This window comes from Chiloscyllium plagiosum, unplaced genomic scaffold (genome assembly GCF_037043375.1).
Source record: "Chiloscyllium plagiosum isolate Xiang-an unplaced genomic scaffold, Cpla_swu_hap1 HiC_scaffold_36, whole genome shotgun sequence".
Classification (NCBI taxonomy): Eukaryota; Metazoa; Chordata; class Chondrichthyes; order Orectolobiformes; family Hemiscylliidae; genus Chiloscyllium; species Chiloscyllium plagiosum.
Genome location: NW_028270174.1, coordinates 35,106,153 through 35,250,331, shown reverse-complemented (window position 1 = coordinate 35,250,331; position 144,179 = coordinate 35,106,153). Strand labels below are relative to the sequence as shown.

The 144,179-nt window shown below is 43.6% G+C and overlaps 1 long non-coding RNA gene across 1 annotated transcript; it reads right to left on the bottom strand.

Annotated features, from left to right (window-relative positions):
- Positions 1 to 37,664: 37,664 nt before the first annotated feature.
- LOC148139925 (uncharacterized) lies at positions 37,665 to 108,579 on the bottom strand. The gene is made up of 3 exons (XR_015753227.1): positions 108,551 to 108,579; positions 39,744 to 39,833; positions 37,665 to 37,694 (listed from the first exon to the last, which is right to left on the bottom strand). It is a non-coding gene; the product is annotated as an uncharacterized LOC148139925 (long non-coding RNA).
- Between the last annotated feature and the right edge of the window lie 35,600 nt (positions 108,580 to 144,179).

Here is a 144,179-nt window from a genome sequence, read left to right as displayed (position 1 = left end):
GAGTACAATCTGCAATCTATGACATGAATTAAAAGAGTGTGTATCAGCTTATCCCTGAAGGATATAAATTAAACCTTAGGACTATAGGGGAAGAAAAACCTAATCAAACATTTTTGGAACTTGCAAGAGAAAAGGAAATGTTGGAGGATCAGTGTTGATCAATGAAGTTAGATGAATTCAAAATAATATTCCATTAACACTTAGACTTATTCACATGACTGTCAAGAAGCAAAGATTAGAAAAGTATTGCTTCAGGATATCTGTGATATATTCACACTGACAGTTATATGTGTTGGAATCAACAAGGAAATGAGAGGAATAGAAAATCTGGAGATGGAAATAGTATTCTTAAGGAATGAAGAGAAAAATGTCAAAATAAAAGAAGAGATGGAATTCCCTACAGTGCAGACACAGGCCCTTCGGCCCAACCAGTCCACACTGACGAATAACCCACCCAGATCCATTTCCATCTGACTAATGCACCTAACACTATGGGCAATTTTAGCATGGCCAGTTCAGCTAACCTGCCCATCTTTGGACTGGGGGAGGAAACCCCACAGACATGGGGAGAATGTGCAAACTCCACACAAACAGTTGTCCAGGGCCAGAATTGAACCTCAGACCCTGGTGCTGTGAGGCAGCAGCCCTAGCCACGTAGCCAATGTGCTGCCCCTGGAATTATAGAATCTCTACAACATGGAAGCAGGCCATTTGACCCATGCCACCCCTCAAGGACCTTCCACCTAGATTCACCCCCTACCCTACATATCCAATGGCTAATCCATCTGAACAATATCAATCCACCTAATCTGCATATCATTAGACAGTGGGAGGAAACCAGAGCACCCAGAGAAAACCCACACAAATAAAAAGACAATGTGCAAACGCCACACAGCCAGTTCCTTAAGCTGGAATCAAACCCAGGCCCCTGGCGCTGTGAGGCAACAGCGATAATAACTGAACTACTCTAGCACCGTCATCGTCAGGTGTACACCAGTATAGAAGGGCAGTGAAAAACCTGCTCACACTGTTCCTGGGCACCCTGCACACTCTGTTCCAGGGCTCCCTGCTCACTCTGTTCCAGGGCTCCATGCTCACTCTGTTCCTGGGTTCCCTGCTCACTCTGTTCCAATGCTCCCTGCTCACTCTGTTCCAGAACCCGCTGCACACACTGTTCCAGTACTCCCTGCTCACTCTGTTCGAGGGCTCCCTGCTTGCTCTGTTCCAGGGCTCTCTGCTCACACTGTTCCAGAACTCCCTGCTCACTCTGTTCGAGGGCTCCCTGCTCACTCTGTTCCAGGGCTCCCTGCTCATACTGTTCCAGGGCTCCCTGCTCGCTCTGTTCCAGGGCTCCCTGCTCAAACTGTTCCAGGGCTCCCTGCTCGCTCTGTTCCGGGGAACCCTGCTCATACTGTTCCGGGGCTCCCTGCTCACTCTGTTCCAGGGCTCCCTGATCGCTCTGTTCCAGGGCTCCCTGCTCACACTCTTCCAGAGCTCCCTGCTCACACTGTTCTAGAGTTCCCTGCTGGCTCTGTTCCTGGGTTCACTGTTCGCTCTGTTCGAGGGCTCCCTGCTCACACTCTTCCAGAGCTCCCTGCTCATACTGTTCCGGGGCTCCCTGCTCGCTCTGTTCCTGGGTTCCCTGTTCGCTCTGTTCCAGAGCTCCCTGCACACACTATACCAGGACTCCCTGTTCACTCTATTCCAGGGCTCCCAGCTCATACTGTACCAGGGCTCCCTACTCTCTCTGTTCCAGGGCTCCCTGCTCGCTCTGTTCCTGAACTCCCTGCACACACCGTTCCAGGGCTCTCTGCTCATAATGTTCCAGGACTCCCTCTTCACTCTGTTCCTAGGCCCCTGCTCACTCTGTTACAGAACTCCCTGTTCACTCTATTCCTGGGCTCCCTGCTCACTCTGTTCCAGGTCTCCCTGCTCGCTCTGTTCCAGGCCACTCTGCTCACACTGTTCCAGGCCTCCCTGCTCACACTGTTCCAGAGCTCCCTGCTCATACTGTTTCAGGGCTCCCTGCTCACACTTTTCCAGAACTCCCTGCTCACATTATTCCAGAGCTCCCAACTCACCCTGTTCAAGGGCTCCCTGCTCACTCTGTTCCAGGGCTCCCTGCTCACTCTGTTCCAGGGCTCTCTGCTCACACTGTTCTAGGGCTCCCAACTCACTCTGTTCCAGGGCTCCCTGCTCATTCTGCTCCAGGGCTCCCTGCTCACACTGTTTCAGGGCTCCCTGCTCACACTGTTCCAGGTCTCCATGCTCACTCTGTTCCAGGGCTCCCTGCTCACTCTGTTCCAGAACTCCCTGCTCACTCTGTTGCAGGGCTCCCTGCTCACTCTGTCGCAGGGCTCCCTGCTCACTCTGTTCCAGGGCTCTCTGCTCACACTGTTCCAGAACTCCCTACTCACATTATTCCAGGGCTCCCAACTCACTCTGTTCAAGGGCTCCCTGCTCACTCTGTTCCAGGGCTGCCTGCTCACTCTGTTCCTGTGCTCCCTGCTCACATTATTCCAGAGCTCCCAACTCACTCTGTTCAAGGGCTCCCTGCTCATACTATTCGAAGGGATTCCTGCTCGCTCTGCTTCAGAGCTATCTGCTTGCTATATTCCTGGGCACCCTGCCCGTTCAATTCCAATGCACCCTCCTCACTCTGTTTCATTGCCACCTCCTCACTCTGTTCTAGGGCTCCCTCCTCACTCTGATTCATTGCCCCCTCCTCACACTGTTCTAGGGCTCCCTGCTCACTCTGTTCTAGGGCTCCCTGCTCACTCTGTTCCAGGGCTCCCTGCTCACTCTGTTCCAGGGCTCCCTGCTCTCCTTGTTCACGGGCTCCCTGCTCACATTATTCCAGAGCTCCCAACTCACTCTGTTCAAGGGCTCCCTGCTCACTCTGTTCCAGGGCTCCCTGCTCACTCTGTTCCAGGGCTCTCTGCTCACACTGTTCTAGGGCTCCCTGCTCACTCTGTTCCAGGGCTCCCTGCTCACTCTGTTCCAGGGCTCTCTGCTCACACTGTTCCAGAACTCCCTACTCACATTATTCCAGGGCTCCCAACTCACTCTGTTCAAGGGCTCCCTGCTCACTCTGTTCCAGGGCTGCCTGCTCACTCTGTTCCTGTGCTCCCTGCTCACATTATTCCAGAGCTCCCAACTCACTCTGTTCAAGGGCTCCCTGCTCACTTTGTTCCAGGGCTCCCTGCTCACTCTGTTCCAGAGCTCCCTGCTCACTCTGTTCCAGGGCTCCCTGCTCACTCTGTTCCAGGGCTCTCTGCTCACACTGTTCCAGGGCTCCCTGCTCACTCTGTTCCAGTGAACCCTGCTCACTCTGTTCCAGGGCTCTCTGCTCACTCTGTTCCAGGGCTCCCTGCTCACTCTGTTCCTGGGTTCCCTGCTCACTCAGTTCCAGGGCACCCTGCGCAATCCGTTCTACGGCTGACTGCTCACTTTGTTCCTGGGCTCCCTGCTCACACTATCCCAGAGCTCCCTACTCACTCTTTTCGAGAGCTCCCTTCTCACTCTGTTCCAGGGCTCCCTGCTCGCTCTGTTCCAGGGCTCCCTGCTCACTCTGTTCCAGGGCTCCCTGCTCACTCTGTTCCAGGGCTCCCTGCTCACTCTGTTCCAGGGCTCCCTGCTCACTCTGTTCCAAGGCTCCCAGCTCCCTCTGTTCTAGGGCTCACTTCTCACTCTGTTCCAATGCTCCCTGCTCACTCTGTTCCGGGGCTCCCTGCTCACTCTGTTCCAGGGCTCCCTGCTCACTCTGTTCCAGAGCTCACTTCTCACTCTGTTCCAATGCTACCTGCTCACGCTGTTCCAGGGAACCCTGCTCACGCTGTTCCAGGGAACCCTGCTCGCTTTGTTCTAGGTCTCCCTGCTCACACTATCCCAGAGCTCCCTCCTCACTCTTTTCTAGGGCACCTTGCTCACTCAGTTCGAGGGCTCCCTGCTCCCTCTGTTCCAGGGCTCCCTGCTCACATTATTCCAGAGCTCCCAACTCCTTCTGTTCCACGGCTCCCTGCTCACTCTGTTCCAGAACTCCCTGCTCCTTCTTTTCCAGGGCTCCCTGCTCGCTCTGTTCCAGGGCTCCCTGCTCGCTCTGTTCCAGGGCTCCCTGCTAGCTCTGTTCCAGGGCTCCCTGCTCACTCTGTTGCAGGGCACCATGCGCACTCTGTTCTACGGCTCCCTGCTCACTCTGTTCCAGGGCACCCTGCGCACTCTGTTCTACGGCTCCCTGCTCACTCTGTTCCAGGGCTCCCTGCTCGCTCTGTTCCAGGGCTCCCTACTCGCTCTGTTCCAGGGCTCCCTGCTCACTCTGTTCCAGGGCACCCTGCTCACTCTGTTCTACGGCTCCCTGCTCACCCTGTTCCAGGTCTCCCTGCTCACACTATCCCAGAGCTCCCTACTCACTCTGTTCCAGGGCTCCCAGCTCACTCTCTTCCAGGGAACCCTACTCCCTCTGTTCCAGTGCTCCCTGCTCACTCTGTTCCAGGGCTCCCTGCTCACTCTGTTCCAGGTCTCCCTGCTCACTCTGTTCCAGGTCTCCCTGCTCACACTGTTCCAGGGTTCCCTGCTCACACTGTTCCAGGCCTCCATGCTCACACTGATCCAGAGCTCCCTGCTCACTCTGTTCCAGGGCTCCCTGCTCACACTGTTCCAGGCCTCCCTGCTCACTCTGTTCCAGGGCTCCCTGCTCACACTGTTCCAGGGCTCCCTGCTCACACTGTTCCAGGTCTCCATGCTCACTCTGTTCCAGGGCTCCCTGCTCACTCTGTTCCAGGTCTCCCGGCTCACTCTGTTCCAGAACTCCCTGCTCATACTATTCGAAGGGATTCCTGCTCGCTCTGCTTCAGAGCTATCTGCTTGCTATATTCCTGGGCACCCTGCCTGTTCAGTTCCAATGCACCCTCCTCACTCTGTTTCATTGCCACCTCCTCACACTGTTCTAGGGCTCCCTCCTCACTCTGATTCATTGCCCCCTCCTCACACTGTTCTAGGGCTCCCTGCTCACTCTGTTGCAGGGCTCCCTGCTCACTCTGTTCCAGGGCTCCCTGCTCACTCTGTTCCAGGGCTCCCTGCTCACTCTGTTCCAGGGCTCCCTGCTCTCCTTGTTCACGGGCTTCCTGCTCACTCTGTTCCAGGGCTCCCTGCTAACTCTGTTCCAGAGCTCCCTACTCACTCTTTTCGAGAGCTCCCTTCTCACTCTGTTCCAGGGCTCCCTGCTCGCTCTGTTCCAGGGCTCCCTGCTCACTCTGTTCCAGGGCTCCCTGCTCACTCTGTTCCAGGGCTCCCTGCTCACTCTGTTCCAGGGCTCCCTGCTCACTCTGTTCCAAGGCTCCCAGCTCCCTCTGTTCTAGGGCTCACTTCTCACTCTGTTCCAATGCTCCCTGCTCACTCTGTTCCGGGGCTCCCTGCTCACTCTGTTCCAGGGCTCCCTGCTCACTCTGTTCCAGAGCTCACTTCTCACTCTGTTCCAATGCTACCTGCTCACGCTGTTCCAGGGAACCCTGCTCACGCTGTTCCAGGGAACCCTGCTCGCTTTGTTCTAGGTCTCCCTGCTCACACTATCCCAGAGCTCCCTCCTCACTCTTTTCTAGGGCACCTTGCTCACTCAGTTCGAGGGCTCCCTGCTCCCTCTGTTCCAGGGCTCCCTGCTCACATTATTCCAGAGCTCCCAACTCCTTCTGTTCCACGGCTCCCTGCTCACTCTGTTCCAGAACTCCCTGCTCCTTCTTTTCCAGGGCTCCCTGCTCGCTCTGTTCCAGGGCTCCCTGCTCGCTCTGTTCCAGGGCTCCCTGCTAGCTCTGTTCCAGGGCTCCCTGCTCACTCTGTTGCAGGGCACCATGCGCACTCTGTTCTACGGCTCCCTGCTCACTCTGTTCCAGGGCACCCTGCGCACTCTGTTCTACGGCTCCCTGCTCACTCTGTTCCAGGGCTCCCTGCTCGCTCTGTTCCAGGGCTCCCTACTCGCTCTGTTCCAGGGCTCCCTGCTCACTCTGTTCCAGGGCACCCTGCTCACTCTGTTCTACGGCTCCCTGCTCACCCTGTTCCAGGTCTCCCTGCTCACACTATCCCAGAGCTCCCTACTCACTCTGTTCCAGGGCTCCCAGCTCACTCTCTTCCAGGGAACCCTACTCCCTCTGTTCCAGTGCTCCCTGCTCACTCTGTTCCAGGGCTCCCTGCTCACTCTGTTCCAGGTCTCCCTGCTCACTCTGTTCCAGGTCTCCCTGCTCACACTGTTCCAGGGTTCCCTGCTCACACTGTTCCAGGCCTCCATGCTCACACTGATCCAGAGCTCCCTGCTCACTCTGTTCCAGGCCTCCCTGCTCACTCTGTTCCAGGGCTCCCTGCTCACACTGTTCCAGGGCTCCCTGCTCACACTGTTCCAGGTCTCCATGCTCACTCTGTTCCAGGGCTCCCTGCTCACTCAGTTCCAGGTCTCCCGGCTCACTCTGTTCCAGAACTCCCTGCTCATACTATTCGAAGGGATTCCTGCTCGCTCTGCTTCAGAGCTATCTGCTTGCTATATTCCTGGGCACCCTGCCTGTTCAGTTCCAATGCACCCTCCTCACTCTGTTTCATTGCCACCTCCTCACACTGTTCTAGGGCTCCCTCCTCACTCTGATTCATTGCCCCCTCCTCACACTGTTCTAGGGCTCCCTGCTCACTCTGTTGCAGGGCTCCCTGCTCACTCTGTTCCAGGGCTCCCTGCTCACTCTGTTCCAGGGCTCCCTGCTCACTCTGTTCCAGGGCTCCCTGCTCTCCTTGTTCACGGGCTTCCTGCTCACTCTGTTCCAGGGCTCCCTGCTAACTCTGTTCCAGGGCTCCCTACTCACTCTGTTCCAGGGCTCTCTGCTCACACTTTTCCAGAACTCCCTGCTCACATTATTCCAGAGCTCCCAACTCACCCTGTTCAAGGGCTCCCTGCTCACTCTGTTCCAGGGCTCCCTGCTCACTCTGTTCCAGGGCTCTCTGCTCACACTGTTCTAGGGCTCCCAACTCACTCTGTTCCAGGGCTCCCTGCTCATTCTGCTCCAGGGCTCCCTGCTCACACTGTTTCAGGGCTCCCTGCTCACTCTGTTCCAGGTCTCCATGCTCACTCTGTTCCAGGGCTCCCTGCTCACTCAGTTCCAGAACTCCCTGCTCACACTATTCGAAGGGATTCCTGCTCGCTCTGCTTCAGAGCTATCTGCTTGCTCTATTCCAGGGAACCCTGCCCGTTCAGTTCCAATGCACCCTCCTCACTCTGTTTCATTGCCACCTCCTCACTCTGTTCTAGGGCTCCCTCCTCACTCTGATTCATTGCCCCCTCCTCACACTGTTCTAGGGCTCCCTGCTAACTCTGTTCCTGGGCTATCTGTTCGCTCTGTTCCTGAACTCACTGCTCACTCTGCTCCATCTCTCCCTGCTCACTCTGTTCCAGGGCTCCCTGCTCACTCTGTTCCAGGGCTCCCTGCTCATTCTGTTCCAGAACTCCCTGCTCACTCTGTTGCAGGGCTCCCTGCTCACTCTGTCGCAGGGCTCCCTGCTCACTCTGTTCCAGGGCTCCCTGCTCACTCTGTTCCAGGGCTCTCTGCTCACACTGTTCCAGAACTCCCTACTCACATTATTCCAGGGTTCCCAACTCACTCTGTTCAAGGGCTCCCTGCTCACTCTGTTCCAGGGCTCCCTGCTCACTCTGTTCCAGGGCTGCCTGCTCACTCTGTTCCTGTGCTCCCTGCTCACATTATTCCAGAGCTCCCAACTCACTCTGTTCAAGGGCTCCCTGCTCACTCTGTTCCAGGGCTCCCTGCTCATACTATTCGAAGGGATTCCTGCTCGCTCTGCTTCAGAGCTATCTGCTTGCTATATTCCTGGGCACCCTGCCCGTTCAGTTCCAATGCACCCTCCTCACTCTGTTTCATTGCCACCTCCTCACTCTGTTCTAGGGCTCCCTGCTCACTCTGTTGCAGGGCTCCCTGCTCACTCTGTTCCAGGGCTCCCTGCTCACTCTGTTCCAGGGCTCCCTGCTCTCCTTGTTCACGGGCTCCCTGCTCACATTATTCCAGAGCTCACAACTCACTCTGTTCAAGGGCTCCCTGCTCACTCTGTTCCAGGGCTCCCTGCTCACTCTGTTCCAGGGCTCTCTGCTCACACTGTTCTAGGGCTCCCTGCTCACTCTGTTGCAGGGCTCCCTGCTCACTCTGTTCCAGGGCTCTCTGCTCACACTGTTCCAGAACTCCCTACTCACATTATTCCAGGGCTCCCAACTCACTCTGTTCAAGGGCTCCCTGCTCACTCTGTTCCAGGGCTCCCTGCTCACTCTGTTCCAGGGCTCCCTGCTCACTCTGTTCCAAGGCTCCCAGCTCCCTCTGTTCTAGGGCTCACTTCTCACTCTGTTCCAATGCTCCCTGCTCACTCTGTTCCGGGGCTCCCTGCTCACTCTGTTCCAGGGCTCCCTGCTCACTCTGTTCCAGAGCTCACTTCTCACTCTGTTCCAATGCTACCTGCTCACGCTGTTCCAGGGAACCCTGCTCGCTTTGTTCTAGGTCTCCCTGCTCACACTATCCCAGAGCTCCCTCCTCACTCTTTTATAGGGCACCTTGCTCACTCAGTTCGAGGGCTCCCTGCTCCCTCTGTTCCAGGGCTCCCTGCTCACATTATTCCAGAGCTCCCAACTCCCTCTGTTCCACGGCTCCCTGCTCACTCTGTTCCAGAACTCCCTGCTCCTTCTTTTCCAGGGCTCCCTGCTCGCTCTGTTCCAGGGCTCCCTGCTCGCTCTGTTCCAGGGCTCCCTACTAGCTCTGTTCCAGGGCTCCCTGCTCACTCTGTTGCAGGGCACCCTGCGCACTCTGTTCTACGGCTCCCTGCTCACTCTGTTCCAGGGCACCCTGCGCACTCTGTTCTACGGCTCCCTGCTCACTCTGTTCCAGGGCTCCCTGCTCACTCTGTTCCAGGGCACCCTGCTCACTCTGTTCTACGGCTCCCTGCTCACCCTGTTCCAGGTCTCCCTGCTCACACTATCCCAGAGCTCCCTACTCACTCTGTTCCAGGGCTCCCAGCTCACTCTGTTCCGGGGAACCCTACTCCCTCTGTTCCAGTGCTCCCTGCTCACTCTGTTCCAGGTCTCCCTGCTCACTCTGTTCCAGGGCTCCCTGCTCACTCTGTTCCAGGTCTCCCTGCTCACTCTGTTCCAGGCCTCCCTGCTCACACTGTTCCAGGGTTCCCTGCTCACACTGTTCCAGGCCTCCATGCTCACACTGATCCAGAGCTCCCTGCTCACTCTGTTCCAGGGCTCCCTGCTCACACTGTTCCAGGCCTCCCTGCTCACTCTGTTCCAGGGCTCCCTGCTCACACTGTTCCAGGGCTCCCTGCTCACACTGTTCCAGGTCTCCATGCTCACTCTGTTCCAGGGCTCCCTGCTCACTCTGTTCCAGGGCTCCCTGCTCACTCAGTTCCAGAACTCCCTGCTCACACTATTCGAAGGGATTCCTGCTCGCTCTGCTTCAGAGCTATCTGCTTGCTCTATTCCAGGGAACCCTGCCCGTTCAGTTCCAATGCACCCTCCTCACTCTGTTTCATTGCCACCTCCTCACTCTGTTCTAGGGCTCCCTCCTCACTCTGATTCATTGCCCCCTCCTCACACTGTTCTAGGGCTCCCTGCTAACTCTGTTCCTGGGCTATCTGTTCGCTCTGTTCCTGAACTCACTGCTCACTCTGCTCCATCTCTCCCTGCTCACTCTGTTCCAGGGCTCCCTGCTCACTCTGTTCCAGGGCTCCCTGCTCATTCTGTTCCAGAACTCCCTGCTCACTCTGTTGCAGGGCTCCCTGCTCACTCTGTCGCAGGGCTCCCTGCTCACTCTGTTCCAGGGCTCTCTGCTCACACTGTTCCAGAACTCCCTACTCACATTATTCCAGGGTTCCCAACTCACTCTGTTCAAGGGCTCCCTGCTCACTCTGTTCCAGGGCTGCCTGCTCACTCTGTTCCTGTGCTCCCTGCTCACATTATTCCAGAGCTCCCAACTCACTCTGTTCCAGGGCTGCCTGCTCATACTATTCGAAGGGATTCCTGCTCGCTCTGCTTCAGAGCTATCTGCTTGCTATATTCCTGGGCACCCTGCCCGTTCAGTTCCAATGCACCCTCCTCACTCTGTTTCATTGCCACCTCCTCACTCTGTTCTAGGGCTCCCTGCTCACTCTGTTGCAGGGCTCCCTGCTCACTCTGTTCCAGGGCTCCCTGCTCACTCTGTTCCAGGGCTCCCTGCTCTCCTTGTTCACGGGCTCCCTGCTCACATTATTCCAGAGCTCACAACTCACTCTGTTCAAGGGCTCCCTGCTCACTCTGTTCCAGGGCTCCCTGCTCACTCTGTTCCAGGGCTCTCTGCTCACTCTGTTCCAGGGCTCCCTGCTCACTCTGTTCCAGGGCTCTCTGCTCACACTGTTCCAGAACTCCCTACTCACATTATTCCAGGGCTCCCAACTCACTCTGTTCAAGGGCTCCCTGCTCACTCTGTTCCAGGGCTCCCTGCTCACTCTGTTCCAGGGCTCTCTGCTCACACTGTTCCAGAACTCCCTACTCACATTATTCCAGGGCTCCCAACTCACTCTGTTCAAGGGCTCCCTGCTCACTCTGTTCCAGGGCTGCCTGCTCACTCTGTTCCTGTGCTCCCTGCTCACATTATTCCAGAGCTCCCAACTCACTCTGTTCAAGGGCTCCCTGCTCACTCTGTTCCAGGGCTCTCTGCTCACTCTGTTCCAGGGATCCCTGCTCACTCTGTTCCAGGGCTCCCTGCTCACCCTGTTCCAGGGCTCCCTGCTCACTCTGTTCCAGGGCTCCCTGCTCAATCTGTTCCAGAGCTCCCTACTCGCTCTATTCCAGAGCTCCCTGCTCACTCTGTTCTAGAGCTCCCTGCTCACAGTATTCCAGAGCTCCCGACTCACTCTGTTCCTGGTCTCCATGTTCACTCTATTTCAGGGCTCCCTGCTCACTCTGTTCCAGGGCTCCCTGCTCACTCTCTTGCTGGACTCCCTGCTCACTCTGTTCCAGGGCTCCCTGCTCGCTCTGTTCCAGGTCTCCATCCTCACTCTGTTCCAGAACTCCGTGCTCCTTCTTTTCCAGGACTCCCTGCTTGCTCTGTTCCCGAGCTCCCTGCTCACTCTGTTCCTGGGCACCCTGCTCACACTAATCGAGAGCTCCCTGCTTGCTCTGTTCCAGGACTCCCTGCTCACTCTGTTCCAGGGCTCCCTGCTCGCTCTGTTCCAGGTCTCCATGCTCACTCTGTTCCAGGGCTCCCTGCTCACTCTGTTCCAGGGCTCCCTGCTCACTCTGTTCCAGGACTCCCTGCTCGCTTTGTTCCAGGTCTCCATGCTCACTCTGTTCCAGGGCTCCCTGCTCACTCTGTTCCAGGGCTCCCTGCTTGCTCTGTTCCAGGGCTCCCTGCTCACTCTGCTCTACGGCTCCCTACTCACTCTGTTCCAGGCCTCCCTGCTCGCTCTGTTCCAGGCCTCCCTGCTCACACTATTCCAGAGTTCCCAACTCACTCTGTTGGAGGGCTCCCTGCACACTCTGTTCCAGGGGTCCCTGCTCACTTTGTTCCAGGCCTCCCTGCTCACACTATTCAGGAGCTCCCAACTCACTCTGTTCCAGGGCTCCCTGCTCACTCTGTTCCAAGGCTCCCTGCTTGCTCTGTTCCAGGTCTCCATGCTCACTCTGTTCCAGGGCTCCCTGCTTGCTCTGTTCCAGGTCTCCATGCTCACTCTGTTCCAGGCCTCCCTGCTCACTCTGTTCCAGGCCTCCCTGCTCACTCTGTTCCAAGGCTCCCTGCTTGCTCTGTTCCAGGTCTCCACACTCAATCTGTTCCAGGGCTCCATTCTCACTCTCTTCCAGAGCTCCCTGCTCGCTCTATTCCAGAGCTCCCTTACTCACTCTGTTCCAGGCCTCCCTGCTCACTCTGTTCTAGGGCTCCCTGCTCACAGTATTCCAGAGCTCCCTACTCACTCTGTTCCTGGTCTCCATGTTCACTCTATTTCAGGGCTCCCTGCTCACTCTGTTCCAGGGCTCCATGCTCACTCTGTTGCTGAACTCCCTGCTCCCTCTGTTCCAGAGCTCCCTGCTCACTCTGTTCCTGGGCACCCTGCTTACACTATTCCAGAGCTCCCTACTCACTCTGTTCCTGGGCTTCCTGTTCACACAATTCCAGAGCTCCCAACTCACTCTGTTCCAGGGTTCCCTGCTCGCTCTGTTCCAGGGCTCCCTGCTCACTCTGTTCCAGGGCTCCCTGCTCGCTCTGTTCCAGGTCTCCATGCTCACTCTGTTCCAGGGCTCCCTGCTCACTCTGTTCCAGGGCTCCCTGCTCACTCTGTTCCTGGGCTCCCTGCTCGCTCTGTTCCAGGTCTCCATGCTCGCTCTGTTCCAGAACTCCCTGCTCACTCTGTTCCAGGGCTCCCAACCCATTCTGTTCCAGGGCTCCCTGCTCGCTCTGTTCCAGGTCTCCATGCTCGCTCTGTTCCAGGGCTCCCTGCTCACTCTGTTCCAGTGCTCCCTGCTCACTCTGTTCCAGGGCTCCCTGCTCGCTCTGTTCCAGGTCTCCATGCTCACTCTGTTCCAGAGCTCCCTGCTCACTCTGTTCCAGGGCTCCCTGCTCACTCTGTTCCTGGGCTCCCTGCTCGCTCTGTTCCAGGTCTCCATGCTCGCTCTGTTCCAGAACTCCCTGCTCACTCTGTTCCAGGGCTCCCAACCCATTCTGTTCCAGGGCTCCCTGCTCGCTCTGTTCCAGGTCTCCATGCTCGCTCTGTTCCAGGGCTCCCTGCTCACTCTGTTCCAGGGCTCCCTGCTCGCTCTGTTCCAGGTCTCCATGCTCACTCTGTTCCAGAGCTCCTTACTCGCTCTAATCCAGAGCTCCCTGCTCACTCTGCTCCAGGGCTCCCTGCTCAGTCTGTTCCTGGGCTCCCTGCTCACACTATTCCAGAGCTCCCAACTCACTCTGTTCGAGGGCTCCCTGCTTGCTCTGTTCCAGAACTCCCTGCTCCTTCTTTTCCAGGACTCCCTGCTCACTCTGTTCCAAAGCTCCCAGGTCACTCTGCCACGGATTCCTGCTCACACTGTTCCAGGTCTCCCTGCTCATTCTGTACCAGGTCCCCCTGCTCACTCTGTTCCAGGGCTCCCTGCTTATACTATTCCAGAACTCCCTGCTCATTCTGATGCAGGGCTCCCTGCTCTCTCGGTTCACAGGCTCCCTGCCCACACTGTTCCAGAACTCCCTGCTCACTCTGTTCCAGGGCTCTCTGCTCATTCTGTTCCAGAGCTCCCTGCTCGCTCTGTTCCAGGGCTCCCTGCTTACACTATTCCAGAGCTCCCTGCTCACTCTGTTCTAGGGCTCCCTTCTCGCTCTGTTCCAGAGCTCCCTGCTTGCTCTGTTCCAGGGCTCCCTGCTCACTCTGTTCTACGGCTCCCTACTCACTCTGTTCCAGGCCTCCCTGCTCGCTCTGTTCCAGGCCTCCCTGCTTACACTATTCCAGACCTCCCTGCTCTCTCTTTTCTAGGGCTCCCTTCTCGCTCTGTTCCAGGGCTCCCTGCTTGCTCTGTTCCAGGGCTCCCTGCGCACTCTGTTCTACAGCTCCCTACTCACTCTTTTCGCAGGCCTCCTTGCTCGCTCTGTTCCAGGCCTCCCTGCTTACACTATTCCAGAGCTCCCTGCTCACTCTGTTCTAGGGCTCCCTTCTCGCTCTGTTCCAGAGCTCCCTGCTTGCTCTGTTCCAGGGCTCCCTGCTCACTCTGTTCTACGGCTCCCTACTCACTCTGTTCCAGGCCTCCCTGCTCGCTCTGTTCCAGGCCTCCCTGCTTACACTATTCCAGACCTCCCTGCTCTCTCTTTTCTAGGGCTCCCTTCTCGCTCTGTTCCAGGGCTCCCTGCTTGCTCTGTTCCAGGGCTCCCTGCGCACTCTGTTCTACAGCTCCCTACTCACTCTTTTCGCAGGCCTCCTTGCTCGCTCTGTTCCAGGCCTCCCTGCTCACACTATTCCAGAGCTCCCTGCTCACTGTTCCAGGGCTCCCTGCTTGCTCTGTTCCAGAGCTCCCTCCTCACTCTGTTCCTGGGTTCCCTGCTCACATTATTCCAGAGCTCACAACTCACTCTGTTCCTGGGCTCCCTGCTCACACTATTCCAGAACCCCCAACTCACTCTGTTCGAGGGTTCCCTGCTTGCTCTGTTCCAGAGCTCCCTCCTCACTCTGTTCCTGGGTTCCCTGCTCACAATATTCCAGAACTCCCAGCTCACACTGTTCCAGGGATCTCTGTTCACTCCGTTCCATGGCTCCCTGCTCACTCTATTCCAGGACACCCTGCTCACTCTTTTCCAATGCCCCCTCCTCATTCTGTTTCAGTGCCCCCTCCTCACTCTGTTTCATGGCTCCCTTCTAACTCTGTTCATGGGCTATCTGCTCGCTCTGCTCCAGGGCTCCTTGCTCATTCTGCTCCATCTCTCCCTGCTCACTCTGTCCCAGGGCTCCCTGCTCTCTCTGTTTATGGGTTCCCTGCGCACACTGTTCCAGAGTCCCTGCTCTCTCTATTCCAGTGCTCCCTGCTCACTCTGTTCCAGGGCTCCCTCGTTCACTCTGTCCCAGAACTCTCTGCTCACTCTATTCCAGAACTCCCTGCTCATTCTGATCCAGGACTCCCTGCTCAGATATTTACAGAACTCCCTGCTCTCTCTGTTCCAGGGCTCCCTGCTCTCTCTGTTCCAGGGCTCCCTGCTCACTCTGTTCCAGGGCTCCCTGCTCACTCTGTTCCAGATCTCTCTACTCACTCTGTTCCAAGGCCTCCCTGCTCACTCTGTTCCAGATCTCCCTGCTCACTCTGTTCCAGGGTTCCCTAATCACTCTGTTCCAGGCCAACTTGCTCGCTCTGTTCCAGGGCTCCCTGCTCCCTCTGTTCCAGAACTCCCTGCTTGCTCTGTTCCAGGTCTCCCTGCTCACTCTGTTCATGGGCTCCCTGCTCGCTCTGTTCCATAACTCTCTGGTCACTCTTTTCCAGGGCTCCCTGCTCAGACCTTTACAGAACTCCCTCCTCTCACTGTTCCAGAGCTTCCCGCTCTCTCTGTTCCAGGTCGCCATGCTCGCTCTGTTCCAGGGCTCCCTGCTCACTCTGTTCCAGGGCTCCCTGCTCGCTCTGTTCCTGAACCCCCTGTTCCCTCTGTTCCAGGGTTCCCTACTCGCTTTGTTCCAGGGCTCCCTGTTTGCTCTGTTCCAGGGCTCCCTGTTTGCTCTGTTCCAGAGCTCCCTGCTCGCTCTTTCTGGGTTTTCCTGCCAGCGCTGTTCCCAGACTCCCTGCTTGTGCTGTTCCTACAATGCTGATGTCCACAGCAAATTTGTAAATTGCGTTGTGTTGGAATGTAGCTGCACGATCATATGTTTCACACAGAGGGTGATGCGTGTTCGGCACAAGCTGCCAGAGGAAGTGGTCAAGTCTGGTGCAATTCCAGCATTTAAAAGGCATCTGCATGTGCGCTTAAATGGGGAGGGATTAGAGGGATATGGTCCAAATGCTGGCAAATGGAACTTGATCAGTTCTGGATATCTCGTGAGTGTGGATGGGTTGTACTGAGGGGTCTGTTTCCATGCTGTAGAAATCTGTGACTCTCTAACTGAAGAAGAAGGAGATATTTGCCATAATATAAAAAAAATTCCAATAAGAAGTAATAAGACTGGATATGATAAAGTTGATTACTGGTAAGAAATGGGAGATTGCAGGATAAAGGTACGCCATGAGAGTCTTCAGAAAAAGGCAAATAAGGCAAGAAATTGTCCTTTCAAAGCTGTAGATTTGGAAAAAGCAAACTGTATTCCTGATGGCACATATTAAGAGGTAAGAAATGGCTCCAGGCAATCACGCACATTTTTCAACAATTATTAAAGTCCTGAATTTTCTGAAGAACAGTCTGAAGAAGACTCATATTATTTCAACACATAAACTCTGTTTCTTTCTCCACAGACCAGCCTGCTGAGTTTCGGCAGCATTTTCTGTTTGTACTTCACATTCCCAACATCTCCAGTATTTTGTTTTTAAACAAATTCCAATCCCAGCTTCCTCATTCTGGGAGTGGGCTTCACTCAGGTTATCTCTGGCTTGTCACCATCGATGATGAATTGTGCTGTCATGCTCTCTCGGGTGGCCCTCCTCATCAATGTCCTGATCCTCACCCTCATCGTTAATCTTAGAAGATTGCTGTCAATGCCATTTCATCTGTAACCTGCACATCTGCCCTATGTCAACTCCAGTTGTGAAGGGAACATCAGGCCACAATGATGCAGCAAACTCGTTCTGGGCTTTACAAGGTTGTGTCTGAATAAACCAGGCATAAACCTTATCTTAACGATTCCTGCGGTCTGTTCCAATATGGAACTAGTGGAAATGTGCACAGCACTGTACCTTCGTTCTGCGTGAATCTGAGGGTTTTATAAAGGCATCATCAGCAACATTTGGATGAGATACCCATTGTCTCCTAGCAGCCAGCCCTGTTTGGCCCAAGGTCTTTGGAACAAGGCCAGAATGTTGGAGTTCTATAATATGTAAAGGTCAAAGGTGGATATCAGAAGCAAACCTCAAAGATTCAGCATTAACGGTCAAAAATAATTTGACAACTGATAAAGCAGAAACCTTTTCTGCTGATAAACTCTGTTGATCGGTGATAGGACATTCTCAAAGTTATGTGGGTGCAATGACACCAAGAACTGGGCAGGTCAGCAATGGTGGAAAATGCCACTGCCTGAGCTATTGACTCCCCTCATCTGATGGGAAGGGCAGTATGATGAAAACTGTGGGATTTATAGAGAAAGAGAGAGTTAGTAATCGATGCGCTTAATGTATCTCTGCAGTTAATAAGTAACTTAAAAATATTTCTGTAGCCATTATTATTTCTTTCATGTTTAAATTTTTGGAACTTGACTGGAGAGTGAATGTTCAGTATGATTTTTGTCTTAGATTGTTTTGTAACCCAGCAAGGCAAATAATGGGGCCTCAAGGTCTATTAGAGATTTCTGAAACAAACAGAGAGATATAAATACTTAGGCAGAGAGATTTTTGGGCTTCAGTTTTGATTTTGAGTGGAACAGTCCTTTGAAGTCCTTGCAGTAGGATAGCTATTTAGACCATACTCCTGAGAAGGGAAAAATACCTTGTAAACTAGGTTACCCTAGAGTTAAGAGTTAGTGCTAGTCCCAAACCAGGAGGGTTTGGATAAAGCATTGAAGATGTTGCTTAAAGCTGAGTACATTGAAGTTCAGGTGTTTGGAAGCTCCAGGAAGACGTTACCTGCAGTTTAATGGTTGAAGTCAAAGTGACTTAAACTTACCAAGGTGTTAAATACAGGGACTATGTTGTGAATATTGAATGAGTGATGCTTTGGGTTGTAAATACAAGCTGTAGTTTTTCTTTTATTTCATAAAGGGATGTTTTGGGTTTAATGGACTATGCTTTTAACATGTTTAAAAATCTCTGCATTTGTATTACAAGTAGATGGCTTGATTTATTCTATTTTATCTTAATGTCTTCAGTTAAGAAATGGATATTTTATTGTTAAAGCAAAATCTGCTGCATTGCATGCCTATGTTTTAGTGAAAAACTACTTTGTTATAACCAAAACAAATAAAAATATGATCTATCAAACCAGGTTCCTGACTTGTCCAGTAATCACATCAACTGGGATCATAACAACATTTTGTGAGTTTCCCAGCTTTTCATGAACAAAGAGCAAGCTACGGCATGCACAACTGTGATTTGTAGAAACTGGCATCAGTGGCATCCTAGTTGCATTTGTTGATCAATGATTAGGCATTTCTACACAGGTCCATAGTTATTCTTAAAATGAGCCAGAGGCTACTGACAAAATCATGGCAGCTGCGATCTTGATGCCACTGAGCTAGGATTGCCATTCAGTCCTTCTAGACGTCATTCCTGCTATACATATGTCACACTTCGGGTGATGATGGACCAGGCATCTTTCAACACCAGCTGCACTGTCTTTCAGATGAAGAAAATTGCAGTAACGCCTATAGATCTGGAGTATCATCGTTCTGCTCTGTGAGTCTTCACATCCTGCTTCTCCCTCGGAAAATCACACAACACCAAGTTATAGTTTAGATTAGATTCACTACAGTGTGGAAACAGGCCCTTCAGCCCAACAAGTCCACACCGACCCTCCAAAGAATAATCCACCCAGACCCATTTCCCTCTGACTAATGCACCTGACACTATGGGCAAGTTAGCATGGCCAATTCACCTTAACCTGCACATCTTTGGACTATGGGAGGAAACCCACGCAGACACAGGGAGGATGTGCAAACTCCACACAGACAGCCACCGAGGCTGGAACCAAACCTGGGACCCTGGTGTTGTGAGGCAGCAGTACTAACCACTGAGCCACTGTGCCACTCAACAGGTTTATTTGAAAGTAAAAGCTTTCAGAGCGCTGCTCCTTCATCAGGTAGCTAGTGACTTCGTACCTGATGAAGGCGCAGCGCTCCGAAAGCTTGTACTTTCAAATACACCTGTTGGACTATAACCTGGTGTCATGTGATTTTCAATTTTGTCCACCCCAGTCCACATCAAGCTTTCCCTCTGAAGGTTGTGTGGAGGCTGCTGAAGGTTGCTGCCACTGCTAGGCTTGCTGACAATGTTATAGTTGAGTATTGCTGAAGAAAAGGCAAATTTTGTTTAAGATTTTGTTCGTACACTAAAGATCAGGTTGTCCTGCAAGGCCATCTGCAATTTCCTCACTGAAACCTTAAGCAACCTTTCACAGCCTACACTGTAGCCTCTGGCGTAAGACTGAATCAGACGATATGCCCAATCAAAGGCATTCACAAGACAAGCGCAAAGGTGAATAGTTTTGACTGCGTTATTAGAAGTGTTGTTGGAAAAGCCTGTTATGGAAAGGAGTTTTTGGGACTTCTTTTATTTCAGGAATTTGACAAAAAATGAATCTTTGATGGTTGTAGCAGAATTGAAATGCGAAGATCTGAGGTGCAGCAGGGAATGTAAATGAGGGAGACTGAAGTATGATTAGCCTGTCTGGATTGAATGGATACCAGTGGCCTCCTTTTATGCCTTTCTTCATCATCTTCTTCCCCTTCCTCCTCCTCCTCTTCCTGTCTCCATGAAATCCTTTCCCTTCCCACCGTAAGGCACCATACCGTGTGGTACGCACAGTATTAATTGCAGAAATGACAGTGAACTCCTTTATTGTTTCTCCTCCAATTTCCACATTCATACACTTCTCTGTGCTCTTCCCATCCAAAATCTGCACTTTGTCTGTCGTTATTGTGGACATGGTCTGCACTGTCCATGGAGCTGTCACCAGTATTCAATAATGAAAATTGGATCGCATGTAAAACACTCCTGGAGGATTTCTGGGTTGCCTGGTATTTCCCACCTTATTCAAAGGCCATATATTTGTTTCAATACTCTTCAACCATTTGAATTTGCAAAATAACATGAATCCTCTCAGCATGAAATCTCCTTAGCAGCTTTCTATTCTTTTAAGCTTTCAGTTCAGTTTTATGCACTTCTCATATAGGTAAATGTCTGGTGCATAAATTACATATTAATGTAGATTTTCACCACGCAGATCAATAAATATAGATTTGTATGGAATATCACAGGATATAGCTAATATATAATGAAGATATTAAAAGGAAAGCTTCCTTTTTTTACCTGAATGTGTGACACACATGTATAATTTTTTGAACTGATCAAAATGTAATGTGTTCATGCTGAACAAGATTTTTATAGTTTTTTCCCAACGTCTTGGCTCATTTGAACTTTCACCAATTTCCCACTCCGTCTAATTCAGTCAATTTTAAGTCAATTTAAAACAACATTCAGCTTATTGAACCCTAAAGATTTGTCATATAGCAGTTTTAAGCCATGAAAAAATCCAACTTGAGAAAAGATATTACAAGACATGTTTAGTTTTCTCCAATCTACATACAGCCGGCCAAGCTTAAACCAGATAAAAAAAGAGTAAAATTAACAAGGTGTGATTGCTATTTGGACACAATTAGAATATTAGCTTCTGGGAAGTAGATCTGCCAAATGCATTGTGGCAGATTTTACACTGGTTAGAAGAAATATGAAAATATAATAACAAAGAAAAACTGATTGAGCTCTTAGCAAGTTTGAATATCTTCCTTTTATATAATGATGCTCCTTGTTTCCAAATGAGAGAAGCTTTGTGGTGTGTTTTCTCTCTCTCAATACATCCTTGTCGGAGGCAAATTGGTTGACTGCATACTTGTGAAACAATGGTGAAATAAAAGTTTGATTACTATCAATGGCATTTTTACACTTTATTCCATTTGTTCTTTTTAAAATATCATAGAGTCATAGAGATGTACAGCATGGAAACAGACCCTTCGGTTCAACCCGTCCATGCCAACCAGATATCCCAACCTAATCTAGTCCCACTTGCTAACACCCGGCCCATATCCCTCCAAACCCTTCCTATTCATGTACCCATCCAAATGCCTCTTAAATGTTGCAATTGTACCAGCCTCCACCACATCCTCTGGCAGCTCATTCCATACATGTACCACCCTCTGCGTGAAAAAGTTGCCCCTTACGTCTCTTTTATATCTTTCCCCCCTCACTCTAAACCTATGCCCTCTTGTTCTGGACTCCCCGACCCCAGGGAAAAGACTTTGTCTATTTATTCTATCCATACCCCGCATAATTTCGTAAACCTCTATAAGGTCACCCCTCAGCCTCCGACGCTCCAGGGAAAACAGCCCCACTTTTGATACTTTTGTGTTTACAATCCTACTCACCCACTGTCCTGGCATTGTGAATTGGAAAAGTCACAGTTAGTGGGCCATCAACTTCACAATAGGTAAGAAGGACCCATTCCCTTGAGCCGAGTTTGATAACCAGGGAGGTATAGATTGACATGGGTTAAGAAGGAGAATGAGAAGAAATCTTTTCATTCAGGAAAACTGGAGGGTTTCACTGTCTGGAAAGATTTTGGATGCCGAAAACATCATCGCTATGAAATCTACTAAGTTCCAGACTCGTACCTGGGAAATGATGTTAACCTGGACCTTACACTTTTCTAGCCAGCAGAGAGGATTGGACCAACAGCATCTCTCTGGATTGTAAATGTTCTCTGTTTCCAAGGTTAATTTGTGCACGGTCCAATTCCATATCCAGAAATGATTATGACCAGAATATATTTTAGGTTTGTGCCCATTAGACAATAGATTGAGATTAGGAGAAAGTGAGGACTGCAGATTCTGGAGATCAGAGCTTAAAAATGTGTTGCTGGAAAAGCGCAGCAGGTCAGGCAGCATCAAAGGAACAGGAGAATCGACGTTTCGGGCATAAGCTCTTCTTCAGGAATGAGGAGGGTGTGTCAAGCAGGCTAAGATAAAAGGTAGGGAGGAGGGACTTGGGGGAGGGGTGTTGGGAATGCGATAGGTGGAAGGAGGTTAAGGTGAGGGTGATAGGCCAGAGAGGGGGTGGGGGCGGAGAGGTCAGGAAGATGATTGCAGGTCAAGAAGGCGGTGCTGAGTCTGAGGGTTGGGACTGAGAAAAGGTGGGGGAAGGGGAAATGAGGAAGCTGGAGAAATCCACCTAGGAACCCTCCAGCCACAGAGGATGAATGCGGATTTCTCCAGCTTCCTCATTTTCCCTCCCCCCACCTTTTCTCAGTCCCAGCCCTCTGACTTAGCACCGCCTTCTTGACCTGCAATCATCTTCCCGACCTCTCCGCCCCCACCCCCTCTCTGGCCTATCACCCTCACCTTAACCTCCTTCCATCTATCACATTCCCAACACCCCTCCCCCAAGTCCCTCCTCCCTACCTTTTATCTTAGCCTGCTTGGCACACCCTCCTCATTCCTGAAGAAGGGCTTATGCCCGAAACGTCGATTCTCCTTCTCCTTTGATGCTGCCTGACCTGCTGCGCTTTTCCAGCAATAGATTGAGATTGTCTAAATTTATTTCATATTTTACACTTTCAGATCCAAATAATCCAAATTATTGTTTTGTTGGTACATCCACTATCATAATTTAAAGCTACCATGATAGATTTGATTGAATCACTGCTATATTGATATCTTTGACTTGATTAAAAGATAGGGAAGATGGAATACTATTGAAAGAGCCCTCTCCTTCTGTTAGTGTCATTGTGATTGATCATTTCCTAAGAAGTGCTTCAGATGTGAAGTGGTTAGTTCAGTTCTGTCCACCTACTGCCTTTCCAGTGAAGTTATGGCTTTTAAGCAGGACAAGGTCCAAGGAAATGAAGGTGTATTTGAAACCACACACAAGACAAATGTGCATTGATATGCAATAACTAAGACAGACAGAAAACAATCAACTGAAGCAAGATTTACACCAAAAGGACCCTGTGGGAAGTTTGCTGCTTTCTTTTCTGTCTCAATTCTTTCATGAGAAGTTTTTTTTCTATTCATTCAGGCTGGCCAGCATTGATTACCCATCTCTGATCACCCTCGATGAACAATGGTGTGTTAAATCGGCTTTTGGAAATCCAGGCCACACAGTGCAACTCTCTAGGTGATCTCGCACTGTTGGAGAAAGCAGTAACTAACCAATCTAACTCTGTACTGACATCATGCAAAAATAAACAAAATTTCAAATCTGTCATATCCAGCTGCAAATTTACAATTGCATCCCTCTGCACTTTTCTAGTTTGTAACTTGCTTAATGCTGTCTGTCTCAGCTGAGATGAGCCTTACACTTCTCAGTCGATAATAACCTGAATGCTTCACTAGTTTTAAAAAATGGAATTGTGCAGTAGTCCACATCTCATCACAGAAACCCAACAGTATGGAAACAGGCCATTCAGCCTAAAGAGTCCGCATTGACACTCAGAACAGCATCCCACCCAGACCCACGCCCCTACCCTATTCCCGTAGCATTGTATTTCTTCTTTTTTATTAATTCATAGACCAGCATTTATTGTCCATCCCTAATTGCCCAGAGGGCATTTAAGAGTCAACCACATTGCTGTGGGTTGGAGTCACATGCAGGTCTGGCCAGGTAAGGATGGCAGTTTCCTTCCCTAAAGGGCATTATTGAACCAGATGAGTTTTTCCTGACAATTGAAATAGATTCACAGTCACCATTAGAATCTTAATTCCAGACATTTATTAATTCAAATTCCACCATCTGCGGTGGTAGGATTCGAACTCAGGTCCCCCGAACATTACCTGGGTCTCTGGATTGACAGTCCAGCAATAATAAACCTGAGGCCATTGCCTCCCCACCATTGCCCATGGCTAATCCACCTGTCCTGCACAGTCCCAGACACTCTGGGCAGTTTAGCATAGTAAATCCATCTAACCTGCACATCTTTGGACTGAGGGAGAAAAAAAAACACACACCACCTGGAGGTGACCCACACAGACACAGGGAGAAGGTACACACTCCACACAGTCACATGAGGGTGGAATCAGACCTGGGTCACTGGCGCTGTGAATCAGGAGGCCTAACCACTGAGCCACCCGGTCACCCTACATGCAGTATAGGTTTAACAGATTGGGGATAGTTCTATATCAGACAGCAGTCCAAAGCCATTTTATGTATTTCTCATAGATATCAATGCACTCCCCACTCTGTTCACCATTTTCCCAATTCACTGTTCAAGCTCACTTGCCTTAATCGCCACGTTCCTTCTCACTTCACTCCTTTCTCTACTCCCCAATTCCCTTGCCCCTTGCCCAGTGGCCTATACCACACTCCTCATACCTCACTGCGCCATCTGGCTAGCTCTTAGTCCCTTGCCACGGGGCTTGCTTACAGAATGGAGGATGGTGGGAGAAGCAGTGTCAGAACTGAAGAGAATCTCAAGGGAAGAAGAGGGATCAGCCAGGGGAGTGGGAAACAGCAAGGCAAGTGAGAAAGAGAGTTGAATGTGCAGTAAAATGAGTGGCAAGGGGAGCAGTGAAGGGAGTGGCGAGTGTATGTAGGGGTGTTGGAGTGTAACACAAGGTAGCTACAAGGGGAGTGGGAATGCAGCAGAGGGAGTAGGCAGGACTATCAAAGAAGGGAGACAAGTGTGAGGCAGGAAAGCAATGAGGGGAGAGAAGAGTGTGGTGAGCGAACGTGGAGAGTATGGCAGGGGAGTGACATGGGAGTAGTGATTGTAACAAAGGAAGTGAGGGCTGAGGAAAGTTCATTGTCAAGGGCACTGTGTGTGCATCAGGGCAGCAGCGAGACACGTATGGAGTAGGATTGGGAAGCTGTGAAAGGAGAGGGTAATAAAGGATAAAAATATATCGAGCCATTGATTATAAATAGAACTATCCAAGTGTAAAACCAGAAGTTTCAAAATGAGCTCGAAGTTCTTAAGGCAACAAGGAGTAAATGCCTAGAAGATTTAAACCACTTGAAATAGTGCGATGTACAAGATCTGTCAGTGGCTAAGCAGGGAAACAACAGGTGGCTGTAGTACAATAGGATAAGACAAAACTGGGACAGCAGCAGCAGTCTCTGGAAGAAAAACTTGATAACGCAGACAGGACCAAAAGCCATCCCCACTGCTGACTGCGGAAATCAACAGCACCTCCCAACAAAGTTACCATCAAGAGATCTGACCACATCAGCAAATTGCCCATATGTTAAAGACACTCATTGACTCACTCGTAAAGGAGTGGGATGTTGTATGTGAACCTTGCCTTAAGAGATTTGTCTTTAAGAAGTTGACGTACAAGTTTGCCTGCCAGTTATTCTGCAGTGCTGAAACTTTATTGCTGGAACAGCACAGCAGGTCAGGCAGCATCCAGGGAACAGGAGATTCGACGTTTCGGGCACATGCCCTTCTTCAGGGCATGTGCCCGAAACGTCGAATCTCCTGTTCCCTGGATGCTGCCTGACCTGCTGTGCTGTTCCAGCAATAAAGTTTCAGCTTTGATCTCCAGCGTCTGCAGACCTCACTTTCTCCTCGAAGTTATTCTGCAGTGCTCTGGTTGTGCAAGTTAACCACACATAAATTAATTGTTCGTATAAATTCTGCTTCATAACTAGAGTGCATTTTATATTTTTATTTAAACAAATCCACAAATTTAATCAAAGCCCAATGAGTGATTGAGGTTATTACAACATTATCATTTACGTGACATATTGAGTTAGGACAGTAATCGTTTTGGATAACACACTGGGATTATCGCAGCCAACATGGAGGTGCAGTGTTTGGTGTGGTTAATGTTTGGTGCAGCTAACTGCTTGGGATGTAGTGGTCATTCATGTCACATCTGGCACAGCATCTATACATTTGTAAAGATCCCCCTAGTAGCAGCACAAATGAGTGTGGTCATGAGTGAATGCACATTTACATTAAACCCACAGACTCCATCAGTTTACCGCAACTAACTAACACCCTGCTTATTGAAAGGAGTCTATTCCATTTCCCTGTTTCTCTATCTCAGTTGTATCTGTGCTGATGATGCAAACTTCCACTCCAGCTCTCTAATATTTCTTCCTTTATTGTCAACTGAGGATCCTTCGCGACCTATGCTGTCTGTGTTTTGGACACTTCAACACTTCACTACATGCTCTGTCGGTGAGGGGGACAAAGGGACAAGAATTCGGCTTGTGGTTCAACTCAATTTTATTAACAAACTATTCCTCGTAAAAAACATCATGTGAGTATTTCCCAAATTCCCACAATATTTACAACTTATCTGGTTCTGTTTGTCTGAGAAAGGATATTACTCAAAATGATCCACGTGTTTGAGCTGGGCCATTGGAATCTCTTCCATGAAGGTGGGTCTCATGGGTCAGTACAGATCTACTCCTGGGCTTTCTTGAGTTGCCACATGGTCGCACATCATAACTGTTGACTTTTTTTTTTCTGGCCATGATGCCATATATTGGTTGACATTGGGGAGAGGTGGGGGGGATGGGGTCGGGGGATGGTGGTGGTGGTGAAGTTCTCTCTCTGTTAGCCTCAATTCTGTTCTCTTTACCTGTTTTATAAATACAAGCTCATGTTAGTGATTGTATTTGTCCAATTCCTTGCCTGCATGTGATGTTTCCTTACTAAACCATACTAAGATTCAGGTCTATGTTAGGGGAAAAGGGAGCACAGATTAAGAAATGGGATGTAACATGGGACAAATGAAAAGTGCATGGTGGTGGTTAACAAGGATAATGGTGAGAGAATGGCATTATATGTGCAAAAGAGTGTCAGTCATGGGCAGTATGTATTCATGACTACTTTGCCATGATTATGCTGGTGAGATGCAATGCAGATTGCCAACTCTTACCCAGGTGAACAGCAGCCAATATGGGCACAAGGATTGTAATATTTCAGCAGATATCCATAAAGTGGTGAGCTGTTGTGGAACAGCATGGGGTAAGATGGGACAGAACTCAGACGTGCGATGCTATTAATGGGGTAAGTTACTAATGCTGCATGTTTGGTAAGAAAGGATTAGAAATCTCATTAGGTCTTGTGGTGAAAAGCTCTCCCAAAGTGTCTAGTAAGCTAGTCAAAAAAAGTAATGGGGTCATTAACAACCACAATAACTTGTATTTATACAGCACTTTCAGCATAATGAAACCCTCAAAGCATTCACAGGAACATCATACAACAAAGTATCGCATCAGGCCAGATAAAGAGATATGTGGCGAGAAGATTAAAAGGTTTCAAGAGTGTCATGAAGGAGGAAGATGAGTTGGAGTAGCGGAGAGGTACAAGGAAGGGATTACAGAACTTGGGGCCGTAAATGGTGAAATAATCATGATTGGTAATGCAAAACAAAGAGGAAATTAACATTTCATGCCTTCTAATATGACTGCTATATTTTGGTTGTATGACTTTGAAATTTGTCCACAACTTTCTCTTCCAGCTACTATCCAATGTTTAACATTCTTGAAAAAAATTCTAACAATCAAACAATTCCCTTCTCCATGCCAAATGAATTCGGTTCTAGAAGAAGCCGTTAATTCTTTCCAATTTGAAGATCTAAAACTGTACTTCCTCAGCACTGCCATACGCCCTCTCTTTTATCCCTCTTCCACCAATCCTAAATTATTAATATAAATATTTAAAGTACATTCCTTGCTTTGTTTGAGCCATGACTCTGTTAATGACTCATGATCCCACAGCAACTATGTATGCAACTTCCTGACAATATTAGTTAGACTACAGGAATTGGCACTTACACCATTAAATATCTCTTTCACCACTTCTGATATTTTCCTCATTTTGCTTCCTGCACTTCTTGTTTCTGTTCATCAACATCAGTGCACTTGATATTTTCTTAAGTATCCAGACTTTTCCAACAAATCTGCTACTGTTTTGGGTCTATATTTATGAATGACTGGTCCAACATGCAGCTGTTTGGAGAAATTATACACTTGTAGGTAAGATAGTGACTAAAATACATTTCAATATTGGTTTGTGAATAAAGAATTCAAACTGCAACTTACCCTAACATCTGTAACGTTGACTATTATAAATACAGAGATTTTATTTGAAATAAACATGTGAGTATGAGATATCAGTGTTCATACAGAGTGAATTTGTATTTTAATTTTATTCTTTCTTACAATGTTAGCATCATTAACAAAGCCAGCATTTATTGTTTATCATTATTTACCATTAAGATGTTGATGGGGAGCTGTCCTCTTGAACTGCAGAAGTTCAGGCGACTGACTGTGGGGAGTTTGCACGTTCTCCTGCTCCTTGGATGCTGCCTGACCTGCTGCGCTTTTCCAGCAACACATTTTCAGCTCTGAATTCTAACTTTGTCCACTCCAGTCAAACACCAGCACCTCCACATCCTAACCACTGTCATTGTGCACTTTTGGTGGACAGAGTGAATATTTATTATGAAGGAAGGAGTGACAATCAAGTGGGCTTGCATGGATGGGTGAAAATAGCACTTATTTTCTGGTTGGCAAGTTACTACAAGTGGCATACCACAAAAATCAGTGTTGGGATCTCAACTTTTTACAGTTTATATAAATCACTTGGATGAAAGTGCAGAAGGTATGGTTACCAAATTGACTGAAGGCACAAAAGTAATTGGAAAGTAAGTTGCAAAGAGGACCTAAGGAAGCTGTAAAAAAGATAGATATGTCACTTGTGTAAGTTGGTAGGTCGATAAAATCTTGTAGCTGGTACACACAGTAATTGATGTGAATCAGTGGTGATGGAGTGATTCTTTAAAATACGAGCAGGAGTGCCCATCAAATGGATTGTTTTAACCTGGAAGGTGTTGAGATTCTGGAATGCTGTTGGAGCTGAATCCTTCTGGGCGAGTGGGCAGTATTCACTCACACTTCTGGCTGCATCTTAAAGTTAGTGGACATGCTTTGGAGAATCTAGGCGAATACTTATCATACAATTTCCCGCCTCTAGATGCTCTTGCAGCTAAAGTATTTATATGGCTGATCAAGGTGTCTTCCTGGTCATTTTTTTTTAAATTGCAAAAATATAATTTATTCAGAAAAAAATGTTTTTTATATATATATATATAATACATATACATATAAAGATGTTCTCATTCTATTTGGTATAATCTCTCCAAAGAGGAAAATGAAACATAAATGATACATTAGCACTACTGTGCACTACAACAGCACTACTGTGCAGTTACAAATGGCAAAGCCAATTTTTACTCATGCAGAAAGAAACTATTTACACTTTGAGGCAACAAGGGGGTCTGATAACCAAACTGACCTCCATTATACTTTGGAAGAAAGACCTTAGACAGTGGTCTTTCTCCACTGCACTTTGGCGATACCAACCATAAGCTTTCATGCACCCCTCAGCACACAGTCCTGGATCTTGGAATGTGCCAGCCTGCAACACTCAGTCAGAGTCAACTCTTTACATTGACTTATTGAGTTGATGGTCCTGCAGGTGCAGTTGATGTTTATCTTGGTGTGCACACCAGATAACAGACCGTAGAGCACAGAGTCCTGCATCACAGAACTGCTCAGGACGAACCTCAACAAAACCTTTGTGCCTCTCTCCAGAACTTTTTTACAAAGACACATTCTAGAAGAAGGAGTGACAGTCTCCCTGCTCTTCCCCACCAATGCAGCTGCTTTAAGGGCACTGGCAGAGAGAGTCCAGGTGTGCATGAAGGATCTGACAGGTAGCATCCTTCTCACCACCAGTCAAGCTATGTCTTGGTACCACTGGAAAATTCTGATGGTGAGGCATTCTGCCACATGGCTTTGGCAGTCTGCTTAGGTAAACATCCAACAGGATCAACCCTCTCCTTTTCCCACAGGGTCTCAAGGACACTATATGTTAACAACTGGTTGACTTTATCACTTTCTGGTTAATGGCATTCCTCCAGATGCTGATAGTATGGAATTCAGGAATGATAATGTCATTGAATGTCATGGTTAGATGGCTAGATTCTCTGTTTTTGGAGATGGTAATAGTCTGGCACTTATTACTCATGAAGATGTTCCTTGACACTTATCAACCCAAATCTGAATGTTGTTCAGTTCTTCCAACATATGGATGCAAACTGCTTCAATTTCAGAGAAGTCACAAATTGGACAGAATGCTGTGCAATCATCAGCAGTGTCTGACAATATAATGGAGAGAAGGCTGAATATCATTGGGTTTTAGATACAACCTTGAGGAACACTTGCAGCAAGGTCAAGGGGCTGGGATGCTTGACTTCCACCAACCACACCCATTTCCTTTGACAACTGAAGAGTTTTCCCCTGATTTCTACTGATCTAATTTTGCTGGGACCTTTGATGCCACACTTAGTCAAATGCCACCTGCATGCCACTTTCAATCAACTGCTTAAGTTGAACGCTTTTGTTTATGTTTGGACAAAACTGCTATAACCCATCAGTAGATAAAATTCACCTCGATTAAGCATTGGTGGGCAGGTTATTTCTGAAAGTGTTGTTTGATAACATTGTCAACAAAGCCTTCCATCCTTTTGTTTGTAATTGAGGGTAGGCTAATGGTGTGTGTTTTGTCAGACTGCTTTGTTCTGCTCTTTGTGGACACAGTATGTCCATGGTCAGGTCTCCAAGATTTCAGGTAGAGACCAGTATTACAGCTGTACTAGAATAGCTTGTCTAGAGACACAGCTATATCTGGAGCATATCATCTGTAATACTGCCCGAATGGTGGGTGGGCACAAGCCTTTGCTATATTCAGAGCCTTCAGCCATTTCTTCTTGGTTGAGGACTAGTATCTGTAATGTTGGGGACCACAAGAAAAGGCCAAGATGGATCATCCAATTGACACCTCTGGATGAAGATGACTACAAATACTTCAGCCTTGACTTGCACTGATTTGCACTGATGATGAGATAGTTGTGGATTCCCCTCTTCTTAGAGTTGTTTGATTGTCCATCACAATTCACGATTGGATGTGGCAAAAGTGCAGTGCTCTAATCTGAACTGTTGCTTGAGGAATTATTTAACTTTAATGATTGCAGGTTGCTTCCGCTGATTTTTCAGACATGTGCCTCACTGATATCATTTCTATAGCCTGCACCTCAGATTTTCAGGTGCACCTACGTAACTCCTGACATGCTCTCCCGCACTGGGCATTGATTGAATTAGGTTTGATCATCTGGCTTCATGTTAATGGAAGAGCAGAGGATATGTTGGGCTGAGAGGTTACAGATTGTGGCTGAACACAATTCTGATTTAGCTGATGGTCCACTGCACCTAATGGAGACCAGGGTTTGAATGGTCAGACCTGTATTGAATTCATCCCACTGAGAAAATTAATGGCACACCAGTGGTATCCTTATTGTGAAGATTTGACACTTTCTCCACAAGAACTATGTAGTGCTCACTGCTGACAATGCTGTCACAGACAGTTGCATCTGTAACATTTAGTTTGGTGACGGTGAGTTAAAGTAGGTTTTTCTGACTTGATGGTTTCCTCATCATCTGCCCTAGACCCAGTTTGACAGATATGACCTTCAGGATTTCACAAACTTAGTTAGTAGCGATATTATCACACTACTCATGTTGGACACTGAAATTCCCCACTCAGAGTGCAAGACTCGCTGAAGTTCCCTACAAGTTCACTAGTGTAATCAATTGCTGATATTATACATCTGGAGCAAGGAAGCAATGCCAATTTGAATAGTTTTAATTTGGTTCCACAAATCAAGTGCATTTTTCTGCTTTGAAGTACATGGTGTTAGTGAATAAAACAAAAAGACAAAATCTACTGAAAATCAAGAGTCAGCATTGCTGTTAAAGGAAGGTAAAAAGTGGTTGATTTGGTGTAAACTCTCCTGTTTTTTTTACCTCCCTGCTGGAACAAGTGATTTTGTGCTGTGCGATTTATGAGATCTTAGATTTGTTGGCTCATACGCCTGACTGGTCAGTCAAACAGCGCGCAATTGCAATAAAACCGCCACGGCACCAGTAGATGATTTAGTACTTAGCCCATATAAGAAACCTTATTTTTCACAAGTCCAGCTATCCATCCCTTCACCTCAATAATATTGGTAAGCGCTTCAGACTACACTTTGGGTAGTCCTCCATTTGGCCACACTGACTTTAATAGAGGATTGCAGAATCTCAGATTGACTTTACAAGTGAAATATTTGCGCATCCTCCACTGTAGCAATACAGTTTGACCAGATTTTCGGTTATCTCATATATAAGTCTCTCTTCCCTCTCCTGACTTTCCACTTCCTCCAACCCTTCTCTATGTCCAGTTTCTGGCGTAAAGGGTCCTAGGATATTTCTTTCATTAAAGACAACAGTAATTTTATGTGGGTCCTCTTTGTCTCTAATCACAAGTTTAGTAAGACATGGATATCATCTCCAGAGCAATGGCTTAAATTGCAATATTTAGCTCTCAACATTCTTTTCAATTCCTGCTGTGAAGCTGTGACACCAGACTGAAGGTCCCTATAATGGGCAGAAGATGGGAACACCAAACCTTTGGGTAATGGCCTACAAGATGATCAAATTAACAGTTTGAGAGAAAAAAATTGCACCACAAAATAAATAAACAAAATTTCAGACGTGGTTATGGAAAAAGAGATGTCTTTTTGCAGCATCATCTGTAAGGATCACATGCTCTGTGATATAGAAAGTTCTCTGATGGGAAATGCAGTGCCTAGGTAGTTCATGAATGTAAAAACATGCATGCACCACATTGCGTTAAAATGATGGAGTAAAACTGTATGATTCGGAGTAAATGCAAATGAACACAACAAGCAATTATCCAAGTATCTTGAAGAGCAAAAGAATGGACAAAACATAAGTTAGCTGACTGTCATTTTCCCAAGCAAAATAGCACAGCAAGTTTATGAGATGATAAAGAATGACTCAAGTGTCTTTATAGTGAGAAATTCCTGTAAACATTAGTATAATAACTTTAGCTACCAAAAGTCTTAAGTACAAGCTTGCACTGGATGAAAATAGGATGTATCTCCCACAGTGGCTCAGAGAGCATGCGACATTTAGATGGTTTCATGGTGCATTTACTGTTATCATCATCGTTATTAGATCCACTAGTGTCAGGGAGATGATAGAGCAACTTGGCTGGGCAGGGTTGAAGATGGTGAAGGGCAGCAACTTGCATATTTCCAGCAAAGTGTTCCGAACTGTACCCCGTACTGCCAGGCTCCATCTTAGCAGGGAGAATCCTGCTGGGAATCCAGTGTGTATGTATATAAAGCCTCAGTAGGAGAAAATAAGTCATGCCTGGAGCAGAAATGAAGGGAAAAGCAGAGTTTTTGCCTTGCCCAATCCTACCCTAACCCACCCTAACTCTTTATTGATTAGAAAAATCACTTCACAAGGTAAATAAATACCACAAATGTATTCCACCAGCCAAAAAAAACCTGCACTACAACCAAACAAACTCCCCTTTGCATCATTAATACGGTTAACATTCAGATTTACTTACCTCAGTGGTATATATATATATATATGAGTAATTTCAAGAAAACAAAGTGACATAAATTTCATTCATAATAGTAATCCATCTGAAAGCCTGAAAAGCAGTAGAGGCTGACAAAAAACTGACAGAATGTCTGCCTTCACCTCAAGGAGGACATAATATAGTGGGAGGAAGTTACGTTTCAGTTGTTGAGAGCCTCAGTCAGAACCTACCTGGAGTGCTCTCTTTTGTTTTGGGCAGTAGGCCAGAAAATGGCTAATGAATTCAATACACGGAGTGTACCTGAACTCCCACACCCCTCCCACCCACTCCAACCTCTCACCCTCGGAACGCGCAGCCCTCCACTCCCTCCGTTCCAACCCCAACCTCACCATCAAACCAGCTGACAAGGGAGGCGCAGTAGTAGTTTGGCGCACTGACCTTTACACCGCTGAGGCCAAACGCCAGCTCGCAGATACCTCCTCCTACCGTCCCCTTGACCATGACCCCACCCCCCCACCACCAAACCATCATCTCCCAGACCATCCATAACCTCATCACCTCAGGGGACCTCCCATCCACCGCCTCCAACCTCATAGTCCCACAACCCCGCACCGCCCGTTTCTACCTCCTGCCCAAAATCCACAAACCTGACTGCCCCGGACGACCCATCGTCTCAGCCTGCTCCTGCCCAACCGAACTCATCTCGGCATACCTCGACACGGTCCTGTCCCCATTAGTCCAAGAACTCCCCACCTACGTTCGTGACACCACCCACGCCCTCCACCTCCTCCAGGATTTCCGCTTCCCCTGTCCCCAACGCCTCATCTTCACCATGGACATCCAGTCCCTGTACACCTCCATTCCCCATCACGAAGGACTCAAAGCACTCCGCTTCTTCCTTTCCCGCCGTACCACCCAGTACCCTTCCACCGACACCCTCCTTCGACTGACCGAACTGGTCCTCACCCTGAACAACTTTTCTTTCCAATCCTCCCACTTTCTCCAAACAAAAGGAGTAGCCATGGGCACCCGCATGGGCCCCAGCTATGCCTGCCTCTTCGTAGGGTATGTGGAACAATCCATCTTCCGCCACTACACTGGCCCCACCCCCCATCTTTTCCTTCGCTACATTGATGACTGTATCGGCGCTACCTCGTGCTCCCACGAGGAGGTTGAACAGTTCATCCACTACACTAACACCTTCCACCCGGACCTCAAATTCACCTGGACAGTCTCGGACTCCTCCCTCCCCTTCCTAGACCTTTCTGTTTCTATCTCAGGCGACCGAATCAACACGGACATCTACTACAAACCAACCGACTCCCACAGCTACCTGGACTACACCTCCTCCCATCCTGCCCCCTGTAAAAACGCCATCCCATTCTCCCAATTCCTTCGTCTCCGCCGCATCTGCTCCCAGGAGGACCAGTTCAAAATACGTACAACACAGATGGCCTCCTTCTTCAAGGACCGCAATTTCCCCCCCGACGTGGTCGACGGTGCCCTCCACCGCATCTCCTCCACTTCCCGCTCCTCCGCCCTTGAGCCCCGCCCCTCCAACCGCCACCAGGACAGAACCCCACTGGTCCTCACCTACCACCCCACCAATCTCCATGTACAGCGCATCATCCGCCGTCACTTCCGCCACCTCCAAACAGACCCCAGCACCAAGGATATATTTCCCTCCCCTCCCCTATCAGCTTTCCGTAGAGACCACTCCCTCCGCGACTCCCTTGTCAGATCCACACCCCCCACCGACCCAACCTCCACTCCCGGCACCTTCCCTTGCAACCGCAGGAGGTGCAACACTTGCGCCCACACCTCCCCCCTCACTTCTCTCCAAGGCCCCAAAGGAAACTTCCATATCCGCCACAGATTCACCTGCACCTCCACCCACATCATCTACTGCATCTGCTGCAGCCGGTGTGGCCTCCTCTATATTGGGGAGACAGGCCGCCTACTTGCGGAGCGATTCAGAGAGCACCTCTGGGCCACCCGGACGAACCAACCCAACCACCCTGTAGCACAGCATTTCAACTCCCCCTCCCACTCCACCAAGGATATGCAGGTCATTGGACTCATTCACCGCCAAACCACAACAACGCGACGGTCGGAGGAGGAGCGTCTTATCTTCCGACTGGGAACCCTCCAACCACAGGGGATGAACTTGGACTTCACCAGTTTCTTCATCCCCCCTCCCCCCACCTTGTCTCAGCCGAATCCCTCCAGCCCGGCACCGCCTTCCTGACCTGCAGTCTTCTTCTTGACCTCTCCGCCTCCATCCTACTCCGACCTATCACCCTCACCTTGACCTCTTTCCACCTATCACATTTCCAACGCCCCTCCTCCAAGTCCCTCCTCCCTACCTTTTATCTTCTCCTGCTGAACACTCTCTGCTCATTCCTGAAGAAGGGCCTGTGCCCGAAACGTCGAATCTCCTGTTCCCTGGATGCTGCCTGACCTGCTGTGCTGTTCCAGCAATAAAGTTTCAACAGAAAATGGCTAAGAATTGTATTGGAGTGGATGCAGCGACACGGTGGTTTAGTGGTTAGCACTGCTGTCTTACAGCCCCTGGGACTTGGGTTTCATTCTAGCCTTGGCGACTGTTAGTGTGGAGTTTGCACATTCTCCCTCTGTCTGCATGGGGTTCCTCTGGGTGCTCTGGCTTCCTCTCACATCCAAAGGTTAGGTGAATTGGCCTTGTTAAATTACCCATAATGTTCAGGGATGTGTAGGCTAAGTGGATTTGCCATGAGAAATACTGGGTTACAGGGATAGGGCATGGAGATGAGTCTGGGTTGGATGCCCTTTGGAGGGTTGGTGTAGACATGATGGGCTGAAGAGGCATGCTTACATGCAATTATAAGAATTCTATAATTCATCAGAATTATACCAAAGGATAGAAGGTTAAATTCTGAGGGGCAATTTCACAATAGTATCATCCATTCCCTGAGGTAAAAAGGAGTGAAAGTTACTTGAATGAAGTGCTTAAAATGTCTCAAGATTTTATAGTGTAGACACAGATAAACTACCTCCTCTGTGAGGGAAAGTAGGGAACCAAAAACAGTTTTAAAAAGAGAGTTAGTCATTCACGAGGAAAATCAGAAGCAAAGAACATGGAATTGAGGTTGAATGGCAGATCAGGATCAATGAACTAGATGACCTACTCCTGATTCTGATGATCCCAAATTCCTAAGAGAAGGGAAAAGTTTTTTTCCTTAAAGTTTCACTTGGAAATGATTACCAAATGCTACTTATACATTTGACATCTCGGGCATCAAATATAAAAGTTGGCAAGTTATGTTACAGCTGTGTAAAACATTAGTTAGGCCGCATTTGGTATATTGAGTGCAGTTCTAGTTGCCACATTACCAGAAGGACATGGATGGATTGAAGATGGTGCAGAGAAGGTTTACCAGGATGTTGCCTGCTCTGGAGGGTTTTAGCTATGAGGAGAGGTTGGATAAACTCGGATTGTTTTCACTGGAAAGATGGAGGCTGAGGGGTGACATGATAGAGGTCTACAAAATTAAGAGATGGGTAGTCAGAGGCATTTTCCCAGGGTGGAAAGGTCAACTACAAGAGGGCACAGGTTCAAGATGAGAGCAGGATTGTTTATGGGAGAAGTGCAGGAAAACTCTTTCACACAGAGGGTGGTGGGTTTCCAGAATACACTACTGGTGAAGGTGGTGGAAGCAGGCACGTTTGCACCATTTAAGACATATTTTGATAGATGCAAAAACAAGAGGTGAATAGAGGGATAGAAACCATGGATGGGCAACAAGTGTCCCGTCTAAATAAGGATTCCAGACCTCACTTTCTCCTTAAAATCAGAGAAGACTTGGTGGGCTGAAGGGCCTGTTTCTGTGCTGTATTGGAAATGTAATGGTATTGTATATATCAGCATCTATCTTTTTTTACAAATGGCTGCATTAATGTAGTAAAAGAATTGGATAGTTGTGTGGCAATTAATAAGACATTATAATTCTCTAATTTAGCAGTGGAATTAAGTAAATTGTAAAGCAACTTGTCAAAGCTGAAACCCCAGCTGCTCTTTGCTTTCTGCCATCCCCAGAAATGCAGAAGACAGCCTGCATTTACCCTGCTTCACTGCAATCATTCAACATGAGACTTTCAGATCAAATAGCAAGTTCGCACTTACAAGTGGCATGGTGATGACACGATCACCTCTGAGCATCACTTTTTATAGCGCCTGGTAGCTAAATGTTGCCCAGAAACATTCTATGTTTTCAAAAAGACAAATTTGACTATGTTCACTCTTTTGGACAATCGAAGCAAGATCCATCCATGTTGGACCAAAAAAAAACCCCTCATCTTCAGAAAGCTTGAGCAGCTTTTCTTGACCGAAACAAAACAGGAAAACACTTCAATTATCCATTTCTTTTAGTGGGGATTTGATAGCCAGCTGTTCTTTATTTGGTTAATGTTAAACAGAATATCTTATTTTATAGCATATATAATGCTTATTTCTCTTCAACACTTTATACGATACAGCCCTCAAAAATCCAACGTGTCAAATCCTTTAAATAGTAGCATCAATCTCAGATTCCCAGGGGAGGCAGTAAATGGATAGCAGCAGGCATTCGCTTTCCTTAATGTCGGTCTGTTATTGTACGACGGGTTTTAGGATCTCCACGAAGAAAGTTGCATTCATCCACCGTGCTTGACCACACCACTGCACGTAAACAAATAAACCAGGGAAAGAGCTACAAGTTCACAGAGGTCAGACTTGCTTATTTGTTAGGTCAACTTTGCAATGTAAAAGCCCACCATCATGACTGGCAAGATTTCAGATGCGGCCTTACGAATCCTCCTTGATCTTCTAAGCTGCATTGGGACAGGAAGGTTGAAATGATATATAATTACAACATTGTTTTGATCGATGAATGGCAATTGTGAAATAAAGCACCATGGTCCAATTTATTAAATAAGTAACACCAGTGATATGTGCAACGTAATAAAGAATAAGATAAACTTTTGTTAACATTATTCTGTCCAACAACAAACAGCAAATAAATATTCCATGTTACTGACTTTGAAGACATTTTACAATTTCTAAAGTGTGGTGTCTGTGGCCATATGGAAGGATACACAAACTGTTCTTTCCACAACAGACAAATCAGTGCCTCTTCAGCAAGATATGTCCAGAGGAAATGCTGTTCTAATAAAGTTTTCAGGCATCTGTCTTTGCAACACCCCAGCCATATTCATTCACACATTGCGTATTGAAATTATTGTGAAACTACAGCAGACATATACTTGACTAGTGAGATTTTCAATTCTTTCAGTAAAATTTTCATTTGAATTCAAGTGACTAGGGTGGGGGACCTCTGATAGAAGCAACAGCATTAGAATCTATTTCAATTCCAGAATATAGACGAAAAAAGGAGGTTCTTGTCAAACTTAATATAGCATTGGAGATCAGGCTTTACATATTTCTTCTTCATATCTGTCCATTCGAGTCTGGGAGAAAAGGTAATCTGATGTGCTTTCCTTTCCTAAAGTATATGTGCATGTCTTGATAAATTAAAACGTACATTTATATTTGATTTTATTGTATTTTTGCTGTGCACCTCATGGGATTTGCAGCGATGTAAAATAATGTTACAAAACACCTCCTTGCAAGTTGACAAGGTGCAGGAGTTTCGCACTTTGATACGCAATAGCTGTTCCGAAACTTTCCTTGGAATGTGCCTGAAATTTAGGGAAACCTTTCCAGAGCATTTTTAATTTGGATTATGAAAAGAGTGTAAATGAATCCCTGCCTGCCTGATATGCAGTAGATAACTGTATATTTAACCACATTCTCTCTTCCTCTTTCACTCTGATATTACCAGGACCACTATTTGGAAAATAGATCTCTAACAAAATGAGAGTTCCATTATGAATTTTGTATAACATGATTTATTTACGTTTGAAAGTATATCATGCATTTTGTTTTTTTAAAAAAAACGTATTCTGTGAAAACTTTCAACATATTGCTTCTTTAACATGATTTTGTACTGCATTTGGTCTTTGAAGAGGTGATTAAAATGTCTCCCTGAACACATGTGGAGAAGTATAAAAAGAGATGAAGACAAGGGATGAAAAGCAGAAATGCCTCAGCAAAATGCTACTTCAATGACGGGGGCAACCCGCATCAAAGGTGTATTCAATTATTAACTTTAACAGTTTCCTGGATATGTCTGTACATTTTCTCATCTTACATGGAAAGGGTATTATTTATAGGCAAATAAAACATCTTCAGACAACTTCACAAAGCATCAAAGCCTGTCTGAAAAGAAAAAAACTGTTTATAGCAAAATGTCTTACTCCTGCTGGCCATCTTGTAGCTGCTGTGTCCATAGAGGCAGAAACAGAATGGACAGGGAGTCAAAATCAACTGTTTCATTTTACTGCTTCATTACTTCCCAATACATATTTCATGCTGAGCAATTGGGGCACGAGCCTGAATTTGGCGGATGCCTCAAAAGATATAGAAATTTTCAGCTTATTAATTAGATAAAAGTCAGAGGCAATTTTAACAACCTCATGGACAGAGGAACTGTCATGCTAATTAGTGAAACTTGTTCATCTAAGGCAAGGAAATAGAAGTAAAAGACTAATCTATATGATGCTGTGAGAAGATGAATGTTCCTCAGGTCCTACAACAAACATTTGGAGCTTTGCCACTCTGGGAATTATGCACCTCAACCCCGCATTGAACACTTTGGCATGGTGCCCGCAGAGATACTCCAGAATTTCTAACCTTTACCTGTTGGCTGCTTTAAGATTTCCATACCCATCTAGGCAAGTGGAGGGTATTCTGACATACTTCTGATTTTTGGGTGGTTGACAGAGGACAGGATTTAGGGAGGTAAGAGTTGAATTACTTACCTCAGAAACCGCAGCCGTGTACCTGCTGTTGCAGTCATACTGGTCATGTAAGGTTTTAGCCAGCAGTGTTGTGATATGATGAATATGTACCTGAAAGAGGCCACACTTTAAACTGTTGAGAATCATTAACATCCAGGAGGATGTGAGAAATTCATCTCCAGACGTGTTGTCAATCTGCAAGTAGCAGCAATAGAGTTTTTTTTATTATTTACTAATGAAAGACAGGTATTGCTGACTGGGCCACCATTTATTACCTATCCCTAGCTACTCTTGAGAAGGTTATAGACTCATAGAGTCATAAAGATGTACAGCATGGAAACAGACCCTTCAGTCCAACCTGTCCAAGCCGACCAGATAGCCCAATCCAATCTAGTCCCACCTGCCAGCACCCAATCCATATCCCTCCAAATCCTTCCTATTCATATACCCATCCAGATGACTTTTAAACGTTGCAATTGTACCAGCCTCCACACTTTCTCTGGTAGCTCATTCCATACACATACCACTCTCTGTGTGAAAAAGTTGTCCCTTAGGTCTCTTTTATATCTTTCCCCTCTCACCCTAAACCTATGCCCTCTAGTTCTGGACTCCCCAATCCCAGGGAAAAGACTTTGTCTATTTATCTTGTCCATGCCCCTCATAATTTTGTAAACCTCTATAAGGTTCACCCCTCAGCCTCTGACGCTCGAGGGAAAACAACCCCAGCCTGTTCAGCCTCTCCCTATACCTCAAATCCTCCAACCCTGGCAACATCTTTGTAAATCTTTTCTGAACCCTTTCAAGTTTCACAATATCTTTCTGATGACCAGCACAGCCGCAGCATGACCTCCCAACTCCTGTGCTCAATACTCTGACCAATAAAGGAAAGCATACCAAACGCCTTTTTCACTATCCTATCTACTTGTGAGTCCACTTTCAAGGAGCTATGAACCTGCACTCCAAGGTCTCTTTGTTCAGCAACACTCCCTAGGACCTCACCATTAAGTGTATATGTCCTGCTAAGATTTGCTTTCCCAAAATGCAGCACCTCACCTTTATCTGAATTAAGCTCCATCTGCCACTTCTCAGCCCATTGGCCTAACTGATCAAGATCCTGTTGTAATCTGAAGTAACCTTTTTCGCTGTCCACTATACCCCCAAATTTGATGTCATCTGCAAACTTACTAACCATACCTCTTATGCTCGCATCCAAATCACTTATATAAATGACAAAAAGTAGAGGACACAGCACCAATCCTTGTGACACTCCACTGGTCACAGGCCTCCAGTCTGAAAAACAACCCTTCACCACCACCCTCTGTCTTCTACCCTTGAGCCAGTTCTGTATCCAAATGGTTAGTTCTCCCTTTATTCTGTGAGATCTAACCTTGCTCACCAGTCTCCCATGGGGAATCTTGTCGAACGCCTTACTGAAGTCCATACAGATCACATCTATCTCTCTGCCCTCATAAACCCTCTTTGTTACTTCTTCAAAAAACTCAATCAAATTTGTGAGACATAATTTCCCACGTACAAAGCCATGTTGACTATCCCTAATCAGTCTTTGCCTTTCCAAATACATGTACATCCTGTCCCTCAGGATTCCCTCCAACAACTTGCCCACCACCGAGGTCAGGCTCACTGGTCTATAGTTCTCTGGCTTGTCCTTACCACCTTTCTTAAACATGGTACCATGTTAGCCAACCTCCAGTCTTCCGGCACCTCACCTGTGACTATCGATGATACAAATATCTCAGCAAGAGGCCCAGCAATCACTTCTCTAGCTTCCTACAGGGTTCTAGGGTACACCTGATCAGGTCCTGTGGATTTATCCACGTTTATGTGTTTCAGGACATCCAGCACTTCATCCTCTGTAATATGGACATTTTTCAAGGTGTCACCATCCATTTCCTTACATTCTATATCTTCCACATCCTTTTCCACAATAAATACTGATGCAAAATATTCATTTAGTATCTCCCCCATTTTCTGTGGCTCCACATAAAGGCCGCCTTGCTGATCTTTGATGGGGTCTATTCTCTCCCTAGTTACCCTTTTGTCCTTAATGTATTTGTAAAAACCCTTTGGATTCCCCTTAATTCTATTTGCCAAAGCTATCTCATGTTCCCTTTTTGCCCTCCTGATTTCCCTCTTAAGTACATTCCTACTGCCTTTTTACTCTTCTAAGGATTCACTCAATCTATCCTGTCTATATCTGACAGATGCTTCCTTCTTTTTCTTAACCAAATCCTCAATTTCTTTAGTCATCCAGCATTCCCTATACCTACCAGCTTTCTCTCTGACTATTAGGGGGTCGAGAATACAATCCTAATAAGGTGATCATCAATTTCTTATTTCTCAGTTCCACTCAAATAATTTCCCTGGATGTAATTATGATTAAGGTAGGGATGTAGTTCCAAGATTTTGACCATACTGAAGGAATGACAATAAATGTCTAAGTGAAGATGGTGATTGGATGAAGGGGTGGTGGTCTCATATATCTATTGCCCTTGTCCTTTTAGGTGATAGTAATCTTGACTTTGGAAAGTGCTGTCTAATTGACCTTCATGAATTAGTGCAATTTGTACATGTGGGCTAATTTGTCTTGCCTGATGTCAAGCATCTTGAGTGTTGTTGGAGCTGTACTCATCAGGCAAGTATGGCATTGCACTTCTGGTCTGTGCCTTATGGATGGTGGGCTTTGGGGAATAAGGAGGTGTGTTATTCACTGCAGGATTCTGAACTTCTAACTTGCTCTTGTAACCACAGTCTCTACATGGCTAGTTCAGTTCAGTTTCTGCTCCCCACAAGGGCTGCTGATAGATCCAGCCACCTGCAGTCCTAGTGTCACTGTTGCTGCAATGCAATGAAGGCACAGAGGAACTGAGAAAGAATAAATACTCTAGCAAACTGAGGATCGGCTTCAAGCTCCTGCAGCTGTCGATTGTGAAGGGTTTGCAGCTGAGGCCTGTCAGGGTGTGCAGAAGAGTGAGGATGCTCAGAGTCTTTCATCCTCAATGCTATTTATTCCAGATGAGTGAGGCATAGTGTTGCTGCAGGCTGAGCTTTTACTTTTTAATTTCAAAAGTATACTTTATTTATAAAAAAAACCTTTACATATACATAGTCACAAATGCCATTTTAGATTAGATTACTTACAGTGTGGAAACAGGCCCTTCGGCCCAACAAGTGCACACCGACCCACTGAAGCACAACCCACCCATACCCCTACATTTATCCCATCACTTAACATTATGGGCAATTTACCATGGCCAATTCACCTAACCTGCACATCTTTGGACTGTGGGAGGAAACCGGAGCACCCGGAGGAAACCCACGCAGACACAGGGAGAATGTGCAAACTCCACACAGTCAGCCACCTGAGGCGGGAATTGAACCCGGGTCTCTGGCGCTGTGAGGCAGCAGTGCTAACCGCTGTGCCACCGTGCCACCAATTTTTTTTGCTCTGCCTCTCCCTGTCCGCCCCCTTCAGCCTGCCTCCTGTTTCACCAAAACAAAGCCATTTGGTTCTGTCCAGGAGCTATCAAGGAAACAAAATAGCATTGGAGTTTGACTCTAACCGAAACAAACCAAAGGCATCTCTGATTTGAACAAGACTATATTTACACACAGTTGAGGCATAGCGTCCAATAATTGAACGGACCCCCACTTAACGTCAGCATGAAGTCCTCAGACAGTGGTCTTTCCCCACTGTGTCTTGGCCCTCAGCTTCAGTGTATCCCTCAGTGTGTCACCCTGGACCTCAGAATGTGCCAATCTGCAACACTTGGTCAAGGTCAATGCAGGCTGACCATATCCCAAGACAGTGTCACAGAACAAACCGACTCCAGGAGCAGGATGAATCATCGAAAGGAATGAGTGGCCATCTTTGCCCCATTACCATCAAAATGACAATTGCAATTAACTTCTACATGACTGGCTCCTTCCAAGAAGCTACTGCAGACCTGTGTGGGATCTGTCAATCGTCCACCAACAAATGCATTAAGACTCTGTCTGATCATTTTGGTTCATCTTGTTTCAATGGGATCGGGCCCATACTGCAGCCTAGGCAATAGGATTTAGTCCAATAACTTCCCCCAGAGTCAGGGTACGATAGACTACAAAAGAATTGTTTGGGGCTCAGAGGGCCATGACATAATAAGCCAAGTTCATCGAGAGATAAAGAATCCATTCCATCAATATGCAAGTGATTTGTGATTATTGATTTCACTTCTTTGAAGTTTGCCCTTGGAGCTGCCACAATGTGTACATCCTTGCAAACTTTCATGTTGCTGCTGTTTTCAAGAGTCCAGATGCCTTGCAATGATGGTTACTGGGTTACAAGGACTACCCACTGCCATCACTGCTGATGACACTGTGGCTGATGACTCCATCATTCAACTTTCTGACTAAGGTGGAGCACGGAAGGGATGTGTTTGGAACTGGTGGGGTGATGATTTAAACCATTAGGAGTTCTTGTCCTGGCATAAAATTAGCTGCTGGAACATTGCTGGAACTCCTCCATCGCCAAACCATGGCAACATGACGGTTGGAGGAAGAGCACCTCATCTTCTGCCTGGGAACCCTCCAACCACAAGGGATGAACTCGGATTTCTCCAGTTTCCTCATTTCCCCTCCCCGCACCTTGTCTCAGTCAAATCCCTCGAATTCAGCACCGCCTTCCTAACCTGCAATCATCTTCCTGACCTCTCCGCCCCCACCCCACTCCGGCCTATCACCCTCACCTTGACCTCCCTCCACCTATCGCATTTCCAAAGCCCCTCCCCCAAGTCCCTCCTCCCTACCTTTTATCTTAGCCTGCTGGACACACTTTCCTCATTCCTGAAGAAGGGCTTATGCCCGAAACGTTGATTCTCCTGTTCCTTGGATGCTGCCTGACCTGCTGCGTTTTTCCAGCAACACATTTTCAGCTGCTGGAACATTGAGCCAGATGAAGCTTATGACTTCAAATGGGCTCATTAGGATCCTAATGTGAACAAAAGACCTGCCAAACAGCTTGGATTAATAAGCTGGCTGCATTTTATTTTGAACAACATTTTTAGCATCAGCCCTTTAAGACGGGAGAAGAGAAAGGGATTTTCGGGGGGGGTGTGTGGGTGGGTTGTTCTTGCCCCGTAAGATCTGAGTTTGAGGAATGTGGATACTCAAAATGAGTCCATGATACTGCAGGTACCTGACAGTCTTAAGCAAGTTATTAATGCTGTTTTTTTTCTCAAATCAATTTAAAGGATATACCACTGTAGAGTTTCTGCTTTTCATAGAAATATAAAACATAGAAACTAAGAGCAGGAATAGTCCATTCAACTCATCAAACCTCTGCCATTCCATAGGATCATTGCTGGCTATCTATCTCAATGCCATGTTCCCTTTTTCAAGTAAGAGTGGATGACTTTCCAGATCAGCCACATCATGGAAAGATAATTGGAGCTTCGACCAGCTTCAGGAGTGCAACATGCAATTAAAAACATATATTGCCTCAGAAAATTAGACACCCTACAGGGTCGGTTGGTTCAATTAACTGGATTGCTGCTGTGGATCACGTTGGTGCCAATATCACCAAATTTGATACTATTCCAGGTGACAGGATTCAGGATCCACCTCTTTCCCCAACATATGGTGCAAGTTGTGGCACCGTGGATCAGACTTAATTTCAGGCAAAGAATGGAAGAAGAAGATGTGAATTTGAATTCAATCTGAGTTTCGATTTGATAATATACATCAAACCGGGATAGATGCCTCAACGTCTTGGATACATGAATGCCAACGAAGAGCAGACTGAGGAAGCCTGGTCCAGGAATATAGGACACAGGCATAAGACAGAAAAATTGGAAGCATCGCACAAAGCCAAACACAAAACAAGTTCCTTCAGCTTTTAATGGACAATGAGTATACTTGAGTAAACACAAGAGCTGTTTCAATACGAACAAATCTGTGAAAATAACTGCCAGAGCAGGCAGCCATGGAATTCCTCACTTTTAAGGGATGCACTAATGAAGTTGCCCCAGGGTGTCGACTATGAAAAATGTAAATTTGTATGTGACAACGAGAAAGTAGCTGCCAAACAAAATACACCTACAATAATAGTTACTTCACACTTCTGAAGCAACTATCATGCCAACTGACACCTATAAATTTTGTAATGTCTGGAAATCCAGCCTAATAATGCAGAACCATCTAGGAAATGACCCAAACAGCAGCACAAAGCCAGTCTTAGCAAGAAAGCTCTGCGAGCACTAGAGTGAACATGAGCACGTTTTCCAAGAGTGGAATATAATTTAGAGATTGGCAAAGGCAACTCCTCAACAGGGGAAAGGCACAACCTGTGGCAGTATGCCAGGATCTGCGTCAATGCTGTCTCCTCTGCTCAGGCTTTACAGAAAATTTGGAGGCAATGATGGATTTTAAAGAAGGACCTAAAAGTAGACCATACATATTACTGTGTTTACAGTATACATAAACTATTGCAATTACTGAAGACATATCTAAAGGATATACCACTGCAGATTTTCTGCTTTTCATAGAAATATAAAACATAGAAACTAAGAGCAGGAATAGTCCATTCAACCCATCAGGCCTCTGCTATTCCATTGGATCATTGCTGGCCCTCTATCTCAATGGAGAAAGTGAGGTCTGCAGATGCTGGAGATCAGAGCTGGAAATGTGTTGCTGGAAGGGCTGAAGAAGGGCTTATGCCCGAAACGTCGATTCTCCTGTTCCCTGGATGCTGCCTGACCTGCTGTGCTTTTCCAGCAACACATTTCTACCTCTATCTCAATGCCATGTTCCCTTTTTCTCCCCAGACCAGTTTTAAAATCGAAAAGTGTATTTCCCCAACCGAGGGAAAATGCCCCCTTGCATTGAGTCTGTCCAGGCCTGTCAGAATTTTAGGCGTTTCAATTAGATTCCTTCTCAACCTTCTAAAGTCAAGTGAATACAAACCCACTTGAACCAATCTCTCCTGCGAGAGCAGTCACACCATCCCCAGTATCAGCCAAGTGATATTGCCACTGCACTTCCTTGAAGGCAATTATATCCTTTCTCAGATAGGGGGACCAAATCTGCACACGATACTCTGGATGTGGTCTCACCAGACCCTATATTACTGCAGGAAGAGGTCCTAACTTCTGAACTCACATTTTGGCAATCCAGGCCAATATCTTATTCACCTTCCGAAATGATTTCTGCTCCCTCCAGTATACATTCATTGATTGGGTTACAAGGACATCCAGTTCACTTTGTGCATCCACATTTTCCAATAATACTGATCCTTTCTGACTTTTACACTGAACTGTTTAATTTCATAATTAGTCATATTGTATAGCTGCCATGTGTTTGCCCACTCACTCAACTTGTCTAATTCACCTAGAAGCCTTCCGTCATCCCAGGTCACAATCTCACCCCAGTTTTGTGTCATCAGCCAAGTTGGAGATGTTCTGTTAGTGTCCTCCAGGTTATTTCTCTAAACCGTGAAGAGCTGGGGTCCTAGCACTAATCCTTGCAGTACCCAACTGGGTCACTGCCTGCCATATGCAGGAAAACACATTTATTCCACATTCTGTTTCCTGTCTGTCACCAATTCTGAAGCCATGCCAATGTATTACTATGACTATCCCATGTGCTCTAACTTCACCCACTGACCTCATCTGAGGGACCTTATCAAAAGTCTTCCAAATGTCATAATGAACCACATCCCCTGATTATTCCTTATGTTTTCTATAAAGTCAGTTATATCCTGACTGACTTTATACTAACTGGTCTGTAATTCTCTGTTTAATTCTCTCTAGCACAGTTACATTTGCTACCGCACAATTGGTATGAATTGTTCCGGGGTCAGTTGTCCTTGGGAAGATGACTACCAATGAATCCAATATTTCCAGGGCCATATCCTTTGGTATCCTGGGTTGCAGATGATCAGGCTCTGGAGATTTGTCAGCCTTTAAGCCCATTAACATCCCCAGCACCATTTTCTTGCAAATGTTGACTTCCTTCAATTTCTCTTATCTCCACATGTACAGATTCTACATCATGATTTTGAGCCAATATCCTTCCTAACAATTGCATTGCCTCCACATTTGCTTCTTACCTTTCTGTTGTATGTTTCTATCCATGTTTCTCATTCTGCTGTCTCCCTGCTCAGGTTTGTATCCTCATTCTCATCCCAATTATTGCCAGTAAAACTGGCAATGAAGTTTAGCATTCATGCTGGGCACAGTTCATTCTCCAAGCTTTGTCCAGTGTAATTATGGTTGGCACCCTGTGTTGGTGACAGGCACTTCCACGATGGATCCATTAAATCAAAGAATATCTCTCCTGCTGGCACATGGCATTGTTGTTCATTTTGCACCAGTAACATAACTCATTGGAAGTTAGACTAAAAGCTAAAATAATATGTTCTGTGCTTGAGTCTTTTCAACATGGGTCATTTTACAAATTTGCATTTCTTGACATCCATTTCTTGAGATATATTTATTCATTAACATATAGGTGGGATCACAGTGCAGTTAATATGTAGACCACTTGGACTTTGAAAATGAGGGGCTTAATTATGTTCACAATTAGCAAAAGCAATTCTATTATGCAAAGGTGCAACTGAAAAACTGGACGTGGCTCAGTAAGAGCTTTTGGAAATGGAGTATACATTTACAAATTGATACGTCATCTTTGAATCTGCCAGGTACAGCTTTGTATGACCAACTGATTCATTATCATTCAGTTGGCACGGTCACCAAAGACCAATTGGAATACTTTTCCATAAAGTATGATCAAAGTCTTCAAAATAACTCGATCAATTAACACAGAGCTGTTCTATATTATGTTATTAAACATTACATTATCTAGAATCCCTACATGTGTGCAGTTATTTCAAGATTTTTTAACTCTCAATGCAAATGAATGCAAAATATTTTAACTCTGACGCGTTGGGTCACTATTGATTATATTAATTTATTTTTACAGGCTGTTTCAAACGGAATTCAGATCCTCAAACATGCTGCCAACATTTCCTCAAAGCTGACTTAAATGTACATGGACTCTTGCCTGTACCACATGATTTGTTTTTTAGGATTGTCACATGGCTTCACACATGCTTATCTAAAAGAACAAAATGATTGTGTATGTTCCCTGCATAATACGTTCTAGATTGCTGTCGAGTCACACATTTGAGCAGTTTCGATCTTAGATTTAGATATAGGTGTTACTGTCACATGTTCAAGTACAGGATACAAGAGTACAGTGAAAGTGTACAATGTTGCCACACACAGTGCCATCTTAGGTACAAAGTACCTCGGTATAAAAAATTTGTTACAGAAGGAGAAAAATAAAGAAATAAGTTAAAATGTTCAGCACCATATTCTTCTCAGTGTGAAAGCGGAAAATAAAGAAATAAAGTTTAAGAAGTCAAACATGATCGTCCTTTCTTAAGCCATAGGCCTGCAGACGCTCCACACTGGGCTTTTGCCATGAGGACTCACTCTCCCTTCTATGCGGGGCATGCTTTCCCACCCTGGGCTACAACCCATCTGTGTTTGACAGCCATCCTCACCGTTGACCGCTGTTGTTGACCTCCATCAGGCACACCAGGCCTCACTACCACCCGCTAGGCCTCACTACCACCCGCTAGGCCTTACTGCCACCTGCAAGGCCTCACTACCACCCGCTAGGCCTCACTACCACCCACTAGGCCTCACTGCCATCCACTAGGCCTCACTGCCACCCACAAGGCCTCACTGCCACCCACAAGGCCTTGTCTGCAACCGCAACCACCACCTCGCTGATGCCACCATCTTTTGCCGTTGGCTGCCACTGCTGTCGTCTGGGCCCCAGCCACTCCCATGCTCCATCAGCTGCCTAGCTACAGAGTTTTATTCCGGCACCAGTTTGGACATCGATGCTGCCAAACTTGACTAGCCACCTTGTGGCCAACCATCAAAGTCCCCCCATCAAACTCTCCAGCCTGGTTTCATTATTGAGGAAGCACATGTTTGATGGCACAAGGACAACCCAGCCAAAGAAATTCAATTGATAGCAAAAAAAATTAAACTATGGCAAACCATCTAACCTATCAGCCATTCATTTGTCTAGTCCTTCCACATTTAGGATCTTATAATTTTTGCATGGCAAAGTGGTGAATGATAGAGCTGAGAGCATCACAGCTAAGTTAACCAGGCACCTGAGTGAACGGAATGAATCTCCTTAGCTTACAAGATTGAAGGATTTGGAACCAAGTTGTACAAACCTTCAGAACAAATTAGAAAAAAATGGACTCTTACTGAGGAAAACTGTCAGGAAATTACCAATGTCATCTTTACATATATAACCTAATAGAAATAAGAATGCACATTTATTACCAATTAGTGCATTATTGTAGGAACATAAGAACATACAGAAGTAGCCAACATAGATCTTCAAGAGTTAGAGTCAAAAGAAATCTTCAAGGCTACTCTACCATTCAATTTGTTCAATAATTGACCTTAAGTCCACTTTCTCCCCTTCTCTCCATATTCTTTGCTTCCAGGTGACACCCAAACAATGTCTAAATTGGCCTTAAATATATTCAGTAGTGGAGCACCCAAAGACCACTTAAGTAACACATTTCTGGGTGAAGAAAAGCCTCCCTTTCTTAGTCTGAGATGATTGGCCCCTTATCCTGAAGCTGTGTTCCAGCCAGGGGAAATAACCTCCCTGTGTCTACCTGTCAAACAATGATAAACCGTTTTGCGCCATGCGTCCATACCAACTAAGAACTGGGCTGAGACGAAGTAATAACTATTTCAGGCCAGGGGAATGAGGAAATCTTCAGCACTTCTGGCTGGCTTGGAGTGATGCCCAGCTCCAACAGTAAACCAACCACTGCACCACCCAGTCCCACGAACTTTTTTTATGTCTAAGAAAAGATCTTTGTCTGTAATTTCATTGTTGTTTTAATATGAATTTTTTTTCTATAAATATAGTGGATAAAACCACAGACTAACTTTATGATATAATTTGTGTTTTATAATGCAGAAAAGAATTCCTTAATCATTCAAATTCAGAAACCTCCCTGATTTTAACACCCCATGTCTGTTTGTTCCGAAGAAAAGCTTCAAAGTCATGTTGGACTCTCCCTCTATTTTAGAATGATCTGCCAAGAACAGTCCAAATGAATTGTGTTATAACTTGGTAGGCAGTTATAATATTAAAACAAATATTTTTGCTGTTCTGGAGCTCCCAGATAGTCAGAAATAGTTTCCACTTGATAAATCATCCATCACAAAAACCCTGGGCGATGAAGGAAAGAATTGCAATGTAACATCTGCTCCCCAGACTAACGTTCAGACCATAGCAAAGGACAGAAAGATGAAGGAACTGGATGTTGACATTGAGACTGTGTAAGTGTTGAATTAATTTACTTAACTTGGGATTTGCATCTCCATTGAAGAAAGAACAAAATCAAAGTAAAGGGGTATATTGTTCAGCTGCAAATGTTTATGACAGATGAATAATCTCAAACAATGTATCATGGAATATGAAAAGGGGAATGTATGAGATCAATACTCTTTGATATTGTGCATTGGTTCTGAGCAAAGCACAATAGAAGCTATAAGATTTTGACTTCCTGTGCAATGATGATGTTGCAGAACAACTGAGACAGCAATTGATTAGATTAGATTAGATTAGATTAGATTAGATTAGATTAGATTAGATTAGATTCCCTACAGTATGGAAACAGGCCCTTCGGCCCAACAAATCCACACCGACCCTCCGAAGAGTAACCCACCCAGACCCATTCACCCTACTCTATATTTACCCCAGACTAATGCACCTAACACTATGGGCAATTTAGCGTGGCCAATTCACCTGAAGTAATGAGAAGGAATGGCTTCCTTATTTTGGCAGAGAATGTTAGGCAGGATGACAGCGTACCTTGTGAGCAGAGACCACTTTCCTTAAACGTTGATGGAACGGGATCCAGCTGTAAAGCACCCATGTGGAATGAACATCAAACCTAAGGCAGGAGACAGGAATTCCTGAATGAAGAATAAGTATTTTTAAGCAGCAATCAAAGCTGGCACAAGGCTGAGGGCAATGGTAAGGAGCAGTGGTGTTTAATGACCAGCCTGATTTTGACCACAAGTTGCCTGACAGAGTTGGAAAACGCAAGATTTCTTGTGTTTCTATATTGTATAAGTACAACTATATCATTGGGATTTGCTGTGGTTTTATTCACTGCTATTATGGTTGAAAAAGGCTTACTGAAACAACATTAAATTGCAGACAAATGAAATTTTAAACAAACATTTGAGAATATGTTGCTTTGCTGAGCAAAACATGCAGAATTTAGTTTAAAATGCTGCGCTAATTACATGCATGTGTCTCTCTACCCTTTTCAGGCTGCCTTACCTACTACTCAGAATTATTCGAAAGGAGTTGGGATCACGTTCACCAGCAAATATTTTTCTAATTATCTGCTAGGAAGATGTACAACTTAACTTTTCACCAACTCCTATAGCATCATTGTATGCCTGTGACAGGAAAGTGGTGAAAGACATGAGGACAACTTACACTCCATTCTCTTCTGCAGTGTAACCAATTTAAGAAAAAACATCTGTAGAGGAGGGTCGATTCTTTCAGGAAGAATAACAGGAACATGATCACTGGCATCCATGGCTTTAAAACGCACAACTCTTGGAACCATTGGTGCTAACAAAACGATAAATCCAAACATATGATGGCGGCAAATTTATATCACTCTTCAAACAGCTAATGACCCACATGTAATCCGTGTGAAATTCAGATAGTTTCTTGACATGGGTGTGGAGTACCTCACTGAAAAGGAACAGAAATTGAAAGTTGGGTGTGAAGCACAACCAGCAATATAATGAAACAGGGAACAGTTTCTGTATTACAGATAGGACCACAATGGGCTTGGAACTCAGCAAGCCATAGACTTGAAAGTGGGTAGTCAACATTGTGGACTCATAGCTTTTAAAACGTAACAGGACAATAAAAATAAGGAGCTTGTTAGAAAGATACTGCAATAATTGTGGGAGATTTTACTCTCCATATCAAATAGACCAATCAAATTGTGAAAGATAGGTTAGAGGACCATTTCATTTAATGTATTCAGGGCAGTTTCTAAGAACAATAAATTTTGTAGAACTGATCAGGACGCAGACTATTTTAGACTAGGTAATGTGTAATAATGTCTTCATAGGAAAGATCCTCTGGGGAAAAGTCTTCATTATGTGATAAAATTCAGCATTTGGTTTGAAGCTGAGAAACTTAGGTCTGAAATTATTGCTGAGCCAGCACTAGTTAATGCTGATAAATACAATTACAGCATTATAAAGGCAATGTTGACAGAATTGGAAAAGGTGTAAAAGATAAGATACCGATAAAATTTAAGGAGATATTCTTATTCTTGGAGAAAGAAAGACTTAGTGAGAAGTTTAAAACCATTGATAGCTAACTAAAGAAGTTAAGGATCATGTCAAATTAAAAGAAAAGGACTACAATGCTCATAAGATTAGTGATAGACTGGAAGATTTTAGAGGAGAAAATGAGGTCTGCAGATGCTGGAGATCAAAGTTGAAACTTTATTGCTGGAACAGCACAGCAGGTCAGGCAGCATCCAGGGAACAGGAGATTCGACGTTTCGGGCACAGGCCCTTCTTCAGGGATGAGCAGAGAGTGTTCAGCAGGAGAAGATAAAAGGTAGGGAGGAGGGACTTGGAGGAGGGGCGTTGGAAATGTGATAGGTGGAAAGAGGTCAAGGTGAGGGTGATAGGTCGGAGTAGGATGGAGGTGGAGAGGTCAAGAAGAAGACTGCAGGTCAGGAAGGCGGTGCCGGGCTGGAGGGATTCGGCTGAGACAAGGTGGGGGGAGGGGGGATGAAGAAACTGGTGAAGTCCAAGTTCATCCCCTGTGGTTGGAGGGTTCCCAGTCGGAAGATAAGACGCTCCTCCTCCGACCGTCGCGTTGTTGTGGTTTGGCGGTGGATGAGTCCAATGACCTGCATATCCTCGGTGGAGTGGGAGGGGGAGTTGAAATGCTGTGCTACAGGGTGGTTGGGTTGGTTCGTCTGGGTGGCCCAGAGGTGCTCTCTGAATCGCTCCGCAAGTAGGCGGCCTGTCTCCCCAATATAGAGGAGGCCACACCGGCTGCAGCGGATGCAGTAGATGATGTGGGTGGAGGTGCAGGTGAATCTGTGGCGGATATGGAAGTTTCCTTTGGGGCCTTGGAGAGAAGTGAGGGGGGAGGTGTGGGCGCAAGTGTTGCACCTCCTGCGGTTGCAAGGGAAGGTGCCGGGAGTGGAGGTTGGGTCGGTGGGGGGTGTGGATCAGTGTGGAAGATTTTAGAAACTAGCAAACAATGAATTAAAAACAAAATATGGAAATAGCACGGGCTTCAAGATGGTGGCAGAGTAGTGGAGCTGAGGTCAGGGCTCATCCATTCCACTTGGCTTTCTTTCTTTTTTCTTTCTTGTTTTTACTTCTGTTCTTTTTTTCTTTTTTTTTGTAGTTTTCTTATTTTTAAAGTCTGGAGAGTAACGGGTGAAGGAGGATGCCCCCAGCAACACCAGGATGAGCCTGACCCAGTTCCACCCCAACCCAGGGATCTCGTGTTGATTGAGGGTCAAGTCCCGGGTTGACTCCCACGAGCCCAGACTCACAAGCTGAACTGGAAGTTCAGGTCCACTGCTAGGCCCAGGCTCCTGAAGGATCAGCAAAAGGGACTAACAGCAGATGGACAGCAGCTTCTGGAGGGGTGTCAGATGACAAATAGGAGTCTCCCGACCCAGCAGCCCGGTGTGGCAATCTCAGCCCAGTATGGTGGTCATGGCCCAGTGTGGTGGGCTGAGCCCGGCATGGTGGTCTTGGCCCGGCATGGTGATCTCGGCTGGCGTGGTGATCTCGGCCCGTCATGGTGGTCACAGCCTGGCATGGTGGTCTTGGCCCGGCATGGTGATCTCGGCCCGGCATGGTGGTCTCAGCCCGACATGGTGGTCTCAGCCTGGCATGGTGGTCTTGGCCCGGGATGGTGGTCTTGGCCCGGCATGGTGGTCCTGGCCCAGTGCAACAATCTCGGCCTGGTGTGGTGATCCCAGCCCAGTGTGACAGTCACAGCCCGGTATGGTGGCCTCAACCCAGCATGGCGATCTTGGCCCTGCGTGGTGAAATCAGCCCGGCTTGGTGATCTTAGCCAGTATGGTGGTCCCAGCCCGGCGTGGTGGTCTTGGTCCAGCACGACGGTCTCATCCCATCGTAGTGTTCTCAGCTCAGTATTGTGGTCACAATCCGGTGTGGTTGGCTCTGCCTGGTTTGGTGGTCTTGGCCTGGTGTGGTGGTCTCAGCCCGATATGGTGACTTCTCCAGCGGATGTTTCTAGTGGCCCAATGTGACAGTTTCACCCTGTAATGGCTGTCTCCTCCTGGTTGCGTCTTCAGGGTATTCCATTGTTCAGTAATCAGCTTTCACTGAGCCCAGGATCTATTAACTGAACTGTGATGAACTTTAACTTAATTTTATTTATTATTACTATGTATGGTTTCTTCCATTAATATATATAGCGTGGTAGGGCAACTTACAAAACTTTTCACCATATTTTTCATGTAAAAGTACACGTGACAATAATATTCTATCATAAAAAAGCATCCCAATAATAGTAGAAGTTTGAGGAGGAAGAACATAAAACAATCATGAGAAAAAAATATGCTAGCAACACAACTGGGTTAAAAGCTGATAGGTCAATTGGGCATGATGGCTTGTACCTGGGTCTCAACTGAGATTGCTGGAAAGACAAAGAATGAGAGATAATGCATCGGTAAAAATCTTACAAAATTTATTCAGTTCCATAAAGATCCTAACAGATTGGAAAACTGCAAATATAACATGACTATTCAAGAAAGGACAGAGACAAAAATCTGGAAGCAATAGTCCAGTTAGTCTAATAACTGCCGTTGTGGAAATGATGCAATCCATTATGAAGGAAGTAGTAGCAGGACATTTGGTAAATCCGAATAAAGGTTAATAAAATCATGAGGGGCATGGATAGGGTTAATAGTCAAGGTATTTTCCCCGGAGTGAGGGAGTCCAGAACTAGAGGGAATAGGTTTAAGGTGAGAGAGAAAAGATTTAAAAGGGACCTCAGCGACAACATTTTCCTGCAGAGGATGGTGCCTGTATGGAACGAGCTGCTGAAGGAAATAGTGGAGGCTGGTACTGTTACAACATTTAAAAGTCATCTGAATGGATATATGAATAGGAAGCGTTTAGAGGGATATGGGCTAGATACTGGCAAATGGACTAATATTAGATTGGGATATATGGTTGACCAAAAGGGTCTGTTTCCATGCTGTATAGCTTTATGACACTATGACTCTATGTGGTCATACACTTCCCTGCTTGAAGACAGGGTGTTTCTGACCTCCGCCCTCATACCCTCCTTCCATCTCTGCGTTACCATTGTCTCCTTACAAATACAGTTGCCCACTTTCACAATTGCCATCCCCCACTTCCTATTTAGCCTAAAGCCCCCAATCCCCCTGTATAGGTTACTAAATCTTCCTGAGGCAACAGTTCTCTTTGTACCATCTCCCTCGCCCGTGAGTTTCTCTGAACGAATCTGACAGACTGACTGCTTGTTGCTGCACACGCAGCCTGGTTACCATGTAAACTACTGGCACATGATATAGGTGTGAGATTGACCATACTGTACAACAAGATTTACACCCCCTTTTCTGAGAATATCAGCCAGCAAGGCAAACTGCCTGGCCATCTGATTACAACATCTAGCACAGCAAGGTAAGATGGTGTATGGATGGTATGAGAATGCAGATAGCACAACGTGAATGTGTCCTGAGCAGCCGTGAGATGCAAAAGCAGATGAGGTCCAATTTGTGAGCTTGGCTCTTGTCCCTGTGCTCAAAGCATTCTTCTAGCAGCCTTTCAAGGCCAGTTGCTGGTGTGCCCTACATTACAGATCTGGTACTTGCTGAGTGAGTGAATTAGAGAGATGCCATGGATATCCTGAGGGCCTGGCAGATCTCAGATGCTATTGTCTATGGGCGAGGAGCGAGTGCAGTTTCTTGCTCATTGATTGTGCTCGAAGATGCAGTTTGTGCTCAACAACATTGAGGCTCCTTGCAACCAGAGGAAAGATGAAGTTGCTAGGTATGTGCCCTGACTTCCATGTCAAGACTTTTCAATGTCTACTTAGCTCGGTGTGTTGGATAAGATAAGAAATTGGAAATCAATGAGGCAAAACGTACAATAACAAAACGTTTAACAAGCAGGAACTCACTAGCGAGAAACTTGCCTTAACGCTGGGCAGACAGATAAAAGATGTAGTAAGTTGCTCAAAACATTGAGTTGAGCCTTGTCAGACTTCTCAGAAGATTGTCCCACAAATCTAGCCCGCATCATTCAGGCCAGTGTTTCTGTAAAGGAAACATGAATTTATTGTTGATGCTGTTTAAGTGCTCTGTGAACCTTTGACGATCAACGTTTTGGGGGATCAATTTAAAGATGCCATAAGGGTGGAAAATGTCCTTAAAGTATGTCAATCCTTTTCATAGTGTCAAGCATGCAACAAGCTAAATTTTGATCTAAAACAGGTTTCGTTTACTGTCAGTATTAATAGAGCTGCAATATTTCAATTTAAAATGAATAGACAATAATGTGTCTTGATGTAAATCGTTATGCTTTCTCAGTTTGTGAAGCCAGCTGTTACCAAACTGTTGATGAAATACATGGAGGGACAGCAATTACTTATTACTCTGGGTGAAGGTCACAGTGTACTCAATGATTTATATGATATAAAACAGGAGTGTCTTAAGGCTATGCAGTTTTCTCTCACTTTTTATTAACAAGTTTCTACTTATTTCTTTTCCTGGTGTTATTGGCTCCAGTTCCATAAGTACATGCCCATAGTTCACCCAAGTATGGGAGTCAAACTAGTTAGTAGCAGCATGACCCAGAGGGGAGCTGCCATCTGAGCTGAGCCACATCTAGTGCCCACCTGATCTGCCACTCAAATGCACTGGATACCAACCAGGAACCTGAGCCTTCCTGAGAATGGGGTCAGTGTAAGTACAGGTTCCCACTGACACCAAGTAACAAAGTACAGACATTGAACCTAACTGGGAACATTTTAGTAGTTGACACAACATTCATTCCCTTTAACTGTTCAGCCATGATGGAAATTGACAAATGTAGCTCACAGTCACTTTAAAATAATTCACTGAACCAACTTCCTTACAACAAATGTCTGTCACATTCTTTTTAATACAATAATCCCTAAACTTTAGCAAATTGAGAACTGCATTTTTCATTCCTAATTTGCAAATAAGTTTCCTGGTAATTGAATTTTACATTAGACAGCAGCTAGTGTACAGTATTCCGTTCATATCAGCTTGCATATACTCAATCTTTGGCAGGTGATAAGGGAAAACTCCAATCTTGATCTCTTGTACTGTTTTGAAAGGCTTATGTCCTGTTTTGTCCTTCAGATGAGATGTTGAGGTCAGGGTCTGTTTCAGTGGATCAAGGGGATATTGAGGTTCTATTGGATATTCAAATATCCCAAAAAGGGGAGGCAGTTGTCCCAGTGCTGCAACAACATTCTCCCTCTGATAAACCCTCCGTGCTTTTTGCGAGACCTCAATGTAGTATGGTAGCTCAGCGGCTAGCCCTGTTGCCTAATGGTGACAGGGACCCCGGTTTGATTACACCCTTTGGGGAGTGTGTGGAGTTTGCACATTCTCCCCATCCCTGTGTGGGTTTCCTCTGGGTGCCCCAGTTTCCTTCTACAGTGCTAAGATGTGCAGTTTAGGTGCATGAGCCATGCTAAATTGCCCCTTAGTGCCCAGGGATGTGTAGGCTGGGTGGGTTAGCTATAGTAAATGCAAATTTATGGGAAGTGTATGTGCGTGTGCGTGTGTATGTGCGTGTGTGTGCTTGTGTGTATGTCATGCTCTTTGGAGGGCCAACACCCTCTATCTGCAAGTGAGGATTCTTCACTATTCTTCATCACATGAAGACCATACAACAAAGAACCTGTGAATGTGAAGTGTTTTACCCTGTTTCTGAGAATAATGAGCAGAGTGTTCAGAGCACTTATTTTTCAGTGAGAAATGTTACTTTGAAACAGGTGATAATATTAGAGGGGATAAAAGTTCTTGGTGCTAAAGCAGCAAGTTATTCCCTGAATGATCACTCTGCCCTAAACAAGTGAAAGAATCTGTAATATTGTTTTTGAAAAGGATGTCTGCACAGTTGGAAACCAACATTCTGTTCATATTTGGCAGAGAACGTTTTGAATCTATGAATCTCTGCAAAGCTGTACCATACCAGTGTTCTACATGAGACACGAGGTACCATAAATGACTACTCACATCTCCACCATCATTAATTTGCAGGGCCTGTGGAAGATATCACTCCATGTAAAATGAATATAAACAGTCTCAATCATGGATTTCTATAAATGCATCACAGAAATGCAGTTCTGACAATGTTAAGGCGCAATTGCAAGTTGCTGTAAGTGGCCCAGATGTTCCAATTCCAATTCTGACAGTAACATGGTTAAAACAAATGAGTTACTGTCAGCATTATGAATGTTCCTGGCTGATGCAAACCATTCTGTCATTTCAAATTGTCAAATGCTTGATAGTGATATCAGTAATCAATCCCTGCACTGTATCTCAACCTACAAGGAATATAAGTATTAAGAAAGTGAAATGGTTCTGTATTGTAAAATATTTCTGGTCTATTGGCACAGAACAAAAACATTCTTCGAATCGCAGAACTACCATAGTACAAAAGAAGGCCATTTGGTCAATGGAATCTGCACCAGCTTTCTGAATATTTTGACTTGGTGCAAACTGCTGTCTTTTCCCTTTAATCTTGCCCATTGTTGCCATCTGCATCATCATTAACTGCCCACATCAATGCTTCCATGACAATTCCAGGTGGTGCATCCCAACGTCTTTTCTCACCTTGTACCTGCATCCTTTGCAAAATACCTCCAAACTATTTCCTCTGGTTCTTGACCCATTTACAAGGGGAAACAAATTTTCCCTAACTATTCCGACTCCTCATGTTTTTGAAAACTTCTATCAAATCACCCCTGTCCAAGGAAAGCAATGCCAACTTTTTTGATCTACCTTCATAACTCAAGTGTCTCATCCCTAGAATCATTCATTAGACGTCTTCCACACTCTATCCAAGACTTTCTATAGTGTTCTGCCTAGAACAGTGCATAATTCTCCAGCTGAAGTCTATCCAGTGTCTATAAGGTTCAAGCATGACCTCCTTGCTCTTGTATTCTATATCCCTGTTCATGAAGTCTACAGCACTGTATGTTTTATGAACAGGTCTCTCTACCTGTCCTGCTATCTTTAATAACTTGCATACACTCACACTCAGGTTTCTCTGATCCTGCACATCCTTTCAAACAGTAAACTTTATCCGAAACATTTCTCCATGTTCTCTGCCAAGGTGCATCATCTCATACCACTCTGCATTGACCTCCATGTGGCCACTCACTTCATGAAGTTGCAATCTCCTTTTTAAAGATTTAGTATCCTCCCAGTTTGCAATTTTGGGTCATCTGCAAATTTTGAAATTATCCAGCACAAAAACTAGATCATTTACATATATATACATATCAAGAAATGCAAGGGTCCCATTACTGATCCCTTGGAAACTGTACCACAAACCTTCCTCCAGCCCAAAACATGCCCATTAATGATTATTATCTGTTTCCTATCACTCAGTAAATTTGTACCCAGATTACGATTATCCCTTTAATTTCTTGCCTAATCACATTTCTCACAAGTCTGTTGTGTGACACTACATCAAACACCTTTTGTAAGTCCACCTACACCAAATCAACATCATTGCCTTCATCAACCTTGCGGACACATCTTCAAAATAAAATCCAGCAATCTACTTAGAAGTGATTTTTCCCTTAACAAATCTGCAATCATGTTTTCAGGTGACTCATGATTTTCTATCCTGTGTAGTTGTTTATTGCAGTTTTTCCATCACCAAAGAGAAACTAATTGCTTTGTACATGTTGGGCTTATCTTTCAAACAATTTGGAAAAATGTATTAAATTCTCCAGTCTTCTCGAACCATCCATGAATCTAAGAAAACTGAAAGCTTATGGCAAGTGCCTTTGCAATTTTTACCCTTACTTGTTTCAGTATCCTTGGATACATCGCACTCAGTCCTGCTGCTTGATCAGCAGCTTTTTTATTACCTTGTCTTTATCAGTGTTAAACCCTTCTAGCAACTGAGTGTCCTTCTTTGTCACCATGGCCACTCCCACTTTTAAGTGCAGCTGAGTGTCTCCTGATTTGTCTTTTCCACTCTTTTATTTGTTAGTGGCCCTTCTCTTGGGTTCTCATAGTCTCTGTCTTGGCTCCCCTGACATATTCCCCCCCCCCCCCCCCCCTTCCTAGAGGGACTCTCTCTGGCCCAACACACCAGGCTGTCCCAAGTTCTCCCAAAGCCCTGCCCTACAGCTTTCCCATTGTCTCTCTGACCCAGCTCTCTACTCTCCCAGGCCTGCTCTCTGTACTGTCGACTGCTCCATGCATTATTGACCTACTCAGCATGGTGGCTCAGTGGTTAGCGCCGCTGCCTCACAGCACCCAGGGACTGGGTTCGATTCCAGCTTTGGGCAACTATCTGTGTGGAGTTTGCACATTCTTCCTGTGTCAGCAAGGGTTTCCTCCAGGAGTGCAAGCTTCCTCCTACAATGCAAAGATGTGCAGGTTAGGTGGATTGGCCTTGCTGAATTGCCCTAAGGATAAGCAGGCTAGGTGGGTTAGCCTTGCAAAATGCAGGGTTATACGGATGGGTCTGCGTGGGCTGCTTTTTGGACTTGATGGGCCAAATGGCCTGCCACTACAGGGAATCTATAATTCTATGATACACGTATTTCTTTCCAAATCAGCCTATTAACTTGGATCTAGTGCCATGCCCCTGGCTTGTGAATGCTAATGACTGGTTGAGTGAAAAATCAACAGTAGAAAAGTGAAAATATTTAACTTTAATGTAATCACAAGATCAAACTGTACATCAATAAATTCATAACAACCACCAGTACGATATCCAGCTACAAAACCTCAGGGACATATAATGATGTGGCCTCTTCCTTTTAGCCTGTCTTGCACATCAAATTTCCTATGTGCAGTAAATAATTTATGTCAAAGATAAACAAGCATGTATGCAAACAGCCTCTTTGTATCAGAGTTAGATCTCAAGAGAATAGAGCACGCCATAAGAGTGCAACAACATTAATCAAGAAATGAAAATGTCTTTGCAAAAGGTGTTCAAACACACGCATATGAATTGTCATAAATAGTTTGCCTACTGGTACATGTACACGTTTCACAGGGGTGGTCTTGCCTTCTGACACTGGCATTTGTTCTGCTTCCAAATATTAGCAATAATCCTGAAGTATAAAATCTGCTCAATGTTTCAGGAGGGAAGAGTTAAAGTTTCAAATGCAGCAGGCAGTATGTGAACTGGGCGAGTAGTATGCATAGATGGCTAGATCGTTGTGCTCGAGGAGCTGGAGTTAGAGAGTTATATTGTCATAGCGATGTACAGCACAGAAACAGACCCTTCGGTCCAACTTGTCCATGCTACCAGATATTCCAACCCAATCTAGTCCCACCTGCCAGCACTTGGTTCATATCCCTCCAAATCCCTCCTATTTATATACCCATCCAGATGCCTTTTAAATGTTGGAATTGTACTAACCTCCATCACTTCCTCTGGCAGCTCATTCCATACATGTACTACCCTCAATGTGAAAAAGTTGCCCCTTAGGTCTCTTTTATATCTTGTCCCTCTCACCCTAAACTTATGCCCTCTAGTTCTGGACTCCCCCACCCCAGGGAAAAGACTTTGTCTATTTATCCTATCCATGTCCCTCATGATTTTATAAAACTCTATAAGGTCACTCCTCAGCCTCTGACGCTCCAAGGAAAACAGCCCTAGCTTATTCAACCTCTCGCACCTATAGCTCAAATCCTCCAACCCTGGCAACATCCTTGTAAATCTTTTCTGAACCCTTTCAAGTTTCACAACATTTTTCCGATAAGAAGGAGACCAGAATTGCACGCAATATTCCAACAGTGGCCTAACCAATGTCCTGTACAGCCATAACAAGACCTTCTAGCTCCTGCACTCAATACTCTGACCAATAAAGGAAAGCATACAAAATGCCTTCTTCACTATCCTATCTACCTGTTACTCTACTTTCAAGGAACTATGAACCTGCATTCCAAGGTCTCTTTGTTCAGCAACACTCCCTAGGACCTTACCATTAAATGTATAAGTCCTGCTAAGATTTGCTTTCCCAAAATGCAGCACCTCACATTTATCTAATGTGTTGCTCGTTCAGATAGGTACATGATATGCAGTTGAGGAATCTGTCACTAGGTTAATGACTTGGTCAGCAGAGGGAAACCCATCATAAGCTGTCGGGTCTGCATAGTTGACTTCATAGTTAACAACATTAAACCCATGGAAAGCATAGACAGCACAATTGATATGTTGTGGTTTGCAGGAACAGATCAGATGGGTGAAGAATGCTTACCATGCTTGGTTGAACCACAGCCAGAAGTGGAGAAGATTTCAGGGTGTTTGAAGATATGATGGACCTTGTAGCATTCAGATCTCTTAACTCACAAAGTGTGCCTGTAATTTGTTGCGATCGACATGAGGCTTTGCAAAATCACAATCATTAATCAGTGAGTGGTGGTTGCACACCTAAGGAGAGCCCTTAGGTTTTGACTATGTCGGCGATTAATCCAGTGAAACTAGCATTGAGTCTCAATAACACCGCCATTCGACAGGGCATTATGCATTTGGTGAACTGATTTCCATGTACTTATACTTTTCTTTCAGGATGATCTTGGAACATCAGCAGAAGCTAAGTTGTGCATGGTGATACGCAATGTTAAAGGTGTTTCTTTCAGATAGCCAGCATTTCATTGTTTTATTCTGGAGTTAATAGTGTGATCGGGCTCCTGTGTGGTTCTTGGCATGGAAGCTACCCTTGCAGTTCCTATTCTTAAAACACTACAGGTGGTTCTGGTATAACGCCCATTTCATTAACATAAATTGGCCTTAGCACGATTGATGAATTATGGACACCCTTTAGATAACATGAACTTTTAACTGAACGGGCATAGTAATTTTCTATAGCAATCTTCTGCAGCATGATCTTACATATCGATTTTCCACAGCACAATTTTCTATTGCACAAGGTTGCTGAGGGACGCAACTGTCGCATTGTAGTAGCAAGACCTGTACCAACATATACTTGCATTGTTTCATTGTAAAGTGCTGTAATCTATAAGGCTCCTGCTTCTCAGAAAAAGGTGATGCAATTATCAAGTATGGATAGATTTGTAAATATAAAGAAATGTATAAAAACTAGTCACAATGAGAGAAATTGAATTCCCATTGTGCCTGTTTACCAGAAATAGGACCAAAAATACCTAATGAAGTCCCACACTCTGCACATGCATGAAATCTGTCAGATTGTAGTTACAGGAACCATATTATTAAGCTGGAGAGTGTTCAGAAGTGATTTACCAGGATGTTGCCAGGTATGGAAGGTTTGGATAGGCTGGGAGTGTTTCCACTGGAGCATAGGAGATTGAGAGGTGACCTGATAGAAGTTTATACAATAATGAAAGGCATCGGTAGAGTTAATGGTAGTTGTCGTTTCCCTAAAATGGGGGAATCTCAAACTAGGGGCACATTTTTAAGGTGAGGGGAGAGAGGTTTAAAAAAGACAATCGGGGCAAATTATTTACACAAAAGATGGTTTGCATGTGGAATGAACTTCCTGCGGAAGTGGTGAATGTGTGCACAATTAGAACATTTAAAAGACATTTGGATGAGTACATGAATAGAGAAAGGTTTGGAGTGATATGGGCCAGGAGCAGGCAGGTGGGACTAGTTCAGTCTGGGATTATGTTCAGCATGGATTGGTTGGACCGAAGGGCCTGTTTCTGTGCTGTATGACTCTATGACTATTAGATAAAACTAAATTAAATCTTGTTCCACTTCCCATTTATAAAAGAAATGGAATCCGTTTCATCTCTAATGCAGGGTCAAGCATCTGTATTAGACTTACTCCAATCAGGTCTTGCTGGTGTGAGGACAGTATACCAAGTAACAGCCAAGTAAATAGAAGCATCGTTTTCATGTGAGATTAAAGGAGGACATTTGGCCTTCCCGGTTCCATAACTCTCCTGAGTGATATTGCCAAAAAAATGATTGTTCCACACCATTCTTCTTATACTTATCCATTTTAGCCTTTACCAGATTGATAAATTAAGGCAGGATGTTGGAGCTTGGCAGAGTAGCAATTCCTTTGATCTGTCATCATAATGAAAGGAAAACGTGGGGTTTGGCAGAATTTTGGAAGACAAAGCTGAGGTTTGGACTGACTGGATTTGGAATGTCAAGTCTGAATCACTAGTAGGTTCATAATATTTATCAGAAGCGCAAAGAGGGTATAAATCTGAGCCACCGTCTGAGGAGATGCCTGATCTGAAATGTGAAGTTCTCATTTCCTAAAGAGCCTCTGTCAACAGGAAAGTTGCTAAATCTGTTGGAAGAAATAATAATGTGTTCATGGAATATATCTCCATAAATACACCAACTGGCCTACAATTTCAGGAGATTAAAAACATTGCATGCGCTATCAATCCATGCATTTCTAATTCATATATGTTTTGCATAAAAAAGAATTCATCATGAACATCATTGATATTTCAAAAAATTAGGAGCTTTGTACATTAACTACTTATTAAACTCACAGAAATTTAATTCTGGTAACCTACTGTTTATGTACACTTGCAACTATGTGACAATCCTTAGTGGCTATTGAACCAGATGGGTATTTCTGAAAATCGATAAAGTTTGCATGGTTATCACTAGACTCTGGACTCCAGATTTTTTTAAAATGGTGGCAAAGGTCATGAAAGCAAGGAAGAGAATTCCAAAATCGCGGCATTGCTTAATTGGGAGCCAATGCAGGTTGATGGGAACAGTGCTGACAGACAGGACGTGGTAAAGGCTATTTTGGCACCATGAGTGTCCTTACTTCCTGAACCAGGAGGTACTATGTTCAAGTCCTACCTGCTCTGATGATTTTTAATAACATCTCTGTAAAGCAGTTGATTAAAAAATATCTTTCCAGACCTTGGTGTGAGTTAAGATATGTCTGGTGTGTTTTGGGTGATTACAAGCTTGTGTAAAATGGGAGACCAGGTGTGTATTTTAAATCTAGAAGCAGCAATGGTTTTAGATGAGAATCACAGTGGAAGATAAATGGAGTAATTTTAAAGAGTAATAATCAGTGGATTTAGCAGGAGCATGTGGTCAATAGTTTGCTTGGAATCAAAATGTTCGCCAAGGCTTTGAACCCCAGATAACTGCCTCAAATGTGCATTTGGCTTCTCTCTCCACAGGAGCTGCTTGATCTACAGAATATTTTCAGCACTTTTGACATTTTCTGCCAATAATACTGAGGAGTCAGACAGCTTAGTCATGTGAGAAAACAGGAACAATGTGGCTGAATTCAAAGTCCAGTATGTTTAAATGTAAAGAATGACAACCCAGGTGGGCTGTCATTGCATTTCTGTGCCATCCCACACACATTCATTACATTCAAGAGGTGAGGAGTAAAAGATCATTGAAGGGAAACTGAAGAACAAGATACAATCCTTTAAAATGGCATTGAACTGAATAAAAGGACATGAAATCCTTACATCATGGAATTTGTGTACTTGTGGCTTTATACATATTCTAAAATGTAATTCAATAATTTGAATTGAGAGTATCACTGGTAATGACTTTGTAACAGTGACATTACAATAGACATTCTCTGCAAAGCTTTGTTTAAACCCAAGCAGAGGAAAGGTACATTGAGTGATTCATTATAAAGAGTTTTTCTTCCATATGAGAATTTTAGTAAATATATACTCAATACATCAGGGCATGTGATATGTTAGAGTGTTCTATAGCGAAGACAGAGGGTTCTGTTTATATTGTGCATCATAAACTCATACATATACCTGTGAGAGTCTTTATTAGGAAATTGGTAAATAGGAGCACTGAAGCTGGTGAAGGCCATTCAGCCCTCTCTAGCCTGCTCTGCTATTGTAGATCATGATCAATTATCTACTTTAACACCATATTCAGTGCTATCTCCATATCCTTTCATGTCATTATAAGCTAGAAATCTGTCTTGAACTTATCTAACGACCGAAAACCCGCAGTCCGGTGAGGTAAAGTATTCCAAAGATGCAGCACTCTCTTGAGTGTAGAAGATGCCCTTCAGCTCAGTCCTAAATAGTTTGCCTTTTATTCTGAGATTGCATTTCCTCATTTTAAACCTACAGTCAAAGGAAGCATTCTACCCACATTTATTCTGTCTATCCCTTTAAGAATGTTGTACATTTCTAACCTTCAGAGAATACAGGTTCAGTCTCCTCAATGTTATAGGAGTAGTCCCACCATCCTGGGAATCTGGTGAACTTCCACTGCACTCACTGTACAGTGAGTATATCCTTTCTTAAGCAAGGGGAGCAGAAGTATACACAATGATCCAAGTGTGGTCTCACTGGTGTTTTGAAAAGGCTTTTTTTTTGCTCTTGTACTCAAATTGTCTTGTAATAATAACTACTATATCGTTTGCCTTGCTGTGCCCACATGCTAGCTTTCAGTGAGTTATACATTAGGAAGCCTAAGTGCCTTTAAACAGCAACACTTGCTAATCTTTCACCATTTAAGAAATACGTCCACACCTTAGTTCGTCCTACCAAAGTGCATGAGTGAGTCTTACGTTTTAACGGGTGTCAAGATTTGTCAAGTTTTATGGAGGGCCTCCCACTGTGAGGCCTGGCATGTTTTCACATCACCTCATTATCCAGCCTATCGATCTCTTTGGCATACCTTTTGTCCTATTCTTGCCTTGTTCTATCACTTGCCGAACCTGGAACAACTTGCCATTGCTGTTATGTCCCAGAATGGAGTGGCATCCCTGGCACCAGCAACATATTTTAAAGGCCATTCTGCACTCTGGCAAGCTCTGTTAGTCTGGAGTTGCTCTGCATGGTTTTTGACATTAGCCCTAGACATGTCAGGAAAAGGGAAAATGGCATTCTTCTTTGCAGGGATCTGGAGTTCCTGCTGGGCAGCCTGGTGCAGAGGTGCAGAGGCCCCTCTGTTATGGACCACAACATCCGACCATACCAGGCTGGTACCAGGTCACAATCTTAGCAAACTGGAGGAATGCCAAGCCATGAACCAGCATAAGTGACACCTTCTTCTTTCTCACCGTTATCTTACACCGTACCTACATCCCAGCAAAGGCTCATTCTCTATGACTCTCACTACTGCCTGCAATATCTCACTCTCTGTCACCTATCCCATCCTGACAGCACTAGCACTGCATACTCTCTGTGCTGTTGACTCACTCAGACCATGGGACGGCATGGTAGCTCAGTGGTTAGCAAGCTTTGTGTGTAAGTAGATGAGAGAGGGGCTTGACTGCTAGTTGTGCTGGGGATAGAGCATTGTGAGTAATGGATAGGTGGCATGTGGGTCAAAGGATCAGATGCCAGGTGAGTGATTGCAGCACAGTGGCTCAGTGGTTAGCACTGCTGCCTCATAGCACCAGGGTCCCAGGTTCAATCCCAGCCTTGGATGACTGCCTATGTGGAGTTTGCACATTCTCCCTGTGTCTGTGTGCATTTCCTCCAGCTTCCTCCTACAGTCCAAAGATGTGCAGGGCAAATGAATTGGCCATGCTAAATTGCCCATAGTGTTAGGTGTGGTAGTCAGAGGAAGATGGGTCTGGGTGGGTTACTCTTTGAAGGGTTGGTGTGGACTTGTTGGGCCGAAGGGCGTGTTTCCACACTGTAGGGAATCTAATCTAATCCCTATCAGCACCTATGTCTCCACTTTCATTTCCCTTCATATACCTGCACCTCTTTCATTCCAAGAGGAATACAGTCCAAAATATGGTAGTAAGAGTAAAGACAAATGGTGTATTGACCAACATTTGGTTTCTTAACTCTGATGAGGAGATGATCATGACTCTGATCACACAAGCAGCTGACCTGATTATGTCCAAGCCTCTGGTATTGGAAGCTGTCCTTGTCTTACTGTGCCTAGACCCTTGACCAAAAGCTATCTTCCTTGACTTGACTGAAACTACTGACAACCATGACAAGCTTTCAGCTTTTGTGTCTGTGCTAAATGACAGGGCAGTACAGCAACACTGTGAGTCTGGTATTGCTGGCTCAGGAGCAAGATGCAAAAAGGGTAGGCAAGGAAAAGCAACAATGAGAAGCTGAGTATCCAGGTAGACTCAAAGTGAGGAGCACCAACAGAGCAACAAACAAACTGGAGCTGCAGCCTGATCCAGTCCATATGCTGCGTGTGTGTCCCTGAGTGTAAAGTGATAGTGCAAATAGATCAGAGATATGCCATGAGATAACATAGTCACTGGTACATGTCAAATGACAATAACTGTGTATGTAGGGTGTTTGAGGTTGATGCCCTGAGAGGCTGGTGTCCAGTATCCAACATGGAGGTCCTTTGAGTGAAGTTGACTTTGACTTCCATGTCGAAAAATCTTGATGTCTAGTTCACTCACGGTGGATGGTACAAAAGGAAACTGTGTGTGTTCTTGAGGCTAGACCTACAGTTAATAAGGCTGACTACAAACAATAGGCAAGTCAGCACTGCCTAGTGAGAATGTCAGTTTGCCATCTGGAGTTAAACATTACAGAGAGTTGGTCCTGACATTGACATAGGTTTTGCGAGGCTTTTCATGTGATTGTGCTGCATTTCTCACCAGTGCCACTATTTTTTCAGGCCTTATAAGATTCTGCCCGATAATCTCCCATTGATCTGCAATACATTCCACTGCCATGCTCCAATCAATCTGCCTGCCTAAATCCTTTGAAACCTATTTTTGCATCTGCCTCACCATTCAACACAATCACAAAATTCTGCACACCACTGGTTCCCTCTTAGTAATTTTGCTCATAATATCCTCAAAAATTAGATCAGGTTTATCAAACATGATTTCCACCTCATAAATCCATGTTGACTCTTTCCAATCAGACAGTTATTTTCTAAATATCCAGTAAACAGTTCCATTACAATAGATTCTAATATTTTTAAAGAATTGATACAGTGCAGGCTATTTGGCCCAACAAGTCCACACCAACACTCCAAACAACATCGCACCCAGACCCATCCCTCAAAGCCTCTCATTTCGCAGGGGTATCGTACCTAACCTACACATCCCTGAATGCTATGGGCAATTTAGCTTGGCCAATCCACCTAACCTGCACATTTTTGGATTGTGGAAGGAAACTGGAGCACCTAGCAGAAACTCACACTGATGTAGGGAGGATGTGAAAACTCCACAGACGGTTGCCCAAGGGTGGAATTGAACCCAGGTGTGTGGTTTAGTGAGGCAACAGTGCTAACCACGGAGCCACCATGCCACTGCTATTACTATTACTGATGTCAGACTGACCCAGAACCTCAACCTGAGCTCCAAATCTTCTCAAAACTCGCTAGAACCAGAAATTGAATTGAACTAAATCGAGGAATAAATTTATATCCCACTTCATGTTAAATCACAAACTGTGATGGGGATAAGTGACTGTGTGTGGCAATGTTTCTATGCTCCTATATGTGGAATACAAATTATATTCCAAACCTCCCAACTTCATGTTTACATTGGAGCTCAAAATATTACCGAGGGAGCCAGAATAAAAGAAAGCCTTTGAACATTTTATGCATAGTTACTAGTTTTAATTTTCTTTCAAGGGAGGTCCTGTGAACTCCCAGTAACTTGCTCTATAGGTAATGAAAAAAAATGTTAACCAAATGTTAACTTTGACAAGGACACAATCATTCTGCTGGCCCCTATGGTTCAGATCTCCTGCATCATTAACCTGCTCGAAGCCTCGGTGTGCTTTGAAAGGATGAAATTATTTTTATATGGAACATGTGGCTTTCAACAGAATAGCCTTGTTCCCAGTGAAAATCCATTTTTAACAGGATACCAATCACTCTCTGGTATTAAGAACTTTTCACAAAAGTTCCCTTCTGTTTTCGATTTCTGAAGTAAAATTGCTGCGACAACACAATGAGGCATTGAACATTAGTATTAACAAAGCCACAATCTTATTCTAGATAAATATTATTGAAAAATTATCACACCTGATGAAAGTAAATAGTATTGTTGAATATCTTTTCAGAAATCGGTAACTTCCTCATTGTGTTCCTTCAAACATGATATGCTTGCAATTTTAAGATCTTAGTTGGAAGGGCACCTCAACTCTTTACATTATTAGGCCAAATATTTGTACTGATATTTAATCAGAAAATTGGAGCAATACCCGACTGCCTTCAAAGAAGAGGTGGATCGGTACTGACAGTGCAGGCAAATTCAAAATGTAATTAACCTACCCATAGAATAAAAGCAGGTCAGGTCTCGAAAAGTAATTGATCTATTCTGATGCTGGCTGCTTTCACTGGCATCATGTTTTGGCAGCTGAGTAAAGTCCAGCCAGTGTACCTCCTATAGGGTCTATTGATAGCATTTTGGGAGCAATTCCTGGAATATACCAGGAATCTTCCCACTTACATTTCCAAGTTTTGTTCCTCATATGGGCTGTGGAAGTGCAGATGTGAACCAAACCCTCCCAGGGAACTCAATGTGAAGCTCATGCTATTGAGCTACATTTTGACACATGGTTTTAAGCCCACATCCATGAGCTTGTGTTCAAGATTGACTGGTTGAGAAGAGGGCAAAGTTAAGAAGTGTCTCTGGCTTGGGCTCCTTTATTTTATGAGATCTTAAGACTAAATACTAAAATATATGGTAATCAGAGAAATGCCAGGCTCTAGTCTTACTGTTATATAATTGAAAGAATGTTCTATAAACTCTGTGAGCTAATTCTAGTTGATCTACACCACATGCTTCTCTGCATGTGCTTCTCTCTCCCTGTCTTTCTCCACGCACATTGTATTGTGTATGCCCAGTGAGGAGCAGCTTTGTGAAATCATTACAAGGGTGTTCTAGAGTTCAAAAGCCCTTTCACAAGAATCTGTATTTTGGTTGTTCTTTGGAAAGTGGCTAGTAGGCAGGAAGATCAGAAAACACAAAGAGAAATGTGACATTGTGTGCCCATCTTCTCCATGCCGCCATGCCATTTTGGCAGCAGCAGGAAAGGTGAAATATGACCCACCTGCCTGTAACCCCATTGAGCTACATTAAGCCTTCTTTTTGTTTACAAGCATTTCACCTTGCTGTCCTTTGAAGACAAGAAATTCCTTTTATATGTAGGGCACACAGCCAGACAGAGATACTATTGAGTCGATCTTGAGGTCCTCCCAATGTTTTTCACGTTCAAAGAGATCTGTGCCCAGGGGCAATGGTCACGCTGAAAATGACAAACAACCAACCCACTTAGCACAGCCTCCATGCCAGGCCCTGACATTGTATGTTACTTCTAAAGGTGCATTGCTAGCAATGTGCCCTAATCTAATCCAATCTAATAACTCAAATTCCACTCATTAGTCAGAGGTAAATGTAGGGGAATGGGTCTGGGTGGGTTGTACTTCGGAGGGTTGGTGTGGACTTGTTGAGCCGAAGGGCCAGTTTCCACACTGTAGGGAATCTAATCTAATCTTTGAAGTACAGCTCTGATAAAGACTACCACAAACAGTTGCAATTCTAAGGTTGCCGAGTTACTGGCTTTTTATCTTGATCTGTAATAAGACAGAGGTCCTGCTAGAAAGCTATGACTTTGGGTCATCTCTTGGTTCCTGCCTGGGCTTCAGGACTTCTGTTGTCTGTAGAATTCTGGCCAATTTGACACCAAAGTTTTATTTAAGTATTCCAAGGCAAATATCACAAAGTCAGTGTGATTGACATCAGGGTGGGTGAAAAAGAGGAAGGTAGAACATGAACATTACAGCGCAGTACAGGCCCTTCAGCCCTCGATGTTCCGCCAACCTGTCAAACCAATCTGAAGCCCATCTAACCTACACTATTCCATGTATGTCCATATGCTTGTCCAATGATGACTTAAATGTATTTAAAGTTGGCAAATTTACTACCGTTGCAGGCAAAGCATTCCATACCCTTATTACTCTCTGAGTAAAGAAATACCTCTGATATCTGTCCTATATCTATCACCCCTCAATTTAAAGCTATGCCCCCTCGTGCTCGCCGTCACCATACTTGGAAAAAGGCTCTCCCTGTCCACCCTATCTAACCCTCTGATTATCTTATATGTCTCTATTAAGTCACCTCTCAAACCTTCTTCTCTCTAACGAAAGCAGCCTTAAGTCCCTCAGCCTTTCCTCGTAAAACCTTCCCTCCAAACCAGGCAACATCCAAGGAAATCTTCTCTGCACCCTTTCCAAAGCTTCCACATCCTTCTTATAATGCGGTGACCAGAACTGTACACAATACTCCAAGTGCGGCCGCACCAGAGTTTTGTACAGCTGTAGCATAACCTCATGGTTCCGGAACTCGATCCCTCTATTAATAAAAGCTAAAACACTGTATGCTTTCTTAACAACCCTGTCAACGTGGGTGGCAACTTTCAAGGATCTGTGTACCTGGACACCGAGATCTCTCTGCTCATCTACACTACCAAGAAGCTTACCATTAGCCCAGTACTTTGCATTCCGGTTACTCCGACCAAAGTGAATCACCTCACAGTTATCCGCATTAAACTCCATTTGCCAACTCTCAGCCCAGGTCTGCTGCTTATCTATGTCTCCCTATAACCTACAACATCCTTCATCACTATCCACAACTCCACCGACCTTAGTGTCATCTGCAAATTTTCTAACCCACCCTTCTATGCCCTCATCCAGGTCATTTATAAAAATGACAAACAACAGTGGACCCAACACTAACCCTTGCAGTACACCACTGGTAACTGGACTCCAGGATTAACATTTCCCATCATCCAACACCCTCTGTCTTCTTTCAGCAAGCCAATTACTGATCCGAACTGCTATATCTCCCACAATCCTATTCCTCCGCATTTTGTACAATAGCCTACTGTGGGGAACCTTATCGAACGCCTTGCTGAAATCCATATACACCACATCAACTGGTTTACTCTCATCTACCTGTTTGGTCACCTTCTCAAAGAACTCAATAAGGTTTGTGAGGCATGACCTATCCTTCACAAAACCATGCTGACTATCCCTAATCAAATTGTTTTTTTCTAGATGATTATAAATCCTATCTCTTATAACCTTTTCCAACACTTTACCAACAACTGAAGTAAGGCTCACTGATCTATAATTACCAGGGTTGTCTCTACTCCCCTTCTTGAACAGAAAAAAAACACATTTGCTAACCTCCAGTCTTCTGGGACTATTCCTATGGACAATGATAATTTAAAGATCTATGCCAAAGGCTCGGCAATCTCCTCCCTGGCTTCCCAGAGGATCCTAGGATAAATCCCATCCAGCCCAGGAGACTTACCTGTTTTCACACTCTGCAGGATTTCTAATACCTCTTCCTTGTGAACCTCAATCACACCTAATCTAGTAGCCTGTATCTCAGTATTCTCCTTGACAACATTGTCATTTTCTAGAGTGAATACTGTTGAAAAATATTCGTTAAGTGTTTCCCCTATCTCCTCTGACTCCACACACAACTCCCCACTACTATCCTTGATTGGCCCTAGTCTTACTCTCGTCATTCTTTTGTTCCTTAAATACCTATAGAAAGCCTTAGTGTTTACCCTGAACCTATCCGCCAACAACTTCTCATGTCTCCTCCTGGCTCTTTTGAGCTCTCTCTTTAGGTCTTTCCTGGCTACCTTGTAACCCTCAAACACCCTAACTGAGTTTTCACATCTCATCCTAACATAAGCCTTCTTCTTCCTCTTGACCAGAGATTCCACTTCCTTCACAAACTACGTCTCCCATGCTCTACAGCTTCCTCCCATTCCCAGGATAATGGAAATCTGAGAGAATAATTTCTAATGTAAAATTATTGCTGTAGAGAACCTTCGAAATTTCAGACAGAGATACAAGTTTATGGTTTCATAATGGAACTTGCCCCTAACAAAATTAGAGACCAAAAAAAAACAAAGTGAATGTGTTACACAATGATCAATGAACGTAGGAATTTGACATAAAAAGATTAACAATCTGAACTCAATTGCTAAACATTTACCTTTTATCTGAATTACTTGATTTCCAATTTCTAACATTTATTACTTGTTAAACTTGTTAGGTGATGTCCCAGTGATATTATCACTGGACTATTAACCCAGAGACCCAGGAAATGTTCCAGAAACCTGGGTTTGAATCCCACCACTGTAGATGATGGAATTTGAATCCAGCAAAAATGTGGAATTAGAAGTCTCATGACCAGAATCCACTGTTGGGAAAAACCCATCTAGTACACTAATGTCCTTTAGGAGAGGAAACTGTCTTTACCTGTTCTGGCCCACATGTGACCCCAGACCCACATCAATGTGGTGAACTCTCAACTGCCCGTCTCAGATTGGCAATAAATACTGGCCTAGACAGTGAGACCCTCTTCCTATGAATTAATGAAAAAAAAAACGCTGTTGCAAAATAAGCTCTTACAACTTTATTAGAACAGTTTCAGTATTTAATCTCTGCAGACACCTGGCTGATAGACCTGGTTCAAGTGCAATCCATTTTGTAAAAATGCAAAGGAATTGCTGCTTTGGGTATTTGGAACCTCTTTTGTAATCAATGTCTCTCGTGATTATAACCAGTACCACTGTCTTCTGTAGCTTTAACATGTTAAGTACATTCTCCCTGTGATTTTAAAATTTTCCATTGTACCTCATCAATTGCAAAGAAGGGCAATATTTTAGTCCTTATGGAATACTTCCATTATTTTCATCTAAATCTCAACCTCTCCTTCGGGGGATATTTTCTTTGCTAGCAACTGATACCATTGTGGAACCACTGTTTCATTATTTGCTTACCTTCATTTTAATTTAGTTATATCACTATATGACTTGTTATCCTAATGAATACTTTCTTCCACTCTTCTCCAAATTGTTTCCCTTTCCCTGAAGCATTGTTCCTCTGAATCAATATCATCCCATTTTGCAATTACTCAAAAATTCATCAAATCCCGTTGCTTTACCATTACAATTACAGGAGAGCAGAGTTCAAGAAAATTCCAGTAGATTGCATCACCACAGATGTAGACAGTTCTACATTTGTTCTGCTTCTCAAAATTCCACTTCTGTTGTTTCTCAATGATAAAGCAATCAGGAGCTAGATCAACAGTGTGACACTTGCTTCTTTTTTTTTCTGCCTTTATGTTCTATGTTTTAGTTTATTTCTCTGTGTTTTAATATGGCACCGAAGAGTAGCGACACTATACAACTCTTTTCACTGTATTTTGTAACAAGATACATGTCACAATAAAAATATCAAATAAATTAATACTAAAAGTAAAATTGTAAGTACCTGCAATCCTTACAATTTGATAGAGGCTGGGACATTGCACTGTCTATTTTAATTTGAAGGTGAAAATTAATTTTGTAATAATGTGCAATCATAGCTCTAAATAGGGACACTTTTTTTTTTCCTCAGGAAAAATGCAGGTACCTGAGGATCTGAACTGAATGATACATGTCCAGACTCCTAGCTGGAAGTACAAGGTTTATCATTTTTGCATTGGAGGGTAGGATAAAATGACTATTTTCATCCATTCTTGATTGTAAACTCAGTAAGGGCCATCAATTACAGAGAGAAATAAATGCATGTAATTTGTAACTATTTTTATCAACAGTAATGACATTCATCTGCAAGAAATGAATAAATGACAGTAACCGTAATCTTAGGGTCAATGATACAGACTGCCCAGTTTCTGGAGTATCAGTGACCAAACCTATAACCAGAGACACATACAGGGACCTTGTAATGGTTCCAATGTGCTCTGTGGCAATTGCCTAAGAAGTTTGATCTGGGAATATCGCTGCCTATTGGAATTCTCCACAAAAGTCTCCAACTCTGAGTTAGCGTCAGAGGTATTGGACAAGTCTGTGGTATATATCTGAAAAGTTATGCTGGAAATGTTGGACAGAAAGCTCCTAGGTAACCCTAGAACTGCGCCCGCCCCCCCCCCCCCCCCCCCCCCCCGCCTAATTTCTCACATTTATCTTCACTGAATTCCACTTTACTCTCCAAGTATACCCCAGTCCTCGACTATCCATCCTCACCTGCCCATCAATTTTTTTAAAAGTCTGTTATTTTCTGCATTTCTGATATCCACACAGATTTTGGATTTTATCACCATGCCCGATGTAAAAATGTTCCTTCTAAAATGTCCTGCTTGCTTGTGCAAAACTTTTTAAACATCTGTCGTCTAACTGCTGTAAAATCAACTTTTGAGAACAGCGTTTATTTGTCAGCAGGTCGTTCTGCTATAACACGTGTTTTGTTAATGCAAATTCGCTATAAAGTGAATGGGGACACTTATTCTAAAGCACAAACTTTTAAAGCATGTCTTGGCTATAATGTAATTCTGGTCCCATTCAATTAAAAGGTGCTGCTATTACGTGATTTTCTTATAACATGGGGTTGCACGAGAACAGCACAACCGCTTTATAGCAGAACTGACTGTACCATAGTTAACTGTAAATTTAGTAAGGGCTCTATAAAATCTCTCCTTAATCTTCTTTGCAACCAGGAATATTTGCAGATTCTCCAATCTACCTTGTAGCTAAACTCTCTCACAGCTAAAGCATTCTGATAAATCTTTGCATCTTGTCAAGGTTTCTCCTTTTGCAAATAAACTGGACACAATACTCATTTAGAGACCTAACCACAGCTACATATTGGTTCAATGTACCTCTCTTTCTTTTGATTTCAGTATCAGAGCATCAGTGATGAATATGTTGAATACTGTGCGCAGTCCTGTTCACATTTTAAGTTAGAATGTAAATGCATTTGATGTAGAGTCTAGATTAGAGTGGTGCTGGAAAAGCACAGCAGGTCAGGCAGCAGCCGAGGAGCAGGAGAATCGACGTTTTGGGGATCTGAAGGGCCTATTTCTGCTATTTCGTACGTCTGTACATTATTTGGTGAATTTTTGACAATGTCCAGAATACAAAGAAGGTAGGTGAATCTCTTATTATTAATTCATGAGGGATGACGCTATCAGAAGTTGGGCCAGCATTTATTGCCCAGAAGGCAGTTAAGAGTCACTACATTGCTGTGGGTCTGGATTCAGGTGTAGGCCTGACCAGGCAAGGATGGTAGTTTCTTCTCCTAAAGGACATTAGTGAACTAGGTGTTTTTTTTCTAACAATCGACAATGGTTTCACAGTCATCATGAGACCTTCATTCCAGATTTCTTTTTAATTTCACAAATTCCACCAGCTGCTAGACAGGATTTGAACTCAGATCTCCAGATCTGAGTCTCTGGATTAACAGTCCAGTGATCATACCGGTCATCACCTCCTCAAGGCAGTTGCTAAGCTATTTATGTAACAAGGCACCCAGAATTTTGTCCATATGGTATAACATGAAGAATTCAGCTGAGGACAGCATTCAAATGAGTGTGCATATTCTGTTTGAACCTCAACATGGTTTCATTTCTGCTGCCGAGGAAAGAGTTTAGAGCAGTTTATGCCCTTAACTTGAGTATATATATTTGGTACACATACTTTAGAAAAACAAATCTGATGTTTAAATGGAAAAATGTTGAATTAGTTCTGAATTTTTTTTCAATAAGTTTGATTTGGTTTTCAGCAACATTTAAGAGGCATCTGGATGGGTATATGAATAGGAAGGGTTTGGAGGGTTATGGGCCAGGTGCTGGCAGGTGGGACTAGATTGGATTGGGATATCTGGTCGGCATGGACAGGTTGGACCGAAGGGTCTGTTTCCATGCTGTACATCTCTATGACTCTATGACTCTAAGAGGCCATTGTAAAGAGCAGGATTATAACTTCTCAAAATAAAGATGGAATTTGCATGTATTACAGTATTATGAGTACTGGTGATTGTACAATTCTTAGAGAAAAGATAAAGATATTATCTCTCCTGAGTGAAAGTCATTTTGCAAATAAAGTAGGTTATGATCCATATCCTATCAAGAAATAAACAGCATAGATCATGAAAATTGTTTCCCCATGGCAGATATATCTCAGACCAGAGGGCATATGTTTAAGGTAAGGAGTCAAAAGTTAGGAGGAGATATGAGAAAAAAAACTTCCACCCAGAGAATGGCAGAAATATGAACATGCTGCCTGAGAGGGTAGTGGAGACACGTACCCATGCAACACTTACAAAGCATCTGAATGAGGTCATAAAATGCCAGGACATAGTATGCTGTAGACCAAGTGCCGGTAAATAGAATTAGTGTAGTTTGGTATTTGTTGATGGCATAGACATGGTGAGCCGAAGGGCCTGCTTCTATGCTGTTTGGCTGTATGATGTTGTGCATCCGCAATATTTGATGCTTCCCTATCTCAATTTATGGAGCCCAAGATCCCATAGGCTTTGCTAACTTCAGAGGCAGCAGTTGCCTGATAATAATGTCGCTAGACTAGTAAAGCAGAACCCAAGGCTAATGTTCTGAGGGCCCTGGATTGAATCTGACCATGACAGATGGTGAAATTAGAATTCAGTAGAAATCTGGAATAAAAAGCTTGTGTAATAGCAACCAAGTAACCACTTGGTCAATTGTCTTTAAAACCCATCTGGTTCACTAATGTTCTTTAGGGAAGGAAGTCTGCCATCCTTATTTTGTCTGGTCTATATCTGATTCCAGACGCATAGCAATGTGATTGATTCTGAAGTGCTCTTTGGGCAATTAGTGGTGGGCAATAGATACAGACCTAGCTAATGGCTTTCATGTGTCATGAATGAATGAAAAAGAAATTGATCTCTCAAATGACCAGCCATCTTCAAAGGTCAATGCACCAAGAATCCTCAGATTGTTCACACTCTTTACAACTGTGTACACACTTTACAATTGTGCACATTCTTTACAACTGCGCCATTTTATATTTGTGTGTGTGTGTATATATATATATATATATATATATACACACACACATGTATATAAGCCACTCTCTATTCCCTCTGTTAAAACGTAATTTACCACACTTCATTAAATTCCACGTGCCAAGTGTTCGCATATTCCAGGCCATTTTTATCTGTATTCTGTTGCAGTCGACTGGTATCATTCCCACTGTTCAAACGTCATTAATTATCACTGAGAAGTCTTGAAATTTACATCTGTGTTCCCATTTCCGTATTGAGAGTGACTGTTATTGATCCTTAGGGAACATTTCTGTCTAATATCTTTCATTTTGTAAAACAGCCATTTATCACAACTCATTGTTTTCTGTCCTGAAACCATTTTTAATCCAAGTTAACACTGACACTTTGTTTAATGAATTTTATTATCCAGCCGTTTATAGGATAACTTGGAGAGTGACACTTTGGATTTCAGATCAATCAGATCCTGAGTCTTGAGAGCTGACTGGTACATAGTCGTTCATTCTTGTAATCAGTGTTTCGAAATGTTCTTGTTGCCTTGTCTTCTTCAAAATCTTCTGATTTTGGGTGGATATTAGTTATGGCATCATGTAATTTCAATTTATTGAGTATTCAATTGATTACTCCCCCTACCACATACCGTAGAACTAATGAGGAGAAAGTGAGGTCTGCAGATGCTGGAGATCAGAGCTGAAAATGTGTTCCTGAAGAAGGGCTTATGCCCGAAACGTCGATTCTCCTGTTCCCTGGATGCTGCCTGACCTGCTGCGCTTTTCCAGCAACACATTTTCAGCACCGTAGAACTAATGCAAGGATTGTGATATGTAATTACCCACATGCATTCCATTTCAATGGAATGCAGACGTCAAGTCAATTATGTAAATGATTTTTGCATGCCACCAATGCTACCTGCACTGTTCATTGGCAGCAGGTATCAGCTAAGGATGAAACTACTTTATGCTACTTAAGATAGTCTTTGCTCCTAAAGATGATTTATTGTAGCTGAAGTAAGAGTTCGCAATCATCCTTGAAGTGAATCTGACCTGGTAAAGAGCGAAGAATGGCTCATCATTTTCCTCTTTCAACAACTGCACTGGATATCTAAATATGGAGGTGGAAACAGGTGGGATGTCTTGTATTTTCAGGAGGTCCAGAGGATTTTTTAGATACATGTGAGAGGACAGCTGCAGCAATACATTAACAATAACGATAGGTTAAATGAATCGACAAAAGGAATTGGCAGATAGGAGTATAATGCATGTGAAAATGTGATGTTGTCTGCTTTGGCATGAAGAATAGATAGAAGGCAATATATTATTTAATTACAGATAGATTTCAGGACTCAGCAATACAGAGAGATCTAGATGGTCTTGACTGTGAATCTCAGAAAATGGGTAGGCAGGTACAGCAGGCTCTTAGAGAGGCATGGTGGCTCAGTAGTCAGCTCTGCTACCTCAAAGCACCAGGGACCTCGGTTCAATTCCACTTGGTCTGTGTAGAATTGCATATTCTCCCTGTGTCTACATGGGTTTCTTCCGGTTTCCTTCCACAGTCCAAAGATGTACAAGTTAGATAGTGTCCAGGGATATGGAGGCTAGGTGAGTTAGCCATAGGAAATGTAGGGATTGGGTCTGGGTTAAAGAAAAGACAAATGAAATTTTATGTTTTACTTCAATAGATTGGAATATAAGAGTACAGGACATTTTGCTGCACTGTTGTGTGGAGGTTAGTGAGACTACACCTGGATTACTGTGACTAATTTTGGTCTCCTTACTTGAGAATAACATTGGAAGCTAGAGAAAATTCACTCAACTGATTCTTGGGATGAGAAACTGTCTTCTGAGGAAAGGTTAAAATGTTTGGAAATGTATCAAGTGGAGTTTAGAAAAATGAGAAGTGATGTTATTAATCCATTAATGATGCTGAGTGGTTATGACATGGTTGATGCTGAGAGAGGAGATCAAAACTAGCAAGTACAATTTAGAGGAATAGGGTACACAATTAAGGCAGGGTTGAGATGTCAGAGGGTTGGTAGGTTGTGGAATTCCCTTTTGCAGGGAGCAGTGGAAAGATAGGGCCATTGTATATTTTGAAGCTGAATTATATAGATTCTTGATTGAGAATACAGAGTAGACAGGAAAGTGGCAAGGCATTTCCAGTTAGATCATCCATGATCTTATCAAATGGTGTATCAGGTTCATGGGGCCAAAAGATCTACTTCAACTCCAAATTAAATGGATGTATGTTTGTCTGATTTGCTAAACATTCATCTTTTTGAAGGAACTCTACTGTAATCCTGACAACTGACTCCAGCTATCTGATATCAGCTACAATAAGAGTGGAAAAAGACTTCTCTCATCACCAGACCCATAAAAATTAAGCAGTTTTGTCCATAATGAGCTAAACAACTGAACTGTTAACCATTCTTTTGGTTTAGCCCCTGTAGAAGTGGGCTCAGGTATGAGCTAGTGTTTTTTGATGTGATTTCATCCCATCTGCAGCTGGATGACGTAAATTGGCAGCATGTCTAACTATTATGAGATTATTTTGTTGAAATGTGAGTGAAGTTCTGGTACTGCTCTTCTTTGGCTAAGGAATTCATGCTGCACAATTGGTGCTGAAAGATTTTGTGTGCTCTCAATTTAATTTGAATGTACATATGAAAATTTGCTTCTCAGAAAAACGCTTTATAATTTTACTGATTATACTGCTTTTACGTTTTCTCATTTTACTTTCTTTTGGCTACAGAAACGCTTATTACTTTCCACTTGCCAGCTTTGCTAAGACAGCAATGTGAGCCATGGACCTGGATTCTATTGCCATTTCAAGCTGCTGTCAAATCAATGAAAATTAAAACTCTGTCTATATGTTGTTCACCACTGTCATTGGAACCTGCTGTGATCTAGTGCTGACACAGGCTCTGCTAGAATTCAACACTGGCACAGATATACCCCAAAATCCAACTCTGGTACAAATATCTCCCAGAATCCAATCCTGGCACAAAGATCTGATAAGAACCAATGCTGGCACAGAGACCTGCTCAGTTGCATGAATGATGCAGAAGTTTCCACGGTCCATATATTAGTGCAATTTGAATGTTGGTAAAGTTTTTTAACATCTACTTATTTGAATGTGTCTTAAACTCCTAATATCAGCAGTAATTTAGAACATAGGGACAAAGCACAGTGGCTCATGGGGTAGCATAGTGGCTCAGTGGTTAACATTGCTGCCTCACAGTGCCAGGGACCCAGGTTTGATTCCAACCTCAGGTGACTGACTGTGTGGAGTTTGCACATTCTCCCCACATCTGTGCAGGTTTTCTCCGGGTGCTCCAGTTTTCTCCCACAGTCCAAAGATGTGCAGCTCAGGTGAATTGACCATACTGAATTGCCCATAGTGTTAGGTGATTAGTCAGAGGGAAACGGATCTGGGTGGGTTACTCTTCAGAGGGTTGGTGTGGACTTGTTGGGCCGATGGGCCTGTTTCCATACTGTAGGGAATCTAAGCTGCATGGTGTTGTATGACATTTTACTGTCCACTATTTTAAAGGAAATTATCTCTAAACCAAACAATGTGTTTGTTATAATAATTTTTAGAGATATATCATACAGCTGTTCATATAATTGTGCAAACATCAGTAATATTTGGTTTTAAATGTTATTAATGGGCGGCACGGTGGCACAGTGGTTAGCACTGCTGCCTCACAGCACCAGAGACCCGGGTTCAATTCCCACCTCAGGCGACTGACTGTGTGGAGTTTGCACATTCTCCCCGTGTCTGCGTGGGTTTCCTCCGGGTGCTCCGGTTTGCTCCCACGGTCCAAAGATGTGCAGGTCAGGTGAATTGGCCATGCTAAATTGCCCGTAGTGTTAGGTAAAGGGGTAAATGTAGGGGAATGGGTGGGTTGCGCTTAAGCGAGTCGGTGTGGACTTGTTGGGCCGAAGGGCCTGTTTCCACACTGTAAGTAATCTAATCTAATCTAATCTAATATCTTTAACATTTCAGTTGTACTGCAACCTATGTCAAATTGCTTGCTGTTACCTCCTGTTAAAGGGTGGAAGGTAATTGGTGGTTGGAATACTACTCAAATTAACTTTAAAATATTGTGACATTTTCAACATAGCTGACAACTAAATGAAGAACAGCAATCACATCAATATGCCACAAGAAAGGCTTGAAAAATAAACATGAAAATTAAAATTAATAATTAAATTTACAGAAGACAATGAAAAAGAAGTGAACCTACTCTTCATGAAGGTAATGTAGAAAACACAAAGGTAAATTCAAAAAAAGCTTCACTGGTTGTGTATGGTGATCAGAAAATTGGCAAGGTGAGACAGAAGTCATAAGGTCAAAAAGGACTGGCAGTGGAAACATCAGACAAACGGATTGTAATACTAATGTTAGAAAACAGAGCTTGCAAAGTAGTAAAAGGTTGAAACATGAGGTTCAAAGAATAAAGCAGAAATGGAGGCTGAATTTACTGGGAGTAAACGTTAATACATGCACAGCAAGATGTAATATTAATAATATGCTTGAAATATCTACATGAATTTACCAGTTCAACAGCCACAATCAAAAATGTTGAAGACATTCGGCCAGTTTTGGCTACCAAGGCAAACTACTGACTCACTGGAGCCACCTCAGTGAAAGTGTCCTGACACACAGAATATTTGGTCTGATAGGGTGATGGTTCCACTAATCCCACAAGCAAAGCGACAGCAAACACAGGAGTGAGGATGTGTCAGGCCTGCCTTAGCTTTTTGGAAGTTGTCTCAGTTGTGTTTCAACAGTTTTTAAGGCCTCCAATCCTCAACTGTCATTTCCCCAAAACATCCTCAGCCAGCCCCCATGGTTTCTTAAACCTTCCATAGCAACTCATCTCAACTCATGCCCCCAACCAACCGCATGCCCCCATATGATTACCACGAAAACCAGAGCCAAATCATGTGCCCAGAAATATGCCATGGTCCTTCAGGCTCTCCATGTTAATTCCATCCCAACTTCTGCACTTTTCTATAATCACTCTGTGCATTAAGACATATTGAAACATTGGCAAGTGTGGAACTGCTGACAGAGAAAATAACACATTAACAAATGTTCTTTTGAATAAGAAAACTGAAATACAAGATAGAACCCAATAAAAAAATCAGTCAGTTGCTCCATTGAAGTATTATAAATAGAAACATTGAATATAGCTGCAAGTGTAGGCCATTCAGCCCTTCACATCTGCTCCACTTTTGAATATGACTATGGCTGATCATCCAACTCAGAATCCTGTTCCCATTTTCTCCCCTTATCTTTTTGTTCTAAGAACTATATCCACATCTTTATAAAGCCATAGAGTCATAGAGTCAAACCAACCCTTTGGTCCGACCAGTCCATGTTGAATATTATCCCAAACTAAACTAATCCCACCTTCCTGCTCCTGGCCCACAATCCTTGAGACCTTTCCTATTCATGTACTTAACTAAGCATCTTTTAAACATTGTAATTGTGCCCACATCCATCACTTCCTCAGAAGCTTCATTCCACACTCGAACCACCCTTTGTGGAAAGAATTTGTCCGTCGTGTCTTTTTTAAATCTCTCTCCTCACACCGTGCCCCCGAGTCTTAAAATTCCCCATCCTCAGGAAAAGATGCCCACAATTAATCCTATCTATACCGCAAATGGTTTTATGAACCACTATAAGGTCAACAATGAACCTCCTATGCTCCAGTGAAAAAGTCCCAGCTTATCCCAGCCTTTCTCTATAATTCAAACCTTCCAAAACCAGCAACATCCTGGTTCAACTCTTTCTGAACCATCTCTAGCTTAATAATATCCTTCCTATAGCTGGAGGCCAGAACTCCAGGATATTGCACTCCAGAAGAGGCCACACCAATGTCCTGTATAACCACAACATGACGTCTCAACTCCTTCACTCAAAGGACTGAGCAATGAAGATAAGCATGTTAATACCTTTTTAATCACCCTGTCTATATGTGGCACAAAATGTTTTGGCCTCAACAGTTTTCCATGACAGAGAATTCCAGGCTCTGCCCTCTCTTGGATGAAGAAATTTCCCCTCAGCTGTGTCCAAAAAAGCCTATCCCTTATCCTGAGACTGGTTCAGGAACTGCTGGGTCATCAATAAATTTCTTCATGCAACTACCTTGTCTAATCCTGCGAGAATATAAACTTCCTTGGGATCCCTCCTCATCCTTCTAAACTTCAGTGAATGCAGTCCCATCCCATCCAATCTCAATATGTCAGTCCTGCCATCTCAGTCTGGTATTAACACCAGAGATTCTAAAGGTTTTTTTAACCTCTTAATCACATCAAAAAATTGACAAAAGTGGTCACAAGAAGAACAACTTAATATAATCATATCAAGGTCAATCAAAGAAAATCAACAATTCACTTTAGTTCTCAGAACAGGAACCCTGATTGATCTCTGTTTTTTTATGGATCTGGCCCATGTTTATTATATATTAAGTGATTTAAAGTGGTTGTCATGGACTGTATGAGGGGCCATGTGGAGTGACTTGGTGTACAAGACATTGAAGTGCCATTGACAATGTGAGATGCATAGGATGAATCTCTGTCTTAAATACATTCAATGGCTTAGCCACCACAGCCTTCTGCAGCAATGAGTTCTGTAGCTTCACCACCATCTGGCTGAAGAAATTCCTCCTCATCTCGGTTCTAAATAGTCATCCTTTCACTTTGAGGCTGTGTCTTCAGGTCTAGTCTCTCCTTCTAGTGGAAACATCTTCTCCATTTCCACTCTATCCAGGCCTCTCAGTGTTCTGTAGGTTTCAATGTTAGCCCTCTCATCCTTCTAGACTCCATTGAGTATCGACCCAAAGTCCTCAACTGCTCCTCAAATGACAAGACCTTCATTCCTAGGATCATCCTTATGAACCTCCCCTGGGCCTGCTCCAAGGCCAGCACATCCTTCCTTATATATAGGGCCCAAAACTGCTCACAATCTTCCAAATGTGATCTGACCTGACCTTCTACAACTTCAGCAGTAGATTCCTTCTCTTCAACTCTAATCATCTCAAAATGAATTCTAAGATTGTATTTGCCTTCTTAACTACCAACTGAACTTGCATGTTAACCTTAAAAAAATTGGAAACTAAGTCCAGTTGTGCTTCAGATTTCCAAAGCCTTTCTCCATTTAGAAAATAGTCTTTGCCTCTATTCTTTTACAAAAGTGCATGACCTCAAACTTCACTACATTGTATTCCATCTGCCACTTATTTGTTCATCTCCTCGTTCGTCCATGTCCTTCTGCAGCCTCCCCACTTCCACAATACTTATCTGTCCCACCACCTATCTTTATATCATCTGTGAACAATGGCCTCAATTCCACATTCCAGATCATTCGTGTTTAATGTCACCTCGACACTAACTCATGTGAACTCCACTATTCACCAGCTGCCATCCTGAAAACAATTGCTTTATTCCCAATCTTTGTTTGCTGCCAATCAACTGATCCTTTATCCAATCCAGTACCTGCCTCAGCACCATGATCTCTTATCTTATTCAGCAACTTTCTAATCCAAGTAGAGCATGCCCACTGGCCATCCATTGTCTAACTTGCTTATTAACTCCTCAAAGAATTCTAACAGGTTTGTCAGACATGACCTCCCCTTGATAAAGCTATACTTGCTCTCTCCTATTTTCCTATGTACTTCCAAGTATTCTGCAATCTCAGTCTTAATAAAGTACTTTAACATTTTACCAACATGAGATCAGGCTAACCTGCCTACAATTTCCAGTCTTCTGCCTCCCTCCCTTCTCAAAGGATGGTTTTACATCAGCTTTTTTCCAGTTTTGTTGGACCGCCCTGACTCTAGTAATTTCTGAAAGATGACCCCTAAAGTTTTTACAATCTCCTCAGTTATCTCCTTCAGAACCCTGGGGTGTAACCTCCATTTTTGCAGCAGTAGCGGGAGCAGTGACAGCAAGGACCAGGGGGCTGCTGGGAAGGTAAATTAATCCATTAATAACTTACCTCATGAATAGGCAGAATGCACACTGAGCAGGAGTGGACACGGGACTGCTGAGTAGGTGAGGTAATACATTTGGGCAGTTGCTTTACCCAAAACACTACTTAGGCAGTGTCTCCCACTCATCCTCCTCCTCTAACCAAAACAAAGTTCTGTGTGCCGATTCAGTAAGGTTACTAGTTTTTTTCAATAGTCTCTTTGGGTATTCATTGAAGAGAAAATGATGCTGGAGATCAGAGATGGAAATGTGTTGCTGGAGAAGCGCAGCAGGTCAGGCAGCATCTAGGGAACAGGAGAATCGACGTTTCGGGCATTAGCCCTTCTTCAGGAAGGGCTGAAGAAGGGCTAATGCCCGAAACGTCGATTCTCCTGTTCCCTAGATGCTGCCTGACCTGCTGCGCTTCTCCAGCAACACATTTCCATCTTTGGGTATTCAGAACAGTGGGAATGAATGTTAGGGAAGTTGCATGCTCCTCCAGTAGGATGTGGGAGGTAAGGATCACCACTAGTGTCCCCACTGACTTCATCTGTGGGAAGCACACCCAAATCCAGCTCCTCAAAAACTGTGGACTCCCAGAAGGTATGTTGTCTCCCAGGTGCCAAGGTCTGGGATGTCTCTGGGAGTCTATGAGATGCTGAAGAGGGAGGGTGAGCAGCCAAAAGTCGTGGTGCACATTGGCACCAATGACATAGCTAGGAAAAGGGATGAGGATCTAAAACATGGTTTCAAAGAGTTACGTTGGAAGCTAAAAAGCAGGATGAGCTGAGCAGCAACCTCAGGATCACTGATGGTACCATGTGCCAGTGAGGTGAGAAACAGGCAGTGAGCGCAGATAAACACATGGGCTACTGGGCTGTGCAGGAGACGGGGGGGGGGGGGGGGGGGGGGGGGGGGGAGGGGGGGGGCTTCAGATACATAGAACATTGGGGTGCCTTCTGGGGAAGGTGGGAGCTGTACAGGAAGGACAGGTTGCACCTGAACAGGAAGGGCACAAATGTCCTGGGCAGGAGATTTGCTGGAGCACTTCGGAATGCTCTACCCTAGTTTGTCAGAGGGATGGGAACCAGAGCTACAGATCAGAGGAGAGCATAGTTGTTGAATGGTCAGAAATAGAGAGTCTGCCAGGAAGGATACATAGTTGATAGGGCAAAGGGATGGGTTAAAGTGTGTCTGTTTCAATGCAAGGAGTGTCAGGAATAAGAGTGATGAACTTAAAGCATGGATCAATCCTTGGAACTATGATGTTCATAGCGGAGACATGGATCTCATAGAGGCAGGAATGGTTGCTGGATATTCCAGGATTTAGATATTTTAAAAAGAATAGGGAGGAAGGTAAAAAAGGAGGGGAAGTAGCATTGTTAGTTAGAGAGGGCATCACAGCTGCAGAAAAGGAGGTTGTTGAGGAGGGTTTGTCTACTGAGTCAGAATGGGTGGAAGTCAGTAACAGGAAAGGAGCAGTCACTTTATTGCGTGCTTTCCAGAGACCTCCTAATAGCAGCGGAGAGTTGGAAGAACAGATTGGACAGCTGATCTTGGAAAGGTGCAGATTTAACAGAGTTGTTGTTGTAGGTGACTTCAACTTCCCTCGTATTGGTTAGAACCTCCTTTGTGCAGAAGGTCTGGATGGAGCTGATTTTGTCAGGTGTGTCCAGGAAGGGTTCCTAACTCAATATGTAGATAGGCTGATAAGGAGGGGGCCATATTGGATTTGGTGCTAGGCAACAAGCCAAGCCAGGTGTCAGATCTCTCAGTGGGAGAGCATTTTGGTTATAGTGACCACAACTGCCTCAGCTTTACCATAGCCACAGAGAGGGATAGGAACACAATATGAGAAGGTATTTAATTGGGGGAGGGGAAATTATATGCGAATGGACAGGAGCTGTGGAGTATAAATTGGAAACAATTGTTCTACCGGAAATGCACAACAGAAATGTGGAGGTTGTTTAAGGACCACTTGTTGCGAGTGTTGGATATCTTTGTCCCACTGAGACAGACAAGGAATGGTAAGGTGAAGGAGCCTTGGATGACAAGAGAGGAGGAGCTTCTCGTCAAGAGGAAGGAGGAAGCTTACTTAAAGGTGAGAAAGCAATGCTCTGGCACAGCTTTAGAGGATGCAGGGCAGCAAGGAAAGAACTCAAAAACGGACTGAGGAGAGCGAGCAGGAGCACAAAAAAGCCTTGGTGGGAAGGATTAGGGAAAGCCCAAAGGCATTCTACACTTTTGTGAGGATGATCAGAGAAATTGTGCCTGGGGTCTGAAGAAGTACGGGAGGTCCTAAGTGAGTTTTTTGCTTCAGTATTCATGAGCAAGAGTGACCTTGTTGATAGTGAGAACAGAACACTATGGACCAGATTGAACAGATTGATATTAAGAAAGTGGATGTGCTGGAAATTCAGGGAACCATCAAGACAGATAAGTCCCTAGGGCCACACTAGATATACCCAAGGTTACTATGGGAAGTGAGGAATGAGATTGCTGTGCCCCTGGCAATGATCTTTGCATCCCCACTCGACATGGGAGTCATACCGGATGATTGGAGGGAAGCAAATGTTGTTCCTCTGTTCAAGAAAGGGAATAGGGAAACCCTTGGAAATTACAGACCAATTAGTCTTACATTTGTGGTAAACAAGGTACTGGAAAGGATTCTGAGAGATAGGATTTATGACTATTTGGAAAAGCATAGTGTGATTAAAGATAGACAGCATGCTTTGTGAGGGGCAGGCAATGCCTTACATGTCTTATTGAATTCTTTGAGGATATGACGAGACAAGTTGATGAAGGTTGAGCAGTGGATGTGGTGTATATGGATTTCAGCAAGACATTTGATAAGGTTCCCCACGGTGGGCTTGTTCAGAAAGTTAGGAAGTATGGGATACAGGGAAATTTGGCTGTCTGAATATAGAATTGGCTGGCCAAAAGAAGGCAGTGAGTGGTAGTAGATGGAAAATATTCCGCCTGGAGGTGAATAACCAGTGGTGTCCCACAGGAATCTGTTCTTGGGTCTCTGCTCTTTGTAGTTTTTTATAAACGGCATGGATGAAGAAGTGGAAAGGTGGGTTAGTATGTTTGCGGAGACACAAAGGTCACTGGTGTTGTAGATAGTGTCGAGGACTGTTACAGGCTACAATAAGACATTGACAGGATGCAGAGATGGACTGAGAAATAGCAGATGTAGTCCAACCTGGATAGATGCGAAGTGATTCATTTTAGAAGCTTAAATTTGAATGCTGAATACAGGGTTAACAATATGATTCTTGGCAGTGTGAATGAACAGCTGGATCTTGGGGGTCTACATGCATAGATCCCTCAAGGTTGCCACCCAAGTTAATAGGGTTGTTTAGAAAGCATATAGTGTTTTGGCTTTCATTAACAGGGGGATTGAGTTTAAGAACCATGAGGCTTTGCTGCAATTCTATAAAACACTAGCGAGGCAACCCTTGGAATATTGTGTCCAGTTCTGGTCACCTTATTATAGGAAAAAAGTAGATGCTTTAGAGAGGGTGCAGGGGAGATCTACCAGGATGCTGCCTAGATTGGAGGGCATGTCTTATGAAGACAGGTTGAGTGAGCTAGGGCTTTTCACACTGGAGGGAAGAAGGAAGAGAGGTGACTTGATAGAGGTGTATGAGGTAATGAGAGGCATAGATTGAGTAGATAGCCAGAGACTTTTCCCCACGACAGGAATGGCCGTCATGAGGGGTTATAATTTTAAGGTGATTGAAGGAAGATATAGGGGAGATGTCAGAGATAGGTTCTTTACGCAGAGAGTGGTGGGTGCGTGGAATGCACTGCCATGGGTAGTAGTAGAACCAGAGACATTAGGGACATTTAAGCGACTGCTGGACAAGCACATGGACAGCAGCAGGGGTGTGTAGGTTAGGTGGGCCAAAGGACCTGTACTTGTTGTACTGTTCTATGTAACCCATCTGGTCCGAGTGATTTATCTGCCTTCACACCTTTCAGCTTCCCAAACACCTAGTCCTTAGTGAGAGCTACTACTCTTACCTCTGACCCGACTCTTTTGAAGTTCTTGTGTATTGCTGGTGTCATCCACCTTGAAGACTGATAGAAAGTACCTATGCAGTTCTTCTACTCTTTCTTTGTTCCTTATTATTACATCTCCAGCCTCATTTTCCAACAATTTATTGTCCACTCTTACTTCCCTCTTATCATTTATATCAAAAAAGTGTTTGTAATCTATTACATTACTAGCTAGCTTACTCTTATATTTCATTTTCTCCTCCCTTATTGCTTTTTTAGATACTCTTTGCTTCTCAATCCTCTGGCTTCCCACAAATCCTCAGTACACTGTTTGCTTTCTCTTTTACTTTTATTCAGTCCCTGACTTTCTTTGTCAGTGATGATGGCCTTGTGCTCCCCTTAATATGCTTCCTCTTCCTTGGGATGAATTATGCTATGCTTCCCGAATTATCCCCAGAAATTCCAGCCATTGCTACTCCACTGTCTTACCTGCTTGGCTCTCCTTCCAATCTACTCTACTGAGCTCCTGCCTCATGTCTTTGGGGTAGCATGGTGGCTCAGTGGTTAGCACTGCAGCCTCACAGTGCTAGGGATCCAGGTTCAATTCCAGCCTCAGATGACTGTCTGGGTGGTGTTTTCCCATTTTCCTTCATGTCTGTGTGGGTTTCCTCCCACAGTCCAAAGATGTGCAGGTCAGGTGGATTGGCCATGCCAAGTTGCCCATAGTATTGGTCTTTAGTCAGAGGGAAATGGGTATGGGTGGGTTACTCTTCAGAAGGACGGTGCGGACTTGTTGGGCCAAAGGGCCTGTTTCCACAGTGTAGGGTATCTAATCTAACCTTTGTGATAACCATTGCTCAATTGCAATAGTGTTCCATCTGATTCCAGCTTCTCCCTCTCAACCTGCAGGCTGAATTCTATTATATCATGGTCACTGCCCCCAGGGTTCTCTTCATCTTAAATTCCCTAATGAAGTCTGCCTCATTACACATTACACATAAATCCAGAATTATCTTCCCTAGTGAGCTCTACCACAAGATTATCCATTAAATCATCTTGTAAACATTCAATAAATTTATTTTCTTGGGATCCATTACCAATCTTGTTTTTCCAGTTCACCTGTGTATATTGAAGTCCCTCATGATAACTGTAATAGTGCCTTTCTTACTTGACTTGTCTATCTCCTGATTTATTGATGCCCCACTCCCTAATTACTGCTGGGGGCTTATACATAACACCCATTAGGGTGTTTTTTCTTTGTGATTCTTCAATTCTACTTGCACACATTCTATGGCTTCTGGCTCCATATCACTTCTTGCTGTCGATTTAATTAGACCACAAGAATTAGGCATAGGAGTAAGCCATTCTGCACCACAAACTTGTTCTGCCATTCAACAGGATCATGGTCATCATTCCTCAATGTCCATTTTTCTGCATTTTTCCAGTAGCCCCTCATTCCCCCTTTGATCAAGAATCTATCTCAGTCTTAAATATACACAAAAGTCTGCTTTTGCAGCTCTCTATAGCAAGGAATTCTAAAGACTCACAATCCTCTGAGAGAAGAAATTCCTCCTTATCTCAGGATCATGCTCTTATTGAATGGCGGAGCAGGGTTGAAGGGCCAGTTGGCCTTTTCTTGCTCCTATTTCTCATGTTCTAATGTTCTCAGTCTGAAATTGATGATCTTTTATTCTGAGACTATGCCTTCTGGTCCTAGACTCTCATGAGGGGAAACATCATCTCAGCATTGACCCTGTCAAGTGCCTTAAGAATCCTATATGTTTCAATGAAATCATAGAATAAAGAACAAAGAAAATTTACAGCCCTTGATCAGGCCCTTTGGCCCTCCAAGCCTGAGCTGATCCAAATCCACTGTCTAAACCTATCGCCCAATTCCTAAGCATCTGTTTCCCTGTGTTTGTCACCTACTCATGCATGTGTCCAGACACACCTTAACTGAATCTACCGTGCCTGCCTCTATTACCTCTGCTGGCAACACGTTCCAGGCACCTACCACCCGCTATGTAAAGCATTTGCTGCATATATCCCCCTTAAACGTTTCACCTCGCACCTTAAATGCATGACCTCTTGTTATTGAATCCCTCACCCTGGGAAAAAGCTTATCGCTATCTACCCTGTCTATACCCGTCATGAATTTGTAAACCTCAATCAGGTCCCCCCTCAATCTCCGTTTTTCAAAAGAAAACAATCCTAACCTACTCAACCTCTCTTCATAGCTAGTACCTTCCATACTAGGCAACATCCTTGTAAACCTTCTCTGCACCCTCTCCAAAGTGTCCACATCCTTTTGGTAATGTGGCAACCAGAACTGTACACAGTATTCTAAATGCGGCCGAACTAATGTCTTGTACAATTTTAACATGACCTGCCAGCTCTTATACTCAATATCCCGTCCGATGAAGGCAAGCATACCATATGCCTTCTTGACCACTCCATCTACCTGTGCAGCCACCTTCAGGGTACAATGGACCTGAACTCCAAGAACTCACAGCTCATCAACCTTTCCCAAGGCTCTTCCGTTTACTATATAGTTGGCTCTGGAATTAGTCTTCCCAAAATGCATCAGCTCACATTTTGCCTGGATTGAACTCCATATGCCACTTCTCCGCCCAACTCTCCAGTCATGTCTCATTCTTCTAAATTACAGTGAGTAGAGTTTCAAATTGTTTAATATTTGTTCATAAAATAATCAGTCCATACCAAGTACCATTCTGGTGAACTGAACTGAACTGCCTTTAATGAAACTATGTATTTTCCTAAATAATGGGATCAAATTGCTCACAGTACTTCAGATGTGGTCTCACCAATACCTTGTACAACTACAGTAAAACTTTCCTGCTCTTGTCCTCCAACCCCCTTGAAACAAGGACCAACATTCCTTGAGTCTTCCTGATTACGTGCTACATTTTTGGGTTAGCTTACTGAGTTTCATGCACAAGTACACCAAGTACCTTTGTGTTGCTCCTTCTTTAGTTATGTTTGCATTTAGATAATATTCTGTACTGTTATTGGATCTTCCAAAATGAACAACTTCACATTGATCCATATTATTGTCACCTTTCTGTCCACTGACTTGATCTATCAATACCTTTCTCTAAACTGTTTCTATCCTTCCCAGAACCTGCCTTCCTACATATTTTTGTGTCATTTACAAATCTGGCTCAAGTACATTCAGCTCCTTCCTCCTAGTCATTAACTTGTTGTAAACAGTCGTGGCCCCAGAGCTGATCCCTGTGGAACCTTATTGGTCACAGGTCACTAACATGAAATAGAATCCTTTATCCCACTTGCTGTTTGCTGCTCATGTGCCAATGCTCCATCTATGGCAAAATACAACCTCAAACACCAGGATCTTATCTTATGACTTAACTTTTTGCGAGATACCTTGTTGAATGCCTTCTAAGTATCCAAATACAACACATCTATTGGTTCCCATCTATCTACTCTGGTTGAGACTTGCTCTAAAATACAATATTCCAATCAAGCTCTGTTTGATTAGATTGTGATTTTCCAAATTTCCTGGTTTTACTTCCTTAATAAATAATTCCAATACATTTCCAACAATACATGTTAGGCCAATCAGCTTTTTGCCTCTCTCCCTTTTTGAATAGGGGTATCACATTGGCAGTTTTCCAATTGTCCGGTACTTCTACAGAATCTAAGAATATTTGGAAAATTTCAACCAATGCATCCATGATCTCTGTAGCTACCTCTTTTAGGATCATAGGATGCAAGGAGTTAGGATGAAGGGGCCTATCTGCTTTTGGTCCCATGAGTTTTTCTAATACTATTTCTTTAGTGTTATTTACTATTAATGGGATGTCTGAGGTAACTTCAACTGTAAAAACCGATGCAAAATATCTGGTTAACTCTTCTATTATTTCCTTGTTCCCCAAAACCGTCTCCATGATTTATTCTCTAAGTGGCCTATGTTCACTTTGACCTCTCTCTTCCTTTGTATATGTTTTTAAAAAGCTCTTATGGTCAATCTTTCTTTACCTTTAGTTCTCATTTGGTTTCTTTTCTGATCTATCCCAGTATTTGGGGATATCACTGATTTTGGTTTCCTTATATACCTTTTCTTTCAACTTAATACTCTCCTTAACTTGCTTAGTTAGCTATGGCTGGTTAATTCCTCTCTTAGAATCTTTCCTCCTTACAGAGGTATATTTATGCTGAGAGTCATGAATTACCTCCTGAAATGTTTGCCTCTACTTGCTTATTGTTATTCTTGCTAACCTATTTTTCCAGTTTATTTCAGCTAACTCTTTCCTCATTTTGTTGTAATTCAGTTTATTTAAATTAAACACAGTTCTTTCTGACCCAAGTTTCTCACTCTCTATCTGAATATTAAATTTTATCATGTTATGATCACTACTTTCTCGAGGATCTTTTCCTCCAGGGTCATTTATTAAATCTGCCTCATTACCTATTGTCAGATCTAAGATAACCTCCTTTCCCTGTTTGGTTCCATGACATTTTGCTCCAGTAAACAATCTTGTATTCACTCTGTGAATTTGTTGTAGCTATTTTTTGCAATTAGATTAACCCAATCGACATGAACATTAAAATCATCCATAATTATTGCTCAATCCTTTTTACATGATTCTATTATGTGTTTATTTACAGCCTTTCCCACAGAGTGGCTACTGTCTGTGGCTCTGCACATTACTCTGACAAAAATCTTCTTTCTCTCACTATTTATTTTAACCTCTGCTCAAATGAACTGCACATCACCCGAGCCTAAATCATATCTAATGCCCTCATTTCATTTATTAACAATGCCACAGCACCACCTTTCCTACTTCCCTGTCTCTCAAGTATCCCTGAAAGTTAAGGTTCCCAGTTTTGATCTTGTTATAATCATGTTTTCATAATGCTTATGAGATTGTACTTATTTACATCAATTTACACCATCAGTTCATCTAGCTTATTCTGAACACTTTGTGCATTAAGATAAAAGTACCTTTAAGTTTGTTCTTTGTTGAGTTTCCCTCTGCTTTTATGGTTCCTTGGTCTATCACACCAACACTAACCTGCAATTCAACCTTCTTTTTTTTATCTCTGATTTTATAATTTTCCATGCAACTGAACACAGCTCCCTTACCAAATTCTTCCCCAGGCCTCACCCCACTCTACTATTTGGTTTAAAGCCCTATCCACAGTCCTACTTACACAATATGCCAGGACTCTGATCTCAGCATGCTTGAAGTGGAGCCTGTCCCACTGGAACATCTCTCCCCCTTTTCCCAGTACCCGTGCCAATGTCCCATGAATTCAGACCTATTTCTACCACACAAATCCTCTTTAATCTTGTTTACCTCTTTAATCTCGTTGATCCTGTGCCAAATAACTCATGCCTTAGGGAGTAATCTTCAGATTATTAACCTTTTAGGCTCTGCTTTTTAATTTAGCCCTGAGTTGCTCATATTCCTTCAGCAGTACCTTCTTCCATTTTCTACCTATATCGTTGGCATCTGCATGCTACACAACAACTGGACCTTTCCCCTCCAAGTTCCTCTGCAGTCTGGATGAGAGATCCTGAACCGAGGCACCAGGCAGATGACTCAGCCTTCTGGACTCTCGATTCTAGTCACAGGAAACAGTATCTATTCCCCTGACTATAGTATCCCAGCTACAACTACATTTCTCTTCTCTTCTCCATCTTGAATGGCTCCCTATGGTGTACTATAATTCCATTTCTTTCCAACACAGCAGACTTGTCCATCTTCATTAAGATGCCTGTTCTTGGACATTTAGTTCCTAGCTCTGAATCCCTTGCAGCCAAGTCTTGGTTAAACCATACCCACCAATTTCAATCCGTGCTACCACTTCATTTATCCTGGCTTGTGTACAGTGAGCATTTAAGTACAACACCCTCAATACTATGTTGACCGTTCTCCCTTCTCATAGTTCCCTTCTTATCTGCTGTGCATAAAATTAGATTCATGACCCTTTCCATACTGTCTGTCCTATCACTTGTTCTGGAAATTTTAATAACTTCTCCTGAGCCCTCCTCAGCTTCAATTAGTTTAAAATCCTTGGCACCACCTTATTTAGTTTTTCTGCTGGGATCCTGGTTACCACGACGGACTGTCCTTCTCAAGCTCTCCCCTCACCTGATACATGGTGACCTTCAGATTAAACTACCAACAATCTCTCTAATGAGATAACAGCAATGTGGTCCAATCTGATAATGGAATCTTTACCTTCAATGTATAAAATGTTATTGATTTATTGCTGTTTATGCTGCTGAACCTCAGTGTGACAGTACTGTGGTTTTAAGAGGTGTGTTTTGTCCTTGTTTCTTTTAGAGACAGACTGGAGGAACAAGTGATGAGCAGTCTATGAGAAGAGAAACAGCTTGTGAGGCCTTAGGGTTTGTATTTAAAGTTGAAACAATAGCAGCAGCCTGAGTGGGTGTGGTCTAGCTCTCACAGATCCAGGATTTTTAGTTAGCTTTCAGCAATTTTGTCTCAGCAGGATTGGAAAGCAGCGAATCTTTCTGGGTTGCTGCTCTCTCTCTCTCTCTCTCTCTGGGGAGCTGCTGCATGTATCCCTTTCTTGCTGATAGGATTGCATATGAGACTATCTGTTTTTTCTGAATTTGACTTTTTGCCATGTGTGTGTTTATGGGTTTTTGCAATATTGGAACAGTTAATTTGTAATGATTTGATCAGATTAGATTCCCTACAGTGTGGAAACATGGCCTTCGGCTCAACAAGTCCACAACGACTCTCTGAAGAGTAACCCACCCAGACCCATTTCCCTCTGACTAACGCACCTAACACTATGGGCAATTTAGCATGGCCAATTCACCTGACCCACACATCTTCGGACTTTGAGAGGAAACTGGAGCACCCAGAGGAAACCCACGCAGACACGGGGAGAATGTGTAAACTCCACACAGACAGTCGCCCAAGGCTGGAATCAAACCTGGGACCCTGGTGCTGTGAGGCAGCAGTACTAACCATTGAGCCACCATGTCGCCCATAGTAATAGTTACTATATCTATTATTCTCTAAGTTTTACTTTCTTTTGTTGTATTTTAACCATAGCGATTAAGTAAATTGTGTTTTGCATAATGTCGAGTAGCTTGACCAATCGAATTGCATCTGGAACAAGGCATCTTGCATTTACCTTTGACATAACAAAAAGTAAGGGTGTAGGCTACTTTCTTAATGTATTTTGAAGGGATTTGGTCTGGTTCATAGCATCAGTCTTTGAGTCATTCTTACAAACTGATAAGTACTCTTGTGATCCTTCCATGGTCACAGTTTTGGAAATGGAGCCAGGTATTGATCTTCAATTTTAATCCCAAATATCCATGAAATTGGTTGAAGAGTTGTTCTGTCCATTTATTCATCGCTGTGTGATGCCTGAGTACATTAGAATTCCACTGCAGGCATCAAGCAGGTACTCTACTACAGCTCAACGGTTGTTGCAGGATCAACTCCCATACATTGATCAACTCCCATGCTGAATCAGCTGGTGAGTATAGGATCCATATGAATAACCTCCTCTTTTATAATGTGACATAATGCCACATTATGAGTTTGGCTGCAAGACAGACTCGTTGAGGAGAAGGCAAGTCAAGAATGTCTTCCGACTTGGACTTCAAATTGCCACAATTTACTGTACATTAATAAAGCCATAGACTTTATATTACTAATGTCGTGATAGTGTAGATTTCAAAAATTAATGTTCACATTTTATTGTCCATTTTTAATGTTTGGAACTTTCATGGAATGAAGTAACTTTTGAAAGGAGACAAAACAGTGACTTAAAATGGTCACAGCAATCAGCTGACTATATAGGTGAGCCAAAGTTCATGAATACTGTCATGGAATAAAATATATCTTCTGAATTCAAATCACCATTTCATTATAAGACCTTGAAACTAATCTATTCAATCAGACATGACAAGATCCTCATCTATTTTGATTCAGACCTGTCTGATAAGCATCATCAGTTGGAGATAAAACATACAATTGGCAATTATGAAGCTTAGAAAAAATGAACACAGAAATGAAACAGACAAATCAGCTTGCATTTCAGGGACGAAAACAGAAATTGCTGGCAAAACTCAACAGGTCTGGTAGTGTCTATGCTGAAGGAATGTCAGAGGACCCAAAATGTTAACTCTGCAGATGCTGCCAGACCTGCTGGATTTTTCCAGCAATTTCGGTTTTTTGTTCCTGATTTCCAGCACTTGCAGTTTTTTGGTTCTTCCAGATTTCAGGAAATTCCTCTTGGCAGCACGGAGGAGATGGATTTTTGACCGCGGAAATTGGAAAGCCAAAGAAATGAAACATTGTCCTCTGAGGAAGCAAAAATGCCCAGTACACAGATAATTAAAAGGAAACATTGAAATACAAATAATTCAAAGGACAACTGAAATATTCATCACTGCTAATAATTTAAGTCAGCAATTAAACAATCGTGTTCTTGGGTTAAAACCTCATGCCTTAAGGGTTTAAACTATGTATTCCTTTCATTTTCCTTTTGAACTGGGCACTCTGTCTTTTTACCTTTGCCCCTATAATATGTTATATCTTCATTATTTTCCTGTGCGTTAGCAGATAATAAAATTGTCCTTTCTTTCACTCAAAAACTGAGACAGTAGACATTGGTAACTGCATTTTTAATACAGACAGGTATAGCCTCAGAATACAATGAGCAAAAATCTTTGAGAAAACCAATTGAAAAGAGGGAACCAATTCATCCCACCTCAATTGGCTTTAATACAAGGGAAGGGTTAGTTTTACAAGTCACTACAATAACCCTTCATTCTAACTCCTGAGGGAAACTGAGTGTTATACTAGAATTCTACTAATTGGCAAACGTTTCTTTGATCAGCTTTAGCTAAAGGAAAAGAAGTTCCGATTCAATCCATGGGAGCTCTAAAGTACGTTAATGGCATTTGCAGGAAATAATCTGGGGACCACTCGGACAGAGGAAGTTCAAAATATATTAACTTTACACAAAAAGCCCAGCACATGAATGTCTGTCTTTAAGTTCCTCAAATTTTATTTAAAATAACAGTATACATTCTAATATTTGCACATCTGGGTTTCATTTGGCCTATGGGGCCTTTCGCTGCTGGAACAGGGCTATGATCATTATACTTCCATGACTTGGTATGTCTCATCAGGAGCACCTGGATCAACACGATCACCAATCAAATTGAGTGACTACGAAATGTAGACAATGCTACTGAGTTTGCCCATTGTGCTATTAATTAACAATTGGTAGTCTATCCTTCAATTCTTTATAAATCTCTTGTTAACCATTCTCAGGCTATTGCAAGTCCCTAGACTTTCCATTAATCTTTCTCCATATTCCCTTGTGTTCCAGTCTCATTAAAGGTGCCCACTCGTCCTTGTCTTACTCACGGAATCTCACACTATTATTTATTCATGCACAAGGGTGTCATTTTGCCTCTCTCACTGATATTTATCACTGTCCCTGTCATAGCTTTCCTAAGTTTTCCTGCAGCTTCAGTTATTCCCTGACATCTTTGTTTGCAGTCGCTCTGGGATGAAGAAAGCTGTTCGTGATGAAAGGTCATCAGCTGACGTACCATGTAGAAAATGATGAGGGATTAGTGGTCTTGTTCTGCCTTGATCTACTGAATGTGGTTAACTTCTGGCTGGCTGACAGAATGTTGCAGCTGGGATTACAAAGTGGAAGAACAATAGGTCACATGAGCACCTATCAAATGAGGCATTGTAGACTGTTAGGATAAGAATCTAAAACAAAGTACGAAACGTGCACCAATCTGAATATGTGTTCTCCCATGAATGGCGGCAACAAGGACATTGTTGGTCATTCATTCATCAAGCTTCTCAGCAGTGTCTCAATGGCCATCTGTCTTTACTAAAGGTAACAAACTAAACTGTAGATATTTATTGCTTAACTGTTTCTGGACCTATCTAAGTGCAAGATCATCAATCTCCCTGTGGTTTGATTCCATTCTGAGAGGAACTAGAATGTTCTGTCCTCATGGTATGACTGCACAATCGACCATTGTATGTGGTGAGCTGAGTATGACAGTTCAGTTCTACATGGAATACATGTCCCTAAGCACGGTCATAAGAATAAATCTCTTTCAGTTATGTCAGCAAAATTATTGATAACACCCATGACAGCTTGCATAGCAGCAGTAGTAATCATTATGTGGTGATTATGTCATCTTGTATCTCTGTTCCTTACATACCTCCACTAATGAACGGCTGAGTTACATATTGTATTTTTACTAACATACTGTATTTGTAACTCTGCATAATTTCTAAATTAGTTGAAGAAAATCATTTTATAATCAATTCCAGATGTTTATAAACTTGAAAAAGTATCTTTTTGAATATGCATGTGTATGTACTTTCTAAGCATTAAATATGATCTCAGTTGAATAGATATTCTGCTTGGGATGTTCCGAGGCATATAGAGCAAATAGAAACATGGTATATCTTTCAATGATATTATCAATCCTGACTGTTTTTTTTTATTAAATATGAAATTCTTCAAATCTTGTCTGAGGCTTGCAGATTATTTCACTTGGCACTTTCTGCCACTCATCTTGTTTAAATGTCCTTGACTCCACATCATCCCGTTGCTCTGGTCTGCAACCTTACTTGGATTAGACATCATAGAAAGCACATTAAGTTGATTATTTTCTAGTTTCAACTCAAACAAATGTCTCTTTAAATAATGGCCATTTGTCTGGCTCAGCATGGGAACTGCTTGTGAGTGTACCTCACCACCTTCTCCCTATCATAGGAAAGGTTGGGGGCCAGTTTTCTCCCCACCATCAATAGAACTCATAACGTTTCCCTAAAGAGAACAATCATCCAGACAGTTTGAAAATTTACACATCTTTAATCCTGTAAATTTTAAAGAAAGCTATACTTCTTCCAATGGAGTATCATATTTTCCTGATATTAATACACAAAAACATGATCACTGCTATAGTCAGAATAGACCTTGGAATGTAAGTTAATATGGGTTAGGCACAAGGAGGAGGGAGCATGAAGAGGCCTTGTACAAAACTTAACATGCAAAACCTGACTGATGCCTCTCAGGATTTCTTCTTTAAATAGTAAAAGCAATAATACAAAGAGCAGATATGGCTGCCGAGTTAAACAGCAATGTTCTGAACACCTGCCACTTGTCTGCAGTGTTGAAACTATGATATTAGCATATTCACAGCTGAGATTTGACTTTTATATTTCTACTGACATTGGAATTACATCTGCAGCAACATTGTCACGATTAGACAATTAAAACTACAGACAATAACAAAAGCCAAAGTGCTCTGGCTGAGATTCTGGCTCTATTTAAAAAGAGAGTGAAGTGATATGTCTGTAACATAGTATAGCTGCTGACTTTTGAAAAGACAGAACCTTATGTCAGAAGCATTGCCAAGAATGAACAGAACTGAGCAATCGAGAATGTGGTCTGGTCAAAGTACCAGTAAATTCGAGTGGGCCGCCTTCGATGAGGTGCCAAAGTCTATGACATTCAAAATTAGAATAATTTCATGTTAGTTCAAATTTAATAACACTATTTATTCTTCTATACAGATCTACATTGTGTATATTAAGAAATGTTAAGATGCTATTGTCATTCTAAGTACAGAGGTATGTATTTGCAGGTTTCTTACCAATGCAAGGAAAGAATAATACCCGTTCTTTTCTCTTTTTATTTTTCATAAGTTACAATGAGCCAAGTACAACTTTCTGGCAGGAAGCTGGAGGGGAACTTGCCTGTTTTGCCTCTACTTATTCAGTTAAAAAAACATCTCTGCAGAGAATGTTGGAAGGGGGCAGATGTTTGGTGGAACTTGGATCATATATCTGGGAGCATAAAATGAATGGAGACTACATTCAAATATACCCCATGTTTCATCAAGCAGTCTATTAAATTCTCTACCTTTGTATTAATGTGTTAGGACCTGAGCATTGAGTTGTTTCTTTCACTGAAAGCAATGTAGAAATAATTAAATTCCTGCCATATTATTCACAATTAAACTATAGGAAGGATATTATTAAACTGGAGAGGATTTATTAGAGATTTACCAGGATGTTGCCAGGTATGGAAGGTTTGAGATGTAAAGAAAACCTGGAGAGGCTGGGAACATTTTTCACTGGAGCATAGGAGGTTGAGAGGTGACCTTATAGAAGTTCATAAAATAATGAAAGGTGTAGATAGAGTTAATGGCAGTTGTCTTTTCTCAAGGATGGGGGATTTCAAGACTAGGGGCACATTTTTAAGGTGAGAGGAGAGAGATTTTAAAAAGACACAAGGGGCCATTTTCTTTTACACGGAGGGTGATTCACTTGTGGGATGAATGTCCTGAGGAAGTAGTGGACATGGGTACAGTTACAATGTTTAAAAGTTAAAAATCACTCAATACCAGGTTATAGTCTAACAGTATTTGGAAGCACTAGCTTTTGGACACTGCTTCTTCATTAGGTAGCATTGGAACAGGATTACAAGACACAGAATTTATTGCAAAAGATTACAGTGTCATGCAGCTGAAATGAAATATTGAACAAACCTAGATTGCTGTTAAATCTTTCATCTTTTAGATTGGGTTGCAGGTTTTGATTCATTAGTATGTAAATCCTAGAACTTCTTTTAAGTCACATTCTCGAGATAACTTAAGGTTTTACAAAAAAAGGTGATATCCCAGCTCAGAAGATGTATTAAAAGTGTGAGGTTATCTTGAGTCAGACTGATTCTGTTTCCAAAGTAGGAATTTATAAAATGTTACATGGATTGACTGCCTGCAGATTGCATGCTTTTCGAGCAAAATAGAAATGTATCTGCAAATATAATTCTGCAAATGCAAATTCACCCCATACACCTATATGTGTGTGTGCATGCATGAGAGAGAGTGGGAGTATGTGCATGTGAGTGCGTGTGAGAGAGTGTATGTTTGCATTTGTGCATGCTTGGTAAAGTGTCTTTGTGTAAATGTGATGAAGTACAAGTCTGTGAGAGGGTGTGTGCTTGGGTGTGAATGTGGGGGGTGTATGTGTGTGTATGAGAGAGCGTATGTGTGAGAGGGGATCTACGTGAGTGTGTAAGAGTGTGTGTGTATACTCGCGTGCATGTGTATAGTGTAGTGGGGTCGTCTGTAGTGTGACTGGAACCCTAGGTCCTGGTTGAGGCCATCCCTATTGGTACCGAACTTGGCTATCTGCCTCTGCTCAGCCACTCTGCCCTGTTGCATATCCCAAAGTCCCCTTGGAGGATGGTCACCCAAAGATCCAAGGCCGAATGTCCCTGACCGCTGAAGTACAGGCAACAATACCGAGGCATGGTACATTGGCGAGACCAAGCAGACATTATGACAACAGATAAATGGACACCACACAATAATTGCCAGAAAGGGATTTTCCTTCCCTACCTTCAAGCAACACTTCAACAGTCAGGGACATTCAGCCTCGGATTTTTGAGTGTCCATCCTCCAAGGTGGACTTCAGGTTACACAACAATGCAGAGTAGCCGAGCAGAGGCTGATAGCCAAGTTCGATACCCATGAGGGTGGGTGCAACTGGGAGCTTGGGTTCATGTCACACTACAAATGACCCCGCTAAACAATACACTCTCTCTCTCACACACACACTCAGGCGGACCCTCACTCACACACGTCTATTATACACACATACATACATGCCCCACATTCACACCCATGCACACATCCTCTCACACCCACACACACACTTTGCCAAGCATGCACACAGGGTAAAAACAATGACTGCAGATTAGATTAGATTACTTACAGTGTGGAAACAGGCCCTTCGGCCCAACAAGTCCACACCGCCCCGCCGAAGCGAAACCCACCCATACCCCTACATTTACCCCTTACCTAACACTACGGACAATTTAGCATGGCCAATTCACCTGACCTGCACATCTTTGGACTGTGGGAGGAAACCGGAGCACCCGGAGGAAACCCACGCAGACACGGGGAGAACGTGCAAACTCCACACAGTCAGTCGCCTGAGGCGGGAACTGAACCCGGGTCTCTGGCACTGCGAGGCAGCAGTGCTAACCACTGTGCCACCCACGGATGCTGGAAACCAGAGTGTGTGGTGGAAAAGCACAGCAGTTCAGGCAGCATCCGAGGAGCAGTAAAACCGACGTTTCGGGCAAAAGCCCTTCATCAGGAATACAGGCAGAGTGCCTGAAGGGTGGAGATCACACACACAATCACACACTTTCTCATGCACCTTCATACTCAAACACACTCACATGCACACACTCACACTCTCTGTCATGCCAGCACACACACATATAAGTCTATGGAGTGAATTTGCACTTGCAGTATTATATTTACAGATACATTGTATTTTGCTCAAAAAGCATGCAATCCAAGCAGCCAATGCAGGCAGCCAATCCACGTAACATTTTATGAGTTCCTACTTTGGAAATAGAATCAGACTGACTCAAGGTTGGGATACAAACAGAGTCTAACCTCATACCTTTAATACATTGTCTGGGCTGAGATTTCACCTTTTTTGTTTAAACTTCAAGTTATCTTGAGAATGTGACTTAAAAGAAGTTCTGGGATTTATATCTTAATGAACCGAATTCCGCAACCCACTCTAAAGGATGAAAGATTTAACAGCAAGTTAGGTTTGTTCAATATATCATTTCAGCTGCATGACGCTGTAATCTTTTGTGACAAATTCTGTGTCTTATGGTCCTGCCCCACAGCTACCCGATGAAGGAGCAGCGCTCCAAAAGCTAGAGCTTCCAAATAAACCTGTTGGACTATAACCTGGTGTTGTGTGACTCTTAACTTTGTCTACACCTTTCCAACACTGGCACCTCCAAATAATGTTTAAAAGACATTTGGATAGGTACATGAATAGAAAATGTTTGAAGGGATCTGGGCCAGGAGTGTGGAGGCCGGACTCGTTTACTTTGGGATTATATTTGGCATGGATTGTTTGGACCAAAATGGTCTGTTTCCATGCTGTATGATTCTATGGCTAGCTCATCATCATCATCATCGTCATTACTGGTGGTCCCTCACAGATAAGGATGACTTTCTTCCACTCTCAGGGTGAGTCTGGAGGTGGCTGTACAGTCTGCTACAGCTTCTGCAGGCTTGATTACATTTGGGAAAGAAGGTAGTCACGGAAAATGGTGGGTGGGGCATTGTTGTGGCAAAGTGCTCCTTACACTGTTTTCGCCTGGCTCCTGCTTTTTCCCAATGGCAAGTCTTGAAGTGCTCGATGTCTTCCTGGATGCTTCTCCTTCTGGATGGTCTTGGGTCAGTGATTCCCAGGTGTCTATGGGAATGCTGCAGTTTACCAGTGAGGCCTTGATGGTATTACTGAAGTACTTCCTCTGTCCACCTAGACCCTCCTCTGTCCCTCTTCTAGCCTGCTCCTGACAGGCTCTGGATAAATCTCATATCTTGATTGTCATATCCCTTTATTTCTACCTGTCAGATTTCACCTTCTAGTTCATAAGTCTCATTTGTGATTTATTTCCAAATCTGGCACACATTTCATTAGGCAATCTTTATTTCGCTTGATTATAATTTTGCTACTTTTTAATTTTATTTTCAATGTCATCACACTCAAATGCATTTCTTTTATTTCCTCTTTCCATCATCATTATTAGTATTTTATCTCTCATTGATTCATTCTCTCTTTTTTTTTCTCTTTTCTGCCTGGGTAATATTTTCTTTTCAGTTTCAGTTCTTATATCAGCAAAGTGCCCACTATCAGAAGGCAACTGTCTTGTCAGGTCATTGCCCCCTAACAACCCACTCTCCCCTCCCAACATGTTCCCCTGCCACCGCAAGAATTGCAAAACCTGCGCCCTCACCTCCCCCTTTACCTCCATCCAAGGCCCCAAAGAAGCCTTCCACATCCATCAGAGTTTTACCTGCACTTCCACACATGTTATTTCATGTATCTGTTGCTCCCGATGTGGTCTGCTCTACATGGGAGACAGGACACCAACTTGCAGAACATTTCGGAGAACATCTCCAGGACACATGCATGAATAAACCCCACCATCCTGTGGCTGATCACTTTAACTCCCCCTCCCACTTGTCCAAGAACATACAGGTCCTGGGCCTCTTCCATCACCAAACCCTAGCCACCTGATGCCTAGAGGAAGAACAACTCATCCTCCACACTGGGAACCTCCAACCACACAGGATCAATGTGGAATTTACCAGTTTTCTCAATTCCCTTCTGCTCACCTTATCCCAGATCCAACCTTCCAACTCAGCACCGCCCCCTTGACCTGTTATATCTGTCCATCTTCCTTCCTATCTATCTACTCCACCCTCCTCTCTGACCTATCACCTTCACCCCCACCTTCATCTACCTATCACATTGTCAGCTACATTTCCCCCAGCCCTACCCTCCTCCCATTTAACTGTCAGCCCCCTTGGCCCACTAGTCTCATTCCTGATGAAGAGCTTATGCTTGAAATGTCGATTCCCCTGCTCCTTGGATGCTGCCTGACCTGCTGCGCTTTTCCAGCACCACACTCTCAACTCTGATCTTCAGTATCTGCAATCCTCACTTTCTCCCAAGTGCTCATAATGATTTGTTTACTTTTAGAACAGCTAATTATAAAGGCAGATTAAATAAAACATTTATACTTTAAAGTGACTGTGTTCCAGAAATTCTGTCGGTGAGCACTTGATTGGATTGGATGGCATTTATTTGATTACCTTATCTGAGATGGATAACTGGATTCCCAGCCAATTAGAGAGTCCATTTGGATAACCCAACAAATCTGCCGAAGGGCTGGTTTGCAATGGTAGAGATCAGATCGACGGAACAGTGTCGTAATTTCTGCAGTTTCACTAACTGCAGGAAAAAGGAAGCTGCCCTCTATGTCTCTGCTTACTACCTGGAGGTGTGACCAGAGGCTCTGAGAGATTTAAATGAGACAAAGCTAGTGATCACTTGTTCACTATTCAATATTTGATTGCGTTTATCTGTTGACTACATTCTTTACTGTGTGATTAATTAAGCCGAAGTGTATTGACTTAGAAACAAAAACTAAACTGTGGACAAGCAACTGGAAACATGAGAACCAGTGATTCAAAGCACTGATTAAACCCCTGTTCTAGCATATAGCCAGGAGTTCATCATCTTTACATATCTCTGTGGCATAAAAAATAATGACAATTAAAATGATGGAAAGTACTTTAAATTTCTCAATTTGTGCATCTGTCCTTTCTTTCCATTGGAAGGGTTGATAGATTTCAGTCTAGGTATCACAGTGAGCTGCATGAAAATGAAACTCATACATTTTCTCAGAGAAGAAGACCAGCAAGTATTTGAGCAGTTTACAGAATACATGTTTACTTTTTCAGAAGTGGTAAGTCTTCTTGAAAATAACTTTGGATCAAATAAAATTGTGAGCATTGAGTGATATAAATTCCATCAGAGAATGGTGACCTTTTCACAGTCATATACATTCAAACATGTGCCCAAATTGTATAAGTGCTCATTGGTGCACAAAGTATCATTTAGCTTGAGGGCAAAAATTGTAGCGCATGTTTAACATGGAATCATTTCACAAAGGTGTGCAGGTTAAAGAAGAGACTTCATGAAACAAGAAACCAAAGAATTCCAGATGTAGGATAAGCTGGATGCTGCAAATTATGTTCTGAAGAAGGATAACTGAACCCAACATTAACTCTGCTTTCTCTCCCAGATGCTGCCAGACCTGTTTGAGTTTTTCCAGCAATTTCTGATTTTGTTAAAGAAGAGACTCCATTGGTGTTACACTTGCAGGAGTCTACTTTTGATAATGAGTCTGTGTATTCTATCATGAACAGTTATGTATCAGACAATACAAACTCTCAGTTTGTCCATAATTATATACTGAGTGATATGCTGTTGGCATTTTCACAGTTTTCTCTCACTTCTATATACAGACACTTCTCAAACTTATGATGACTCTCAATTATTCTGGTTCTGGCAATTATCATAGTTTTGATGCTGGGTTGACACAGATTCCCCTTATATGTAGTCAAAGGCAGAAGACTTATAAGAATGATGTTTTCGATAGGCTTGCCTTCAAAATTGCAAGACTCCACCAATAAACACATGATTGTCATGATGATGGAAACAGACTTTGCACAACAATATTCTCCTTTATTTCCTGGATGTGGGGAGATTAAGAGACACTGTCACATTCCTTGCATCAACATATCAATTCTGTCAGTTTCTAAAAATGTGAGATGGTTGCCATTTGCAATTCTCATTAGGGGTCACAGCCACTAAAATGATTACAAGTACTCAATACTTCTGAGATGATTTGGAGCTGCCTGTGTTGGACTGGGGTGGACAAAGTTAAAAATCACATAACACCAGGTTATAGTCCAACAGGTTTATTTGGAAGCACTAGCTTTTTGAGTGCTGCCTCTTCAGCAGGCACTCTTCATTCACCACCCTGATGAAGAGGCAGCACCTTGAAAGCTAGTGCTTCCAATTAAACCTGTTGGACTATAACCTGGTGTTATGTGATTTTTAACAATATTTTTGAGAACATTGGCTAATGGTTATGGGTGTTGAATCTAGACTTTGCACAATGCATAAATGGTGAACTCAGACTATACATCAATTTTAAAGCATTCGACAAAGGTTTCATTCCAGATAGACAACTTTTTATGATCCAAATGCTATCATTACCATTACCATTTCATGACTCCACAGCTTTCCCCAAAGTGACATGTGGCAGAGTTATGGTTTCAGTGCTGGGGAAGAATAATACTAGACTCAAAATATTAATTCTGTTTCTGTCTCCACAGATGCTGAGATGCTGTCTCCAGAAGTGCTGAGTTTCTCCAACGTTCTCTGTCTTTGTTTCAGATTTGTTGCATCAACAATATTTTGCATCCATTATGTGGCAGAGCTAACTGTGGATATCACTAGAAGAGCAAAGTCCATATCTTACAGCTATTGTCATTCAGGTAGGTATGATTGAGTCCCACAAAGTGTCCTATGGAATAAATTAAGCATGTAATGCAGAGTAGAAGATTATTTCTTCAGTCTTGCCAGATGACTTGTTGTCCATGAATGGACAAAGCATAACATGATTACTGAGTTATCAGCAGTGTTAACTCAACTATAACAATTTGATACTCAGCAATGAGAAATGTGCATTGCCGACACATGACTGTATCAAAACCACTCATGTACTTCCACCTCTGTTTAATGTGAAACAATTGATATTGCTCCATGGTGCTATGCACTTTTGTGACTGTTTTTTGCTAATAACAGCAAGATAATGAAATCTCTTCAAAAGCTACTGATCAAGAATATGCAATAGGAAAGGACAACCATGCAGCAAACAGCAGTTGACACATTGAAAGCAAAGATAGTATTTCCACCAGATCTTGTGGCATTTCAACCACATGTGAAAATGTACGTTTCAACAGATCCATCAGGAAAAGCAATAGCAGCTACACTATACAGTACACTGAAGGAAGGAAATGATCAATCACTTGTGCGTCATGCCCGTTGTCTGGAAGTGGCCACATGCAGAGAGCTAAGGAAGCTACGTACTGGCTGATGAAGCCAGAATACAAGACCATAAGACCGTACAATGTCGGAGCACAAGTGAGCCATTCAGTCCATCAAGTCTGCTGTGTTATTTATTGAGGTCATGGGTGATCTGGTAACCCTCACTGCAACGTTAAGTTTAAAGTTTGCATATTTTAGCAAAATGTTGTAAAACAGCTTTAATGACACCTACAAATCTGTTCTGGTCAAAACAGAAATAGAAACTGAAAATGCAGCGAACCATCAGCCTGGCTAGCAGCATCGCTGCAGAGGAAAACAAGAGCTAATGTTTCAGGTCGATGGTCTCCAATAATGAGAGCTCATCATCTTACCTCCGATGTTGTTGCTTCTGTTCGTCCAAAGTAGTGGTCTAACCTCATCAAATACATCAGCCTCACATACTTCATCAAAGCTATAGAGTCAAGCGTGTGATAGAATACTCTCCATTTGCCTGGATCAGTGCATCTCCGACTACATTCAAAATCAACTAAATCCAGAGTCAATTAGCTCACTTGATTGACACTCTATCCATTACCTTAAGCCTTCACTCCGCATAGTGGCAGTAATGTGTACCAACTAAAGATGCCCTGCAACAATTCGCCAAGACTGCTTTGACAGTAGCTTGAGGAGAAAGTGAGGTCTGCAGATGCTGGAGATCAGACCTGAAAATGTGTTGCTGGAAAAGCGCAGCAGGTCAGGCAGCATCCAGGGAACAGGAGAATCGACGTTTCGGGCATAAGCCCTTCTTCAGGAATGAGGAAAGTGTGTCCAGCAGGCTAAGATAAAAGGTAGGGAGGAGGAGTTCCAAAAACGCACAACCCAGATGGCCTCCTTCTTCAAGGACCGCAATTTCCCCCCGACGTGGTCGACGATGCCCTCCACCGCATCTCTTCCATTTCCCGCTCCTCCGCCCTTGAGCCCCGCCCCTCCAACCGCCACCAGGACAGAACCCCACTGGTCCTCACCTACCACCCCACCAATCTCCATGTACAGCGCATCATCCGCCGTCATTTCCGCCACCTCCAAACGGACCCCACCACCAAGGATATATTTCCCTCCCCTCCCCTATCAGCATTCCGTAAAGACCACTCCCTCCGTGACTCCCTCGTCAGATCCACACCTCCCACCAACCCAACCTCCACTCCCGGCACCTTCCCCTGCAACCGCAGGAGGTGCAAGACTTGCGCCCACACCTCCCCCCTCACCTCCCTCCAAGGCCCCAAAGGAAATTTCCATATCCGCCACAGATTCACCTGCACCTCCACACACATCATCTATTGCATCCTCTGCACCCGATGTGGCCTCCTCTATATTGGGGAGACAGGCCGGCTACTTGCGGAGCGTTTCAGAGAACACCTCTGGGACACCCGGACCAACCAACCCAACCACCCTTTGGCTCAACATTTCAATTCCCCCTCCCACTCCACCAAGGATATGCAGGTCTTTGGACTCCTCCATCGTCAGACCACAACAAAACGACGGTTGGAGGAAGAACGCCTCAGCTTCCGCCTAGGAACCCTCCAACCACAAGGGATGAACTCGGATTTCACCAGTTTCCTCATTTCCCCTCCCCCCACCCTGTCTCAGTCAAATCCATCGAATTCAGCACCGCCTTCCTAACCTGCAATCTTCTTCCCGACCTCTCCGCCCCCACCCCAGTCTGACCTATCACCCTCACCTTGACCTCTTTCCACCTATCACATTTCCGACGCCCCTCCCCCAAGTCCCTCCTCCCTACCTTTTATCTTAGCCTGCTGGACACACTTTCCTCATTCCTGAAGAAGGGCTTATGCCCGAAACGTCGATTCTCCTGTTCCCTGGATGCTGCCTGACCTGCTGCGCTTTTCCAGCAACACATTTGACAGTACCTTTCAAACCCAAGATCTCTATCACCTGGGAGAGTAAGGATAGCAGATGCATGAGACTATCATCACCGGGGAAGTTCCCCTCAAAGCCACATTGGAGCTTTATTATTTTTCCTTCACTTTTGCTGGATCAAACACCTGGAATTCCCTTCCAAACAGCACTGAAAGTCTATGTAATTGCAGTGGGCTGCTGCAGTTCAGGAAGGCAGCTCAACACCACTTTCCCAAAGATGATTTGGCATGACCAGTGAATGCTGGCTTAGTCACTGATGCCCACAATTTGCGATCGAATATCAAAAGAACCTTATTAGTTGATCTTGCCAAGTCCCCCTCAATAACATCTTAGAACTTGTACCAAAATTACAACAGCTGAACCACAGACTAGAAAGCAGGGGCCTATTATAGTTACATGCATTAAATCATTCCTTGAAGCCAAAAGCCCAACCACCCAAAAGACACGGTGGAATAAGTGGCTCTGGGAGTCCCCAACATTAACTCTCTCTATGAAGTCTCTGAGAACCAGGTCAAATATGGGCAAGGAAGCCTCCAGCTATTTATCACCAACTATCATTCCCACAGTTCTGATGATGCATTACTCCTTTGTGCTAAACACAAACACAAGAAAAAACATTGAGGGTGCTGAGGACAATAAAATGTACTCTATCTGGGGGGGGGGGGGGGGGAATTCAATGTACATTATAAAGAGTAGCTTGGTGTACAGTATTGAACAAGATTTGTGAGCTTTTAAGGAAATACCTACCAGTCTGGATGTGGTATTTTAGAGAGAACCACACAAGGGTAGAAACCTACAAATCTCATCCTTGTCAATTTAACTGTTGCAGATTCATGACATTACTGGTAGCAGTGACCACAATATAGTTCCTATGAGGCAGAGTAGACTGAGAATACCTGAGGTCATCATGTAGTGTAGCACTGTCATCATGCTAAATGTGATAGATACAAAGTCTAAATCAGGAGTATAAATTATGAACTACAGTTGCAGAACACCACTTCCCTCCTTTGGCCTCTCTGCATAACTACAATTTACCCCTACTCGCTATTTTTCTGTTCTAAATCAAGCCAGGTATGCCTTTGCTATTCCTAACTATGCATTCTCTGACTTTATTCCTTAGTCCACTAAGTGGCACTTTATCAAGAGCATCATGAAAATCCAGATAAATTACATCTACTACAATGCCTTATGTACTCTTTCTCCAAACTCTTCAAAGAATATCAACAAGGCTTGTCATCCAAGACATTTTCTATTTAATTCCATACTGACTATCCATTATTATTATTTTGGTTTCTAGATATTTTTCCATTCTCACTTTCACTTTGGATTCCACTACTTCTTCTGGCACAAACATTAAGATGACTGTCAAAAGCTTTTGAGACATGTTCTATCTCCCTTCTTAAATATCGGCATAAGATTAATTAGTTTTCAGTCTGGAATTGCATCTTGCAAATTAAAAATGTTTACTAATCCCTCTGCTATCTCTTCTCTTAATTCTTCTAAAAGTGATAACCTATCCATCTAAACCAGTCTTTAAGGTTATTCAATATTTTAGCTTTTTGAAACTTTAAATGTAAGTAGATAATTTCTCGTCTCTTCACCTGATGTCATGTGCACCTGGACCCATTCTGTTTTTCTGTAAGTACTGAAGAGTCGTACTTATTTTGCATTTCTGCTTTTTCTGTCATTGCATTTGATATTATCTTGTTCATTGTGAAGTGTCCCTGTTACCAATACAATTTTCCTTTGAAGACAACAAATGCTGGAGATCATAACATGTCAGACAGTATCCATGGAGAGACAGCAAGCCTACTGTCCCCTCCACACTTCACTTCAGCTCTGATTAAGAGTTATCTGGACTTGAAGCATTAACTTGCTCTCTCTCCATGGATGCAGTCTGACTCACTGTGATCTCCAGCATTTATTGTCTCCAGTACAGATTCCAGCACCTGCAGTAAGTTGTTCCGACAAGCTGATATTATATCTTATCTCTATCCACATGGATTCTCTTACTGATGGCTACAACACTCTTCTTCAATTGGCATCATGTTTTCCTTCATAAGTAGTTAGTATGCCTATGATTGCTCACAATAACATTAGTGCCATTCTTTTGCCTCTTTGTTTTGGATACGTGAATGTTGCTGTCACCCTTTTAATGGCAGTTCCACTTAGTTTCTTGTCAATCTTTCCTCACTTGTTTGCCGTGTGTCCCTGGTAGCCCTTGAGAATGTGATAGTAAGCTGGTGATCCCTCCCATAATTCTGTTCAGAATTAGAATAGAATTAGGTTTTAATGCCATGTGTACCCAAGTACAGAAGTACAGGAGTACAGTGTGAAGTTTACAATGGCAGCTAGCATGGCTCCATCTTAGGTACAAAGTACTTAGGTACAAAATAAGTCATAGAGTCATGAGATCTACAGCATGGAAACAGACCCTTCAGTCCAACTCATCCATGCTGACCAGATATCCTAAATTAATCCAGTCCCATTTGCCAGCACTTGGCGGATTATCCCTCTGAATCCTTCCTATTCATATACCCATCTAGTTGCTTAAAAGAAGAAAAAAAAGTTACATTACCTTACAATGATTCACAGAATAAGTTAGAAATAAGACATAGTTCGAAGGATAAACATTACAGTCAGATAAGCAGATTACAGATAAACATTACATTGCAGTAGATCTGCGCAGGGGCTTCTACACATGGTCTGACCGTACGTGTGGTACCCTAGTCCAACAACCTTCCCGGCTCTGCTCCAGGTCTCAGCCACTCCATCATTGTCAGACTGAAGTAAATGGCCATTACAGAAGTCTCAATGGTTCTATATACAAATCAGCCATAGTCAAGCAGAATAGCTAAACAGGCTGAGAGGTTAAATGACCAATTTTTGCTTCAGTGTTCTTCTGTACTGACTTTAATTAGCAGTATTCAAGCTGTTGGAAAGCAGAGAAAGAAAGAACAATTTCAGCCAGATTTCAGTGTGTTCATTTTAGTACCACTTCAGTGACTGCCATATATTCAAGATAATTCCTGTGGAGGACCCAGAGATATTGTCCCAGAATGATAACCAATATTATAATCCTGTGCTCCCATTCTGGACAAGAGCACTGCAGAACTCTCTGATTATTCTTCTTGAATTTTTAACTTGTTTAAGATAAATGTCAGCTGATCAATGCTGTAAAGATTATAAACCCAGGGATAGGGCAGTTTCATAAGGGTCATCACAGGCTTGAGAGAAACATCACTTCATGGGTCTAATTTGTACTGAGCAACATTTCACATTCCAGAGAGCTATGATGGCACTTAGAAAGAAGAACAAAACCAAACACAAAATAACACGAGTGGTTAAACTAACTAAATTTTAGTCATACAGTTCCAAAACATTTTATATATATATATTAAAATCTATGTTCTTCATGACTTTTTGGGTGGAAACATAAAGATGGTTTGAAACGGAAAAACATTTGTGCTCTTGCTATCCTCACAGGACTGCTACATTGATGATGAATGGAGTGTTCTCAAGGGTCCGAGTTGGAAATTAGGTAAAGAAACCTGCTTATTGCAGATGTTGGAAAGCTAAAACATGATCCGACATTACTAAAAGTCTCTCTGTTGAGTATGTCTCATAAATCTCTCCAACAGCTGTCTGTGCCCTCCTCACACTGAAGATCCTCATGGGTTCAGCTTCTGACTCTGTCTCTTCCTCAGGAATGTCAATTTTATGAAAAATAAAATTGGGTGGGGGAGGGGAGGGGATGTTGTTGAGGAGAGAATACAAAAAGGTCAGCACAACTGGAGACTTCCCAGAAGGATGGAGGACCTGAATCCTGCCTTCGCCATGAGCCAATTGTAACAGGCTTGTGCATCATTGTCCTTCTGTCTGGCATTGAGAAGTAATAGTTACCTGTTGTTGTCAAGGAGACAGACATCACACTTTTTTTCCCTACATTCTGGCAAATGTGTAACGCCAACAGATGAAGAAATCCTGTCAGTTCCCTTCACACCAGGGAGTGAGCTGCAGAACCCATATCAGCCAGAAAAACATCCACAAATAACTGATATTTGTGTACCTGTTCATATGGGTACAATCCATGTGAAGAAACAGATGGTGATATGAGAATGACAAGACTTTGTATCAAGTGTAATGAACAGGGTTATCCTGGCAGACGTTGGATCAATAGTAAAGCCAGGACATTCCATAGAGCTGGGAAATTTCATGGACTTCCAGAGTTCACAACTCTCCAACTGTCACATTCCACAGCCTATCAATGGCATTTCATTTGGTTTGGAACCCTTTGTGTTCAAAAATGTGACTCCAGTTTTCACCATACCCTCAGTGAAGCAATGCTAGTGGAACAGGAGCAGGTCCCAGGATTGCTCTGACTCTATATAATAACTCAATGAAATACCGCAAATTGTGTTCTTCCCCTCTGGTGTTCTAGGTTGCTCTTGTCAAAGGTAATCACGAAAACAAGTTCTCATTATCTGTAGCTGGCACTGAGGCAGTGTGGACCACAAGGAGAAAGTGCAAATGAGATGGAGACCAGTGTATGGCTGCTGTAGTCAGAAGCTGTTTTGTGGATTTACATGGAGCAATCTAGGCTGCTCCAACTCTTCAAAAATGAAATTTCTTAAGTTTCAGGCCTTTTTCTGAATGAGCAAAATATTGCTGGCAACAGATTGACCTAAAGTAAAACTCTTCACCAGACTAGCAGAAGTCTGATTGACTAAACCCAAGTGGACAGAAACTCTGCTCAGATGTCATACATCTTTCAAGCCTAGTTAGCACACCAGTGTTGAATATATAAGCCTCATCTGGGAGTATGAGAACCTATGCAGATGTGCAAATTGTACATTAAGATATTTCAGTCTTGTTTGTAAAATAAGCTCAGCAATATTATAAACACCCATGCTGTCTAATTTGAGGATTTTGCTTTTACCTTGTAATTATTCATGTATTTATATAGCAACATGGAAACATTTACAGCAGGTAAGATGATCATTATGCTGGGCTGAAGAATTATTCAGCTTTGAAATCATGAGGTCGACCTGCTTTCCTCCCTGGCCTTTCATACTTCATCCAACCCAAGTACTATAACATCAGAACCCCAATTTCTTCACCTCACCATAAACACATTCCAAAAAGATCTGTTCAGAATAAGTCCAGTAACCAAGGCTTGAACTTGCGTAGAGTATTATTGTGCTGAACCTGTACTGATTTAATTAACTGGCCATTATACTTAGGGAAACACAAGTTGGTAAAGTACAACTATAATTTAGATTGCTTTTAGCCATTAATGTCTTTACTGTGCTCCAATTAAACTGTCCAGCCCCTGCCAGTCTTTAAAATTTATACTCAATAGTCTGAACGACATTGCAAAATCCACCATTGTTGCAATAAAAAGGCATGAGAATACTTTGTTTCAATTTATAAATATTTCAATGTGATCAAACCACAAGTTATTTCACCAAATTGTTCAGTTTTCTTTTCCATGTTATCGTTTCTTTGGTGTTGGAATTTCCACATTGATCATTCAGGGTTCTATTTAAACAAGCCACTAAGTGGATAAGCAAAATTTCCCAGCTCACTGTATCCCTTTCTGGGGCTAAAGTGCCAGCATGGAAATATCTTCATTCTGATTGCAGGGTGCAGGATAAAATCTGTCCCAGTTACAGATCTGAGCTGGCCACCAGGACTATTGAATGTAAAGGAGAAAGTGAGGTCTGCAGATGCTGGAGATCAGAGATGGAAATGTGTTGCTGGAAAAGCGCAGCAGGTCAGGCAGCATCTAGGGAACAGGAGAATCGACGTTTCGGGCATTAGCCCTTCTTCAGGAAGGGCTAATGCCCAAATGTAAAGGTAAGCAGGATATAAGGCCCACCTTGAATGTAAAGGTAAGCAGGATATAAGGCCCACCTTGAATGTAAAGGTAAGCAGGATATAAGGCCCACCTTGGTTTTCTCTGACTGTGTCCTAATTACTTTCTTAAAATAGAAACCTTCCAGCCTCCATCCATTCTCCGTGCTCTGACATGCGAACCCATACTTGCAATACCCTTTATAGTCCATTTCACAATTTCATGCAAATTCATGTCTATTACTTTATCAAACTATGCCTTTACATCCTCCATGTCAACTTAAAGAGTGTGAACCATGGGAAAATCTCAGAAAGCATATTGGGATAAAATAAAAAAAACTCCATTAAAAAAAAAATCCTTAATGTTTGTTCATTCAGTATGGTGCTTAATCCTATATAAAAATAAGCATTTGTGATCATAACCTTATGTAAAGGGCAGCTAATTAATTAACAAATGCTTGGAGTTATCAATCAAGCTGTGAACCTACACAACCCCTGCCGTGATAAATATAGTTAAAAATCACACAACACCAGGTTATGGTCCAACAGGTTTATTTGGAAGCACTAGCTTTCGGAGCGACGCTCCTTCATCAGGTAAAGGAGCAGCCCTCTGAAAGCTAATGGCTTCAAATAAACCTGTTGGACTATAACCTGGTGTAGTGTGATTTTCAACTTTGTCCACCTCAGTCCAACACCAGAGTCTCCAAATCGTGATAAAAATATGTAAATCTAGCCTTTGGTGACCGGTATTAGTGATTTCTTTCTCAAACAAAATTAAATAAAACTCAGTACTTAACATGATCAAAGCAAGACCAGCTTCTAAATGGACATTCTGTGGGCTTTGGAGATGAGGCTGAAAGTGATACCTGCACGGTGAATCAGGATCAAAATGTTTGCAGAGGCAGGCCAATGGCTTGGCATCTATAATGGGAAGTTATGGCCTATTTACAAATATGTAAACAGACAAAATAGAAAAAAAAAATCAACCATGCATCCCTCCCCAGGATCATTAAAGAAGTCATAGCCAAGAATGGAGAAAATCTCAAGGCAATCAGGAAGACTCAGCATGGTTTTGTAAAAGGGAAATCATATTTAACTAATTTATTAGACAATTTATCAAAGGTGTAACGTATCCTGTAGATAAAGGGGGGCCTGTCAATGTACTAGTTTTCAAAGTTTGTGCGAAGAATTGTAGCTCGGGTGCTCGTTGTTGTGGTTCTGTTCGCCGAGCTGGAAGTTTTTGTTGCAATCGTTTCGTCCCTTGGCTAGGCGACATCATCAGTGCTTGGGAGCCTCCTGCGAAGCGCTTCTTTGATGTTTCCTCCGGTGTTTGTAGTGGTCTGTCCCTGCCGCTTCCGGTTGTCAGTTTCAGCTGTCTGCTGTAGTGGTTGGTATATTGGGTCCAGGTCAGTATGCTTATTGATTGAATCTGTGGATGAGTGCCATGCCTTTAGGAATTCCCTGGCTGTTCTCTGTCTGGCTTGCCCTATGATAGTAGTGTTGTCCCAGTCGAATTCATGTTGCTTGTTGTCTGCATGTGTGGCTACTAAGGATAGCTGGTCGTGTCGTTTCGTGGCTAGTTGATGTTCATGTATGCGGATTGTTAGCTGTCTTCCTGTTTGTCCTATATAGTGTTTTGTGCAGTCCTTGCATGGTATTTTGTACACTACATTAGTTTTGCTCATGTTGCTCACTCACAGGAATCCGATTCACGAGAGAAGAAAAAAAGGATAGCCAACTCCCATTCCTAGACGTGATGGTACAGAGAACACCGAACGGAGAATTCACTACAAGGGTATACAGGAAAGCCACACACACAGACCAAGTCCTAAACTATGAAAGTAACCACCCCAACACACACAAACGAAGCTGCATCAGGACACTATTCAGAAGGGCCACAACACACTGCAGTACACCAGAACTGCAAAAAGAAGAGGAACACCTATACAAGGTATTCGCCAAAAACGGATACCCACGCAACTTCATCAACAGATGCCTAAGAGAAAGACCACGGAACGAGGACATACCACAACCAAAAGGACTAGCCACACTACCATACATCAGGAGCATCTCAGAGCTAACAGCCAGACTACTGCGACCCCTAGGACTCATAACAGCACACAAACCAACAGCCACGCTCAGACAACAACTCACCAGAACGAAGGACCCGATACCCAACATGAGCAAAACTAATGTAGTGTACAAAATACAATGCAAGGACTGCACAAAACACTATATAGGACAAACAGGAAGACAGCTAACAATCCGCATACATGAACATCAACTAGCCACGAAACGACACGACCAGCTATCCTTAGTAGCCACACACGCAGACAACAAGCAACATGAATTCGACTGGGACAACACTACTATCATAGGACAAGCCAGACAGAGAACAGCCAGGGAATTCCTAGAAGCATGGCATTCATCCACAAACTCCATCAACAAACACATCGACCTGGACCCAATATACCAACCACTACAGCGGACAGCTGAAACTGACAACCGGAAGTGGCAGGGACCGACCACTATAAACACCGGAGGAAACATCAAAGAAGCGCTTCGCAGGAGGCTCCCAAGCACTGATGATGTCGCCTAGCCAGGGGACGAAACGTTTGCAACAAAAACTTCCAGCTCGGCGAACAGAACCACAACAATGTACTAGTATTTCCAAAAGGCATTTGATAAAGTGCCACAATGGTTCCAACTATGACGGAATACAAAATATCTAAGTATAGGGGTAACATATTGGCTTGGATAGAAGATTAGCAAGCTGGCTCCTAACAGAGACTATGTATAAATATATCCATGTCTATTTGGAAGGATATGATGAGTGAAGTGATGCAGCGACTGTGAAAGAAAGTTGTACATACCCTCACAGAACATAAATTCTCCTCAACTCTTTTCTAAAAGGGTGAGCTCTAATTTTAAAACAGTGACCCCAAGCTTTGGCCTTACCCTCAACTGGGACATCCTTAACACATCTACCTTGTCAATGCCATTGAGGACTTTATACACTTCAATCTAGTCACATCTCACTTTTATAAGGTGGTAGACCTAGTCCATGTGGATTTTATTAAGGCCTTTGATAAGGTTCCATGTGGTAGGCTGCTCTGGAAGGTTAAATCGCATAGAATCTAAGGCAAGATGGCAAATTGGATACAAAATTGGCTTGATGGTAGGAAACAGAGGGTAATAGTGGAAGGATGCTTATTGGACTAGAAGCCTGTGACTAGTGGTGTCCCACAGGGGTCAGTGCTGGGCCCATTACTGTTTGTTATCTGTATCAATGATTTGGATGAGAATGTACAAGGCGTGATTAGTAAGTTTGCTGATGATACTAAAATTGGAGTGGCGCGAGTGATTCGGTGCGGCCGGTTTGGCGCAACCCATTTCGGCGAAGACCCATTTCGGCGCAGAACTGTTTTGTAGTTATTCAGTAGTAGTTATTAAACTACTATTATTAAAATTATTAAATTATTAAAATTGTTAAAATATACTAAAATTAAAAAAATATATTTCGGCGCAGAAATTAGATTATATTACAGTGTGGAAACAGGCCCTTCGGCCCAACAAGTCCACACCCACCCGCCGAAGCGCAACCCACCCACAGTCCTACATTTACCCCTTACCTAACACTACGGGCAATTTAGCATAGCCAATACACCTGACCTGCACATCTTTGGACTGTGGGAGGAAACCGGAGCACCCGGAGGAAACCCACGCAGACACGGGGAGAACGTGCAAACTCCACACAGTCAGTCGCCTGAGGTGGGAATTGAACCCGGGTCTCAGGCGCTGTGAGGCAGCAGTGCTAACCACTGTGCCACCGGGCCACCCACAAATGCTTTGTAGTTATTTAGTAGTAGTTATTAAACTATGATTAAAATTATTAAAATATATTAAAATAAAACATATTAATATACAAATTATTAAAATAAAATAAAACCCGTTAAAATGCCATCAACAATTTTGTATTTGCCTTATTTGTTTCATTTATATTTTCTTTTTAACATTTTTACTGAAGAGGATAAACATTATCTTTCCTTTTATTGCTTTCATTAATGCTTGTAAGTAAGCCTGAAAAGGAATAAATAAGAGCTGCGCCGAATCGCTCGCGCCGAAATGGGTCTGCGCCGAAATGGGTCTGCGCCGAAATGGGTGGCGCCAAACCGGCCGTGCCAAATCGCTCGCACCAACATGGCTGCGCCAAATGGTCCTACACCCATATACTAAAATGAGTGGCATCATGGACAGTGAGGAAAGTCGTCAGAAATTGCAACAGGGCCTTGATCAGCTGGGGAAGTGGGCTGAGAAATGGCAAATAGATTTTAGTATAGATTAGTGTGAGGTCTTACATTTTGGAAAGTCAAGTCAAGGTAGGCGTTTCAGGGTCTTAATGAGTATAATGGAACATAGGGACTTTGGAGGTTAGGTGCACGGTTCTCTGAAAGTGGAGTCACAGGTAGACAGAGCAGTGAAAAAGGCTTTTGGTGCACTGGCCTTCATCAGTCAGGGCATTGAGTATAGAAGTTGGGATGTTATGTTGCCGTTGTACAGACGTTGGTGAGGCTGCATTAGAGCACTGTGTTCAATTTTGGTCAGCCTGCTATAGATAGGATGCTATTAAACTTGAAAGAGCGCGGAAGAAATTTACAAGAATGTTGCCAGGACTGGAGGGTCTGAGTGATAGGGAAAGTTTGGACAAGCTCAGACTTTTCTCTTTAGAGTGTAATAGAATGAGTGGGGATCTTTTAGAGATGTATAAGACCATGGATGCATGGATAGGATGAATGCATTCAGTCTTTTTTCCCAAGGTTGGGGAATCAAGGACGAGAGGCATCAGTTTAAGGTTAGAGGGGAAAGAATAAAAGGGAACCTGAAGGGATCTTTGTTGTACGGAGGGTGGTATGCATAGGAACGAGCTGCCACCGGAAGTGGTTGAGGCAGGTACATTAACAACATTTAAAAGGCATTTGGACAACGCATGGATAAGAAAGATTTAGAAGAATATGGGCCAAGTGCAGGAAATGGAGTTAGTGTGGATGAGCATTTTGGTCGACATGGGCCAGTTTGGGCCAAAGGGCCTGTCTTTGTGCTGTATGACTCTATGATTCGATGACTCTATGATCCTTGGAAAGTCATCCTTCCCAGACCTAACCCTTTATCCTGTCCTTGTAATCCTGCAGCCATTCTCCATTTGAGTAATTCTCTGCATTTTCATTTTCCTTAGTAGACAAGCAGGAGGCTGAGGATAGTCATGTCAGAGAGGGAACAGGAGGGGAATTGGGAGGTCAGGTCAGCCCCTGTGGGCCTGGCTGAGATGTTCGGTGAAATGTGCCCTTAGTTCCCGCTTGCTCTCCCCGATGTCGAGAAGACCACATCGGGAGCACTGGATATAGTAAACTAGGTTGGCAATGAGGCAGGTGAACCTCTGTCTCAGCTGAAAGGACTTTGGCACCCTGGATGGAGGTGAGGGGGGGGGGGGGTGCCAGCAGGTATTGCATCTTTTTCGGTGGCAGGGGAAGATACCCTGGTGGTTTGTGGGGATTTAGTGGGGAGAGTGGCGCGAACCAAAGATTAGGAAAGGGAAAGGGAACAGTCCTTGCAGAAGGCAGAGAGGGGTGCGGAACGGAAGATGTCCTTGGTTGTGAGGTCTAGTTGGAATTGGCGCAAGTTCAGAGTGAACAACTTCATATGTCCCACATTCTACAACTCTATTTGCTAGATTTTGTCTACTCACTCAACTTAACTATTTCTATCTGCAAATTTCTTATGTTTTCTTCATTACATCCTTTCCTACCTAAATTTATGACATCTACAAATTTAGCCACTGTGCTTTGGCCCCTCTCATCTAAGTCATGAATGTGAATTGTTAAATGCCTAGCACAGACCATTGAGAGACTCCACTCACCATGTCCTTACAATCAGGCATGGACCCATTTCGACAGAATCTTTGTTTACTGCCAGCCAGCCAATCCCTATCCAGTCTAACCTGTTACCCAACACCATGAGCTTTTCTTTGCCATAATAACTTTTGATGTGGCCTCTTATCATATGCCTTTTTGGAAATCTAAGGATAGTACAATGACATGCTGCTCTTATCTTATTTGTTCTTTTGCATATTCTCATGTTCAATACATTTTGCTGTTTTCATTTTTCTGCCTTACTTTATTTCACAAGGAGGTTGCACATTCACATTGAATGTCTATCGCTCAATGTGATCAAGTGCAGTACAAGAAATACCCTGTGCTGCATCAGCACATTACGGTTACCATCTCTCATTTTGTCACTCTTACCTCTAGCTACAAAAGCAAAATACTGTTTTTCAGTAGACTTCTAATAACTTTTCCCAGAAAAAGAATCTTTTATATCGGTAAATAATAGAATCCAAAATGTTCACAGCCACAATCTAATGGTAATCCTTATGGTGTTGTGAAACTTCAGTGCTTGCAATGTTCCCACTTAAATTTAAGATTCCAATTCCTGTGGTCAGGTGGCCAGCTGGAGAAATTCCTATGAGACTGTTTAAGTGCTACAATTAAGCATGCTGGAAATTTTGGCCAAGCTAGTTTAAACTCTGACCTATGTTAAAAATGTAGGCAGGATATGTTGGGACTTGTCCAATAAGCTGTGATCTGCAATTTCTTACTGACAAAGTAAGGGAAGTTAGATGGTGGTCTGCTCAACATTCTGGCACCATTTTACCTTATAAGAGGCATGTTTGATATTAAGTATTGGTACCTAATGAGGTAAATAAAGAAGGGTTTGTTTAATTAAAGTCTGAGTGGACACTGTCTTTTGTCTGTCACACAAGGGACGAATACGTGGTTAAAAGGTTTGAGTACTTCTTTCGGGTAACATTTCTGTTAAAGGTGCATTGCTATCAGCCTCTTTCAATTGTAGAATTAGGGTTTGGGTTTGACAATAATTTTTAAATGTTTCTACCAAAAGAAGGTTACCTCAGATTACAACGGGATCTTGATCAGATGGGCCAATGGGATGAGGAGTGACAGATGGAGTTTAATTTAGATAAATGTGAGGTGCTGCATTTTGGAAAAGCAAATCAGGGCAGGACTTACACACTTAATGGTAAGGTCCTGGGGAGTGTTGCTGAACGAAGAGACCCTGGAGGGCAGGTTCATAGTTCCTTGAATAGTGAAGAAGATGTTTAGTATGCTTTCCTTTATTGGTCAGAGTATTGTGTATAGGAGTTGGGAAGTCATGTAACAGCTGTACAGGACATTGGTTAGGTCACTTTTGGAATATTACATGCAATTCTGGGCTTCTTCCTATAGGAAGGATGTTGTGAAACTTGAAAGGGTTCAGAAAAATTTACAAGGAAATTGCCAGGGTTGGAGGATTTGAGCTACAGGGAGAGGCTGAACAGGCTGGGGCTGTTTTCCCTGGAGCGTCGGAGGCTGAGGGGAGACCTTATAGAGGTTTACAAAATTATGAGGGGCATGGATAGGATAAATAGGCAAAGTCTTTTCCCTGGGGTTGGGGAGTCCAGAACTAGAGGGCATAGGTTTAGGGTGAGAGGGGAAAGATATAAAAGGGACCTAAGGGGCAACCTTTTCAAGCAAGGGGTGGTACATGTATGGAATGAGCTGCCAGAGGAAGTGGTAGAGGCTGGTACAATTGAAACATTTAAAAGGCATTTGGATGGGTATATGAATAGGAAAGGTTTAGAGGGATATGGGCCAAGTGTTGGCAAATGGGATGAGATTAAGTTAGGATATTTGGTCGGCACGAACGAGTTGGAATGAAAGATCTGTTTCTGTGCTGTACATCTCTACTACTCAATGACTCTAAAAGGAATGCTACACCCCACACCGCACCAGCATCCAATCCTTTATTATCTATTTTCTCTTTTATTTAAATCATGGATTCCTCCAGTTGAGGAAAGGAGATACAAAAAGGAATATGGAATGATAATAACTCAGCAAAAACAACTTTTAATTTATATTGCACCTTTAATCTGATAGAAAGTCTTAAATCATTTTTCTTTTGAGATTTATAAAATAACCATCACTCTGAATGCCCAGGCTACGTGGTGAACCAAAGAAATGCTGGAGGATAAAGTTGACTACAAATGCAAAGATATGATGCTATTGTTCCTGGTCACACTTTCAGAGCTAGTATAGAATATCTGTCTTAATTGTGCTGTAAAGCAGAGGGATAGAGGGAAGACAATCAGTGCAATAGGTTTTTGCTCTTCATACTCCTGCTTCCATAGCTATTAGACAAACAGAAGCAAGGACAATGAAGAAGGAGGCACTTTGTGTATAATTATTCTCCATCTTCACTGGAAGGATGTATAAACATGGTAGTGCCTAAAGTGGACATTAGGCCTTATACCTCTACCAATGGAGGATCAAAAAGATAATGGGCAAAGATAACATGCAAAGCTAAGTGAAAGTAGGCTGCTCTGTTCACACCTTCACCATTTTGAGTTTCTTCATGATAGTTTTTCGCCTACATCTTCACCCTCCATACTCCATGACAAATTGTAAGCTCAGTCAAAAGTCACATTACCACTGTTTTGTTGCCACACATGCAGATAAATGGCTTTTCATTTCAGAAGCTGAGGACTTGTTTCAGCCAATGCAAGAAGAGGAGATCAGTCATCAGCATGAAGATGCACCATCTCTAAAGCTGATTGTTGCACTTACAAGTTCAGAATTTGGCACCACAGGTAGTTTAGAGATTTGGTTGGAGGCGGCATCATGACATTGTGTATCGGTGGGCAATGATGTGCAGGATCTAGGGGCATAGGAGTCTACTCATTAGATGGCAAGATTACATACAGCTGCTATGAAACCTTAAGCCATTACAATGGCATTGTGTTCTCCTCTGCTGTATGTTTGAGACCTGATGTGAATAGTGGCCATTAGGTTCAACTGCTTGGTTAGCAACAAACAAGCATCCATCCTATCATTGAGCACCTCGTGTGTGAAGTGAATTGTCTGACTCATAGTTCATCAGTAGCTATTCTGTCCACTTGTGCAGGGCTTTATTGAGGCTTTCACAGACAGATGAGACCAATAACTATAATGAGACCCACAAAACCACAAGAACCAGATGATATGAATTTGAAAGTCTTGTTGGAAGTCTCGAGATGAATTAGTTGGAGAGTTGCAGGGAAGTTCAACTAAAGTTTCCAGGATCATTATGGTATGTTGGATAAATCAAGAGGAGAACGAATAGACGCCAGTCCAAGACACAAGAATCAGGGTAGAATGCTGCATGCATCATAATGGTTTCATGAAGTTAGGCTTTAGAAAGTTGAAGGCCATAATGTTTACTAGGAGGAGGATACACCTGCAACCCGACAGCTTGAGGAGGGTGAGCAGTAAAGAGTGGAAGTGGAGAAAGAGATTCAAGAGGCACTGGACGGCTGGCAAAGCATGGAGAGCTCAAATTATAGCCCGCTGCTTGAAATAAATAACAGTTAACTCTGAAAAGAAAGGCACTCCACACCTGACTGTTTTCCATCTTAAACTCTCACAATGTCCTTCACTACCTCAGATCTCTGCCAAAGTCCTTTTGTAAGACATCATTCCCCATTATTTCTACCATCATTCAACCTCCCAGAAGTTAAAAACACATGTAGAATTCCAAAACCTCCAATAAAACTGTGCTTTATTTATATAACCACTTTAGCCAAGAAATGACTCAATAATCAATTTTCTCTATTTTCAAAACACCTCAACAGAGTTGAAACCCATGTTGTCGCAGAAGTTAATAACTACTGTGTTGGACGGTTTAAACTAACTTATCCAAATGCTGGACACCAGGATGAATCATTAGAGAGAAAAACGAAGGAACACAGAGGACCAAAAAAATATTCCATCACTCTTCTTATAGATAGTGGAAAGGCTTTGTGGAATCAGGAGGTACGTTATTTGCTGAAGGATTCCTAGCAGCTTTATAGGACTTTACTTCAGCAACCTTGGAATATTGTGTACAATTCTGGTCACCACACTATCGGAAGGATGTGGTGCTTTGGAAAAGGGTACGGAAAAGGCTTACCAGGATGCTGCCTGGTATGGGGCATATTAGGAGAAAGTGAGGACGGCAGATGCTGCAGATCAGAGTGCGGGGTGTAGTGCTGGAAAAGCACAGTAGGTCAGGCAGCATCCGAGGAGCAGGAGAATCCACGTTTCGGGCATAAACACTTCATTAGGAATTTTAGCTATGAAGAAAGGTTGGCTAGATTAGGTATGAGGCTTTTTCCCAAGGGGGAGGGGCCAATTACTAGGGGACACAGGTCAAAGTGCAGGAGGGGGAAGTTTAAAAGGGATGGGTGCGGCACATTTTTCACACGAAGGGGGGTGAGCATCAGAAATGCATTGCCAGAAGAGGTGGTGGAAGCAGACACAATAGCAACATTCAAGAAACACCTGGACAAAACATGAATAGGAAGGAAATGGAGGGATATAGATCCTGGAAGTGAAGACGGTTTTAATAGGGAAAGGCAAAATGTGTTGGCGCAGGCTTGAAGGGCCAAAAGACCTAGTTCACTACTGTATTGTTCTTTGCCCTTTGTTCTTAGCCTCTGATCTGCTCTTGCAGGCACAGTGCTGATTTGGCTAGTCCAGATGAGTTTCTTGTCTACAGTGAACCTCGAGATGTTGGTAGTGGGGTCTTTAGTGATGGTAATATCATTGAATGTCAAGAGACAATAATTAGATTCCCCCTTGCCAGCGATAATCATTGTCTGGCACTTGTGTGCCACAAATGTCACTTGCCACTTGTCAGCCCAAACTGGGGTGCCATCCACATCTTGTCACATTCGAACATGGACTACTTCAGTACCTGAGGAGTCATCAGTTATGCTGAACATTGTGTTATCATCGGCAAATATCCCCACTTCTGAGCTTATGATGGAGAGAAGATGATTGAGAAAGCAGCTGAAGGTGGTCGGGTCTAGGACATTACTCTGAGGAACTCCTGCAAAGAGTTGAGATGACTGACCTCAAACATTTATAACCATCTTCCTATCTGCCTGATATGGCTGTTAATTTTTTAATTTGATAGTTAGTTGGTCAACTTGGTTATTTGTGGTTTATGTTTCCCCCACACAAATAATTAAATGACCAAAAAGATGTAAAAATTGACATCTTGGAATATAATTCCTTTCAGGTCATTACTGAGAATTCAAATCTCTTGTTTCATTCATTGGTCTCTATAGAAGATCATAACACAGCACATAAATGTTTCTTAGGAAAGGGAATTTCTCCCTGAAGACCCTTTGTCCATAAGGCCTTCAACTAAGAGTCTTTCACTCTTTCCCCTCCTCCCTTTGTGAGCAATCTGTCCTTCTCTGTGTTCCATCTGCTCAATCAAATTGGTATTCTGCAGGCCCAGAGGGACGGTAACTGGAGTCCTCATAAATGGGGAAAGTGATTAGAGCAACACCCTTGATGTCAAAATGAAAAATTAAACTTTGCCACATGCAACACTATTTCTGGCAGATTTCCCCAGTATCAAGTAGAAAGCTCACAGCATGTCATTACAGAAGTCAATCCATCATTAATCTGAAAGTAATTGATTTCTTTTGAGAGATAAAAGCCGTTCAGCCTTGCCTGTTTAAGAGAGGCTTTAGCTGGAGTGTTGAGGTTGCTAACATCATCGCTGCTGTAAAATTTGTTATGTGCTGGTTGACATCATGATCTGCAAACACTGCATACTTCTGGAACACAGCTATAACATTCAAGCTAATGCTTACATCAAAGCAGATGATGGACTGCACCAGATCTATGTGCACATGATGCCCCTTTACATACAAAATACCTCGTAAGTGACTATGGAGCTGAATTGTGTGAACGCTCACTCCTTTGAAAAAAATAATAATCCTGATACATGATAATCATAGTTGTTAAGTCCCACTTGGGAAAGTATGCTGATTCTCAAGCTTTACTTCTACCAGGGTCATCACGAAAGTTAATGATTTGAACAAAATATCCAAAGTTCCCAGTTTGCCTGTTTGATAGGATCCGGTTACTAGAAAACACTGAACAGGTCCCCATAAGAAACAAATACTACTGTCTATTACAAAAAGTAAGTTTTAGTCAGAGGTAACAAAACTATGAACAATCAACATATAACTCTACTGATAAACTCTTAACATCCTTTTGAACCCTTACACAAACATATAGAGACAGCCAGACAAACAAATGAAAAACATTGATGTTATGGTTAGAAGAATTAGGGATGCACAGTTCAATAGCACCAGTGAACAGTGTTCTATTATATGATCTTTTTTGTTTTCCAAGACATTCTGTTCTTTGATATCCTTTTTCCATGTTCTTTCACTTCACAGGAGACACAGGGTGACTGGTACACGAATTATAAAGTCTTTTAGTGACTAGTTAAAGACAACAGCTAACAGCAACTATTGGGAGAAGATCATTGTTGTTTCTGCTTTACCTATACTTCAAAGTACGGAGAGACACAGAACCTGTTTGTTTGTTTTCCAGCGGTTTCTCCCAGTCTGGAAAACTTCTGCTACACCCGCATGCTGGTCAGTGGCCCAGGAACTAGAGAGTTATTATCACCCACCTTTGACATCCACATCTAGTCACAATTGCACAAACAAATCAGCTACCCACTGCCATTGAATTTCACTCTGCAATTACACCAAGGTGCCATGCCATCTTATCTCATACATCTCCACTGCTCAAACAAAACAACTGTGTAACAAAAACTCACAATGAGTTCCAGTAACTTTTTCAAACTGCAGCATTTCCTTCCACGGTCTTCAGTTTGAAAACAGTAATTCTTTCCTTCCTCATTTCAGTCCACAAGCAAAGATAAAGAGAAATAAAAAAAATGCCTTCTTTTCCTGATTTTTGCATTATTCCTGTTAAATTAATCTTCGTGTTTTGTGCTTCAGAATTAGAAACTGATGTGTCATCTCCACCTATGTTTAAACTGGATCTTTATTGACATATTGATGTCTGCCCTCACACTTACACCTTCTTGTTTTCAGATTAGTTTATCTTTCTCTGTAACCACAACTAAGCTTGACTAACAGTACAGAGAGAAGTAAAGAGACTAGTCATAATCAAACACTGGTCAATTGGATATTACATTAACCGTTGTCTGATCCTAGATAGAACTCATGAGCTGTAGCATCCTATTTTTGCGCTCTTAGCTGGCCATCACCTTAAGCTCGTATATTTCTAAGGAGAACCTTCAGAGCTTTAGATATAACTTGGGAGAGGGATTGCCATATGTTTCCCCAGGCACTTGCAGAGTTAACTTTGTATGCACCAGTTATTACGTAATAGTCAGCAATCCTTTAATAATCTGGATGACTTTCCCATTCTACAAGCATTGGAACTGTTGGCTCAGTTCCCTATACCAACATTCCCTATGCTTAGGGTCTATTACACTGATGAGATAGTAAGTCTCATAAAATTCAACTCCAAGTTCTTAGGTCAACAAAGTCTGCACTTTTACCAATGCTAGCACTGATTTTACCAGTCTCTCAAAATTGGCGAATAAACTTTGATTTTAACTTGTTAATTTTTTTCAGAATTTTCCATTCATGGTATCATTCATCCCACATTAAAACACTAACACCAATCCAAGCCCCTGCATTGACGCAGATAAATAAGGCGATGCATTTTTATATCTCTTTCCAGGAAAACCAGAAGTAACTCTATTATCGTATTGCACACTCACTGAACTAATGAGGTTTCAGTTGCAGCATCTTGTCTTGCGTTCTGTTTTTAAATTATATTTAACACTTCATCACAATTCCTTGTTCTGAATCTTACAGCTCTGAGCAATCTATTATCTGCCAATTAAGTCCAATCTGACTGAAAGCGCAGCAGCATTGGTTGTTACATCATACAACGTGTGATATGCCTCCAACTCAGTTCCTCTGCTACTTCCTTGGAGAAATGCTTCCACTCTCTCAGTTGGCCAGTGGTCAGCCTCCATCATGCTCCCCCCCACAACTTCCTTTTGTTTGCTCCTTGCAACATACTCAGATTATGTGACATAGTCTGTCCTGACTGTACTGTGAGATCCACACAGTCCAATCTAAGCAGTGGGTCTTACCTTCTGCAGGTTTTGTGTCTGCTGCACCATATCTCTGGTTGAAGAATGAGCTTCATTGCATCTATGTTGTACCACAGTCAGGGATTTGCATAGCGGAGTCATAAATCATAACCACAGAAAAGTAGCCTTTGTCACCCAGTAGTCATCCTTGCAAGGCATCTGGCCCTTCACAAGCCAACAGGAACACAAGCGTTGTCAATGATATCGAGATCATGGCAATTCCCAGGGTATCTGGCACAGACTTCCAAGATGTGGTAGCCATGATTTCAGATAACTTGTGCATCAACAGAATGGGGCCCATTTCTATTGATGAACATTAAGATGTGCTCCTCTAAATGCGATGTGTGTACAGACTTTTGCGGCCAGCATGTGGGAGAAACCAGCTATGTTGCAGAAGCCTATGACCTGGTCTGTAGCACTGATCCTGTCACAAGGAAATAAAATGAAGCAGTGTGATGTGACATAAATGAGCTTGGTACAGAGATCCGTCACAGGTGCCCGGTGACTCTTTGGTATGAGCTAGTTACAGAAAGATTCAATGCCAAGGTCACCTTGATGACCACTAGGATAGCACGGTAACCCATTCCTTCAGGCTGCAGTTCCCATTCCAGTGGCTGGCAGAGTTGAGTGACCAGTCCTGGGGCATTCATGGTCTGCATTGACACTGCACCTCATTCATCGAGAGGACAAAGTATCAAGGACAACATACTCTAGTACCTTCTGAGCATTCTAAAGGGCCATTCACCTGCAATCTCTTCAACATTCATTCGACATCCTTGGTAGCTTGCTGCTGGTTCTGGGCTTGCTGGTGCATTTGTTCCTCCTCTAATGTTCATCCCAGATACGGCTGGATCTATCAGTTATGCTTGCAATGAACATGGACGTGGGGAGCATCAGAAACAAAATAGGCCCTTAATAGGCAGCATTTGTATGACCCATAGTTAATCGTTTATACCTTGGTGCAACAGGACATGGAGCTGTCCAACAACGAAGGCAATGGAACCTCTTCACATGATATTTTGACATTGCACTTTATTCGGTTGAATGTCACATCAATAATGTCACAAAGAGACAGTAGAAGATTGTAAGTGCTACATTAGTACTGAAACCCTGTGTTCCCTGCCACAAATCACCCAATACAAGGCAGAGCTGAAAATGTGTTGCTGGAAAAGTGCAGCAGGTCAGGCAGAATCCAAGGAACAGGAGAATCGACATTTCGGGCATGAGCCCTTCTTCGGGATTCCTGAAGAAGGGCTCATGCCCGAAACATCGATTCTCCTGTTCCTTGGATGCTGCCTGACCTGCTGCGCTTTTCCAGCAACACATTTTCAGCTCTGATCTCCAGCATCTGCAGTCCTCACTTTCTCCAATAAAAGGCAGACAAAAGCATGTTGAACAGGGTACGGAACCAAGTTCCTCTCTCCTTTATCTCTGCAGTGGTTGAGAAAAGTTTGCAAATGCACCCAAAGTGGACATGGTCAGCATTTGTTTTCTGTCCAAACATAAGGACTTCAGTTCTAATGAAGCCCTTTACGGGACAGTCACACCAATGATGCATTTTCAAAGTGCGGGCTGAACTCATTTGCAATTATATCAATGTGCATGTGAAATACATGCAGTGTTAAGCTGTGTTGGATGCAAAAATGAGACTCATGGTGCAGCACTATTGTCCTTACCCCTGGGACAGGGAGGCCTGGGTTAATCAACCTGCTCCAGAGATGTGTAATAATGTCTCTGAACAGGTTGGTTAGAAAATTAGGTTAAATTAAAGAAAAAGGTAGGGTGCAAATGAGGGGTCTTGTGGTGCAGTGGTGGTCTCCCAGCCTCTGAGCCAGGAGCCCTAAGTTCAAGTCTCACCTGCTCCAGTGGTGTGCAATAACATCCCTGGACAGATTATTGAGAAAATTTCTGTCAGGTTGACATCGTGCTCACAAATCATTGACCGATGAACATTGAATCAAGTCAGCTCTCTGAAACAGACATTGTCATAGACACCCTTAAAAGTGATGCTTGATTGTGCCCACGCTGGGTGTGTTTTCCATGTGTGGTTCATATTCAGGAATCAGGATGGGTGATATAGGTCATGGTTGGCACCATGTCAAAGGCTCACCTTCATGTTATTTTGTACCTGGTACTCCCTGAACAGCCCATCACTAGTGATCCCCTTTTTTTCCCAACCACCATCCTTACCCCTGAGCCCCACTGCCACAATTTGGTCTAGCCTGCCATGATGATGTATACTTCAATTGCCTCAATGAGACCACAATGCGTGTGACCATGATAGTCCACCCCATCCCACAGTATCTCATATCCTCTGATGGGCTATCATCTTCCATCCCTATTATATGTCAAATATTCCTTATTCAGCATATTTGACCCTCTGAATCCCAGGTTGCTGCCTCCAATCCTCACAATTGAGTTCCCCTACTTCCTGACCATTGCACTGTCCCCCGTGCTAACCTTCCCGTACCTTTCATTCGGCCGATCCCCAGGGCCGACCATGGCCCAGTCTCATGACCGACATGAACAGACTGCCCCAACTGATGACTGACCAAACCCATCACTGAGCAGAGTCAAAAATTGTGATGTCGAAAAAGTACAACAGGTCAGACAGCATCCAAGGAGCAAAAGAGTTGACATTTCGGGCATAAGCTGTTCATCAGGAATGTGGGAGGGGTTTGTGGAAGCAAGATAGACAAGTTCTACCTGTCCATCTTCCTTCCCACATATCCACCCTAGCCTCCCCACCAACCTATCACAATCACCTCCCCCCCACCTGTATCCACCTATCGCCTTCCCAGCTACCTCCACCACCCCCTCCCCCCCACCCAGCCCCACTCCCAGCCACCTATTTATCTCTCAGCCTCCTTCCTCATACCACATTCCTGATGCAGGGCTTCTGCCCAAAATGTCAACTCTCCTGCTCCTTGGATGCTACCTGACCTGTTGTGCTTTTCCAGTGACACACTTTCCAACTCTGACTCTCCAGCATCCACAGTCCTCACGTTCTCCCCAATTGAGCAGGCCAGCTGATGAGCTGTGAGTCCCCCTGACTGATCACACAGGGACCTGCAGGTCTGAGCATGGCCCTTTCCCAGATTGCAGAGAAATGGACTGTCTGACCCTAACCGCCCCAAGCCAATGACTGACCAAGCCCAAGTCCCTGGACTGACCTTGGACAATGCCCTTGGCCAAATGCATCAGGACACCCTGACTCAAGATGGACCCCCCTCAAATTGACAGAGGAATGCTCCCTTTCACTTTGAAACATGACCATTTGCTTGAAGAACATGCAGTGTGTTTGTGTGCCACATATGCTGCTGTAGATGTGAGATTGATGCAGCACAATGCCTTACAGCAGCATGTCTATCCCCTTGATCACTGCTGACAATGAGGACAAGTTGTCTGGCTTTGTGTCTCCTTTAAGCAGCATGGCGAGAGCGATGTACCCTGAGTCTTTAATTTGTGGTTAAAGGGGCAAAACAGCAAAATGCAAGGCAGGGTTGCTGTAAGCATTGATGTAGGGATAAATTGAGTGAGTGCTAACAGAGCAAGCAAGGAGCCTGAGATGCATTTTGGTCCAAACTATGAGCTCGGAATCAATTCCTATGAACAAAGCTTCCTTGCAGCAGGAATGCTCCAAAGTGTAGTATTGAATTGTAGAATATTAGCCTGTAACTGAATCAGAGATTTGCTATAATGATGGAGTAAGACTGGTATGTGATAGATGTCAAGATCCATGGATATGCAGTGTGTGCCTGTTGAGAGCGCCCAGACATGTTGACGTCAGGTGTACAGCTGGTGAACCAGAGGAGCGAGTGGCACACTGGAGTCACCAGGTAACTGCTCTGACTTCTTTGTTGGGAGTACTTCGTGTCCAATTTCCACCCTGTGGTTGGGAGAATGGAAGCCTGCATATTAATGAAGTGAAATTAATTAGTCACAAGGGTAACAATGAGTGATAATGGGCCTTTTGCAGCTCATGAGCAAGAATCCCTTCTTACTGTCCAACCCTTGCTCTTGATAGAACATAGAACATAAAACATTACAGCACAGTGCAGGCCTTTCAGCCCTCGATGTTGCACTGACCTGTGGAGCCAATCTGAAGCCCATTTAATCTACACCAGTCCATTCTCATCCATATGCCTATCCAATGACCATTTAAATACCCATAAAGTTGGTGAGTCTACAACTGGTGCAGGCAGTGCATTATAGGCCCCTACTATTCTCTGAGTAAAGAGACTACCCCTGACATCTGTCCTATATCTATCACCCCACAAGTTGAAGCTATGTGCCCTCGTGCGAGCCATCACCATCCTAGGAAAAAAGCTCTCACTGTCTCGCTGACCTAACATCTGATTATTTTATCTGTCTCGTTTAAGTCACCTCTCAACCTTCTTCTCTCTAACAAAAACAGCCTCAAATCCCTCAACCTTTCCTTGTTAGGCCTTTCCTACTGGCAACATCCCAGTAAATCTCCTCTGAACGCTCTTCAAAGCTTCCACATCCTTCTTGTAATGCGGTGACCAGAATTGCATACAATACTCCAAGTGCAGCCACATCAGAGTTTTGCACAGCTGTAATGTGACCTCATGGTTCCGAAACTTGATCCCTCCGCCAATAAAAGCTAACATATCTTATGCCTTCTTAACAACCCTATCAACCTGGGTGACAGCTTTGAGGGATCTATGTAAATGGGCACCGAGATCTCTGCTCATCTACACTGCCAAGAATCTTACCATTTGCCCAGTACTCTGTATTCCTGTTACTCTTTCCAAAGTGAATCACCTCACAATTTTCTGCTCCATTTTCCACCTCTCAGCCCAGCTCTGCAGCTTATCTATGTCCTTCCTGTAACCTACAACATCCTCTGGCTCTATCCAGAACTCCAAAAAACTTAGTGTCATCCGCAAATTTACTAACCCATCCTTCTACATGCTCATCCAGGTCACTTATAAAAATGGCAAACATCAGTGGACCCGAAACAGATCCTTGCAGCACACCACTAGTAACAGAACTCCAAGATGAACATTTCCCATCACCCACCACCTTCTTTCAGCTGGCCAATTTCTGATCCAAACCACTAAATCATCCTCAATCCCATGCTTCAGTATTTTGTGTAGTAGCCTACCATGGGGAACCTTATTAAACACCTTCCTGAAATCCATGTACACCACATCAACAGTTTTACACTTGTCCACCTGTTGGTCACCTTCTCAAAGAACTCAATAAGGTTTGTGAGGCACAACCTACCCTTCACAAAACTGTGTTGACTATCCTTAATCAAATTATTCCTTTCTTGATGATTATAAATCCTATCTCTTATAACCTTTTCCAACACTTTACACACAACCGAAGTAAAGCTCACTGGTCTATAATTATCAGGGTTGTCTCTACTCCCCTTCTTGAACGAGAGAACAACATTTGCTATCCTCCAGTCTTCTGGCACTGTTCCTGTAGACAATAACAACATAAAGATCAAAGCCAAAGACTCGGCCATCTCCTCCCTCGCTTCCCAGAGAATTCTAGGATAAATCTCAACCAGCCTAGTGGATTTATCTACTTTGACACTTCCCAGAACTTCTAACACCTCCTCCTTGTGAACCTCAATCCCATCTACTCTAGTAGTCTGTATCTCAGTATTCTCCTCCACAATTTTGTATTATTCCAAATGAAGAAAATATTCATTTAGCACTTCCCCTATCTCCTCTGACTCCATGCACAAGTTCCCACTACTGTCCTTGATTGGCCCTAATCTTATTCTAGTCATTCTTTTATCCCTTATATACCGATAGAAAGCTTTCGGGTTTTACTTGATCCTATCTGCCAATGACTTCTCATGTGCCCTCCTCGCTCATCTTAGCTCTCTCTTTAGGTCTTTCCTGGCTACCTTATAACTCTCAATCGCCCTAACTGAGCCTTCACATCTCATCCTAACAAAAGCCTTCTTCTTCCTCTAGAGAAGTGATTCAACTTCCTGAGTAAATCATGGCTCCTGTGTTCGACAATCTTCTCCCTGTCTGACAGGTACATATTTATCAAGGACACACAGTAGCTGTTCCTTGAATAAGGTCCACATTTCTAAAGTGCCCGTCCCTGCAGTTTCCTTCCCTATCCTATGCATTCTAAATCTTGTCTAATCGCGTTGTAATTGCCTTTCCCCCAGCTGTAGCTCTTACCCTCTGGTGTATACCTATCCCTTTCCATCGCTAAAATAAACATAACTGAATTGTGGTCACTATCACCAAAGTGCTCACCTACCTCCAAATCTAACACCTGGCTGGGTTCATTACTCAGAACCAAACCTAATGTGACCTTGCCCCTTGTTGACCTGTCTACATACTGTGTCAGGCAATCCACCTGCACAAATTGGACAAAAGTTGATCCATTTAAAGTACTTGCACTATAGTATTCGCAGTCAATGTTTGAGAAGTTGAAGTCCCCCATAATAGCTACCCAGTCACTCTCGCTCCTATCAAGAAACATCTTTGCTCTCCTTTCCTCTAAACCTCTGGAACTATTCAGAGGCCTATGGAAATCTCCCAACAGGGTGACCTCTCCTTTCCTGTTTCTAATCTCATCCCATACTACCTCAGTTGACGAGTCCCCAAATGTCCTTTCTGCAGCTGTAGCACTGTTCTTGACTAACAATGCCACACCCACACCTCTTTTACCATCTTCTCTGTTCTTACTGAAACATCTAAATCCTGGAACCTGCAACAACCATTCCTGTCCCTGCTCTATCCATGTCTCTAAATTGGCCACAACATTGAAATCCCAGGTACCGACCCATTCTGCAAGTTCATCCACTTTATGCTCCTGGCGCTGAAATAGACACACTTCAAACCAACATCTTACTTGCCGGTGCCCGCTTGTGACCCTGAAACATTCTTTCGGACCTCCCTACTCTCCTGTAGACTCAACTACAATTGAGGGTCCCATCTCCCTGCTGAATTAGTTTAAACCCACCTGAAGACCATTAGCAAATTTGCTCCCCAGGATATTGGTCTCCCCCTGGTTCAGGTGAAGACCATCCTGCTTGTAGAGGTCCCACCTAGCCCAGAAAGAGCCCCAATTATCGAGGAATCCAAAACCCTCCCTTCTGCATCATTCCTGTAGCCACGTGTTCAATCCCTCTCTCTCCCTATTCCTTGCCTCACTAGCACGTGGCACGGGCAACAAACCAGAGATAACAACTTTGTTTGTCCTAGCTCTAAGCTTCTACCCTAGTTCCCTGAATTTCTGCCTCAAATTCCCATCTCTCTTCCTACCCATGTCATTGGTGCCTATGTGGACCACGACTTGGGGCTGCTCCCCCTCCCCTTCAAGGATCCCGAAAACACAATCAGAGACATCACGGACCCTGGCACCTGGGAGCCAACACACCAACCATCTCTTGTTCCCACAGAATCTCCTAACTGTCCCCTAACTATAGAGTCCCCATTGACTAATGCTCTGCTCCTCTTCCTCCTTCCCTTCTGACCGACAGGGACAGACTCTGTGCCAGAGACCTGTGCCCTGTTGCTTAACCCTGGTAGGTCACCCCCCCCCCCAACAGTATCCAAAACAGTATACTTGTTGCTGAGGGGAACGGCCACAGGGGATCCCTGCACTCCCCTGACAGTGACCCATCTACCTTCTTCTTATAGTTGAGGTGTGACTTCCTCCTTGTAACTCCTCTGAATAATAGATCTTCAGAAGATCTATTTTCCCAGCTCCCTTGCCATGGCCCACATCATTCAGGGTCTGGCGAGATTCCTTCATACCCGCTAGTTATTAAATTTGTCTGAGATCTCCACACAGTTGCACTTAAATCATACAATATTAATCCTTCCACATGTTAGACCTTCACTGGCTTATCTGTGTAGAAACATTCTCTTGCCTGTCCTGTTAATCCTACATAAATAGCCTCTGGGTACTCGACCTAGTTCTGTCCTAAAAGTGCACATTTATTCATCCTAATTCCTTTGACATTTGGCACTTACACTAGCATTTATCTTTTTGGACATCCAGTGTTTCTGACTTCCACTTTTTGAGATCCTCAGATCCCAACTGGACCTTTTTCCTTCAAGCTATTGTTTTTAACAACAGGGAGGTCCAATACCTAAAGCACTGAACATCTTGGTCATTTCTTCTTTCTGCTAGGACAAATGTTCGGCACAACATCGTGGGCCGAAGGGCCTGTTCTGTGCTGTATTGTTCTATGTTCTATGTTCTATGCCTGTTATGACTTTAGTTGCTTGTGCCTGTGTGCTTGCAGATGTGCTTATTAAAGATTGGTGTTCATTATGTTCCTAATATAACGAACAGCAGATATATTTGCTTTTAGGCCTCTCAAGTTACAGAGATGTTTCTGATTCCAAAGCCACCGTCTTTGCAAATGCTGAAGGCTTACATTTGAGAATGCTCTCCAGTCTCTAAGCGAATACATTCGTCATTCAGTAGCCTTTTCAAAAAGGATGATGGAATCCCCAAATTAACAGGCATAGCCCAGAATTTCACATCAGGGATATTAGTTCATTTATTCCTATAGCACTCAATTTTAATGAAGATAATTTTATCAAGAATAAGAATGAATTTAAGGCAAGTGACAACATTGATAGTGTAATATTTTAAGTAATAATTTGCTATCATTATCATATCATTATCATAGGGTGGATTGGTCATGCTAAATTGTCCCAATTCCAGAGTTGTGCAGGCTAGGTGGATTAGCCATGGGAAATGCTGGGTTGCACAGATAGAATAGTGGGTTGGTGTGGCTGGGATGCTCTTTGGAGGGTCGATGTGGATTTGATGGGCCAAGTGGCCTGCTTCCACACTGTATGGATTTTATGATTCCATGATTGCTATCATTCACTGTAAATGTAAAGGTGCCATAGTCCTCTCAGAGCATAGAGCTACTCTCTCATTAAAGAAAGGCCTTGTGGTTAAACCTTGTGATGGTTTAACCTGAGGGTCACCATGCCTCAGGGAGAAGGAGAGGTTGAGAAGACAAACCCTTATGGTAACTGTAATTGATGTAGAAATTGAACCTGCAGCGTTGACATTACTCTGCATTGCAAACTAGCCATCCAATCTAAGTGACCTCCTTATCATTCATTACAGTTTTTGCAAATAGGTAAGTGGTACAAGACCTGTTTCATATGATTTTGACTATACCATGAAACACAGTGGTACTTTATCCTACCCTCTTTTCCAAAGAATACCTTGATTGAGATCCTTCTAAAGATGAGATAAAGTCTTCTTTCAAGGTGTATTCTTTCTTCGTCTTGGATTTACTGACCCCATACTGTGTTAGTCTTTATTTAATACCAAACAGTCCAAATTCATGTCATAGTGTAATTCTAGAACACAGTTTTAAGCAAACATAACTCATGCAGTTTGAATTGTACACTTACTGCACTTACATCATAGAAACTTACATTATTATTGTGGGCCCACGATGTTGTGCCGAACATTTGTCCTAGCTTAAGCACCCATCCATGTACCTATCCAATTGCCGCTTAAAGGTCACCAAAGATTCTGACTCTACCACTCCCACAGGCAGCGCATTCCATGCCCCCACCACTCTCTGGGTAAAGAACCCACCCCTGACATCTCCCCTATACCTTCCACCCACCCTTCACCTTAAATTTATGTCCCCTTGTAACACTCTGTTGTACCCGGGGAAAAAGTTTCTGACTGTCTACTCTATCTATTCTCTGATCATCTTATAAACCTCTATCAAGTCACCCCTCATCCTTCGCCGTTCCAACGAGAAAAGGCCTAGCACTCTCAACCTATCCTCATACGACCTATTCTCCATTCCAGGCAACATCCTGGTAAACCTTCTCTGCACCCTCTCCAAAGCTTCCACATCTTTCCTAAAGTGAGGCGACCAGAACTGCACACAGTACTCCAAATGTGGCCTAACCAAAGTCCTGTACAGTTGCAACATCACTTCATGACTCTTGAATTCAATCCCTCTGCTAATGAACGCTAATACACCATAGGCCTTCTTACAAGCTCTATCCACCTGAGTGGCAACTTTCAAAGATCTATGAACATAGACCCCAAGATCCCTCTGTTCCTCCACCTCACTAAAACCCTACCGTTAACCCTGTATTCCGCATTCTTATTTGTCTTTCCAAAATGGACAACCTCACACTTGGTAGGGTTGAACTCCATCTGCCACTCCTCAGCCCAGCTCTGCATCATATCTAAGTCTCTTTGCAGCCTACAACAGCCCTCCTCACTATCCATAACTCCACCAATCTTCGTATTATCTGCAAATTTACTGACCCACCCTTCGACTCCCTCATCCAAGTCATTAATAAAAATTACAAACAGAAGAGGACCCAGAACTGATCCCTGCAGAACTCCACTTGTAACTGGGCTCCAGGCTGAATATTTGCCATCTACCACCACTCTCTGACTTTGACCGGTTAGCCAGTTTTCCATCCAATTGGCCAAATTTCCTTCTATCCCATGCCTCCTGACTTTCCGCATAAGCCTACCATGGGGAACCTTATCAAATGCCTTACTAAAATCCATGTATACTACATCCACTGCTCTACCCTCATCCACATGCTTGGTCACCTCCTCAAAGAATTCAATAAGACTTGTAAGGCAAGACCTATCCTTCACAAATCCGTGCTGGCAGTGTCTTTCCAGATACTCATAAATGCTATCCCTCAGTACCCTTTCCATTACTTTGCCTACCACCGAAGTAAGACTAACTGGCCTGTAATTCCCGGGGTGATCCCTATTCCCTTTTTTGAACAGGGGCACAACATTCGCCACTCTCCAGTCCCCTGGTACCACCCCCATTGACAGTGAAGACGAAAAGTTCATTGCCAACGGTACTGCAATTTCCTCTCTTGCTTCCCACATAATCCTAGGATATATCCTGTCAGGCCCGGGGGACTTGTCTATCCTCAAGTTGTTCAAAATGTCCAACACATCTTCCTACCTAACAAGTATCTCCTCTAG